General features: G+C 30.3%; 1 protein-coding gene across 1 annotated transcript; it reads right to left on the bottom strand.

Annotated features, from left to right (window-relative positions):
• Positions 1-2354: 2354 nt before the first annotated feature.
• Positions 2355-113968, bottom strand: LOC119612466 (rap guanine nucleotide exchange factor 4-like; the record flags this gene model as incomplete). The annotated part of the gene is made up of 8 exons (XM_037968273.1): positions 2355-2496; positions 5594-5680; positions 6517-6617; positions 10808-10859; positions 18651-18707; positions 25327-25473; positions 113396-113487; positions 113826-113968. Coding segments are annotated over 8 exons (821 nt in total), but the record flags the coding sequence as incomplete, so codon positions are not given.
• Positions 113969-120657: the final 6689 nt, after the last annotated feature.

The raw sequence follows: 120657 nt of genomic DNA, 5'->3' as shown, positions 1-120657 counted from the left end.
TGCCTTAAAATTTTCTGTTGCTAGCTTTTTAATGCACAAAATTATCCCATTGTGCATACATATGTCTAGTCTATAGTCTAGTCTATAGTCTAGTATAGTCTAGTCTATAGTCTAGTCTATAGTCTAGTCTATAGTCTAGTCTATAGTCTAGTCTATAGTCTAGTCTATAGTCTAGTCTATAGTCTAGTCTATAGTCTAGTCTATAGTCTAGTCTATAGTCTAGTCTATAGTCTAGTCTATAGTCTAGTCTATAGTCTAGTCTATAGTCTAGTCTATAGTCTAGTCTATAGTCTAGTCTATAGTCTAGTCTATAGTCTAGTCTATAGTCTAGTATATAGTAGTCTATAGTCTAGTCTATAGTCTAGTCTATAGTCTAGTCTATAGTCTAGTCTATAGTCTAGTCTATAGTCTAGTCTATAGTCTAGTCTATAGTCTAGTCTATAGTCTAGTCTATAGTCTAGTCTATAGTCTAGTCTATAGTCTAGTCTATAGTCTAGTCTATAGTCTAGTCTATAGTCTAGTCTATAGTCTAGTCTATAGTCTAGTCTATAGTCTAGTCTATAGTCTAGTCTATAGTCTAGTCTATAGTCTAGTCTATAGTCTAGTCTATAGTCTAGTCTATAGTCTAGTCTATAGTCTAGTCTATAGTCTAGTATAGTCTAGTCTATAGTCTAGTCTATAGTCTAGTCTAGTCTAGTCTATAGTCTAGTCTATAGTCTAGTCTATAGTCTAGTCTATAGTCTAGTCTATAGTCTAGTCTATAGTCTAGTCTATAGTCTAGTCTATAGTCTAGTCTATAGTCTAGTCTATAGTCTAGTCTATAGTCTAGTCTATAGTCTAGTCTATAGTATATCTAGTCTATAGTCTAGTCTATAGTCTAGTCTATAGTCTATAGTCTAGTCTATAGTCTAGTCTATAGTCTAGTCTATAGTCTAGTCTATAGTCTAGTCTATAGTCTAGTCTATAGTCTAGTCTATAGTCTAGTCTATAGTCTAGTCTATAGTCTAGTCTATAGTCTAGTCTATAGTCTAGTCTATAGTCTAGTCTATAGTCTAGTCTATAGTCTAGTCTATAGTCTAGTCTATAGTCTGTCTATAGTCTAGTCTATAGTCTAGTCTATAGTCTAGTCTATAGTCTAGTCTATAGTCTAGTCTATAGTCTAGTCTATAGTCTAGTCTAGTCTAGTCTAGTCTAGTCTATAGTATAGTCTATAGTCTAGTCTATAGTCTAGTCTATAGTCTAGTCTATAGTCTAGTCTATAGTCTAGTCTATAGTCTAGTCTATAGTCCAGTCTATAGTCCAGTCTATAGTCTAGTCTATAGTCTAGTCTATAGTCTAGTCTATAGTCTAGTCTATAGTCCAGTCTATAGTCTAGTCTATAGTCTAGTCTATAGTCTAGTCTATAGTCTAGTCTATAGTCCAGTCTATAGTCTAGTCTATAGTCTAGTCTATAGTCTAGTCTATAGTCTAGTCTATAGTCTAGTCTATAGTCTAGTCTATAGACTAGTCTATAGTCCAGTCTATAGTCTAGTCTATAGTCTAGTCTATAGTCTAGTCTATAGTCTAGTCTATAGTCTAGTCTATGGTCTAGTCTATAGTCTAGTCTATGGTCTAGTCTATAGTCTAGTCTATAGTCTAGTCTATAGTCTAGTCTATAGTCTAGTCTATAGTCTAGTCTATGGTCTAGTCTATAGTCTAGTCTATAGTCTAGTCTATAGTCTAGTCTATAGTCTAGTCTATAGTCTAGTCTATAGTCTAGTCTATAGTCTAGTCTAAGTCTAGTCTATAGTCTAGTCTATAGTCTAGTCTATAGTCTAGTCTATAGTCTAGTCTATAGTCTAGTCTATAGTCTAGTCTATAGTCTAGTCTATAGTCTAGTCTATAGTCTAGTCTATAGTCTAGTCTATAGTCTAGTCTATAGTCTAGTCTATAGTCTAGTCTATAGTCTAGTCTATAGTCTAGTCTATAGTCTAGTCTATAGTCTAGTCTATAGTCTAGTCTATAGTCTAGTCTATAGTCTAGTCTATAGTCTAGTTATAGTCTAGTCTATAGTCTAGTCTATAGTCTAGTCTATAGTCTAGTCTATAGTCTAGTCTATAGTCTAGTCTATAGTCTAGTCTATAGTCTAGTCTATAGTCTAGTCTATAGTCCAGTCTATAGTCCAGTCTATAGTTTAGTCTATAGTCTAGTCTATAGTCTAGTCTATAGTCTAGTCAATAGTCTAGTCTATAGTCCATGCCACCTCTGTATGTACTATATACCTTCAAACATACATAAGTATATGCCTAGCAGTAAAAGTATATATGTAGGTATAATATAATCTAAGAGAGAACAAAAATTATTCATTAATTTACCATGTGATAATATGCCTTCCTCCAGTAAAGCTTGCCACATGCCAGCCGCTTGGGCTCTTGTATGAACAATGGGCGATAAATTCACCAACCAATCTACCAATTCAGTACCAGGAGCACACTTACGTATAAGTTTGCCAGAAACCTAAATACGAAAAAAGTATAAAAAATATAAGCAATATAATGAGCAACATTTTGTGGCAAAAAAAAAGAGAGAGAGAGAAAAAAACATCATCATAAAAAATAACAACATTATTCAAATTGTTAAAATTAATCACAATTTTGTTTCTACTACCAAGTGTTGGCAGTTACTTTTTTCCTTCAAAGTGTTTTAGAAACACACTTACTTTTTTTTACTAACATTCGTTTTGCAAATAAAAGAATAATGTATTCAAAATACACAAACGTTTTATTAATTAAAAGCTTCTTAAATGTTAACAGCTGTCTTTAATTTAACCATATCAAACCATTTACATACATATACACATTCACTTTCACAAACTTTTATATGTATGTATACAAATGAATATAATTTATGTTGCCACCAACTCCCCTGCCAATACTACATACAGCAATTTAACGATTGTTATTAAGCAGTCCGACTGTGGTAAGGATTACAAAAAAAAAAAAAAAAAACAAGGTCGAGAGCTATACTCACTTGTGTTGAATATTAAGATCCCTCAATACAGAATGTTTTGATTCGTTAGTCACACATTATTGTGACGATCAAGACCATAAAAATAGCTTGAATCAAAATATCTTAGTTTGCGCTCTTGTAAAGCGAGGTCGTTCTATCATTCGGTGTTGTACTCAGTGTTCTTCGTCTATAGAACTTATGCGGTTAAGATCGCGAACAATCTGACACGCCTTAAATCGTACAGTGTCCAGTAAATTTGACTATAAGAAGCCTAAGTGAATATTTATCAAGACCTCAAGAGAGGTTCTTTTCAGTGAAACAATGATACGTAGATAAAAACTGAAAGAATAGAAAGATTCGTTCTATGTGTTCCCTTATGTGTTTGCGGATTATTCTCGATATTAACTTTGTGACGGTTAGCAGATCACCACTAGTTACTAGTTCATTTCTAGTTTAGTTCAGTTCTAGTTCTAGTTCAGTTCTAGTTTAGTTCTAGTTCAGTTCTAGTTTAGTATTTAGTTCTAGTTCAGTTCTAGTTTAGTTCTAGTTTAGTCCTAGTTCAGTTCTAGTTCAGTTCTAGTTCAGTTCTAGTTCAGTTCTAGTTCAGTTCTAGTTCAGTTCTAGTTCAGTTCTAGTTCAGTTCTAGTTCTAGTTCAGTTCCAGTTCAGTTCTAGTTCAGTTCTAGTTCAGTTCTAGTTCAGTTTTAGTTTAGTTCTAGTTAAGTTCTAGTTAAGTTCTAGTTCAGTTCTAGTTCTAGTTCAGTTCTAGTTCAGTTCTAGTTCAGTTCTAGTTCAGTTCTAGTTCAGTTCTAGTTCAGTTCTAGTTCAGTTCTAGTTCAGTTCTAGTTCAGTTCTAGTTCAGTTCTAGTTCAGTTCTAGTTCAGTTCTAGTTCAGTTCTAGTTCAGTTCTAGTTCAGTTCTAGTTCAGTTCTAGTTCAGTTCTAGTTCAGTTCTAGTTCAGTTCTAGTTAAGTTCTAGTTCAGTTTAGTAGTTCAGTTCTAGTTCAGTTCTAGTTCAGTTCTAGTTCAGTTCTAGTTCAGTTCTAGTTCAGTTCTAGTTCAGTTCTAGTTCAGTTCTAGTTCAGTTCTAGTTCAGTTCTAGTTCAGTTCTAGTTCAGTTCTAGTTCAGTTCTAGTTCAGTTCTAGTTCAGTTCTAGTTCAGTTCTAGTTCAGTTCTAGTTCAGTTCTAGTTCAGTTCTAGTTCAGTTCTAGTTCAGTTCTAGTTCAGTTCTAGTTCAGTTCTAGTTCAGTTCTAGTTCAGTTCTAGTTCAGTTCTAGTTCAGTTCTAGTTCAGTTCTAGTTCAGTTCTAGTTCAGTTCTAGTTCAGTTCTAGTTCAGTTCTAGTTCAGTTCTAGTTCAGTTCTAGTTCAGTTCTAGTTCAGTTCTAGTTCAGTTCTAGTTCAGTTCTAGTTCAGTTCTAGTTCTAGTTCAGTTCTAGTTCAGTTCTAGTTCAGTTCTAGTTCAGTTCTAGTTCAGTTCTAGTTCAGTTCTAGTCAGTTCTAGTTCAGTTCTAGTTCAGTTCTAGTTCAGTTCTAGTTCAGTTCTAGTTCAGTTCTAGTTCAGTTCTAGTTCAGTTCTAGTTCAGTTCTAGTTCAGTTCTAGTTCAGTTCTAGTTCAGTTCTAGTTCAGTTCTAGTTCAGTTCTAGTTCAATTCTAGTTCAGTTCTAGTTCAGTTCTAGTTCAGTTCTAGTTCAGTTTTAGTTCAGTTCTAGTTCAGTTCTAGTTCGGTTCTAGTTCAGTTCTAGTTCAGTTTTAGTTCAGTTCTAGTTAAGTTTTAGTTCAGTTTTAGTTCAGTTCTAGTTCAGTTCTAGTTCAGTTCTAGTTCAGTTCTAATTCAGTTCTAGTTCAGTTCTAGTTCAGTTCTAGTTCAGTTCTAGTTCAGTTCTAGTTCAGTTCTAGTTCAGTTCTAGTTCAGTTCTAGTTCAGTTCTAGTTCAGTTCTAGTTCAGTTCTAGTTCAGTTCTAGTTCAGTTCTAGTTCAGTTCTAGTTCAGTTCTAGTTCAGTTCTAGTTCAGTTCTAGTTCAGTTCTAGTTCAGTTCTAGTTCAGTTCTAGTTCAGTTCTAGTTCAGTTCTAGTTCAGTTCTAGTTCAGTTCTAGTTCAGTTCTAGTTCAGTTCTAGTTCAGTTCTAGTTCAGTTCTAGTTCAGTTCTAGTTCAGTTCTAGTTCAGTTCTAGTTCAGTTCTAGTTCAGTTCTAGTTCAGTTCTAGTTCAGTTCTAGTTCAATTTTAGTTCAGTATTTAGAGAATAGACGTTTTAGATAATTTTTTTTATTATTTTCCTTAGAAAGTAGTAGTCTGGCGGTTATAAAATGTGAATGGATGAATTGATTTTCTCCTGGGAATGGTACACGTAAAGAAATTGTTGTAGTCTTATATAAAGATAATGTTGCTAACTACCACCTCGAACTGCAGGGCAAGGTTTTGAAGCACACTTTTTGTCTTCATTAGTAGTGTTTAATTGTGATATTTTATCACCACACTTAAAACCAATTATATAATCATTAAATATATTATTGGAGTGTATTTTTTTTTCACCAACAACACTTATTGTCATTCTGTTTACACTTCTCTCTGAAATAGAATGTATAGTTAGGTATCTGTTACTTACTTTTCTATCCTTTAAACAACTTGAACTGTCAGCAACCAATAATGTTCGTAAAGCCCATCCCATACGATTCATAGCAGGACTAGGAGACTGCAGAAAGAAAGAAAATTTAAATGAATGTAAAGTAAACAATTAAATAACTTAAATGAAAATTATATTTTCATAATTATGTTGAATTATGAAAGCAACTTAAAAAGGAGTAGTAGAGTGTAAAAAAGCTAAAGATTGTTTAGCTAAAGGGTGAAAAAACGGGTCATAACATTGGTTAATTGTTGAAAAAAGTGTAGGGATTATTAAATAAGAAGTTATCTTCTAGTGGCACTCAGATTACTTATTTAAATGAAGGAGTAAATTAAGAAACTTCATTAGGAATAGTTAAGTGGTTTTACTTTTCACGAGTAATAACATTTTTGTAATATTAAAGACATTTTTTAGAAAGCACTGACTCTCCATATATTTTAATTAAGAGAAAAAAACAAATATTTATGGAACTAGTTATGAAAACAATAAACTTTAAACTAAACTAGTTCCTTAAGTAAAACAAAACTTTTCCAACTTATGCTTCTATCTATAATGGCTATGACGTACCCCTAAAAAGTGTTAAACAAAATATACTAAATAATATAAACTATTGTTTTAATTACATACAAGTGGCACCTTATTTTATGACTGTCTGTCTACCCCAAAACAACTCATTTAACTTGACCACAATAATAAATAGAAATACAAACGCCACAAACGTGTTGTCAGCAGCATTTTTTCCTAACCATTTCTAAGGCGAAAAAAAGCTAAATTTACAACAAAAAGTTGACAGACAAAAAACCATAATAAATGTCATTTCAACTTTACCAGACAACAATAAAAAAGGCCAAATGAAATGAAACATAAAGATAAATGTGAAAAAAATAAAATATTTATAATTTTACCTCTGTTATTGGTAGTGCCGGATTTGGATGATCAGGACTTAATGGTCGTTTTGTGGGTGATGAATTTGTTTGTTGTTGTTGTTGAACAGCAGGACCAAAACCTTGGTAGAAGAAAAAAGAGAAAATATTTATGTAAAAAATAAGTTCATAAAAAGGATTTAAATGTATATGAATGTATAAATATGAAGTACATGTAAAAATTCCAAAATTACATACTTAAATATACACTGAGACAAAAGCCAGACTATTCATAAACAAGACTTGTTAATATGTAGACTATTCTAAAGAGTAGACTATAGTCCATAAAGTAGTCTATAACTGAACTAGAACTGAACTAGAACTGAACTAGAACTGAACTAGAACTGAACTAGAACTGAACTAGAACTGAACTAGAACTGAACTAGAACTGAACTAGAACTGAACTAGAACTGAACTAGAACTGAACTAGAACTGAACTAGAACTGAACTAGAACCAAACTAGAACTGAACTAGAACCAAACTAGAACTGAACTAGAACTGAACTAGAACTGAACTAGAACTGAACTAGAACTGAACTAGAACTGAACTAGAACTGAACTAGAACTGAACTAGAACTGAACTAGAACTGAACTAGAACTGAACTAGAACTGAACTAGAACTGAACTAGAACTGAACTAGAACTGAACTGAACTAGAACTGTAACTGAACTAGAACTGAACTAGAACTGAACTAGAACTGAACTAGAACTGAACTAGAACTGAACTAGAACTGAACTAGACTGAACTAGAACTGAACTAGAACTGAACTAGAACTGAACTAGAACTGAACTAGAACTGAACTAGAACTGAACTAGAACTGAACTAGAACTGAACTAGAACTGAACTAGAACTGAACTAGAACTGAACTAGAACTGAACTAGAACTGAACTAGAACTGAACTAGAACTGAACTAGAACTGAACTAGAACTGAACTAGAACTGAACTAGAACTGAACTAGAACTGAACTAGAACTGACTAGAACTGAACTAGAACTGAACTAGAACTGAACTAGAACTGAACTAGAACTGAACTAGAACTGAACTAGAACTGAACTAGAATTGAACTAGAACTGAACTAGAACTGAACTAGAACTGAACTAGAACTGAACTAGAACTGAACTAGAACTGAACTAGAACTGAACTAGAACTGAACTAGAACTGAACTAGAACTAGAACTGAACTAGAACTGAAACTAGAACTGAACTAGAACTGAACTAGAACTGAACTGAAAGAACTGAACTAGAACTGAACTAGAACTGAACTAGAACTGAACTAGAACTGAACTAGAACTGAACTAGAACTGAACTAGAACTTGAAATAGAACTGAAACTAGAACTGAACTAGAACTGAACTAGAACTGAAACTAGAACTGAACTAGAACTGAACTAGAACTGAACTAGAACTGAACTAGAACTGAACTAGAACTGAATTAGAACTGAACTAGAACTGAATTAGAATTAAACCAGAACTGTACTAGTACATGGATTATTTTACGTTTGATAGTCAATACAATCCATGGTCGAGTCGATGGTCAAAGTCTTCTCATCGAAAGGACTGGTTAGTAGACTAGTCCAATTTTTCATTAAAATTTAATTGTTACATGAGATGAATTCTCATTAAAAAATACATTTTCGTAATTGAATCAAAAAAATTTAAAAAAAAAAATTTTGAACTATAATTTCTTTGTTTATTTCATTTGAAAACTGTGTATTCCGTAAAATATTTATTTTTCATCTGTTTACTTTTTGCCCCAAAGTTTCTGCTAATTCTATTAATTCTTACCAAAACTTTATTTTTTCAAACTTTACAAATATTTTTTTACATGATTATCAGTATTTACTTATTTGTTTGACGTTTGCTGGAGTTTATTTAGTTGCCGCAACCCCCAATTTCAATGTAAAATGTAAATGAACCTTTATCTCTTGAAACCCAAACAAATAAAACAAACAAACTCATAAAAACCGCAGTCGAATTTAAAAACAAAACCAAACTAATCTTGACCTTGAATTGAAAATGAATTAATTTTTAAAACAAACTAGTCATTAGGAACACATACCCCTCCACCCTGTTACAATACTAAACATTCTTTCTTGTTAAATACCTTAAATTAAAACAAATGCAAGATTTAAAGTTTTCAAACTTTTAGCAGCGCGAAAGTGACATTTAGTAGATTAATTAATTAAACTTTGCGGTTTATTAAGAAATACCTACAACTACAGCTAAGCAAATATATAATTTACTTATTTCAGAATTTAATTTAATTAAAATTTATAAAAACATTGCTAATAGCCATACATTTAAGCTATTTGTATTGGAAATAGTGCAGAGAATATTTACGCGTTGTTGTTATTAGTGAAGAGTATAAATAACAACAGAAATAAATAATTGAATAATAAATCCAATTTCAATTTATCATTATTAATAATTAAATTACGCATAAACTATATAATACGGCATCAACATAAATGAATGTAGAAATGGAAAATTTAATTTAATGTTTAATTGCAAAAAATGTAAAGTATTGGAGAGAAATTTGTATAATTATATTTATGTATCATTTTAAAGAAAATTTGATTATTAGTACAATTTTTCAGGCTTGTAAGTAATTCATTACATCGAACAATAACCAATTACAACCACTTGTAATTGAAGTATTTCTAATTACAGTTACTTGTAATGTGTAATTGAACAATAAGCAATTACTTGTAGTTCTAGTTCAGTTCTAGATCAGTTCTAATTCAGTTCTAGTTCAGTTCTAGTTCAGTTCTAGTTCAGTTCTAGTTCAGTTCTAGTTCAGTTCTAGTTCAGTTCTAGTTCAGTTCTAGTTCAGTTCTAGTTCAGTTCTAGTTCAGTTCTAGTTCAGTTCTAGTTCAGTTCTAGTTCAGTTCTAGTTCAGTTCTAGTTCAGTTCTAGTTCAGTTCTAGTTCAGTTCTAGTTCAGTTCTAGTTCAGTTCTAGTTCAGTTCTAGTTCAGTTCTAGTTCAGTTCTAGTTCAGTTCTAGTTCAGTTCTAGTTCAGTTCTAGTTCAGTTCTAGTTCAGTTCTAGTTCAGTTCTATTTCAGTTCTAGATCAGTTCTAGATCAGTTCTAATTCAGTTCTAGTTCAGTTTTAGTTCAGTTTTAGTTCAGTTCTAGTTCAGTTCTAGTTCGGTTCTAGTTCAGTTCTAGTTCAGTTCTAGTTCTAGTTCAGTAGTTCTAGTTCAGTCTAGTTCAGTTCTAGTTCCGTTCTAGTTCAGTTCTAGTTCAGTTCTAGTTCAGTTCTAGTTCAGTGCAGTTTAGTTCAGTTCTAGTCAGTCTAGTGTTCAGTTCTAGTTCAGTTCTAGTTCGTTTCTAGTTTTCTAGTTCTTAGTTCAGTTCTAGTTCAGTTCTAGTTTCAGTTCTAGTTCAGTTCTAGTTCAGTTCTAGTTCAGTTCTAGTTCGTTCTAGTTCAGTTCTAGTTCATTTCTAGTTCAGTTCTAGTTCAGTTCTAGTTCAGTTCTAGTTCAGTTCTAGTTCAGTGTCTAGTTCAGTTCTAGTTCAGTTTCTAGTTCAGTTCTAGTTCAGTTCTAGTTCAGTTCTAGTTCAGTTCTAGTTCAGTTTCTAGTTCAGTTCTAGTTCAGTTCTAGTTCAGTTCTAGTTCAGTTCTAGTTCAGTTCTAGTTCATTCTAGTTCAGTTCTAGTTCAGTTCTAGTTTCAGTTCAGCAGTTCAGTTCTAGTTCAGTTCTAGTTCAGTTCTAGTTCAGTTCTAGTTCAGTTCTAGTTCAGTTTCTAGTTATGTCTCGTTCAGTTCTAGTTCAGTTCTAGTTCAGTTCTTAGTTCAGTTCTAGTTCAGTTCTAGTTCAGTTCTAGTTCAGTTCTAGTTCAGTTCTAGTTCAGTTCTAGTTCAGTTCTAGTTCAGTTCTAGTTCAGTTTCTAGTTCAGTTTCTAGTTCAGTTCTAGTTCAGTTCTAGTTCAGTTCTAGTTCAGTTCTAGTTCAGTTCTAGTTCAGTTCTAGTTCAGTTCTGGTACAAGTTCTAGATTCAGAACAGTAAGAGTAACTGATGCCACGACTTCAATAAAATGCTTTAAAGGCCGACAAAACACTATTACAATTTCAAACATTCACATAGATGAAACATAATTGGGAAAGGCGGCATGTTCTAACAAGCATTTCTAATCTAAATTATATATATCATTCAAGAAAAAACTTTAATTGTTTAAAGTGCAAAAATGAACTAAAAATTAAACTAAATTTCAGTTTTAAGTTAAACATATAATTTTAGTGTATTTTTTTTTTTTTTTTTGTAAAAATTACTTACCATTTTTCAATTTACAACTGGTGATAATATCATTCATTAATTCCTTGTTTTTCTACAGAAAAAAAAAAGATAAACAAGAAATAAACAAATACATTAGTTAATTTTAAAAACAAAAACTAATTAAAATTGCTTCAAGACACGCCAACTAAAACAAAATAATTTGTTAAACAAAATAAACTTTTAAAACAACAACTTCTAAAGAAAATTGCAAAAAAAAAAAAGAAAAGTAAACTAAGAAGTACAAAAAAAAGCTTCATACATGATCTCCTGGTTCGAAACATGAGATGGGTCGTATCAGTCTTCTTCTATGTCTGCTATAAAAGTCTGTTTGTTGTTGTTGTTGCTGCTGCTGTGGGGGTTTCTGAATGTGGCCATTACCGCGACCACAACAAACATCTAAAGCAACCTTATTACCGTTATTACGAATATACGGCGGTAAATGGTTGTTATTTTTAGTTAAACCGGAAGTATTGGTTACAGTTTGAATTTCAAATGTTTGATTTTCATTAATATTTTTATTATTTTCATTATTAATATTTGTATTAATAATATTATTTGTATTTTTATTGTTATTATTAGTTTTTGTACTTGAATGGCCACCACCATTTGAGGCTGCCAACACTACACTGTCAATATACATGTTGTTTATGTTGTTGTTATTGTCGCTATTATTATAATTATTATTATTAGTTTTACTATGATAATGAGTGAGGGTGGAATAGGTTTTGGGAGGTATATGACTAATTTTGTCATTAACGTCAGATCATCTTGTGAATGACGTCGGGTTTGATATTTCAATAGAACACAAACATCATCGTAGGGCGAAGCTACTATGTGTTGGGACCAACGTTTCTGTGTGTTACTGGAATTTTTATTTCTTATACAGGAGGTACTTGTGGCCATGGCGTTATTTCGGTTTTTTTTTGTTTCTTATTTACTTTAGTATTAAAATGTTTTCACGCTTATGATTAATACGTTTATTGCACCATTTCTTATTTTTTAGGGTTTTGTTGTTATTTATTTTGTGTTTTTTTTGGCACTGCACGTTTGTATTTAATTTATTTATATTCACTTCTTTTATTTATATTTATTTTTTTATTAAATATTCGCACTCCCTCTCCATTTGCAAGACAAAAGACTGAAAAAAACCTCTTTGTATAACAGCTGTTTCCATGCTACTACCGCTTTTTTGTATTGCAAAGAATTGAACGAGTGTCGGACTGCCTGCTCTTCACGAAAAACAAAACATTGTATATGCGTTACAGTCGCTGAAATTTATTTAGGGGCGTAACAACGGAAAGTAATTTCTCTCTTATTGAGAAGAAGATATTTGACAACCTTTTTTTTCAATAACTACTGCTTACAGTTCCCATTACTTAGAAGCAGTTTAATAATGAGTTATATGTGATGCTTGAAAACTGCTCGATTCTATATGAACCGGAGGAGGCTGAGATGTAATAACTAACTAACTAACTAACTAACTAACTAACTAACTAACTAACTAACTAACTAACTAACTAACTACTAACTAACTAACTAACTAACTAACGAACTAACTAACTAACTAACTAACTAACTAACTACTAACTAACTACTAACTAACTAACTAACTAACTAACTAACTAACTAACTAACTAACTAACTAACTAACTAACTAACTAACTAACTACTAACTAACTAACTAACTAACAACTACTAACTAACTAACTACTAACTAACTAACTAACTAACTAACTACTAACTAACTAACTAACTAACTACTACTAACTAACTACTAACTAACTACTAACTAACTAACTAACTACTAACTAACTAACTAACTAACTAACTAACTAACTAACTACTAACTAACTAACTACTAACTAACTAACTAACCTAACTAACTAACTACTAACTAACTAACTAACTAACTAACTACTAACTAACTAACTAACTAACTAACTAACCTAACTAACTAACTAACTAACTAACTAACTAACTAACTAACTAACTAACTAACTAACTAACTAACTAACTAACTAACTAACTAACTACTAACTAACTAACTAACTACTAACTAACTACTAACTAACTAACTAACTAACTAACTAACTAACTAACTAACTAACTAACTAACTAACTAACTAACTAACTAACTAACTAACTAACTAACTAACTAACTAACTACTAACTAACTAACTACTAACTAACTAACTAACTAACTAACTAACTAACTAACTAACTAACTAACTAACTAACTAACTAACTACTAACTAACTAACTAACTAACTAACTAACTAACTAACTACTAACTAACTAACTAACTAACTAACTACTAACTAACTACTAACTAACTAACTAACTAACTAACTAACTAACTAACTAACTACTAACTAACTAACTAACTAACTAACTAACTAACTACTAACTAACTAACTAACTAACTAACTAACTAACTAACTAACTAACTACTAACTAACTAACTAACTAACTAACTAACTAACTAACTAACTAACTAACTAACTACTAACTAACTAACTACTAACTAACTAACTAACTACTAACTAACTAACTAACTAACTAACTAACTAACTACTAACTAACTAACTAACTAACTAACTAACTAACTACTAACTAACTAACTAACTAACTAACTAACTAACTAACTAACTAACTAACTACTAACTAACTAACTAACTAACTAACTAACTAACTAACTAACAACTAACTAACTAACTAATAACTAACTAACTACTAACTAACTAACTACTAACTAACTAACTAACTAACTAACTAACTAACTAACTAACTAACTAACTAACTAACTAACTAACTAACTAACTAACTAACTAACTACTTCTACTCAAAAAACCGAATTTTTTAGTGAAAATTAGATTTTTGTGGAAGTCCCACTTTTTCGTGAATATACAAATTTTTAGTGAAAATTAAAAATTTTGGTAAAAATCCAAATTTTTCGTGAAAATCCAAATTTTATATGAAAATCCACATTTTCAGTGGAAATTTGAATTTTTAGTGAAAATTCAAATTTTCGTTGGAAATTAAAATTTTAAGGGAAAATCCAAATTTTTTGGAAATTGGAATTTTTAGCATAAATTTCTTAGATTTGATTTTTGTGGAAATCCCACTTTTTCGTGAATATACAAATTTTTAGTGAAAATTAAAAATTTTGGTAAAAATCCAAATTTTTCGTGAAAATCCAAATTTTTAGTGGAAATCCATATTTTATATGAAAATCCACATTTTCAGTGGAAATTTGAATTTTTAGTGAAAATTCAAATTTTCGTTGGAAATTAAAATTTTAAGGGAAAATCCAAATTTTTTGGAAATTGGAATTTTTAGCATAAATTTCTTTGTTTTGTTAAAAACTAATTCGATTTCAAGGCTAAATATTAAGTACTGACATATAAAGCTATATATAAGATGTTACTAAACCTCTTCTAAGTAATGCAGACGGTGTATAGTAGACATTGAAAAGTAAGTTGTGCGGTAAATATAAGTCATTATCATATGTTTGCTAAGACAGTTTCCAAAAGCTCGCCCTTAATTAAATACCCCATAGTGCTAACTGTTTGTAAAATCGTGTTTATCAACAACAAATAAAACAAAAACACACAATAATATTTAAACATTATTAATGAATATGAGCAGAAAAAACAAAACTCAGCTCAATTGTGTGCTCACTGCTACGTTCTCCATAACTGTGAGTAGTTTAAATAACTTAAACAATATACAAATAAATTTAACAGTCTTAATTAGTTGAAAACTACAAAAATTCTTTCATACCGAAAAAACATCTACTTTTAAGATTCATTTTGTACACTCATTAGTTCCCCAAAATTACTCACGCTCTTACTCAATTGTATTTGTTTTTTCCTTTCTTTAATTTTAATGTTTAAATGCTCAAACATAAGTGTTTTATAAAACAGTAATAAATACTGATAATACGGACTGGACTGACTGACTCTGTTATGAGTTGTTTTGTATTTAGTGTAACGTATTAGTAGTACGATAAAGTACTTAAACTTTTGATTTGGATTTTTGTATGCAGACTTGTTTTCCGGAGAAACCATTTGTTGATGTTTAGAGGTTGCTTGCTTACTTTCATTTCAATAAAGCGTGCAATATCTGTATTCAATGTTGTGTTTTTTTTGGTTTTGGTTCGGAGTGAGCGGACCTTATCAGCAACAAATAGTTTTTTTGTATGTATGTATCGTTTGTAGTTTATTTTAGAAATTGTAATAATGCGACAAAATTGGAAACAAGTAAGAGCGTTATAGTCGGCAGTGGCGATTATATATAGCCGTCAAGAAAAATGTAACGTGAGCGTGAAATTTGATTCAAAACTTTTACACGTTCAAAGTTTTTGGGTTCCTTAGTTCCCATATACAATTTTTGGCGATGGACGGACGGATATTTTTATGCTCGACCTATTTGGCCCATTTGGACGATTATTACCAGATCGTCTTAAAAATTAAGTTCTTAAGTGAATCTGCGACCACTATTTTGATGTGTTACAAACGATATGATAAAACTAATATATCTATCACCTGTTTTAGTGGAAGCTATAAAAATAGAAACGCTATCAGTAGAAAAGTAAATTAGTGGGGTTTCTACTAAAGATCTGCAGTAAGTGCGGAGTTTTATTTTGTTTAAAAATTCAAATAACCTTAAAAAGAATGTCTGTCAAAAAGTAATAAATAATAAAAAAATATTCAGGTAGAATTTCTTTAATAAGCTGAGAGTAATATTTACTAAATAAATTTACTAAATAAATACTTAATTAAATATTGCAAAATTTTATCTCATTTTTATCTTATTCATAACATGTAAAAGGTAGTAGCGCTATAAAGGGAAACTTAATGCGGACTTTAAACGAAAAAAAATCGTGATAATCATTTGTTAATGCATAAACAGCAAGTACATCAGTGGCTAGTAATCAATTTAAAAATACAACTTACATATAATTAAATGTTGAATTTTTTTATTATTTGTTTATTAATAAGTATGTACTTATAATTTCATTTTATGTTAAAAGTATAAAAACCAGTCTTTGTTAACTGGTTTTTAATTAAAAATTGCAAACATAATAATGAAAACATACGATTGTCATTGTCAATGCAGAAGATAATCTTTTAACGAATATTGCATATTAACACGTCGACGTAAAATACGTCTCCAAATGTCCAGTGTGGAATTATATTAAATGAGATAAAGACTAGACTAGTCTATAGTCTAGTTTATAGTCTAGTGTATAGTCTAGTTTATAGTCTAGTCTAATGTGTAATGAAGTTTAGACTAGTCTATAGTCTAGTCTATAGTCTAGTCTATTGTCTAGTCTATAGTCTAGTCTATAGTCTAGTCTATAGCCTAGTCTATAGTCTAGTCTATAGTCTAGTCTATAGTCTAGTCTATTGTCTAGTCTATAGTCTAGTCTATAGTCTAGTCTATAGTCTAGTCTATAGTCTAGTCTATAGTCTAGTCTATAGTCTAGTCTATAGTCTAGTCTATAGTCTAGTCTATAGTCTAGTCTATAGTCTAGTCTATAGTCTAGTCTATAGTCTAGTCTATAGTCTAGTCTATAGTCTAGTCTATAGTCTAGTCTATAGTCTAGTCTATAGTCTAGTCTATAGTCTAGTCTATAGTCTAGTCTATAGTCTAGTCTATAGTCTAGTCTATAGTCTAGTCTATAGTCTAGTCTATAGTCTAGTCTATAGTCTAGTCTATAGTCTAGTCTATAGTCTAGTCTATAGTCTAGTCTATAGTCTAGTCTATAGTCTAGTCTATAGTCTAGTCTATAGTCTAGTCTATAGTCTAGTCTATAGTCTAGTCTATAGTCTAGTCTATAGTCTAGTCTATAGTCTAGTCCATAGTCTAGTCTATAGTCTAGTCTATAGTCTAGTCTATAGTCTAGTCTATAGTCTAGTCTATAGTCTAGTCTATAGTCTAGTCTATAGTCTAGTCTATAGTCTAGTCTATAGTCTAGTCTATAGTCTAGTCTATAGTCTAGTCTATAGTCTAGTCTATAGTCTAGTCTATAGTCTAGTCTATAGTCTAGTCTATAGTCTAGTCTATAGTCTAGTCTATAGTCTAGTCCATAGTCTAGTCTATAGTCTAGTCTATAGTCTAGTCTATAGTCTAGTCTATAGTCTAGTCTATAGTCTAGTCTATAGTCTAGTCTATAGTCTAGTCTATAGTTTAGTCTATAGTCTAGTCTATAGTCTAGTCTATAGTCTAGTCTATAGTCTAGTCTATAGTCTAGTCCATAGTCTAGTCTATAGTCTAGTCTATAGTCTAGTCTATAGTCTAGTCTATAGTCTAGTCTATAGTCTAGTCTATAGTCTAGTCTATAGTCTAGTCTATAGTCTAGTCTATAGTCTAGTCTATAGTCTAGTCTATAGTCTAGTCTATAGTCTAGTCTATAGTCTAGTCTATAGTCTAGTCTATAGTCTAGTCTATAGTCTAGTCTATAGTCTAGTCTATAGTCTAGTCCATAGTCTAGTCTATAGTCTAGTCTATAGTCTAGTCTATAGTCTAGTCTATAGTCTAGTCTATAGTCTAGTCTATAGTCTAGTCTATAGTTTAGTCTATAGTCTAGTCTATAGTTTAGTCTATAGTCTAGTCTATAGTCTAGTCTATAGTCTAGTCTATAGTCTAGTCTATAGTCTAGTCTATAGTCTAGTCTATAGTCTAGTCTATAGTCTAGTCTATAGTCTAGTCTATAGTAGTCTATAGTCTAGTCTATAGTCTAGTCTATAGTCTAGTCTATAGTCTAGTCTATAGTCTAGTCTATAGTCTAGTCTATAGTCTAGTCTATAGTCTAGTCTATAGTCTAGTCTATAGTCTAGTCTATAGTCTAGTCTATAGTCTAGTCTATAGTCTAGTCTATAGTCTAGTCTATAGTCTAGTCTATAGTCTAGTCTATAGTCTAGTCTATAGTCTAGTCTATAGTCTAGTCTATAGTCTAGTCTATAGTCTAGTCTATAGTCTAGTCTATAGTCTAGTCTATAGTCTAGTCTATAGTCTAGTCTATAGTCTAGTCTATAGTCTAGTCTATAGTCTAGTCTATAGTCTAGTCTATAGTCTAGTCTATAGTCTAGTCTATAGTCTAGTCTATAGTCTAGTCTATAGTCTAGTCTATAGTCTAGTCTATAGTCTAGTCTATAGTCTAGTCTATAGTCTAGTCTATAGTCTAGTCTATAGTCTAGTCTATAGTCTAGTCTATAGTCTAGTCTATAGTCTAGTCTATAGTCTAGTCTATAGTCTAGTCTATAGTCTAGTCTATAGTCTAGTCTATAGTCTAGTCTATAGTCTAGTCTATAGTCTAGTCTATAGTCTAGTCTATAGTCTAGTCTATAGTCTAGTCTATAGTCTAGTCTATAGTCTAGTCTATAGTCTAGTCTATAGTCTAGTCTATAGTCTAGTCTATAGTCTAGTCTATAGTCTAGTCTATAGTCTAGTCTATAGTCTAGTCTATAGTCTAGTCTATAGTCTAGTCTATAGTGTCGTCTATAGTGTCGTCTATAGTGTATTTTGTAGTTTAGTTTATAGTCTGGTCTCGAGTCTAGTCTTTAGTGTAGTCTATAATATGAATTCTACTAGACATTCCTATTATCAGTTCCATATAGAATAAAAGCTTGGGCCCCAGGGATTGAAAAACAAAATTCTGATTGAATCTGTTTTAGATGTAGTTTACAAAAATGCATATAAATTGTAAATCTCCAAAAAGCTTCAAACTCTGATTTATAATACCAACATAACATTAACCCTTGTCAAAAACTAACCAACGATAATATGAAATGACAACAGATCCATCCGCATACTCCTTTAAAAAATTTCAACTCACCATACAGCCTTGAGGACAATGTGTTTCAAAATTGCAATTATAATGATTTTTAGGGGCCTGAAAAGATAAATGTCACTTGATAAACAATTTCAATAAAACAGTTTTGTGTCACTTAGCCAACGGGTTAATAATGCAGGTTTGTAGTAAGTAGTTGACCGACCACATACGCATCAATGATTGAATAAATATAAACATGCTTGTTATGCTGAACACCTTCAGTTACAAGGAGGGCGGGACACAATTTGTTATTGAGTGGTAACGGGCAGTGGAAAGGGGGAAGCGTAAAAAATGTTAATATCGAGAAGAAGAAAAAAACATGACCACACATGATTGACAGTTTGTATGAAATTATCTGTGGCGCCATTAACACACATTTAGTAGTATTAAGGGCATAAAGGGGGGAAAAATAGTTATACAGAAATCATTACGTTAAGATTTAAAAAATGTGATAAATAATTGTGTAATTATATTAAGGAATTTAATTGCTGATGGTTTTTTCTTGAGGCAAACAGATTCCTTTAAGGATTTTTTCATATGCTATGGAGTAAGGGTTGGCTGAGTTTATTAAAGAAATACAAATTTCCGTAGTTAATATGCAATAAATAAGTGTTTTTAATAACTATAAGGGTTGGTTAACGGTAGGTTATAGGCAAGTTAACTTGTAAGGCACATATATCCTGTATCATCCTTTTCTACATTATTTTTCTGCAATTTTTATTGACTAATTTTCATAAGTATTTACTCTATTTTTACGAACATTTCTTTCTTCCATAAACTTTTACATTTCAGCAACAAGTTTGGAATATTAAATATTACATTCATATATCCTATCATAAATAATAGATGATTACAAAATATTTAATTATATATAATGTAAACCCGTAAAATTTATTACAATAAATATTACTACATATTACGTACGATAGAAGCAGTAAACTCAAAAAATTCCTGTATGTAAGTGGTTTATAGGCAAGACAAAAACAATTTAATAGTCAGGACTATAAATTAATAGAAAATATATAGTTTGGATTGATCTGGAGTCAAGATATTAGACATATCTATATTCTATAGTATACATAGAATGGTCTGTAGCCAACTGTATAGACAAGACTATAGACTATTCTACAGTCAAGACCACAGACTGATATATAATCAAAGTTACATACTGATCTATAGTCAAGACTATATAGTCGAGAATATAGACTGATCTATGGTCAAGACTATAGAGAGATATGAAGTAGGACTATAGATTAATCGATAGTCAAGACTGATGTATAGTCGAGACTATAAACTGATCTATAGTCAAGACTATAGACTGATCTATAGGCAAGACTATAGACTGATCTATAGGCAAGACTATAGACTGATCTATAGTCAAACTATAGACTGATCTATAGTCAAGACTATAGACTGATCTATAGTCAAGACTATAGACTGATCTATAGTCAAGACTATAGACTGATCTACAGTCAAGACTATAGACTGATCTACAGTCAAGACTATAGACTGATCTATAGTCAAGACTATAGACTGATCTATAGTCAAGACTACAGACTGATCTAGTCAAGACTATAGGCTGATCTATAGTCAAGACTATAGACTGATCTATAGTCAAAACTATAGACTGATCTATAGTCCAAAACTATAGACTGATATATAGTAAGGCTATGGACTGATCTATAGTCAAGACTATAGACTGATCTATAGTCAAAACTATAGACTGATCTATAGCCAAGACTTTAGACTGATCTATAGTCAAGACTATAGACTGAACTATAGTCAAGACTATAGACTGATCTATAGTCAAGACTATAGACTGATCTATAGGTAAGACTATAGACCGATCTATATTCAAGACTATAGACTGATCTATAGTCAAAACTATATACAGATCCATATTCAAAACTATAGACTGATCTATGGTCAAGACTATAGACTGATCTATAGGCAAGACTATAGACTGATCTATAGTCAAAACTATAGACTGATCTATAGTCAAGACTATAGACTGATCTATAGTCAAGACTATAGACTGATCTATAGTCAAGACTATAGACTGATCTATAGTCAAGACTATAGACTGATCTACAGTCAAGACTATAGACTGATCTACGAGTCAAGACTATAGACCGATCTATATTCAAGACTATAGACTGATCTATAGTCAAAACTATATACAGATCCATATTCAAAAACTATAGACTGATCTATAGGCAAAACTATTGACCGATCTATAGGCAAAACTATAGACTGATCTATAGTTAAGACTATAGACTGATCTAAACTCAAGACTATAGACTGATCTATAGTCAAGACTATAGATTGATCTATAGTCAAGATTACAGACTGATCTATAGTCAAGACTACAGACTGATCTATAGTCAAGACTATAGACTGATCTATAGTTAAGCCTATAGACGATAATCTGATCTGTAGATAATCTGATCTGTAGTCAAGACTGTTTTTTGGTCAAAACTCAGAGATAATTCGCCGATTTATGTATATGTCGTAACCAGATTTTCTCTCTGTTTAACAAGAATTTTCCTAAGTAAGGAATTATTTATTGATTTTTTGTCTCGAGTGTAGACAATAATGAATAATTAAATATTAGTAGTGTATAGCAATTTGGGCTTTAATAAATATAAACACATATTGTTTGTTGACCTAGAGATATATAAATTTTACTATTGGAAAGACCCCAGCAGTTTTAAGTGATTGATTCGAGTTTAATATAGTTATACTTGTTGTAATGCAGAGAAGAAGTTAGTTAGTTGTTACTTTCGTATCTCCAAGTAATCTACAGAGTAACACTTAAAGTGTATTTACTCCTACGAACAGAGTCTTTAAAAGGAATTATTTGTCTACAATCCGGGACAAGCACCCCTAACTGTGTGGTTTTACAAAGGATATTTACTTCCTTTGTATGTGTACGTATATGTGCAGGAATTCTCTCAGGTGTAAATAACCACTTCCTATGGAAAACAGCAGCGGCAACAACAGCAACAAAATAATATATTGACCAAATTGGAAAATAGTGATGGAAAAAGAACTAAAATAACTAAAAACCAACAAGTGGAAGTATAAAACTTTATAAATAAATTAAATATTAAATATTCTGTCAAATAAATAAGGAAACCATAGGGATGTAAGGGAAAATTCATGACATTAAGAAGAAATTGGTGAAAAGTATAAAAGTAAAAAAGGGTGAATGAAATTAAGCATAAACTTTCAACTTTGCTACACCTGCCATGACAATTTAACAAATAATGTTGCCTTAATAATATTTAAAATACTTCTAACAAAGTTTGGAGTTTAAAAAATCAAATTTTAAAAACAAGACTTTACATATGGCTACTTTCAAGAAGAAAAACTTTTTCTCACAACAACAATTGAGTTTAAAACTCCTACAAAAGAAAAATTGAACTTTAACCGGCTAAAAATTTTTATTTCGAAGAATTCATATAAAATTGTGTTTTTAAGCAAAAAGTAAAATGTTTTTTTCTTCTCTTTACAAATTTCTTAGAAATATGTATGAAATGCCAAACATGTTAATGCTTGAGTATTCACATTTCTTTTAAAATTATATTTTCTCTTTTCTTTCCTTACGTTTAGTTGTTAAGAAAAGTAAAATTATGCTTTTTTTGTTTTCTTATAAAAACTGAAATGAAAAGTTTGTTATTTCTTAACAAAGTTGTATTGTAATAGTAACTATTACATACAAAAGAATAACGAAAACACTACTTCGACATGCTAGCACAATGGGATTTTAATAAAATGATAAATTTATTTACTTTTTTGAAGTTCTAGGAAATACCGCAAACGTATGTGTAACAAAAATGGTTTACACTTAAATAATATTACGTATACGCCAGCATCATGCTGTTAAAGCAGCACACACATCCTTTAGAATTTTGCGTAAAATGACTTAACGTTATTTTTGCTTTTCAGGGGAATAAAAAGTGTTTATTCGTTTTAAAGCATTTAATTAAAGAAGTTTTTTTTTTAACATTTTATTTGGAAAAGCTGTTTAAAGCTTTCGATTTAAAATGCTTTGTAAAAGAATTTATTTATAAAAAATTTTTGAAAGCTATTGATATAAGAGCCTTTTAAACTTTTTATTTATAAAAGCTTTCTTAAAGCTTTACATTTGTATAAACTTTTCCAAGTGTTTGTTTTATAAAATCTTTGAAAATTTATTTTTAAAGCTTTGTCAACGATTGTTAAAGCTTTTGAATTATAAAAGCTTTTTATATAAAAGTTTTTAAAGCTTTTGATTTACAAAAGTTTTTTAATTCTTTTGTTTTATAAGAGCTTGCTAAAGCTTTTGATTAATAAAAGTTTTTTTTTACAGCTTTAAATTTGTATAAGCTTTTGATTTATAAAATCTTTGAAAATTTTTTTTAAAGCTTCTGATTTTGAAGATTTTGACTTATAAAAGTTTTTTAAGCATTTTTATTTATAAAAGCTGTCTAAAGCATTTGATTAATTAATTTTTTTTTGAAGATTTTGATTTATAATACTCTTGGGTTATAAGAGCTTTCTAAAGCTTTTGATTTATAAAAGTTTTTTAAAGCTTTAAATTTGATTTATAAATCATTGAAAAATTATTTTTAAAGCTTCTGATTTAATGCATTTGGCATATAAAAGCCTTTTTAAAGCAGAAGATTTTGATTTATAAAAGCTTTTTCAAGCTTTAAATTTTTAAGCTTTTCATTTATAAAATCTCTGAAAAAAATTTATGAGCGATTTTTAAGCTTTTGTCTTGTAAAAGATTTTTAATTAAAGTTTTTTTTTGAAGCTTTTATATTTATAAAAGCTTTTTAATTCTCTTGATTTATAAGAGATTTGATTTTTAAAGCTTTTGACTTATAAAAACTTTTTTAAAACATTTTGTTTATAAAAGCTGTCTAAAATTTCTGATTAATAAAAGTTTTTTGAAGCTTTTTAATTTATTAAGGCTTTCTAAAGCTTTTGATTTAAAAGCTTTTTTATGAAAGCTTCAGCAGCTTTTATTAAATTCAAAAATATATTTTTATTTAAAAAAGAACTTTAGATTGCAAGCTTACTTGAAATTTTGATTTATACATAAAAGTATCTTAAAGCTTAAAACTTAAAAAAGCTTTGTTTTACAAAACAATTTTATGAAATATTACACTTTTACAAAAGATTGCTTAAAGCTGAAAAAGTTTTTATTTTTAAAAGGCTTTTATAGATGCTGTTGTTTTATTAAAGCTTCAATATGAGCTTTTTTATTTAAAATGTTTATTATTTATAAATCATGATGATTTTATTTTAAAAACTTTTTGAAAATTTAAATTCTTTAAGTTATTATTTGAATTTTTACTTTTAAAGCTTTTGTTAGCAAAAAAAAAACTAGTTTTGCTTTTGATTGCAAGAAAACGTTTTTAGCTCTGGACTGCAAAAAGCTTTTTAGCTTAGAATTACGAAAGCTTTATGTTTGGGTTGCAAAATCTTTTTAGGCTTTTGGTTATAAAAGTTTTTTTTAAGCTTTGGTTATAAAAGCTTTTTTAAGCTTTTGGTTATAAAAGCTTTTTTGAAGCTTTTGGTTATAAAAGCTTTTTTAAGCTTTTGGTTATAAAAGCTTTTGATTATAAAAGCTTTTTTGAAGCTTTTGGTTATAAAAGCTTTTTTGAAGCTTTTGGTTATAAAAGCTTTTTAAGCTTTTGGTTATAAAAGCGTTTTTGAAGCTTTTGGTTATAAAAGCTTTGTTGAAGCTTTTGGTTATAAAGCTTTTTAAGCTTTTGACTACAAAATATTTCATAAGCTTTTGATTATGAAGGTTTTAGGCTTTTTTATAATAGGTTTTAAGCGTTTGGTTTCAAAAGCTTTTTAAAACTTTTGGTCACAAATGTCTTGTTGGCTGTTGGTTGTAAAAGCTTTTTTAATTTAAGATACTCAAGGACTTCCTAAAGTCTTTTGTGTGAGAAAACATCCTTTTTAGCAAAAAAGTGTTATTAATATTAGCACTATCTCGACATTTCATCAAAACAAGAAAATTGAATCTAACTACAAAACAAAATTGTAACTTTAAGATATAAACTAAAAAGATGTCAAATATAAACGAATGTAAAAAATGCGATAAGTAATAAAGAATCTGTGACATAGAGAATAAAAGCATAAAAAATATTTTGCCTAATTAACTTTTATCTTGACAATGTTGCGAAAATACTTCTCAACCCCAATATACTAAGAACTTTATCTGCTAAAAACAAAAGGTAACAGCAACAACAACAACGACAAACAAAACAAACTTAAATACCTACATTTTCATTAAAATTGTGATAAAACTGAATGAAGTGGAGAAATACAAGTTGACAATAATAAAAATAACGTAGACATTAAGAAAAGCTTGTGGGTGTCAAATGGGATCGAGAAAGAGAGTTAGATATGGCAGGAGTACATTAAACGGATATAAAAATTAACTGTTAGAAGTGTATAAATGTATGTGTAGGTGTACGTGCGTGTGTTAGTGAAAGCTTAAAATAATTTTCATTAACATGTTTTAGAATTCAACAACAACAACAAGAAGAAGAGCTTGAATAAAAGGTGTATGGTATGTAGGTATGTGTTGAGTAGTTTGATTATATCGTTCGTTATATTAAAACACAAGTCAGTAAAGTAACTGTTTGTCTACTGTTGATGATTTCTTTCTTACCTCCCAAATTAAGCGAAAATCCTGTTGTTCCACACGTAACAGCTCACAGGTTGTCTTTGTTACCACAGTACTATCACGTGGCAAATCGTGTAATATTGATTCCCCAAAAGTTGCTCCAACACCCAAATTACACAAAGTTACTGGTGACTGTAATGAAAAGAGATACAAAGATACAAAACAACATTATTAAGCACGTTTATTTTGTTTATATTTTTCTCACAGATAACAAACAAGTTAAAGCAACACAGCCAAAGGAGCTTTCTTTCTCTCTCGAAAAAAAAAGAAATGTTTCATCATTTTCAAAAAGGACTCTCCTCCTGCTGTTAGATATACAACTTTGTTGGAACGTGTTTATTTTTATGTTTCATACATATAACAACCACAAAGTATATGTTTTATTTTTATATTTATTTGTTTTTTGTTGTTATCTAGTCTAAAACAAAAACTGTTCTCCATTTGTATGGTACTTGCAAACATACAAAGCCAATGATCCTAATAGACGTTTATCGACGAACAGAAACAAAAAAATAAAACAAAACTCTGTAAAATTTTTGGCAGGAGTATAATTATCGTAAATACACTTTTTTCAGGTTAAATAAACAAGTGTACTCATACATATTAATGACCTTGTTCTTTTGTTTTTGTGTTAACACAAACTTTTCGGAATTTTGTTGCTAAATGTAAACGAAAAATCTTTAAGTGTGTTTTAGAAACTTTTAAGAGATTAGAGTAAGTTACAACATTTACACGGATAATTAAAGGTATAAAACATGTTGTAGATTTTAAGATAGATATTTTTTTATATTTTTTGGGGGTATACATTTTACTTTGAAGGTTAAATAATGTTGTTTAAAAGAAATTTAATGAAAAGCTTTAGAAGTACTCTTTACCTTTAAAAAAGCTTTTTTAAATTGTCCATTAAATAGGCCATGGCAGTAACAAAAAAATTACTGGAGAAACAAGTTTGAAAAAAAGCTTTTTAAATCATAAATTAATATAATTTAATTAATAAAATCCTTTAATTTTTAAAAGCTTTAAATTTTTTATAAAAGTTTTGAATTTTTAAAATCTTCTTAATACTTAAAGAAGCCTATTTAATAAAGCTTTTTCTTATTAAAAAACCTATCGTCATTACGACTTTTGTTTTAAAAACGCTTTTGATGAAGTTTTCGTTTTAAAAGCTTTTATTAAAAAAAAAAATTAAATTTTCTTTACACTTTGAAGATCTTTTTAAATATTTCTTAAGAGCTTTTTAATTATAAATATTTTTAAATTTTGTTTCTATGATTTTTTTTAATTTTTCTTAAGAGCTTTTTAATGCTTTTGTTTTAAAAGAGCTTTTATTGAGAATTTAGTTTTTTTAATATTTAAATCTCTCATTTTTAATATATTTCTTTAAATTTTTCTCAAGAAAGCTTTTTTAAGTTTTTATTTTGTTTTAAAAAAGCTTTTGTTTTGAAAAAACTTTTATTAAAAATTTACTTTTTCTTAAATATTTAAATCATTAATTTTCAAGATTTTTAAGTTATCTTAAGGAGTTTTTTTTTAATTTTATGAAGGTTTTGTTTCAAAAGAGCTTTTACTGAAAATTCAACTTTAAAAAATATATTTGTTATCAAATTTTTTTTAAATTTCTTTAGAACTTTTTTAAAGTTTTTGTTAAGTTTTAAAAAGATTTTGTTTTAGAGCTTTTAGTGAAAATTCTGCTTTTAAAAACTTAAAGCTTTAATTTTCAAGATTTTTTAAATTTTCTTAGAGCTTTAAAATCCATTTATTTGTAAAAGTCATCCAGAAGGATTTTATGCAAACAACTTTTTAAAGCATTTCTTTTTAAATGCTTTTTAAAGCTTTTCTCGAAAGCTTTTTTAAAAGCTTTTTAAAAGCTTTTTTTAAAAGATTTTTAAAAGTTTGTTATTGCTGCGAAGCCTTTTTAGGCTTTTTATTTATAACAATCTTTGAAAGCACTTAAATTTTAAAGCTCTTTTTTTGAACTTTTGATTTTTAACAGATTTTTAAAACTTTGAAATTTGTAACGCTTTTAAAAGCTTTAAATTTCTAAAATATTATTTAAATAAAATCATTATTTACGTCTTTTTGGCAAGCTCCTTGTATTTAAGAACCTTTTTAGGATTATTATTTTGAAAAGCTTTTTTGAAAAAGCTTTAATTTTGAAGCTTTTGTTTAAAACGCCCTTTTATTGATGCTTATGTTCTCAAAAGGCTTTTATTGAAGATTTTATATAAACTTTTATATTTAAAAAAGCCTATATTGAAACTTATATTTTGAAAAAGCTTTTATTGAAGCTTTGATTTTAAAAAAGCTTTTTTTGAAGCCAATATTTTAGAAATGTTTTTATTGAAGTCTTTGTTTTCGAAATGATTTTATTGAAGCTTCTGTGCTGAAAAAGCATTTATTGAAGCTTTTATTATAAAAAGCTTATATTAGAGCTTCTAGCTGCCTTTCTATGGCTTTTATTGATGATTTATTAAAAAAAAGCTTTTTTGAAGATATTATTAAAAAACTTATATTTTGAAAAAGCTTTTATTGAAGCTTTGATTTTAAAAAAGCTTTTTTGAAGCTAATATTTTAGAAAGGTTTTTATTGAAGTCTTTGTTTTCGAAATGATTTTATTGAAGCTTTTGTGCTGAAAAAAGCATTTATTAAAAAGCATATTTATGATTTATTTAAAAAAAGATTTTTTGAAGATATTACGACTTCTATTTTCAAATAGCTTTCATTAAAAATATTATTTTAGAAAAGCTTTTATTCAAATTCATTTTTAAAAATATTTTTTGTGGAGCTTTTATTTAAAAAATGATTTATTTTAACAGTTTTTAGAAGCTTTTGCAAAAAAATCTCTTATTGAGGTTTTTCTAAAAAAACTTTTATTGAAGCTTTTGCCAAAAAAGCTCTTATTGAAGCTTTTGTTAAAAATGCTCTAATTAACGTTTTTGATTGAAATTTTTATTGTAGTTTTTAAAGCATGTTTGTATATTATAAAAGCTTTAATAGAAGCTTTAGTGTTAGAAAAGTTTTAGTAGATTTTATTTATATTAAAAAAATATTTTATTTGCAAAATCCAATTGATATAAAAGTCTGCAGTAAAATCAAGAATATATGTATGTATTTTGTTCTATTCAATTCTACTATTTTTATCTATTTAATTTGCTCTTCAATTTTTCTACTTTATATCTATTTTATCTCTTCAAAAAAAGTATTAATTTGCTTAATGAATAAATAGTAAAATAAAAGAAAATATTTTTATTGCAAAGACCATAGTTATTTTTTGTAGGAACTGGTCAGGTGGGTGTTTTTAGCAAGTGCTTTGAATTATTAAATAAATATTGATTTTTAATTTCAACCTTAAGTATCCAAAATATTGCATTACAAAACGAGTATTTTGTGGGATGCATGTGGTTGCTAGATTAAAAATAAATAATAAATATTTTATTTTATAAATTAATGGACCAAAGATAGAAAATCAATAAAAATATGCAATTTATAGTAATTACATTACGCTTCGTTGGCTAAAATAATTGAAAATCTTAAATAAATATTGGCAAATTTATATTATCTGTAAAGCCTAAAAGTATGCCGTATAATTTAGCATACTTTTTAAATGAAAATAGCTTCATTCAATTAACAACTTGAGGAATATTCGCGATAAAATGTATGTGTAATATTGTCTTTGTTTTCTTTTCTTATGCAGCTTCTCTTTCATTTGACCTAAGCTTTTATCTTCTTTAATAATTTTCCCTTTTTAATAACTTCCTTTACAAAGATTTCCTGTTCTGCTATTGACCTGTACCTGTTATGCTATAATAGGTCTGGAATTTACTACCTTATAAAATACAATTTTAAACTAAATTAATGTTTGACATAATAACGAGTTTTTTTATAATAAAAATTTCTAATAAACATTATCATTACTAGTATTTACAAACATAACATTGCAAGTTATTACATTTAATGCAAAATTGTTAAAATAAATATATAAAAAAGAAGTGAAAAAATATGTTTAAAACCCATAAAAAAAGATCTTAAAAAAAGTATTTACGTTCAACATGAGGAAACCAGAAAGATGAAAAAAAAAGTAATAAACCACAACTACAAATTTTTGGACAGAAACTGACAAAAAAAGCGAAACAACAGATTGGTTGCCAGTACATTTGTTACGTTATGCATAGAGCATGAATAGTAAGGGGATTCACAAAGGAAGGCAAACAAATCGCTATAGTTTAGACGAGACTTACACTAAACTAGAGTCGAGACAATAGACATAGCCGAATAGAAATAGCCGAAACTAAAGACTTAATTATAATCAAGAATAGAGACTAAACTATAATGGAGACTATAGACTAAACTATAGTCCAGTTTGGTCCATACTCTTGACTTTAGTTAGTCTATAGTGTCGACTATAGTTTAGTCTATAGTCTCGACTATAGTTTAGTGTTTAGTCTCGACTAAAGTTGAGTCTGTAGTTTCAACTATAGTTTAGTCTATAGTCTCGACTATAGTTTAGTATATAGTCTCTACTATAGTTTAGTCCATAGTCTCGCCTATAGTTTGGTCCAAAGCTATAGTTTAGTTTTTAATCTCGACTATAGTTTAGTCGGTAGTCTACACTATAGTTTAGTCTATAATCTCCGCTATAGTTCAGTCTGTAGTCTCTACTAAAGTTTAGTCTATAGTTTGGTCTATAGTTCCGACTTCAGTTTGATCTATAGTCAGTACTATAATCTGGATTATTATCTTTCAATTCTTAACCCTCCTCTGAATACTCCTAATATGGTCATTCGGTTTTCTTTTAACAGTATGACTAATACTTCTTTTTGTATTGTCAGTTTGTTGCTTATTTTTCCTTATTGCTACAATGTTGGTCATTTATTTTGAGTTAGAGTTTATGTTTATTTTTTTATTTTTACAACTTCTTTTTGTTGTTGTTGTTGGTTCAACTCTATTCGGTCATAAACCAAAACTGACATAAAAATAAAAACAAATTTAAAAATGAATTTTTTGTTTTATTACACTTTTTTTTTGTTCTTTTGAAACTCAGTTGTACTCGAATTCCTCTGGTGACTATGGTATCCGAAAAATGAAATTTAATGATTTTTTTCAACACTTTTTTCCTTTTGTTATTATTGTTGCTTTAAATGTAAGTCTGTGTGTGTGTGTTTTTTAATTTCGAAAATTATGCTTTCCAGTTAATAGAGTTTCTTTTATTAACGGATGTTGCGGCATAGTATGTAGCCGCCAATAAGAGTTCACTTTTAGATTATTTGGAAATGATAATAATATTTTTAATATACGCAAAAAAAATTAATTAAAAATATAACATCGAAAAATTACGCACTTTTTCTTTTGTTAAATTACATCTGAGCATGTATCGTTCAATTGCTTATTTTCTTCGCATTTTAAAATTGGGGCAAACGTGAGTTTATTTCAGTTTTATTTGTTGTTTGTGTCATTTTTAGGTGAAATATTTGCAGACCTTTAGACAGTTTTAAGTTTTTGCGTGTTTATTAGAAAAAAACTGCGTTAACTTTAATTGATAACGAGGGTGAATTTTGGTGGAAGAGTCTTTACTCACTGAACTGGAACCGAACTAGAGGAGAACTAGAACTGAGCTAGAACTGAACTAGAACAGAACTAGAACAGAACTAGAACAGAACTAGAACAGAACTAGAACAGAACTAGAACAGAACTAGAACAGAACTAGAACAGAACTAGAACAGAACTAGAACAGAACTAGAACAGAACTAGAACAGAACTAGAACAGAACTAGAACAGAACTAGAACAGAACTAGAACAGAACTACAGAACTAGAACAAACTAGAACAGAACTAGAACAGAACTAGAACAGAACTATAACAGAACTAGAACAGAACTAGAACAGAACTAGAACAGAACTAGAACAGAACTAGAACAGAACTAGAACAGAACTAGAACAAACTAGAACACTAGAACAGAACTAGAACAGAACTAGAACGAACTAGAACAGAACTAGAACAGAACTAGAACAGAACTAGAACAGAACTAGAACAGAACTAGAACAGAACTAGAACAGAACTAGAACAGAACTAGAACAGAATTAGAACAGAACTAGAACAGAACTAGAACAGAACTAGAACAGAACTAGAACAGAACTAGAAAAGAACTAGAACAGAACTAGAACGAACTAGAACAGAACTAGAACAGAACTAGAACAGAACTAGAACAGAACTAGAACAGAACTAGAACAGAACTAGAACAGAACTAGAACAGAACTAGAACAGAACTAGAACAGAACTAGAACAGAACTAGAACAGAACTAGAACAGAACTAGAACAGAACTAGAACGAACTAGAACAGAACTAGAACAGAACTAGAACAGAATTAGAACAGAACTAGAACAGAACTAGAACAAAACTAGAACAGAACTAGAACAGAACTAGAACAGAACTAGAAAAACTAGAACAGAACTAACTAGAACAGAACTAGAACAACTAAACAAACTAGAAAAGAACTAGACAGAACTAGAACAGAACTAGAACAGAACTAGAACAGAACTAGAACAGAACTAGAACAGAACTAGAACAGAACTAGAACAGAACTAGAACAGAACTAGAACAGAACTAGAACAGAACTAGAACAGAACTAGAACAGAACTAGAACAGAACTAGAACAGAACTAGAACAGAACTAGAACAGAACTAGAACAGAACTAGAACAGAACTAGAACAGAACTAGAACAGAACTAGAACAGAACTAGAACAGAACTAGAACAGAACTAGAACAGAATTAGAACAGAATTAGAACAGAACTAGAACAGAACTAGAACAGAACTAGAACTGAACTAGAACAGACTAGAACAGAACTAGAACAGAACTAGAACAGAACTAGAACAGAACTAGAACAGAACTAGAACAGAACTAGAACAGAACTGGAACAGAACTAGAATAGAACTAGAACAGAACTAGAACAGAACTAGAACAGAACTAGAACAGAACTAGAACAGAACTAGAACAGAACTAGAACAGAACTAGAACAGAACTAGAACAGAACTAGAACAGAACTAGAACAGAACTAGAACAGAACTAGAACAGAACTAGAACAGAACTAGAACAGAACTAGAACAGAACTAGAACAGAACTAGAACAGAACTAGAACAAACTAACAGAACTAGAACCGAACTAGAACAGAACTAGAACAGAACTAGAACAGAACTAGAACAGAACTAGAACAGAACTAGAACAGAACTAGAACAGAACTAGAACAGAACTAGAACAGAACTAGAACAGAACTAGAATAGAACTAGAACAGAACTAGAACTGAACTAGAACTGAACTAGAACAGAACTAGAACAGAACTAGAACAGAACTAGAACTGAACAGAACAGAACTAGAACAGAACTACAACAGAACTAGATCTTGAACTGGAACTAGAACTAGCTAACTAACTAACTAACTAACTAACTAACTAACTAACTAACTAACTAACTAACTAACTAACTAACTAACTACTAACTAACTAACTAACTAACTAACTAACTAACTACTAACTAACTACCAACTAACCAACTAACTACTAACTAACTACTAACTAACTAACTAACTAACTACTAACTAACTAACTAACTAACTAACTACTAACTAACTAACTAACTCTAACTAACTAACTAACTACTAACTAACTAACTAACTAACTAACTAACTAACTAACTAACTAACTAACTAACTAACTAACTAACTAACTAACTAACTAACTAACTAACTAACTAACTACTAACTAACTAACTACTACTAACTAAACTAACTAACTAACTACTAACTAACTAACTAACTAACTAACTAACTAACTAACTAACTAACTAACTAACTAACTAACTAACTAACTACTAACTAACTAACTACTAACTAACTAACTACTAACTAACTAACTAACTAACTAACTAACTAACTAACTAACTAACTAACTACTAACTAACTAACTAACTAGCTAACTAACTAACTAACTAACTAACTAACTGACTAACTAAATAACTAACTAACTAACTAACTAAATAACTAACTAACCTACTAACTAACTACCTAAATAACTACCTAACACATATCATTATATATCAGATCCTAAAATTATGCAATGTTTCGTAAAAAATCCAATAAAATTAAATTATTTATTACACATTTAATTAACACACTTCAGCTGACAAGCTTCATACCTGTCTCAATGAGAGGTATACTGCTTTTGTCATTTCTTTTGCAACACCACAAAAAATTGGTCGGTCATAACATTAAATATATTAATCTACTTGTCAAATAAAAAACCCTAAATTGACTGTGCGGCCCTGAGAAGTGGTTCTAGGGAGATAACATTTTTGTGTAACCCTCTTCCTGAAAAAGGGTTATGAAAAAATATAGGATCCTGCTCCGCTTTAAAAAGAACCAAAAATTGATAGGAGCTAATATAGAGAACAGATATGTATATAAAATAATTATAATTAATAGTTTAGGTGCTGAGTATTTAAGATTCGGTAAGGCCGAATATAACACTCTTACCTGTTTTTAATTTGCAATATAAAAAACTGCACACACAGACATACATTTAATTAACCAATTTGTTCATACTGGTAATTTTAATTGGTCTGAATACAAACCATACAATTTTCCTAATTGTTGTATAACCAACTGCATGTGTGTGTGTTATTTTCTAACTAGCTTTCTTTATACTATTTAGTATTTTTTTTTAAATTTAATGTTAATAATAATTTTTATGCCAATAATTTTTTTTGTTTGCAAAAACACACGCCAAAATGTTATATAGTTTGTATTCCCCAGTATGAGTGTATGTATGTATATGACTATAATGAATATGTTTGTTGATTGTTGTTACCTTTGCATAACGTCGAGTCGATTGCTCCACATCATATAAACCGCGACGTGATAACATGTTTAAATTTCAATAACTGGTGAATGAACAACAAACGAACAACAGGCCAACATACGTGCAACAACCACCATATGACTCCAAACACTTACAACGAGCCAACAGTATACTGTCGACGTATGTAAACTTGCTGCAACAGCTGCACAGTGTTACGAGTTCGTGTACTCTAGTGTTTTGTTATGTGTAAATGAATGAATACAAAAACTGCAATTAAATTATTAAAAATACTGGCGTTTTACAAATACAACTATTGACATGGTATCACCATTATGTTTACCAAAACAAAAAAATTAAACTAAATTAAATTAAATAAAAATGGTCAACAAAAACAAAAAAACATTTATTATTATTGTATGCCGCTGCTTATAAATAAATAATAGTTGTTATTACCTTTTGTACACAACAAATAAATAATTGTACAAAAGTAAAACGGTCAATGAACAAAAATAAATAATTTTGTTAGTTTTTTTTTCTTGTTTATTTGGTTTTATTAGTTTTTTGCCAAAAGTAAATACATAAATAATTTAATGAATTTTGATTAAATATTTAAATAAATTTATTTTTTGTTGTCTTTTTTTTGCAACAACAAATTGTTTGCTGTTTTTTATGCAAAAAAAAAATTTGGTCAAATTTTTATGTGAATGTAACTGTAAAAATCACGTATTTTTTTGAAACAGAAATAACTGATAGAATTTAATTTTTGTAGCCTGAATTTTAAATAATTGTTTAGCTTTGTTTAGGATTAATTAAGTGTTTTCAATTAGATTTAAGTTTGATTGAGTTATACGATTAAACAATTACTAATTCGCAATTTTTCTAGAAAATACTAATAAAAATGAATTTTCAATAAGTACTCCTGAAAATGTTTTTTAATTTCGAAAAATACATGAAAAATACGAAGGAACTAGATCTAAACTATGAAGAACTATAACTGAACTGTAACTGAACTAAAACTAAACTAGAACTGAACTAGAACTAAACTAGAACTGAACTAGAACTGAACTAGAACTGAACTAGAACTGAACTAGAACTGAACTAGAACTGAACTAGAACTGAACTAGAACTGAACTAGAACTGAACTAGAACTGAACTAGAACTGAACTAGAACTGAACTAGAACTGAACTAGAACTGAACTAGAACTGAACTAGAACTGAACTAGAACTGAACTAGAACTGAACTAGAACTGAACTAGAACTGAACTAGAACTGAACTAGAACTGAACTAGAACTGAACTAGAACTGAACTAGAACTGAACTAGAACTGAACTAGAACTGAACTAGAACTGAACTAGAACTGAACTAGAACTGAACTAGAACTGAACTAGAACTGAACTAGAACTGAACTAGAACTGAACTAGAACTGAACTAGAACTGAACTAGAACTGAACTAGAACTGAACTAGAACTGAACTAGAACTGAACTAGAACTGAACTAGAACTGAACTAGAACTGAACTAGAACTGAACTAGAACTGAACTAGAACTGAACTAGAACTGAACTAGAACTGAACTAGAACTGAACTAGAACTGAACTAGAACTGAACTAGAACTGAACTAGAACTGAACTAGAACTGAACTAGAACTGAACTAGAACTGAACTAGAACTGAACTAGAACTGAACTAGAACTGAACTAGAACTGAACTAGAACTGAACTAGAACTGAACTAGAACTGAACTAGAACTGAACTAGAAGAACTGAACTGAACTAAACTATAGAACTGAACTAGAACTGAACTAGAACTGAACTAGAACTGAACTAGAACTGAACTAGAACTGAACTAGAACTGAACTAGAACTGAACTAGAACTGAACTAGAACTGAACTAGAACTGAACTAGAACTGAACTAGAACTGAACTAGAACTGAACTAGAACTGAACTAGAACTGAACTAGAACTGAACTAGAACTGAACTAGAACTGAACTAGAACTGAACTAGAACTGAACTAGAACTGAACTAGAACTGAACTAGAACTGAACTAGAACTAGAACTGAACTAGAACTGAACTAGAACTGAACTAGAACTGAACTAGAACTACTAGAACTGAACTAGAACTGAAACTAGAACTGACTAGAACTGAACTAGAACTGAACTAGAACTGAACTAGAACTGAACTAGAACTGAACAGAACTGAACTAGAACTGATTACTAGAACTGAACTAGAACTGAACTAGAACTGAAATAGACTGAACTAGAACTGAACTAAAACTGAACTAAAACTGAACTAGAACTGAACTAGAACTGAACTAGAACTGAACTAGAACTGAACTAGAACTGAACTAGAACTGAACTAGAACTGAAATAGAACTGAAATAGAACTGAACTAGAACTGACTAGAACTGAACTAGAACTGAACTGACTAGAACTGAACTAGAACTGAACTAGAACTGACCTAGAACTGAACTAGAACTGAACTAGAAACTGAACTAGATCTGAACTAGAACTGAACTAGAACTGAACTGAACTAGAACTGAACTAGAACTGAACTAGAACTGAACTAGAACTGAACTAGAACTGAACTAGAACTGAACTAGATCTGAATTAGAACTGAACTAGAACTGAACTAGAACTGAACTAGAACTGAACTAGAACTGAACTAGAACTGAACTAGAACTGAACTAGAACTGAACTAGAACTGAACTAGAACTGAACTAGATCTGAATTAGAACTGAACTAGAACTGAACTAGAACTGAACTAGAACTGAACTAGAACTGAACTAGAACTGAACTAGAACTGAACTAGAATTGAATTAGAACTGAGAAATGCAGATCTTTTTGTTGTAAATAGCGTTCGGAAACTCGAATTCGAAAATTTTGAAATGTATGTACAATTTTGATAAATTTTCATTGGGACTGTTTTTTTTGTAATTTTTCCTGAAAGTGGTTTGGTGTGATTCATTGTTATTGGCCAGTTACCTAGCCTATTCCATACCTATTGATTTGAGGTCAAAGGTTGCAAAAATTTCGATCATAAGAGGTATAAAGAAATATATATACTTTTAACTTGTTGCCAAAGATCTCCCTTAAATGATTGAAGGATTAAGCCACTATCGGCAAATCGGGCAGAAGCTTAACATTGCGATATTAACTCTGTTCGGTATATCAAAAGATATTTATGTTTTTTTGTAATGTATAATTTTATTTGAACTTTATTTGTCTAAGTTGTTTCTAGCAAGAATCTGAAATTTCTCAATTCACAAAATGAAATAATTGAAAACACTGGTTATAATTTGCACATTGTTTTTGTTTAAACTTTTTTTTTTTTAATTTGCTAACAGAAACTACAAAAAAATAGAATAAAAGGAAAGTGTTAAATTAAATGCTAATTAGTTGTATATATTTTTGTATTGTTCAAAGCGTTTTTAAACAAATTTATTTTAACAATATTTAGACAAGGTTTTTGTTGTTGTTTTTAACCATATGTAAACGAACTAATAACAATGAATATTAAATAAGAAAAAAAAAAACCAAAACAATGTTTAATAATAATTATTAGTTTTAAACAATTTTTTCATATTTTTTCTTTTTTGTGGTGTTTTTAATTGACCAATTTATTTTAATAGCAGGGGTTTAGACCACCTTTAGGAAAACTTTTTTTTTAAACTTTATTAATTAACAATAACGCACTTCTTTTTAATAATTTAACAAATTTTTTTTAAAGATTTTTTGTTGCTACTAAATGTTGGGTAAAATATTACTTTGGATGTCTTTAAGCGTTTTAAACTGATCTGTAGTTTTTATGGCCGCACTTGTTAAAGTTGGTTTTAGCACTAAAATTTTCTTTAAAGTCAGCGTTGCATGGCAGCTCCAAAAAAAAAAACACCAAAACAAAAAAATTATAACAAAAACACAAAACTAGAAAAAAAGAGTTTTAATTTTAAAGTCACACTACTAACTGCCAGTAGTGTATATTTCCCAGTGGTGTATTTTTTTTCAGTTTTAGCGAGATGACAATAAAGTTAGACATGCAATGCATTATTTAATACAATTTTTTAATAGTTTTTTTTTGTTACTTTTTATGTTATTTTTCTTGTTGTTACTATTTTTAGTTGGTTTTTTAAAGAAAAAAAAACTGCATTTTAAACTATGGTTTCAATGCACTGTTTTCAGTTTTTCTTTTGTCTTGTCGAAAAATTAAAACAAGTTTTTTTGAAATTTATATAACGAAATAAAATTTTGGACTGAGTTTGAAGAAAAAGGTGTCATAAATCAGGTTGTCCCCATAGTTAATGATTTCATTGGAAATAACATAAATTAGTTGTAGTTAATAAGTTAAGAAAGGAGTGATTTTAAACACGCGAAAGTTATATACCGTTAATTTTTAAAAAGCTTAGGTGTTTAATTGCTTACAGCGCCCTCTATGTTTAAATTTAATAAACACTTTCGAAAACTGAACTTATATTCCAGCACTAATGCAAAAATTAGGACAATTTAGTGTGATTTCCATTGAAGTTTTAAATAGAAATCTATTAAGTGGGCATGGTCATCGAAAGGCTATTGTTTAGCACATTTCTAACTTATTTTCAGTCCATTAGGCGAAAAAATCTGATGATATGTATTCAAAGTTTTCAAAAGCCTATGTCGTCATTGCTGATGTTCGATTATATCTGCAGAACCTCCAGGTGTTAGGTTTTCACTATAATTTAGACTTTTTTTCAAAAAATGTTCTTTATCATTCTGGCAAGACTTAAGAAAGCGATACGTTTTAGTATAAGTATTGGAAATATTGTCAACCGCTGAACATAAGCACTAGGCTATCCCGATTAGCATCCTTCAAATACTACACTGCCATCAATTCAACCTACTACAACCAAAACTTTAGAATAGTACGTAGTTGCTCCGGTTACTTCTTAAATGCTTAGGTGTTTGATTGACGTCTCAATTTTTAATCAATTTTTTTAATCAATTCATGATGAGCAAAGGGAAGATCACGTTTTTTAAGAAAGTTTCTTAAGATTTGACACATTGTTAGAACCATATCTAAGAGTAGCAGTCGGATTCAGCTTAATCCTCAGTATGCTCAGGGCTCAGGGTTAAAAATTTGTCGGTCTGTGTAATCTTCAATAGATCTTCTGAAAAGAATCGCATCGAATTGAAGAATCAAAAACTAGTTTACATCCCAAAAAAAGAAGTCTCTAAAGTCTTCAGTTATTTGCACTTGTTTTAAGATTATATGTTATAAAATAATCATTATGACAATGTTAATAATGATGATGCTGAAGATTTGTTTTTTTCCGAGTACAGGGAGGAGTGTGTATGTTGTCAAAAAGTCTTTGAAATTTTAGATTTGTCATACACACACAAAGTGTTGAATGACCAACAGAATACATTAAATATTTTAACTTTTAGTTTACACTGTTGCCTAAGGGAATTGGGAATTTTAGTGCAGTCTCCAAATCTCATGTGCAAAAGTTGAAATATAGGAGGAGCAGGATCCTAAAATGCTCATTCTAGGGTTAAAAGTATTTTCCTTGGGATTTTCTTTTTGTGGTGCTTAACATATTCCAAAAGCTGGTCTGAGGTAGTGTTGGTCTGAGGTAGTGTCCTATATATGTCTAAAAGCCTATGACATCGGAATACTAGTCTGTTCAAACGAAATAACGTATGATATAAACCTGCAGTTTTTTATCAGGTCAATACCAGTATTAAACGGGTTGTCATCTTCTTGAAATGGTAATTGAATCACTTATACAGGATTTGTCTGATCAGATGATCATCCATGGTGTATGTCTTGTAGGATTACAAAGCTGTCTTGAACTTTTCATAGTACTCTAACGAGATCGGTTGCGAGATTAGTGGCAATTATATAAAAGAGAGATTTTTAGACTTTATAGCTTTTCAATTTTAAAGATTTTACCTTACAAAAAATGTGGGCAGTTATATCGTGGTCACGCCTACTTTATTTCTTGGGTTTGATTTACGTGTTTTGGGAATTATCTTTTCATTACTGTTTAATTATCTTTTGATTACTGTTTATTAGTTTATGATATAAATTCAAGACTTATCATGAAATTAAGTATGTCGGGACTAATATAAGTAGGGGACTAATCATGCACATACGTATTTAAGACGACTTGTAGAGGCGACATCTATCAGTCGTTGTTCAGTAAAAGTCGAGAGAAGTCTTTCAGTTTTGTGTAACACAAATTATTAGAGACTAATCATGGACTTAAATATGTCGGTACTAATACATGTTAGGGACTAATCATGTACATACATACGTAAGACGACTTATAACGGAAACCTTTTTCTGTTGTAGTTCAGTAGAAGTCGATAAGTCTTTCTATTGGTTAGTTTTGCTATATCCATATTTAGAACGAAGTTTTTTAACTGATTCCGTTGGTCATTTCTGAGATGATCTTTCTAACTCCTTTTTATTCATTCTACCGATATCCACGTGAGATAAAAGATCTACGTGTTTTTAGATGCTTAAAGTAAATTTACACTCTGTATCTTAATCTTTTGATCGGAGGTCTTTATTTCTGACAAAATTTTGATTTCTCTAACTCATTTTAAAAGATTTAGGGTAACATTAGGCTTAGGTGGATATTAACCTTGAGAGCGTTTAGAGTCCGAACTGTATATAGATAGGATCATTCTTTAGAAACCACAAAGACGTCAGTCCTAAGAGAACACATACTGACTCTGTGAAAATTACACAGAGAGCAAAAGATATATATACGCTTGGTACCAAATTGACATCAAAGAGTTTATAATTTTTCAATAACACCCGTTGTCAAAGTATATACATACATACGACAACACTATGTAATGTTGACAACGCAATGTTGTCAACATATACACATCCGTTGTCTAAATGTTAAGCTCATAGGCAACGGCTTGTTTGTCGATAGTGAGCTTACCACGTTTGTTAACATTTAGACAACGGACGTGTATAAAATTTAATGAATTGTTGCAATGTTATCAACATTACATAGTGTTGTCTTACGTATGCATATACTTTGACAACGGATGGTATTGAAAAATTTTAAACAGTTTGTTGTCAATTTGGTACCTGGCGTGTGTATTTATTTTTCCCTCTGTGTACTTGAATTTAAGTGAGTAGTAGTCACAGTATACCGAATCCTAAACAAGAAATAAATGCAAATGAATCCTAAAATGTTCAGGAAAATAAATGGAAATGGTGTAATATTTTGTTAGTAAATTGAGTAGTTTAGGTAATTGTTATTTATTGTAGATGTCTACCAACTACAACTGCCACTATTTTGATAGTTGTTTCAAATGTTAGTAGTGTTTGTACGTTGTTGTTGTTGGTAGACGGTTGGCTGGTACTTCTGTTACTGCTGCTGCTGTTACTGGTGTTTTAGCTGATGGTCATTTATGGGTTTCAATGATTTTTCACTAACAGTTTGTATGCTTTGTTTTGTTTCTTGTAGTTTTTTGTTATGCATTTGCAGTTATTGAAGTTTTTGTGTTTCTTGTTGTTGTTTTTTTTTGCTCTTGAGGTTAACTGAAGTGTAACACTACCATGTTATTGTAAGGTTCCTTCCACAAATATACACTCACCAAACGAATGCACTACATATATGTGTAAATGGCCAACGTTTGTTGGCTTAAATGTGTGTCCATTGTGCTGATGTTTGGTTATTGAGTGAATGCACATGCATAAAATGATTCGCCATGACCACCACCCAACGATATAATACATACATTTTGGTGTTTCTGTGTGTCAGGCAGTTTTGCAAGGAGTCAATGTATTCCTACTCTAAACTAAAGCCGAATTTTTATACTATACTGATCAAACATTTGGCACTTATATTAAGTTAGGGAATAAGTTCAGTGTCCCAAGTAATCTAGGGTGTAGACAATTTAGACACTTGACATAATGCACCAGAAGTAATCTATGATAGAATCAGTAGTCTATTTATCATCAAAAATGAGTTTCGTTGTAGTCTCTAAAAGTGTAAATAGACTTCCTCCCAGGTTAAGTGTAAGCTTATACTTTAATCAAGATTAACCCTTAGCAATGGATTAAGTCACTAATCTGGGACAACTGTCACACAATTGCAGGGTTTGTTTGAATGTCTATAGGTATGCGATTTTAAAGCTTTATTCTTCTATATCAAATACTTAACGATGCGTAGCGTCAACTCTCGTAAAGTTAACGTGATAATGTCCGATGGTCAGTAACATGAAAATAGTTGTTGTAGTTGTTGTTGTTGTTGTATTGCCTCTTGTTATTTTACTATACATATAGTTTATTTTCAATTGCTGTTATTGTTTCTTTGTATTAACACTCACTTGTATGCACATAAACTTTATGCACTTTGATGGCAAGTGCACTACTTATACATACATATTTGAACTTGTTAAAGCCCCATAGTGCTTACTAGGCACTCTCTAGTAAGTACACTTGGAATACCAACAACAAACAAAAACACATGTTATTGTGCACAAAATACTTCACTTGATTGATCAAAGTTTAATTAAAACAATAGAGTGTAAGTGTGCACTTGTAAAATTACTTTTTCTACTATTTGCTTAAACAAATATTATTAAGTAAAAGTTAGGAAGAATGCTACTGTTCGTAACACTCAAAAAATAAGGTATTTCAGTAATATAACAATCACATCAGAATCACTTTTTATCTCTAGCAAACTATAGCCTTCAAAATGGGATCCTGTTTTTTTCCTGTGCTCATCCTTAACTTTTAACTTGAACCTTTAACCAAGTACCAATTTCATTATCAATAATTCCGCCAAGATCCCAGAAGAGTGAAGAATTTGAAGTGATAACTTTTACACATAAAAATCTTATAAAAATAAAGGGACCCCTATATTTCCAATTCGATTCTTTCATATACAATAAACTAAACCTTAATTTCATAATTTAACTGATTTCTTCTTGATTCTTCTACTAAAATATAAAATGTTTTATTTATTTTAAGCATTTTCATGAGAATTTCTTTCAAATAATATACGCCATCAATCTAAATTTACTAAAGTTCAAAATATTTCGTGCAGAAAAATACAATTAAGAAAAGAAAATGAGTCAGTTCTATAGGTATGTATTTACGTATGGGAGTAAGTTGTAGCTACCGGCAATATTCGTTATAAATTCATGATAAATTTATAAAATCTGCTCATTAAAAATGCTGTAAATTAATTAACGTAAGAAGTACAACAACAGCAAAAAAAACAATAGATACAAAAAATGTTATAATTTTAAAGGGAATTAAAAAAACCCACAAACACACATGTCATAATGTTAGAAACCCAATAGTTTTAGAAGGAGACAAGGACCTTTTTCTATAAAATATTTAAATACTTGATTGCACTGAATTGGAACTAAACTAGAACTGGGCCATAACTATAACTGAACTTAACTAGAACTGAACTACAACTGAACTAGAACTGTACTAGAACAGAACTAGAACTAAACTAGAATTGAACTAGAACTGAACTAGAACTGAACTAGAACTGAACTAGAACTGAACTAGAACTGAACTGAACTAGAACTGAACTAGAACTGAACTAGAACTGAACTAGAACTGAACTAGAACTGAACTGAACAAGAACTGAACTGAACTAGAACTGAACTAGAACTGAACTAGAACTGAACTAGAACTGAACTAGAACTGAACTAGAACTGAACTAGAACTGAACTAGAACTGAACTAGAACTGAACTAGAACTGAACTAGAACTGAACTAGAACTGAACTAGAACTGAACTAGAACTGAACTAGAACTGAACTAGAACTGAACTAGAACTGAACTAGAACTGAACTAGAACTGAACTAGAACTGAACTAGAACTGAACTGAACTAGAACTGAACTAGAACTGAACTAGAACTGAACTAGAACTGAACTAGAACTGAACTAGAACTGAACTAGAACTGAACTAGAACTGAACTAGAACTGAACTAGAACTGAACTAGAACTGAACTAGAACTGAACTAGAACTGAACTAGAACTGAACTAGAACTGAACTAGAACTGAACTAGAACTGAACTAGAACTGAACTAGAACTGAACTAGAACTGAACTAGAACTGAACTAGAACTGAACTAGAACTGAACTAGAACTGAACTAGAACTGAACTAGAACTGAACTAGAACTGAACTAGAACTGAACTAGAACTGAACTAGAACTGAACTAGAACTGAACTAGAACTAGAACTGAACTAGAACTGAACTAGAACTGAACTAGAACTGAACTAGAACTGAACTAGAACTGAACTAGAACTGAACTAGAACTGAACTAGAACTGAACTAGAACTGAACTAGAACTGAACTTGAACTGAACTAGAACTGAACTAGAACTGAACTAGAACTGAACTAGAACTGAACTAGAACTGAACTAGAACTGAACTAGAACTGAACTAGAACTGAACTAGAACTGAACTAGAACTGAACTAGAACTGAACTAGAACTGAACTAGAACTGAACTAGAACTGAACTAGAACTGAACTAGAACTGAACTAGAACTGAACTAGAACTGAACTAGAACTGAACTAGAACTGAACTAGAACTGAACTAGAACTGAACTAAAACTGAACTAGAACTGAACTAGAATTGAACTAGAACTGAACTAGAACAGTCATCCGAACTGTAAGGTTTTTGTAGAACTGCTGGGTTACATTTACACACAAATGAATTTACAAGATGAACCGTTATAAATTTTCCAACAAACTTATCGTGTCATCTACACATTAATACAACTATTTATACTAATAACTACAAACGTCTATCAGTATTATATTTTGCTGCTACACCTTTTCCTAAAAAAATGTATTTAAGGGAAAAAGGTGGAATTAGTTGCAGAAATCTCAATTGTTTCGGAATCGATCAATTCCTGTAGAATGTCTTTGTATATGGTTTCGACATAAAAACACAAATTGTCATACTAGTTTGTTTGTATGGTATAAGATTCAAAATTCTACACCTTTTACGTTACGCACTGCAGAAACGGTGTAACATTTTTATTCAAGTTGATTATCACTTTTGATAATCAGATGATTGTGTTGGTTATAAACGCAATTTTTCTTTCTGCAGAAATTTTCAAGATGTATAAACTGATAATTAATTTCCTCATTAGATAAAAAGAAAATATGAAGAAAAACTCAAAACTATTTATGATATCAAACCAAAGAAACCAACAGTTGAATAGATAATAATGTTATACACACAATTATTATCATCTATACCTTTTGTCTTTACAACTTTATATCTATGATGAGGCTACATGTTGTGGCATGTAGGTATTTTATATGTAAATACAATTAAAATCTTAAGTATGATGAAGATGTTCTAGATACAATTTTTCTTAACTTTTTTCATTCTTTCTTTTGATGTGTGTGTGCTAAATTAATGTTTACTTTTACGCTTAACGGTGCTTGGATTTTATTCATCATTCCGGTTGTAATTTTACTCAAGATAAACTTCACAAACTTGGAATTTTTAATCATCTAGGTACTCATCATCTTTATACATGAGTACCTTTATGTACTTTAATAAATACGTATAATATATATTTTACGATTTATTATTTTTATAATTTTTAGTTTCATCACGTCAAAAGAATTGATGTAATTACCTTTAGTTTTAATTATTTATTTATGTGTGCTTGTATCTACCAGTAAACATATGGTTAGTTTTAGCTTGAAAATCTTAGAAACTTGTAAATACATTTACCACTAAGTGTATGTATGTGTAGATACATTAATTACAAATATTTATTAGTTTTGCAGAGTTTTTTACAAGGTTTTCTTGAATATTTAAATTATATTTTTAATTATTTATGTAGATTTTATATTGTTGTATGTACTTACTATTATTGTATATATATGTATATGTAAATTTATATATTCCTATATATAGAATGAAGATCTTCATCATAAATCGTTACATACCTAAAAAGATAAAATATTTTCAAAATATTTATTAGTTAAATTTTATAAACAATTTTGCTTAAAATTACTTTATATAGTACAAGCACTAATATGTTGCTTAAAAAGTTACTATAAAAAGTTTTAGAAATTTTTTTAACTTAAAATTATTTAAAATTTATTTATTTTTAATAGATTTTGTAAACTAATTGTGTGGTTCGTGCTAATAAACTATTAAAAAGGATATAATATTATAATGAGAAATTAAATGTTATTAAAAAGAGATTAAAGGAATCTTTAGTCTAATGGGGATTAAACTTCAAAATAAATATACATTTACGGGGATGTTCTAGATCTGAACTAGAACTGAACTAGAACTGAACTAGAACTGAGCTAGAACTGAACTAGAACTGAACTAGAACTGAACTAGAACTGAACTAGAACTGAACTAGAACTGAACTAGAACTGAACTAGAACTGAACTAGAACTGAACTAGAACTGAACTAGAACTGAACTAGAACTGAACTAGAACTGAACTAGAACTGAACTAGAACTGAACTAGAACTGAACTAGAACTGACTAACTGAACTAGAACTGAACTAGAACTGAACTAGAACTGAACTAGAACTGAACTAGAACTGAACTGAACTAGAACTGAACTAGAACTGAACTAGAAACTGAACTAGAACTGAACTAGAACTGAACTAGAACTGAACTAGAACTGAACTAGAACTGAACTAGAACTAGAACTGAACTAGAACTGAACTAGAACTGAACTAGAACTGAACTAGAACTGACTAGAACTGAACTAGAACTGAACTAGAACTGAACTAGAACTGAACTAGAACTGAACTAGAACTGAACTAGAACTGAACTAGAACTGAACTAGAACTGAACTAGAACTGAACTAGAAACTGAACTAGAAACTGAACTAGAACTGAACTAGAACTGAACTAGAACTGAACTAGAACTGAACTAGAACTGAACTAGAACTGAACTAGAACTGAACTAGAACTGAACTAGAACTGAACTAGAACTGAACTAGAACTGAACTAGAACTGAACTAGAACTGAACTAGAACTGAACTAGAACTGAACTAGAACTGAACTAGAACTGAACTAGAACTGAACTAACTGAACTAGAACTGAACTAGAACTGAACTAGAACTGAACTAGAACTGAACTAGAACTGAACTAGAACTGAGCTAGAACTGAACTAGAACTGAACTAGAACTGAACTAGAACTGAGCTTGAACTGAACTAGAACTGAACTAGAACTGAACTAGAACTGAACTAGAACTGAACTAGAACTGAACTAGAACTGAACTAGAACTGAACTAGAACTGAACTAGAACTGAACTAGAACTGAACTAGAACTGAACTAGAACTGAACTAGAACTGAACTAGAACTGAACTAGAACTGAACTAGAACTGAACTAGAACTGAACTAGAACTGAACTAGAACTGAACTAGAACTGAACTAGAACTGAACTAGAACTGAACTAGAACTGAACTAGAACTGAACTAGAACTGAACTAGAACTGAACTAGAACTGAACTAGAACTGAACTAGAACTGAACTAGAACTGAACTAGAACTGAACTAGAACTGAACTAGAACTGAACTAGAACTGAACTAGAACTGAACTAGAACTGAACTAGAACTGAACTAGAACTGAACTAGAACTGAACTAGAACTGAACTAGAACTGAACTAGAACTGAACTAGAACTGAACTAGAACTGAACTAGAACTGAACTAGAACTGAACTAGAACTGAACTAGAACTGAACTAGAACTGAACTAGAACTGAACTAGAACTGAACTAGAACTGAACTAGAACTGAACTAGAACTGAACTAGAACTGAACTAGAACTGAACTAGAACTGAACTAGAACTGAACTAGAACTGAACTAGAACTGAACTAGAACTGAACTAGAACTGAACTAGAACTGAACTAGAACTGAACTAGAACTGAACTAGAACTGAACTAGAACTAGAACTGAACTAGAACTGAACTAGAACTGAACTAGAACTGAACTAGAACTGAACTAGAACTGAACTAGAACTGAACTAAACTGAACTAGACTGAACTAGAACTGAACTAGAACTGAACTAGAACTGAACTAGAACTGACTAGAACTGAACTAGAACTGAACTAGAACTGAACTAGAACTGAACTAGAACTGAACTAGAACTGAACTAGAACTGAACTAGAACTGAACTAGAACTGAACTAGAACTGAACTAGAACTGAACTAGAACTGAACTAGAACGAACTAGAACTGAACTAGAACTGAACTAGAACTGAACTAGAACTGAACTAGAACTGAACTAGAACTGAACTAGAACTGAACTAGAACAGCTGAACTAGAACAGAGCTGAACTAGAACAGAGCTGAACTAGAACAGAGCTGAACTAGAACAGAGCTGAACTAAAACAGAGCTGAACTAGAACAGAGCTGAACTAGAACAGAGCTGAACTAGAACAGAGCTGAACTAGAACTGAACTAGAACTGAACTAGAACTGAACTAGAACTAAACTAGAACTGGAAAAAACATACAAATTGTTAACTGTCACAAATAAAGAATAAAGTTATTTTAAAAATATTCAATTTCGTTAAAAGGACTCTTTCTTGTCTCTGCAAATAAATGAAAAAGCTTTAAAAAGGACAAAAGGCAAACAGCTAAGTGAACACACAAAAAAAATATCTTTTTGTTGAATTGGAAAAAAACAATATTTCAAAATTTGCGTTAATTAACACCAACATTTATTTTTTGGCCGTTATCTTTTTAAAAGAAAATATTGACTGATTTGATTGGCCTTGGCCAAATTTAATGGTCAATTTATTAATATTTATTCTTTTCCTTTATGTCAAAATAAGTTATTCCGCAGAATATAAAGTTCTTTGCTGTACAAATAATATAGAATGAAATGAAGTGCTGTTCAGTAGTATATTAAAGGCTGAAAGCAGTCGTAGTGCCAACCATCTTCAAAATATAATTTCACTGTCACATTCATTTATCAGCTTCAGTTGGTTAAGCTTTTATTGTAGGATTTATGGCAACACGAAAGTATGTCGTTATAAGGGATAAAAAGGATATATGGCAAACAAAAAAAAAAGGAATTTCTTATAATAAGGAGCTTTGAGTTGAATGCATTTAAAAAGGAGTGAGAGCATAATAAGAAAGAAAAAATATTCATAATTTGCCAACATTTTCCATTTTAATCAATGTCATAATATTGGAATTGATGTAAACTCCTTACTCTTCCTCTGGGGGCAATAAATTAAACATTTCTGTTTCTGTTTTTATTTTTATTTTTGTTTTCAATTTCTTTTTTTTTTTTATTTAACAAATATAATTCAATAATAAATTAATACGCATTTCCATTAAAATTTTTCTTGTTTTCGTTAAGTGCTTTTAATAAACTTTAATATAATGGATAAAAATGTCTGGTATTTTTATTAAATTTGGGCTTTTTTTTGAGAAATATGATAATAAGTAAATTTTTTTTGAAAATTATTAATAAAATGCACATTAAAGTTTTCTTAAAGACTGACGTTTTCTACATTTTTTGTATCGGTTTTTGGGGTTTAGATTTGTCTTATGCAAATATATTTTTTCCACCAAAAGCCATTCTTTCACTTCAATGGCAAAATTGTACAAAATAAACAAAAGCCTTAAAATTTTCCTCTTTTCCTTTGATATGTTGGCAGATTTTGGCATTTATAGCAGAAAAATGAAAGCAGTTTTTGCAACATAAAATTGAAAAATAACATGAGTATTTACTTAAAATGTTGCACAAACAATGCTACCAGCTAGACTTTCAGTTTTCCATAGAAAACCCAACAAACAAACAATTTTCACAAAAATGGAGAAAACCAACCATTAAACAAACAAAATTAACATTTTTAAATTTTCTTGATTTAAATAAAAGTATTTTTTAACCCAAAGCCAAATTAAAAGTTCCCTTAAAAAAACTGTCTCTTAAAAAAATTCAACCCAAAATACTTTTAAATTGAAAGAAATTTATGCACAAAATAAGAACCTTTAATTAATATTAATAGCTTGAATATTAAAGAAAACCCAAGCTGCCAAGTTTAAACTAAAAGAAAAAAACGTTAATTTTTCATTGACAACATTTTGTAAATGTCATGTGTACAAAAAAATATTTTATATTCCATTTTCTAAATAACTGCTAAAGGGAATACAAATTCCAGGATTCTTTCAAATCTATTCTTTTCACAGCATAGCGAACAAAAAATAAAATGTAAATTTATTCACCCTTTTAATAATTTTCAACTGAATTCAGCAACAGCATCAGGAAGCAGCCACAAACAGCATTTGCAAATAGACTCTTCAAATACCAAGTGTCAAGTCAATCATTGAAAATAAATACAATCAAAGCTACCACTACACTCATACTACACTACACTCATTCTAATATCCCAATAGTTTTTGGGGTAATAATTATTTACTGAACTAGTTCTATTTCTTTTCTAGTTCAGTTCTAGTTCAGTTCTAGTTCATTTCTAGTCAGTTCTAGTTCAGTTCTAGTTCAGTTCTAGTTCAGTTCTAGTTCAGTTCTAGTTCAGTTCTAGTTCAGTTCTAGTTCAGTTCTAGTTCAGTTCTAGTTCAGTTCTAGTTCAGTTCTAGTTCAGTTCTAGTTCAGTTCTAGTTCAGTTCTAGTTCAGTTCTAGTTCAGTTCTAGTTCTAGTTCAGTTCTAGTTCAGTTCTAGTTCAGTTCTAGTTCAGTTCTAGTTCAGTTCTAGTTCAGTTCTAGTTCAGTTCTAGTTCAGTTCTAGTTCAGTTCTAGTTCAGTTCTAGTTCAGTTCTAGTTCAGTTCTAGTTCAGTTCTAGTTCAGTTCTAGTTCAGTTCTAGTTCAGTTCTAGTTCAGTTCTAGTTCAGTTCTAGTTCAGTTCTAGTTCAGTTCTAGTTCAGTTCTAGTTCAGTTCTAGTTCAGTTCTAGTTCAGTTCTAGTTCAGTTCTAGTTCAGTTCTAGTTCAGTTCTAGTTTAGATCTAGTTCAGTTCTAGTTCAGTTCTAGTTCAGTTCTAGTTCAGTTCTAGTTCAGTTCTAGTTCAGTTCTAGTTCAGTTCTAGTTCAGTTCTAGTTCAGTTCTAGTTCAGTTCTAGTTCCGTTCTAGTTCAGTTCTAGTTAGGGATGCCAATCGGGACTGGTTTTTAGAAATCCCGGGATTCGGGATTTTTAAATAAATCCCGGAATCCCGATATCGGGATCCCGGGATTTTCGGGATTTCTAAATCCCGAAAAATATAAAAAAAAATTCAAAAAATCTTAATAATTTACCGACAAAAATAAAATGTTTTATTTCATATTGCAATATGAATACTCTTAGTAGGTGTTTACTTTCCAATAAGCATTTTGTGAAAAGAAAAACAAATTAATTCAAAGTACATACTTAGAATAAAAATCTTTCCATCCCAGGCACTGAATAGTAGAATAAAAACCTGAAATAATACCCATGATATCCAAATTTACAATGGTTTCCAAATAATATTTAAATAGTATGTGTAATGGGGATCCATACGAGGCTACATAGAGCACCTGTACTGCACCTATATCTCCTCCACCTTATACCCCGTGTTCACTAACCAAGGGAATTATCTTCTCGCCATATGACAGGTTGACTTCCATTATAGATATCCGATAGTATCAATGCCTATTTATTGCCCTTTTAATACCCTTAGTAGGAATGGTATATTGGGTTTCTCCGGAGTAGTGCTTTTGTTTTATACTGTCCTGAAATACGCTGATGAAATTTGAAATGATCGGGCTTTTGATCCGAGCCCCCATACAAAACACAGCTTTAAAAAAGAATTAGTGTCCACAATTCGCTTAAAAAGAGAACTGTCGCAATGAAATTCAGCATAAAACATTTTATGTAACCGTAAATTCGCCCTCCAAATTTTATGAGGATCGACTCATATGATGGCGTCCTTCCCCCAAGCATATTTCAGAAAAATAGTTTTTTAACAATAAAGTGCTAGAATATATCGGAGGCGAGGTATACTTTTATTATGAAAACTAAATTACATTTTACTCTCATAACTGGTGTATGGGGTTATATGGTCGGCCTCGCCCGCCTATAATTTCGTACTTGCTATTTTTATATATCCGATAGTATCATTGCCTATTTAGTATAGCAATGAAATTTGATATTCGTAAATCCCTGACGAGCCAAAACCTCTCTACCAAATTTTACGTGGGTCGGTTCATAATTGACCCTACCCCCATATAAGGTCCCGTTAAAAAAATGACTTTAACGCTCATTACTGGCTTAAAAATACGAGTATAGCGATGATACACATATGTTTCATGCGAGTCAATATCTCTCTACCAAGTTTTATGTGTTTCGGTCCATAATTGACCCTACCCCTACATAAGGTCCCATCCAGATAAATACTTTAACGCTCATTACTGGCTTACAAGTACGAGTGTAGAGATGAAATTTGAGATAAGTAAGTTTCTTACTCGCTAAAAGCTAAGAAATTTGTATAGGAACGTAAATCTTCCTACCGGAAAGTGTATGAACCAAAATTGGTCTAAAAAAATTATGAAAAATTTTATAAAAACGGTCAATGATTCACCCTACCTCTCATATAAGGTCCTATCAGTAAATTTGATGAGTAATATCACCCCGATGTTTATAGAAAAGCATATTCGGCATAGCCGAATATAGCACTCTTACTTTTTTTTGATATTTCAGCTTGTAAGTTAGTAGAGTCATCTTAAGTCCAAAAACTTTTTAAATTCTCTTATTTAGTACTTTATAATGTATAAAATAGCGGAAAAATACTTAAAAATTCGGGATTTTAAAATCCCGAAATTTCCCGGGATTTCATTTTTTAAAATCCCGGTTTTCGGTACTTTCAAATCCCGAAAATCCCGGGATTTTCGGGAATCGGGAATTCCCGTTTGGCATCCCTAGTTCTAGTTCAGTTCTAGTTCAGTTCTATTTCAGTTATAGTTCAGTTCTAGTTCAGTTCTAGTTCAGTACTAGTTCAGTTCTATTCCAATTTTATTGCAGCTAAAAACTGCAGACGAACTGGTTGTAATCCGTTCCTTATTTAATCTAGACCCCATATTCCTCTAAAATCATAGAGTAAAAAATAGGAGTAGAGTATAAAATAGTCGGAATCAACTGAATTTATATTTACTATAGTCATATGTAGTCCTTGCTTTTATTTAGATAATAACATTTCAGGTGATGGAATTTTTGGGTATATATTTTTTATTTTCGATAAGTGTAGCGTAGGTTGTATTATAAGTTTATGTTTAAAAGGAAAATAGATAGAATATAGGTCAAGTAAAATTGAAATATTGATCAAAGTGAATATTGAGAAAGGAAAATTTACACGGACGAAATTGTGTTTTCGGGAACCATACAGACAATTTGAAATAATAAATATCTATATCAGCTAACAACATGGCTAAAAATGTCTATAGGCAAAGAGCTCTTTATGAGTACTCTCTTAGAAATAAAACAATATAAAGTTAATACCTCACACTTATGAAACAATCCCCACAAGTCAAAAATCTTAACTTTCAATATCTGCATTTGCTATTGCGAGTCTAGAGATTTCTGTAAATGTTTGTTTGCATTGAAAAGCTTAGTGGAAGTGGGAGTAGCAGAGTTCACGAACACTCGTATTTTATATGATGATTTTGATTTGCATTTTAAAGAAAATTTGCATAAAATACTAGCATCAAGTTGATTACTTTTCCTCTTTTCACTCACACACACACACACTCAGCGTTCACTTAAAGCAACAGAGACTTGTCGAGTTGAGATATTTGGATTTACAACAATTCATAAATTGTATACATATACGAACTAACAAGTAGCTTTAGTTGGCAGTATGCTAGCTATCTGCCTAACCATTTGGAAATTGTTATAGCTAATGTTTTTGTTTTTTTCCTTTTTGACATATTTTAAGCAATTTCACATTCAAAATTGCAACAGCGCAACCTTAAGTTTTGTAATATGCTTCTTTTTATGAAAAAAATCACTTTTGACAATGTTTAATTTCCCACTGGGTTGTAAATCCATGTTAGTTTATTGATAATAAATTGTATGTATAAATATATTGGGTTGACAAGGATAAATAAAGTATCATCTTACAACTCATAGAAAAATGTCTAGATAATTTGAGACAAAGAAAAGCTAAAATTTATATACAGATATTATTTGTCGGGTGTTTTAAACTAGAGTTTATATACGATTAAAGATTTGAACCACATTTTAATTTACTAAGAATAGATTTACTAGAACAGACTGTAATCTGAACTATGGAATAGACTGTAGTCTGAACTATAGAATAGACTACAGTCTGGGCTATAGAATAGACTATAATCTGGACTATAGAATAGACTATAGTCTGGACTAAAGAATAGACTATAGTCTGGACTAAAGAATAGACTATAGTCTGGACTATAGAATAGACTATAGTCTGGACTATAGAATAGACTATAGTCTGGACTATAGAATAGACTATAGTCTGGACTATAGAATAGACTATAGTCTGGACTATAGAATAGACTATAGTCTGGACTATAGAATAGACTATAGTCTGGACTATAGAATAGACTATAGTCTGGACTATAGAATAGACTATAGTCTGGACTATAGAATAGACTATAGTCTGGACTATAGAATAGACTATAGTCTGGACTATAGAATAGACTATAGTCTGGACTATAGAATAGACTATAGTCTGGACTATAGAATAGACTATAGTCTGGACTATAGAATAGACTATAGTCTGGACTATAGAATAGACTATAGTCTGGACTATAGAATAGACTATAGTCTGGACTATAGAATAGACTATAGTCTGGACTATAGAATAGACTATAGTCTGGACTATAGAATAGACTATAGTCTGGACTATAGAATAGACTATAGTCTGGACTATAGAATAGACTATAGTATGGACTATAGAATAGATTATAGTATGGACTATAGAATAGACTATAGTATGGACTATAGAATAGACTATAGTCTGGACTATAGAATAGGCTATAGTCTGGACTATAGAATAGACTATAGTCTGGACTATAGAATAGACTATAGTCTGGACTATAGAATAGGCTATAGTCTGGACTATAGAATAGAATATAGTCTGGACTATAGAATAGAATATAGTCTGACTATATATAGACTATAGTCTGGACTATAGAATAGACTATAGAATAGACTATAGTCTGGACTATAGATTAGACTATAGTATGGACTTTAGATTAGACTATAGTCTGGACTTTAGATTAGACTATAGTCTGCACTAGAAAATATACTATAGTCTGAACTATAAATTAGACTATGGTCTCGTATATAGATTAGACTATAGTCTGGACCATAGATTAGACAATAGTCTGGACTATAGGATAGACTATTGTCTGGAATATAATCTGGGTTGTAGAATAGGCTATAGTCTGGACTACAGAATAACTATAGTCTGGACTAGAAAATATACTATTGTCTGGACTATACAATAGACTATATTCCAGACTATTGAAGAGACTATTGTCCGGACTATAGTCCAGTTTATAGAATAGTCTATAGTCTGGACTATAGTCTACTAAAAATTATATTTTTTTACTAAACATTTAATTTTTTACTAAAAATTCGATTTTTTTTACTAAAAATTCAATTTTTTTCTTAAAAATTCGATTTTTTACCAAAAATTTCGATTTTTTACTAAAAATTCGATTTTTTACTAAAAATTCGATTTTTACTAAAAATTCGATTTTTTACTAAAAATTCGATTTTTACTAAAAATTCAATTTTTACTAAAAATTCCATTTTTTTATAAAAAATTCAATTTTTCACTAAAAATTAGATTTTTTACTAAAAAATTTATATTTTCAACGAAAATTAATATTTTCAGTTTTAGTCAAATTTCTATGTTTTGCTAGAACTGATCATATGTAGAGGTCTCTCATAAATTTTCCACCCCAAAAACTAAATTTCTAATTTATTTTGCCTTAACCTCACTAACAAGTTTGTATATTTTTTATAAACTTAAAACTAATAATAACTTTTTTGTAAAATCATCAAAATAAATTATGTGAAAGTGACACGCCAAATATGTTCATGATAAAAAAAGTTTTTTTTTTTTCAAGAACTTCTAGTAAGAAAAAAACTTTTCAACAATCTTTTGCTCTAAAATTTCTTAACAAATATATAAAAGTAAAATTAAATTTCAAAATATCAGAGCTGTATCAACTAATGGCAATATAATAAACTGAATGAGAAAGTTTTTCTTAGTATCAAGAGTGTATGAGTTGTATTTATAAAAGTTTTACTAAAAATATTTCATAGTATATTTAACCTAATAAAATTACCTTACTAAAAATATTCTTATACTTTATAATGTCACTGCAGGGAAGGAAGAAAATCTAGTTATGAATACCTGTTTGTTGCAATTTTTATTTTTATTTTTTTTTACATGATAAAGTTACTTTAATCGAATTTATTTTTTATATTGATACCTTGTCGTATGTATGTATGTATTCATATGTTTATGAGGATGTGTGTTATTTTCCTAGAAATTGAGTTTCTGTTGACTTTTATAGAAATTTTATTACATGAGAAGAGCATTTGCTTAGTTAAGTTTATAATATTTACTAGTTGTCATCTTCACATACTAGTATGGCGTAGCTGCCAATTAGTCTAACTCCACAATATGGTCTCGCCAATAATTCCGCAATTATTTTGGCAAATGTTTAATTTATATTCAATTTGTGGCTAAATTGTTTTATACTTCTTATAACAACATTAACTAGTCATGGTTACAAATTTTCGGATTCCTAGAAATACACTAGAAAATATCAATTCCTATGTCTCATGATTACACAAATGGGATTTCTTTACATATACTTTACAATTCAAATGCTATTTCATTCATTTCTTTATTCATTTCCTGAAATTTTCTTCAATCGTCTGATAATTTAAATTTCATATTTCATTAAATAAGAATACACTGACACCTGAACATCAAGCCATACATGTGGGTTTTGAAATGTGTAATAGAAACCCTGCAGTTTCTGGGGTCTCTAATCTATTCATATTCAAAACTATAGACGACCTCTAGAAAAGATTACAGTCGCTCTAAAGTCAGTACTGTAGACGTTTTATAGTCAAGACTATAGACCAGTCTATAGTACACACTATAGACCAATCTATAGTCAAGACTATAGTCCAATCTATAGTCAAAACTATAGAACAATCTAAAGCCAAGACTATAAACCAATCTATAGTCAAGACTATAGACCAATCTATAGTCAAGACTATAGACCAATCTATAGTCAAGACTATAGACCAATTATAGTCAAGACTATAGACCAATCTATAGTCAAGACTATAGACCAATCTATAGTCAAGACTATAGACCAATCTATAGTCAAGACTATAGACCAATCTATAGTCAAGACTATAGACCAATCTATAGTCAAGACTATAGACCAATCTATAATCAAGACTATAGACCAATCTATAGTCAAGACTATAGACCAATCTATAGTCAAGACTATAGACCATTCTATAGTCAAGACTGTAAACCAATCTATAGTCAAGACTGTAAACCAATCTATAGTCAAGACTATAGACCAATCTATAGTCCAGACTATAGACCAATCTATAGTCCAGTCTATAGACTGATCTAAAGTCAAGACTATAGACCAATATATAGTCAAAACTATAGACCAATCTATAGTCAAGACTATAGACCAATCTATAGTCAAGACTATAGACCAATCTATAGTCAAGACTATAGACCAATCTGTAGTCAAGATTATAGACCAATCTATAGTCAAGACTACAGACCACTCTATAGTCAAGACTATAGACCAATCTATAGTCAAGACGATAGACCAATCAATAGTTCAGACTATAGACCAATCTATAGTCAAGACTATAGACCAATCTATAGTCAAGACTATAGACTCACCTATAGTCAAGACGATAGACCAATCTATAGTCCAGACTATAAACCAATCTATAGTCAAGACTATAGACCATTCTATAGTCAAGAATATAGACCGATCTATAGTCAAGACTATAGACCGATCTATAGTCAAGACTATAGACCAATCTATAGTCAAGACTATAGACCAATCTATAGTCAAGACTATAGACCAATCTATAGTCAAGACCAATCTATAGTCAAGACTATAGACCAATTTATAGTCAAGACTATAGACCAATCTATAGTCAAGACTATAGACCGATCTATAGTCAAGACTATAGACCAATCTATAGTCAAGACTATAGACCAATTTATAGTCAAGACTATAGGCCACTCTATAGTCAAGACTATAGACCAATCTATAGTCAAGACGATAGACCAATCTATAGTCCAGACTATAGACTAATCTATAGTCAAGACTATAGACCAATCTATAGTCAAGACTATAGACCAATCTAAAGTCGAGACTATAGACCAATCTATAGTCAAGACTATAGACCAATCTATAGTCAAGACGATAGACCAATCTATAGTCTAGACTATAGGCTAATCTATAGTCAAGACTATAGACCAATCTATAGTCTTTAGTCAAGACTATATATATATATATATATCAAGTTTAAAGTTGGAAAGTTGCTATATTTAAAAACTGCTGGGTATATATTTGTTTTCTGCCATATTTAAGTTTCTTCTTAACTTGTAGCATTTTAGTCCAATTTACTTATATTTTTATCTTATGGCTTTTTTTATTTATTCTACTTTTCCTCCGTCATTCTAATACATATCACCTCGTTGAGTCCTTGTTTGTATGCATAAATATTTAGTTGATTTTCTTTTTTCGTATTGCTATTGTTCCGGTATATTTACACATTTACTTACACCTATTATCCATTTGATTTGATTGCGTTATAAGTAAAAGTTTAGTATTTCAGGTAAATAGTAGAAATATGCTTTAAATATGCTGGTAAGTCTAAAATATATTGTTTAAACTAAAGCAAGTAAAAATAGGCTCCAATGAATTTAGGTTCATTTTGTGTCCATACAGTGTCATGGTGTAAAATATGAAATAGTCCATTTCCCACTTGTGGGTTCATATACTGTTTTTATTATTTATTATTTTCAAATTGTTATCATTTTCATAAAATTCATTCATTATTTTTATATGTTTTAAACCGCTTTTAGGTTTAAATGCAAATATGTACGTTTATGTATGAGTATTTTGTTTTTACAGAATTTGCATGTTCATACACATACATAAATGGGATTTAAATAAAATGTTGTATGTAAAAGTATTTTATTTATTGAGTGGAAATTGTAACTGTATGTGCAGTTGCTCCCATAGAGCATTTTCTTCCTATAGAAATATTCAAAATATAAACCAACAGATGACACATTTATGATTACACAGCATTTAAAGTTTTACCAAATATTTTGAATTTTACAATATGTTGTTTTTTTAATATTTATTGCTTTGCTATTTAATGCATAATAAAGTATGAATAAATATTGTTGATGAATTCGATAGAAAATTACTTAAATTATACAAATTTTACATATTTAATATTTTGTAAAACATAATAATTGCATAAATTAGAACATTGTAAGTAAGAAATTTAAACTCGAAACTGAGAGATCTACGGTCAAGACTAGAGACTATTTATAGTCAAGACCATAGACTCTCTGCAGTAAAGCCTATAGACTAACTATAGTCAAGACTATGGACTATCTATGGTCAGGACTATAGACTATCTATGGTCAAGACTATAGACTATCTATAGTCAAGACTATAGACAATCTATAGTCAAGACTATAGACAATCTATAGTCAAGACTATAGACAATCTATAGTCAAGACTATAGACAATCTATAGTCAAGACTATAGACAATCTATAGTCAAGACTATAGACAATCTATAGTCAAGACTATAGACAATCTATAGTCAAGACTATAGACAATCTATAGTCAAGACTATAGACAATCTATAGTCAAGACTATAGACAATATATAGTCAAGACTATAGACTATCTATAGTCAAGACTATAGACTATCTATAGTCAAGACTATAGACTATCTATAGTCAAGACTATAGACTATCTATAGTCAAGACTATACACTATTCATAATTAACACTATACCCTATCTATAGGCAAGAATATAGACTATTTATAGTAGAGACTATAGAATATCTATAGCCAAGACAATAGACTATCTATAATCAAGAATATAGACTATCTATAGTAGAGACTATAGAATATTAATAGCCAAGACAATAGACTATCTATAATCAGGACTATAGACTATCTATAGTCACGACTATAGACTATCTGTACTCAGGACTATAGACTATGTATAGTCAAGACTATAGACTACCTATAGTCAAGGCTACAGTGTATCTATAGTCAGGACTATAGACTATCTATAGTCAGGACTATAGACTATCTATAATCAGGACTATAGACTATGTATAGTCAAGACTATAGACTACCTATAGTCAAGACTATAGACTACCTATAGTCAAGACTATAGAGTATCTATTGTCAAGACTATAGACTATCTATAGTCAAAACTGCAGACTATCTATAGTCAAGTCTATAGACTATCTATTGTCAAGCCTATAGACTATCTATAGTCAAACCTATAGACTGTCTACAGTCAAGCCTATAGACTGTCTACAGTCAAGACTATAGACTGTCTACAGTCAAGACCATAGACTGTCTACAGTCAAGGCTATAGACTGTCTACAGTCAAGACTATAGACTGTCTACAGTCAAAACTATAGACTATCTATAGTCAAAACTATAGACTATCTATAGTCAAAACTATAGACTATCTATAGTCAAGACTATAGACTATCTATAGTCAAGACTATAGACTATCTTTAGTTAAGACTATGGACTAACTATAGACTATAAGACTATCGACTTCCTATTGTCAAGACTATACACTATCTATTGTCAATACTATTTATTTTCAAGTCTATAGACCATCTGTTGCCGAGTCTATAGACTATCTATAGTTAAGACTGTAGACTATCTATAGCCAAGGCTATGAACTATTACAGTCAAGAATATTAACTATGTTCTATAGTCGAAATTACGGACTATCTATAATCAAGACTATATACTATTTACAGTCAAGATTATAGACTATTTATATTCGGGACTATATATAGCCTATTACTGTTCAAAATAGCACCATTTTTGAGATTATTTTTCTTTAAAAAATTTTTTTTGACTCAAATTGTCAACCAGTCTAATGGATAGTTATTGAAATAAATAAAAATAAATTATATTTAAAAATTTGTCACACAAATTTATTATGCACTCACACACACAACCGTCAACACTCACACTCTAACAGCCAAAATGACAGAAAAATATAAAAAGTACAAAAAAAAAAAATCCTAAAATGACATGCAAATATTTCACACACAAGAAACACTAAATGGCAGTCATGATATTTTAAAAAAATAATAAAAAAAACAATAGTGTTATAAAATATGAAATGTATCTGAGTATGACATTTATTTTTTTTAGTATATAATTGGGGGAAATTAAAAACAAAAGATATAAGGTAGAAAAAAAAGCTTATGCTGACATTAAACCACTGAACCGTATGGGGCCTGTGGTTCTACCTCCTCGACATGGAGGTGAGTTAAATAAAGAAAATTAACATTAAATACGTTTTAAAAAAGGACTTTTTTCAAGTTTTTCAATTGCTTTCTTTTTCAAAACTAAACATTTTCTGATCAACGCAGTATATTGCAGAAATATTAGATCCAGGGCAATAATTTGTTGTTGTTATAAGCGAAATATCAAAATCAATCTACCTTTAGCTTTTTGTGGTTAATTTTAAGAAATTAAATTAAACCCGTTACTAAGTACATTTTTCCCACTTAACTAATATTGATTTTTTCTTTATAAATAAAAATATTTCTTTCTTTTATTTTTTCACTATTTTTAGTAGTGAAAGCAGTTTAAGGAAATTGAAACTGTTATATTTACAAGATTATTTTTACGCCTAGTCATTACAATTTCAAGTATTTGTCAAAACTTTGACTATGTTAAACATTCTCAAAAACCTACGTAAATTTGTCAGGTTTATTGCTTAGCGTAAGACCACAAAGTAACTTGTCCACTAATTGTTGCAAATGATCACTTATTTTTAGTTTTGAAAACTAGTTTTTATATAAAATTCAAATTTAGCGCACATTTTCTTAAATCGCATAGGTGATATCAAAATATAGCAACCCATTTTCGATGGCCCAATAGGTTCTCAATAATTTGTTAAAGATTTTCGATAACTCGGCCTTTGATAGGGATATTTAGCTAAAAACATCCATGAGTTTTTATTTCAAAAAGAGTTTATAAATTTTTAAAAAGTCGACTCAATTTCCTATCTATTGATATACATAATATGTCTATTTTGTCCTTTTTACCTCTGTGCGAGTTCATGTTGTTCGGTTGCTTTTAATCCATGTGAAAGTTCATTAAAATCGGACTAAGCTTTCAAAAGTTACAGGTTTATTTCCCTCTTTTTTCTTTTCTAGACACTGTGTGATCGATAATTGATCCTGAGTCCCCTTAAAACGTAGAAGATATGTATATCAAATATTAAGCCTTTATTCTAAACTTGATAGAATAAACTTTTAGATGGCATACAACATTTTATAAATAAAGTTCTTTTGGCGCTGTTAAAGCGTCTCAAAAAGGGCCAAAAATGACACGATATATCGTGAGGGAAAATATCTGAGGTCAGATTCGGATGCCGTGCGTCTCAATACTTTAGAAAAGTATACTTTGGTCTCTGGGTTAAAAATTTGTCGGCCTGTGTAATTTGTCGTATAACAAATGAATCTGTACCGCAATTCAGTAACTTTTTAACTAGAAAATTTTGTCGTTAAATAGTAAAAATTCGTAAGTTAACAATAATTGTCGTTATGTGGTATTCTGAATTGTATTTCACCGATTTTTTTCGTTAAACATAACGAAAAGTATCGGCAATGTAACGACAAACAAAAAGTTCACGTTAATAATTTTATATTTTAAAAATATTTCAATACAAAACTTTTGACATTCTCATATTTTTCCGATATTTGTCGTTAAAATATTCTAAGGTCGTTAAAAAGTTACAGAATTGAAAATTCGTTAATGCAACCGATATTTATCGTTACTTTACGATATCGGTAGTTAAAATTAAAAAATTACAGAATTGCGGTACTGATCATTTAACTTCTCTAGATTTCGGACCATAATAGATCTTCGGCAGAGGACTTTTTTTGAATTCTACAGAATTTGAAAGAATGCAAAATAAATCATGTTTGCACGATTTATTGAGAATAGTGAATGATTATATGGGGGATAGTAGGTTCAAATATGGATCCACCCTCATAAAATTATTTGGTAGAGACCTTTCGGTTCTTTTTTATATCGTTGTTCATGGATATTTTGCTATTTTTAAGTCACTTATCAACATTAAATTAATTTACTGAAGGCGTCTTTGTTTATAGGGTTATAGGGAACTTATACAAGGGCTTATAGTGAGTGACCTTATATAAGGGCTTATAGAAGCCTTATATATTCAAATGTGACCCGATTTATGCCATACTGGTGGTAAAAATTTGTATGATCCCTTAAGTTATTTAGCGGAGGATCACTTTCATATATGGTAGTCTCGAAAAATCAAAGAGTACACATTAATAGAGTATATTTGTGGAAAATTTCGGATCCTATTCTTTACTATTAATGTTGATTTTTCTTGGACCTATTAAGGCTGCAAAAATATATAATTGTTTGAAACGACTACCAATGGTCCCATGAGTTACAAACTGAATAACTAAATCGGTTATAATTCTCTCTACCAAATTCTGGTCACTGCAGGGCCAAATCCCCTTTATTAGGATCTTTTCCAAAATTCAATATAACACTTAATTCTTGATAATTATTCTTGGTATTGTGATTAGTGTTGTATTTCATGTGTTTGAGTATAATTGAGAAAACCATAAAATTTTCTAAAAAGAAAAGTTCAAAAAGCATTTGCATGTTTTTCAGCCATTTTAGTTATTTTAAGAAATAATTGATAAGTGGCTGCCATTACTAGTTTTCATACGTTTACTTTATTTTGCCATAACAGGAAAATAACCATATTTCCGTTTCATGGGGTTTTAGAAAACTATATTATGTGTAAATATTAAGGGTATTCAGAGGTTAAGCTTAAAGAAAAACTACAGCATTTTAAGTCATTAACCAGCAGTTCTACAAAGAGTCAAGGCATAGGATAAAGACAGTGATTTCCACTAAAGTCTAACCATCTGGTTGGCTCTACTCTAATTCGTCATTCGTCACGGATGTCACTCTTTATAAACGAGGGTAAAGATAATCGTCACTTTAGGGTCCCCTTTGCAAACGAAAGAGTCTCTTCGTAATCCATGGGGTGACGATTGGCTTCCACGTAGAACAAGCACATGTTAAATTAGCAGTCGGTGGCTAGGCGTAGTTCTAAGTGTTAGATTAAATAGGAAGTTCAGGACTGTCCGACCATACTGCTGGGTATTTTAACACTTTGATGTCATTAAAGGCAAGTACTTATCACGCTCGCTTACAAGTAAGGAGTTTGGTAAGTACTTACTATGATCGCCTGCAAATAAGGAGTTAAATAAGTAGTTTCATTTTTAAGAAAAACTTTTAGTTTTAACAAAAAATTTAATTTTTTTTCGTTTCTGTAAAAAATGCCATGTATATAGTTACTTATAAGTCATTACTAAACTCCTTCTTTGTAATGCAGGCGGTATGTAGTAGACATTGAAAAGTAAGAACAAGTCATTACCAAGTTCTCGATGGGTTCTTTAGCTACAAGGGTATCCAAATAAATAAACTATTTTAATCATTACTAGACTCCTTCTATGTAATGCAGACGGTATGTAGTAGTCATTGAAAAGTAAGTTCTTGAGTAAGTTCAAGTCATTGCCATGTTTTTCCTGGGTTCTTTAGCTATCTCTAATATCTTAATAAAACAACTATTTTAAACATTTTTTATCAAAATTTTAAATTGAACTTTAAACAGCCATTTACGGCAATGGGCTTCAGCATTCAACCACGATTTTGTGATATAATGCCGGTAGATCAAAACATTATAAATTATAAAAAACTTATACATAAATTTAAGTTTAATTTATATGATTTAAAAGTACAACCTACAGACAAATTTAAATTTTATAATAAAAATATTTTAATAAATAAGAAAAACATATATTTCAACACATTGCCAACTAAACCAGCAACTCCCACCATAAGATATAATGTTTTTTATTTGTATTTAAAACATAATAAATAAGAATTGAAAGAAAATAAAAATATCAACAAAATACCAGGTGTATTTGACATTTGTCACTCAAGTCTAACGAGAGTTAGTTATTTTTGCTTGTTAAGCAAAAGAGTAGGAAATTAAAGGTGGCAGTTTTGTATAAAGGTTTCGCGTAGCAGTCATTCTAAAGAACGTAACTGATTGATTGCTTCGCCTACTCTTTGGTATTTAAAGATTACATTCCTTTAAGATTTAAGAAAAAATCTTAAAAACTCTTAGAACTGTAAATTCCTGTTGAAAAAATTTACATGTAAATGTTTTCTTTAATCCTGAGAAGGTGTTTTTGTCTGTGTATGTGTGTGTGTATGTTTCCGATTGTTATGTTAAAATGAAAAATCATGTTTTGACAGGCAATCTTTTACTTTTGTTAAAGATTTACCCCAAAAATAAACACATACAACTTCAAAAGGAAAACTTTTATTCACTTCATTCATTCACTCACTCTCTCACTCACTCATTCTTATTTTGCTATTTGGTTTTCCCCGACTTGCCAGTAAATCTCTTGTTAACATTTAAAATCTTTTGATGTCAAGCTTATACCCGGTAGTTTTAAAAGAAATTTATGGTAAAAACACATTCTTAATTTAAGTAAAAATTTTCTCAATTTGAGCTAAAACATACTTAACAAATGAGCAACAATTGTTCTTCAACAAATCAAGTACATAATTTCTTAAAACAAGAACATAAATTCTTGAAATCAGCACGACAATAAATCAATAAGCCAATTGTGTCAAAATAGAGTAATTTCAAAGCTATTTGATAGATCACGATCACCATCTTATAGTAATTTCACCAGTCCACAAAGTAGATAGCAATAAAGCTCATCGCCTTGACATTATCTGATGAAAATTGTCAAACAATAGCCTTTAAGGTAGATAGCTGAGTAACTAGTGGTGAATTTACTTTAAGCGAAACCTAAGACTGCCGGGTACATATTGGCTTCTTTGTTTCTGCTTGTAAGAGTTTACTTAATAAATACATATGTATGTATAAGGTCGTGAGGTCGAGAGAATGAGGAAACAACTTAAATACCCTGATTAGAAAGCTATTTTATAAAGTCAGTCTTATTTTTTTTTGTAAATTTTTTGAGGTAACAGATTTTTATTAACCACAAATAAAAGAAATAGAAGAAATAAACAGAAAGTATTATGGTTTTAATTTTAAAATTAAGAAGAATTTTATTAAAGAATTTTGAGGTTAAATATAATTATGAGTTTGGGTTTGTTAAGCAAAGAATTTAAAATATTTATGTTGAAGAAAAAAATTAGAGAATTAATAATATTTTAAAACTCTTTTATAAAGTGAAAAAAAAGTATTAAGTAAATCGGTTTTAAATCTGTTCTAGGCAATTACAGTCAGGGATGGAAAGTTCGGTATTATTGTAATTTTAAACGTCATATCTAAAAATATCTTTCTTTTTTTGTATTATTTTCGACTATAGACTAGATTAAAGACTAGACTATAGACAAGACTATAGACTATTTGTCTAGACTATAGACTGGACTATAGACTAGACTATAGACTAGACTATAGACTAGACTATAGACTAAAGACTAGACTATACTATAGACTAGACTATACTATAGACTAGACTATAAATTAGACTATAGACTAGACTATACTAGACTATAGACTAGACTAGACTAGACTATAGACTAGACTATAGACTAGACTATAGACTAGACTATAGACTAGACTATAGACTAGACTATAGACTAGACTATAGACTAGACTATAGACTAGACTATAGACTAGACTATAGACTAGACTATAGACTAGACTATAGACTAGACTATAGACTAGACTATAGACTAGACTATAGACTAGACTATAGACTAGACTATAGACTAGACTATAGACTAGACTATAGACTAGACTATAGACTAGACTATAGACTAGACTATAGACTAGACTATAGACTAGACTATAGACTAGACTATAGACTAGACTATAGACGAGACTATAGACTAGACTATAGACGAGACTATAGACTAGACTATAGACTAGACTATAGACTAGACTATAGACTAGACTATAGACTAGACTATAGACTAGACTATAGACTAGACTATAGACTAGACTATAGACTAGACTATAGACTAGACTATAGACTAGACTATAGACTAGACTATAGACTAGACTATAGACTAGACTATAGACTAGACTATAGACTAGACTATAGACTAGACTATAGACTAGACTATAGACTAGACTATAGACTAGACTATAGACTAGACTATAGACTAGACTATAGACTAGACTATAGACTAGACTATAGACTAGACTATAGACTAGACTATAGACTAGACTATAGACTAGACTAAAGACTAGACTATAGACTAGACTATCTAGACTATAGACTAGACTATAGACTAGACTATAGACTAGACTATAGACTAGACTATAGACTAGACTATAGACTAGACTATAGACTAGACTATAGACTAGACTATAGACTAGACTAGACTAGACTATAGACTAGACTATAGACTAGACTATAGACTAGACTATAGACTAGACTATAGACTAGACTATAGACTAGACTATAGACTAGACTATAGACTAGACTATAGACTAGACTAGACTATAAACTAGACTATAGACTAGACTATAGACTAGACTATAGACTAGACTATAGACTAGCAACATTTTCCAAGTAAACGAACCTTTTCAGATCTAATGCAATAAATATCCTCCTTTCAATCTAACCTCACATAACCTAACTCCAAACTGAGTTTGCTTCACGAACTGTGTAACAGGCTTATACAGATCCATAAATTATTTCTAGTCGAGGGGTTTGTTTCTAATGTTATTTATTTCAGTTGCCAAAAAAATGTAATGAAAAGGAAAGATCTAATAAAAAATTACCTGCTGAGTAAGTGATATAAATGACTTGGATAATGTGTTATAATTTGAATATTAAACATGATATTTATATCAGATATACCAAGAAGATTTTTATCAAAATCTAACAGCAAGTAAATAAGCTTACCCAGCAAATAAAAGATTAGTTAAAATATGCATATTATAATTAATTTCGTAATTAAAACAAATGCTGGAATTAAGGAAATGCTGGAAATAAGACTAGACTATAGACTAGACTATAGACTAGACTATAGACTAGACTATAGACTAGACTATAGACTAGACTATAGACTAGACTATAGACTAGACTATAGACTAGACTATAGACTAGACTATAGACTAGACTATAGACTAGACTATAGACTAGACTATAGACTAGACTATAGACTAGACTATAGACTAGACTATAGACTAGACTATAGACTAGACTATAGACTAGACTATAGACTAGACTATAGACTAGACTATAGACTAGACTATAGACTAGACTAGACTATAGACTAGACTATAGACTAGACTATAGACTATACTATAGACTAGACTATAGACTAGACTATAGACTAGACTATAGACTAGACTATAGACTAGACTATAGACTAGACTATAGACTAGACTATAGACTAGACTATAGACTAGACTATAGACTAGACTATAGACTAGACTATAGACTAGACTATAGACTAGACTATAGACTAGACTAGACTATAGACTAGACTATAGACTAGACTATAGACTAGGCTATAGACTAGACTATAGACTAGACTATAGACTAGGCTATAGACTAGACTATAGACTAGACTATAGACTAGACTATAGACTAGACTATAGACTAGACTATAGACTAGACTATAGACTAGACAATAGATTAAACTATAGACTAGACTATAGACTAGACTATAGACTAGACTATAGACTAGACTATAGACTAGACTATAGACTAGACTATAGACTAGACTATAGACTAGACTATAGACTAGACTAGACTATAGACTAGACTATAGACTAGACTATAGACTAGACTATAGACTAGACTATAGACTAGACTATAGACTAGACTATAGACTAGACTATAGACTAGACTATAGACTAGACTATAGACTAGACTATAGACTAGACTATAGACTAGACTATAGACTAGACTAGACTATAGACTAGACTAGACTATAGACTAGACAATAGATTAAACTATAGACTAGACTATAGACTAGACTATGGACTAGACTATAGACTAGACTATAGACTAGACTATAGACTAGACTATAGACTTCCATTAAACTGAGTTGTGAACATTGGACGATAATTTTGTTCATAGATCACCAGATAAAGAGATTTCCAGCAAAATGTTTCAAGTAAACAAACTCCTAACAGGCCTGATAGCATACTTCTTTAGATCTTATGTAGTAAATACCCTTCTTTTCAATTTAACCTCACATAACCTAACTCCAAACAGAGTTTACTTTACGAACTGTGTAACAGGCTTATGCAGATCCATAAATTATTCCTAATCGATGGTTTTGTTTTAACGTTATTTATTTCAGTTGCCGCAAAAAATCTAATGAAAAGTAAAGAAATATGTAATAAAAAATGACCTGCTGAGTAAGTGATATAAATGATTTGGATAATGTGCTATAATTTGAATATTAAACGTGATATTTATATCAGATATACCAAGAAGATTTTTATCCAAATCTAACATCAAGTAAATAAAGCTTACCCAGCAAATAAAAATATTAGTTAAAATATGCATATAATAATTAATTTCGTAATTAAAACAAATGCTGGAATTAAGGAAAAAATTGTTTAACACAATAGGGCAAAAATAGGCACATTTTAAGGAAGTTAATAAATTGGGAAAGTTTAGGAATATCGTTTCAACAATTTAAGTCTAAAGTATTAAGTAAAAGGCAATATTCAGTGCAAAAATGCAACATTTTCTGTCTGTTTTAGTTCATTTATTCAACCGCTCACAGTGCATAAGTCACATTTGATAAAAGATTTTATTAAATTTCTATTTACTGGCATGCAACTGACATTAATAGCTACAAAAGGTGGTAAATATTGATGTTGTTGTTGTTGTTATAATTTATTTGTTTTGAATATTAAATAAGAAAAACAATAACAAACGATGTATTCATCGCAACAACCAAACCCAAGACATGTAATATTAAGTGATATTTATAGTCTCATCATAAAAATTGATGGGGATCACACACAGCTAGACAACGGCTGGTTGGTTGTTGGATGTATGGTGATGATGTTGCTGTTGATGACAATGTTGTCGAGTCGAAAAATCACAGGCAGACACTTTGATAGACAGACGGGGCAAAAACTGATTTGACATATTTTATGTCTATAAATTGTTAAGGGGTGACAAACAGACGGACGGACGGACAGACAGACATTATAAATTTTTCAGTCTATTTGTCTACATATGAGAGTGACTAAGCATTTTCTTTGCTTCTCATCGTACATATGTACAATTAATGACACTTTCTTCTTTTTCATCATCATTTGCTTGTCAGCGAAGTTTGTTTATACTGTGTTCAGATTTTAATACAAAAAACATAAAGGGGGAGGTGTTTTTTCCATATAAGTATTTAATTTTGTTTTTAAATACATACTTATTATAAGCTTATTGTGTTGCCTGAAGCAACTTGTAGTTTATAGGTGACAAGATATAATGTGTTAACATTTCCAGCAAATTTACAAGGGATCCCAAGTATCCTTTTAAGACAAAAATTTTCCAAATGTCTCTTTGGACGTTAATTTACATAGTTTTAGGTTTTTTAAAACGTTTGTTACTTTAGTGTCCCTAGGTAATCTAGTGAGTAGTCAATTGTCACTATACTGTCTCTAGGTAATCTGCAGAGAAGTTAGTATAGTCCTTTTTTCCAAAGCTGTATGTTAGGAAAATGTTATTCAAATTTAATGGCTTATTTAGAATCGAAATGAAGTTTAATTATAATCATCCTGAAGAAATTCTCCACAAGATAAGTAAAATCCATAATTCGTATGTGTCACCCCGTTCTACCGGGTCATTTGTTACATTTAACATTATCATTTATACATGTGTACATGACATGAAAAGTTCATTTATTCTACATATTTGTTTTATTTTCATATTTTTTTCTACTTTTAATTTAATTTTTAAGGTTGTTAACAATTTATTATCAAAAAAATATATCGTTTTTTCAGCCAATTTGTTTAGTACAATTATATTTTCTATGTGAAAAAGAAAAGGTTCAATCAACTTGTTAATAGACCTACCAGCAGGATGATTGTACTAATATTGTTTAAAGTAAATTTTATTTAACTGAGTTTCATTATTAGATAAATTGTTTTTATTTTACAAAAAAAAAAAAAAAAAAACAGCATGAACTTGAAAAATATATTCATATTTACATACAAAATAACTTTTTAGTTAATGATATCAGTTCATTTAACCGTATAAATAATTGCATATTAAAAGTAACCGGTTCATTTAATTCATGTAATTATCTATTATTTATCATTTTGAAAGATGAATTCTTGAAGTTTTAAATAAGATTGTACAAATTGCAATTGATTAGACCAATCAAGCTTAAAATTTATAACAAAAACTGTAGGACTAATTACGAAACTCTATTGTATAAAATATGTCTAATGTAATTCTCATTTAGTTTAGAATATCTTGATATAAGAGGTCAATGAATGTCAGTAAACTCCATTTGTAACTAATTTTCGGAGAAATTATTTAGGGGGATTTATAACAACCGTTATAAATTTCATATTCAATGAATCTCGCTAAGTAATTTCTCCCAAAAATGGGTAAAAAGGGAGTATGCTATAGAAAAAAATGGATAGTCCAATTTGAAAGAAATTGCACATGCGAAAAGAGAAAGAGTTGTCGAATTTAAGTTTTGAATTTGAACTATAAGAACCAATCAGGTGCGTAGTCAGGGATCCGACTAGACTATAGACTAGACTATAGACTAGACTATAGACTAGACTATAGACTAGACTATAGACTAGACTATAGACTAGACTATAGACTAGACTATAGACTAGACTATAGACTAGACTATAGACTAGACTATAGACTAGACTATAGACTAGACTATAGACTAGACTATAGACTAGACTATAGACTAGACTATAGACTAGACTATAGACTAGACTATAGACTAGACTATAGACTAGACTATAGACTAGACTATAGACTAGACTATAGACTAGACTATAGACTAGACTATAGACTAGACTATAGACTAGACTATAGACTAGACTATAGACTAGACTATAGACTAGACTATAGACTAGACTATAGACTAGACTATAGACTAGACTATAGACTAGACTATAGACTAGACTATAGACTAGACTATAGACTAGACTATAGACTAGACTATAGACTAGACTATAGACTAGACTATAGACTAGACTATAGACTAGACTATAGACTAGACTATAGACTAGACTATAGACTAGACTATAGACTAGACTATAGACTAGACTATAGACTAGACTATAGACTAGACTATAGACTAGACTATAGACTAGACTATAGACTAGACTATAGACTAGACTATAGACTAGACTATAGACTAGACTATAGACTAGACTATAGACTAGACTATAGACTAGACTATAGACTAGACTATAGACTAGACTATAGACTAGACTATAGACTAGACTATAGACTAGACTATAGACTAGACTATAGACTAGACTATAGACTAGACTATAGACTAGACTATAGACTAGACTATAGACTAGACTATAGACTAGACTATAGACTAGACTATAGACTAAACTATAGACTAGACTATAGACTAAACTATAGACTAGACTATAGACTAGACTATAGACTAAACTATAGACTAGACTATAGACAAGACTACAGACTAGACTATAGACAAGACTACAGACTAGACTATAGACTAGACTATAGACTAGACTATAGACTAGACTATAGACTAGACTATAGACTAGACTATAGACTAGACTATAGACTAGACTATAGGCTAGACTATAGACTATACTATAGACTAGACTATAGACTAGACTATAGACTAGACTATAGACTAGACTATAGACTAGACTATAGACTAGACTATAGACTAGACTATAGACTAGACTATAGACTAGACTATAGACTAGACTATAGACTAGACTATAGACTAGACTATAGACTAGACTACAGACTAGACTATAGACTAGACTATAGACTAGACTATAGACTAGACTATAGACTAGACTATAGACTAGACTATAGACTAGACTATAGACTAGACTATAGACTAGACTATAGATTAGACTATAGACTAGACTATAGACTAGACTATAGACTAGACTATAGACTAGACTATAGACTAGACTATAGACTAGACTATAGACTAGACTATAGACTAGACTATAGACTAGACTATAGACTAGACTATAGATTAGACTATAAATAACCTCTAACCAAAACAACAACTACATATCTTATAGCATATAAGATTTTCTACTCCAGATGTTTGATAACAACTGGTCCAAATATATCTCGATTTTCTCCATTTTTCTTTTATAAACTAGTTAAGTAGATAAATCCATAGCTTTAATCTAGGGCTAGTCGGAAATTGGTTTATAAAATAATCTATAGAGTACATCATAGAAAAGTTAATTGAATTTAGTCGACTAGTCAATAGATTAGTCCAAAAGCTTATAGATATACAAGTTTATATTCACTATACTGTACTTGCCAATAGACTTGAGAATAGACTAGTTCATATATTACTCCATACAATAGTTCATAGAATATTTAATCGACTAGTCAAAACTAGTACAAGTAAACCTATTCTATGGACTAAACTAGTCCATAGAATAGGTTTACTTGTCCATAGGTTAGTCAATATATTTATGCTATTGCAAATAATAGTCAATATCTTTGTCTAAAGAGTAGTTAATAAACTCGTCCGTGGACTACTCTAAGCAGGCGCACAAAATTTTAAACCAGAGATTAAGCTTTACTTTTCTAAAGGATTGAGCTGAATTCCTAATGTCTCCATCACATCTGGAATTCCAGATATTATAACCTGAAGTTTGAAAAACTTGTTTTGAGACGTTATAACAGCGCCAAGACAACTTTATTTATAAAATGTTATATGTCATCTGAAAGTCCATTCTGTTATCTTTAAAATAAAATCTTAACATCTGATAGATCACCTTTCTTCTTCGAGATATCTTTATCTTAAAAAAAAATATGAAAATAATCCTATAAAACCTATACTTTTCGATCTAGCGCAACAAATATTGCAGCAACAACAAACATTTTCAATAATATACTTTTTGATTTAAACAAAATTTTAGTTGGGAATATCAAACATTTTTGTTTTGAGGCCACCCTAATATACCTACAGAAGAAAGTTCCTTTGCAAATGTTTCCAAAATGTTTAAACCCCTCGGCTTAAATTACATAAATCTATTTCTTTAATTTAAATAACAGTTAACAAACTTAGAACACCAAATACAATGTACTAAATACTTTTATTACAATATCAACATGTGATGCTGTAATATAAATTTTCATAACTTTTTTTACACAATTTTCTGTTAATCGTAAATTTAAGTTTGGTAACAGCTGTTACCAGCGCCATAACATTGACAGTTAAAGTTAAATTATCTATATTATAGCAAAATTTTACAACCGGAAATCAATTTTTGAAATCTAACAAAATATTGATGTTTCATTAAACTTAATATCTAAATACTCACAAACAACAGGTGGCGTCATAATGTTTTTGTTTCTCTAGAAACTTTTCCTCGGAATTAATTTTCATTCAACAAATGAAAAACTTTTTCCCAATGTAAACATAAAAACATTTCGATTAAACATAAAGAATCAGAATAACAAAAACAATATTTACCATAAATTATAAGCAGAAATAAGAAACAAGAAAATTGAAATAAATCCAAAGCTCTAACGGACGCCCACTCACTCACTGATGTACAGAAAACAAACTTCTGCAGTAAAATTTTCTCTAAAATAAAATCAAAAACATTAAGTTTTCTTTCTTTCTAGAAATTTGATTTAATATTAAAACAAACAAATCGACAAACGAAGTTTGTTTTACAGTCATTTGCTACTACTTTCTTCTGGTATTACTAAGTATTAAGCACAATTTGGTTGTAACTGCTTAAAAGTATCTATAAGATTTGAAAGCAAACAAAAACTAAGTTCATTTGCTTGGTTGTCTTTCACATAAGTGCATGGATACATGGTTGGTATGAACAGTTCATTGGCATAAAACTATTACTACATGGGGGAAATGCAAATGTAATTTAAGATGACTACATTTTGTTGGAGTATGAAAGTTTGTATCTTCCAACCATGCCACATGCAGGAATTCTCATTCATTCACCGAACCACCACTTTACTTACTCCAACAACAAACACTTTCAATATGACTGCATCTTCTACTAGATACTTACTTACAGTCATATCACATCTTAGTTACTTAAGCGCAGACTGCTGTGTCTTGCGGAAGGAGGGCAAAAGCGTAGTTTAAAACCAAACAGTTACTTATTTTACATGCATATTTTGAGGTTAACAATCTTTTTTTCATAAAAAAATAGAAAATATTCAAATAGCTGCTTATTTAAATACCAGTATTAACATTTTTACTTGCATATTTGTGTCTACAATAATTTTATGTTAGTTTTAAGCACTAAACTTTAGATGGAGGTGTAATCTTTATAATAGTATGTATTTGTATCTATGGCTTAAAAAAATATTATTTAACTTTACATTGAAAAAATATTTGTTATATTTCTGCTTCAAGGGATTAAATAATAAGAGTATTTGTTTAGTTTATGGTAAATTTAGTTATTAAAAATAAATACATGTATTTGTTTTTTTTTTTTTTTTCATTAACAGTTAAATCCTTATAATACTTGTACTTAACACAGTTTTTCTGCTTAATTTAACATGATAAATATTTTTTATTGAATATATCAACAAAAAGTTATACTTTTCTAATATTTTTAATACATTTTTTACACACAGTAGAAATTGTTTATTAAACGAGTTCCCTGGGTTCCCATAATGAGTGGAACTAACTCGATTGAAAGAATTGAATTGTTATTAGATGGAGTAGAGGTCCTAGGCCAAACAGCGTGAGAATCTGTGATCACGTATGTTTCCCTCAAAACTGGGGGCCCACACAAAAATGTAAATGACAGTCCATATGGCAAATCAACCAACCAACTAACTAACTAACTAACTACCTAACTAACTAACTAACTAGTTAGTTAGTCTAGTCTATAGTCTAGTCTAGTCTATAGTCTAGTCTAGTCTATAGTCTAGTCTAGTCTATAGTCTAGTCTATAGTCTAGTCTATGGTCTAGTCTATAGTCTAGTCTATAGTCTAGTCTATGGTCTAGTCTATAGTCTAGTCTATAGTCTAGTCTATAGTCTAGTCTATAGTCTAGTCTATAGTCTACTCTATAGTCTAGTCTATAGTCTACTCTATAGTCTAGTCTATAGTCTACTCTATAGTCTAGTCTATAGTCCAGCCTATAGTCTAGTGTATAGTCTAGTCTATAGTCTAGTCTATAGTCTAGTCTATAGTCTAGTCTATAGTCTAGTCTATAGTCTAGTCTATAGTCTAGTCTATAGTCTGGTCTATAGTAATCTAGTCCATAGTCTCGAGTATAGATCATTCTATAACCTCTGTAACTGACCAGTGTTTAGAATCCGCAATCCATCAGTCTCGACTATAGATCAGTCTTTATCGTCAGTTTATAGTCTTGACGTCAGTTCATAGTCTTAACTGTAGATCAGTCTATAGTCTCAACTATAGATCAGGCTATACTCTAGAGTCCCGTCTTTACATCAGTCTATAGTACTGTTTATAGTCTTGAGTATAGATCCGTCTTAACTATAGATCAATCTATAGTCTCGACTATAAATCGATCATCCTAACTAACTAACTTATTTCCCACCAGAACTCGATTTTTAAATGAAAACATAAAAGCCCATTTTCTGGCCAAACGAAAGGCCCTAGGTCAAAAAGAACTAAAATCTGTAATCACTTCTTTTCGCCACCAAAATTCGATTTTTGAGTGAAAACATAAAAGTCCATTTTTCGCTAAACGTAAAGCCCTACGGAAAAAAGAATTAAAATATGTGATCGCTCTTATTTCCCATCAAAACTAGATTTTTGGATGAAAACATAAATGTATCTTTTCTTGCTAAACGGAAGGCCCTAGGTCAAAAAGATTAAAATCTGTGATCACTCATATTTCCCACCCAAATTCGATTGTTAAGTGAAAACATAAAAGTATATTTTCTGGCTAAACGAAATCTGACATCATTTTTTCTTATGATAATACATTTTGATTTTTTTTTCGAAAATCTGCTGTAGTTGCTGAGATATTACCCGTTGAAGTTGACGGACAGACAGATATCATTATGTCGAATCAGAAAATGATTTTGTGTCCATTGGAACATCCTTGGAGACGTGTAGATCTAATATTTTTGATCGTTATAAGTAATGTTTACAAAGTATAATATCCTCTTACCTATAGCAATGTAGGATATAAGTACCATGACTACACCGAAAATCATGAGTTTTCCTGATTTAGGGGAAGATATGACAGATGTTAAGTCTCTATTTTTAAGTTGACAGAATGGAGACTCAGATGGGTACTGTTATGGCCTTTCTGAAAAAGGTCCAAAAATTGCGTTTTTTTTTTTTGTCAGATTCGGATTCAATGCGGCTCAATCCTTTAGAAAAAGTCTAACTTGGTCTCAGGGTTTCGAGTTTTATCAAAATTTAACGGCCATATTTTAACTTAATATTAAGTTTTGAAAAAAAAACCTTTAAATTTGCAACTTTTCGATCTTTTTACTACTTTTCAATATTTTTCGACTCTTATTTCCAAAATTAGTCTATTTTTCTTCGTTAGGACAAAAAAGTCGACTTTGACTTTTTCCGATGAAGTCGATTCTTTGATTATTTTAATGTCGATTTATAGAACCTTAGGATCTTATATGGGAACTAGGGTTAAATATGGTTCGATGATCGTCATACTTTAACGGTTGTACGGACGTGCCTTAGTATTTTACAAGGACACAGATTATACATATGAAATGTATGGAGTCTACGAGCGATATTTCGAAGTGTCACAAAAGGAACGTCAAACTCAATATACCCTAACAGTTTTGATGGTGGATAAAAAAAAGTAAATAATAAATGTATTAACTTTATTGAAAAATCCCCTTCACTGTTAACTTATTAGCAATTGTGTTTCTAAACACAATATAGAAAAGGTCCAAAAGCGACCCCCTAAACTTTCATGACAACAATTGTAAAACATTGTAACAACATTTGTCATTTGCTTTGTGCTATAAACTGATGATTGATTAATGTGGTTTTTATTTTGATTTCATAAATTGTTTTAAATGCAAAAATTATTGCAAAAACAGATAATTTACATTTATACGAACGCACATACATACATATATACATATGTATATGAATACAATATTTATGATTGTAAATAAACTCAAGTATGTTTGAATCTATAAATGATTGACATGTCAATAATGTTTGGTTGCACTGGTATTTCAATTTCCGTTTAATATTATAATTCGGAAGTTAACATTTTTTTCTAGATTTTTTTTTTTTGAGAATTATTTTTGTGAATTTTTTTATTATGAGTTAATTGCTTTATAATAAACTTTAAAAAATACATGTTTATTTAATAATAGTTATTTAAAAAAATTGTATAATGAAATGTTTTAAACCAGTTTTAATTTTGATTGTTTTATTATTTATTGTTTTTGTTTTTCAATAAACCTGCTATAATAAACAAACAATTTTAATGTGAGTTTTTTTCTTTTATACATTTCAGCTGGAGTCTTGCTAGCAACAAATATTTAAAGGTAAATTTTTAATATATTTATTTATATTTATGAAAATATTTAATATTGTCAATTTTGTTAAGACAATAATTTAAAATTTATTTGATCCAATTTTAAATTCAAATTAATTAATTACATGTCAAACAAATTAGTTTGAGTGAAAAAAGGTTTCGGTAGTTGTCAAAAGTAAAAATTAATATTTATATAAAATCGATGGCGGCTTGTTTTCATTTAAGACTTTTGTTGCGATTAAATTTGACATTTTGATCAAAACATTAAGAAATATTTCAAGAATTTATAATAACTTAATTAAATTCCGTTTGGTGCTGATTTGGGCAAAATATTTGAAACTATGGTTCAGTTAAGCTATTGGAATTAATAAAGTTTTATTTTTGTTACAAATTTGCATTAATTAAAATCTAGAATTAAATTAGACGGCAATAGTATTCAAGGTCTTTTGATGTTATCAATTACTTAAGTCGAGTAAAAATGCTTCAGAGCTAATGTCTTTAGTCAAAACTATAGACTGATCCATAGCCAAGACATAGTCAAGCCTATGGACCACTTTATGGTAAGACTACAGAATACAGACAGATATATATTCAAGATATAGACTGATCAATAGTCAAGACTATAGACTGGTCCATAGTTAAGACTATAGACCCATCTATAGTCAAGACTATAGACTGATCAATAGTCTTGACTATGGACTCATCTATAGCGCAGTCTATAGTCCGATCTATAGTCAAGACTATAGACTGATCTATAGCCAAGACTATAGACTAAACTATATTCAAGACAATAGACAGAAATATAGTCAAGACTGTAGACTGATCTTTAGTCAAGACTATAAACTGATCTTTTATCAAGACTATAGACTAATCTATAGTCAAGACTATATAGAGATCTCTCATAAAGACTATAAACTTATCAATAGTCAACACTATAAACTTATCTATAGTTAGGGCTATAAATTGATCTATAGTCAGGACTATAGACAGATTTATTGTAAAGACTATAGACAGATCTATAGTAAAAACTATATTAGCTATAGTCAAAACTATAGACCGATCTATAGTCAATTCTACAGTCTTATCTGTAATCAAAACTATAGTCTTCTCTATGGTCAAGTCTATAGACTGATCTATAGTCAAATTACTACTTGTACTATTTACTTCATTATTTTGCTAAAATCTTTTATAATAATTTTCGGTAGTTTTCTTTTTTCTTAATAAAACACAACAGCTGTTGTCTATCAATACATGAGGTCAAATACCTCTTGTCTCTTTTAAACAAATATCTATGTGGGTTTAAGTTTTATTTTAAATATACAAAATTATTATTTAAAAACAGATAAACTCCATAAAAATGAAAAGATTTATTTTAGGTTTTTATTCCATCAAATATTTTCGACATATATGGCTGTCAAAAATAGAACTCATCCATGATACTAATTGTCAATGTCAAAATTTTAGATGTGAACAGTGGCAGGCGACTAGTTGATTATAAAATACATATTTTGTTATATTGACAGTTTAAAAAAATAATTGGTAATTTTGAATCGTTTATAACAAAGTTTAAATATAAACAATTAGTTTTTAAAAATTTCGCAGATTTACTTAACAAATATTTATTTTAAATTTTCCAGACTATAGATCAAACTACACTATAGACCAGACTATGGTCTGGACTGTTAACCAGGCTATAGATTATACTATTAACCAGAATATATTCTAGATTATAAACCAGACTATTGGCTATAATATAGTATACACTATAGATTCGACTATAGTGTAAGTTATAGACTAGACTATAGTGTAAACTATAGACTTGACTATAGTTTAGACTATAATTCAGATTATAGTTCATGCCATGGTCCAGACTATAGTATATACTATAGACCAGGCTATAGTATAGACTATACTCCATATCAAGGTCCAGACTATCGTATATACCAGGACCAGGATATAATTTAGACTACAGAATAGGCTATAATATAGACCATAGACTAGACTATAGACTAGACTATAGACTAGACTATAGACTAGACTATAGACTAGACTATAGACTAGACTATAGACTAGACTATAGACTAGACTATAGACTAGACTAGACTAGACTATAGACTAGACTATAGACTAGACTAGACTATAGACTAGACTATAGACTAGACTATAGACTAGACTATAGACTAGACTATAGACTAGACTATAGACTAGACTATACTAGACTATAGACTAGACTAGACTAGACTATAGACTAGACTATAGACTAGACTATAGACTAGACTATAGACTAGACTATAGACTAGACTATATACTAGACTATAGACTAGACTATATACTAGACTATATACTGGACTATAGACTAGACTATTGACTAGAGTATAGACCAGACTATAGACTAGACTATAGACTGGACTATAGTCTATAGACCAGACTACTAACTATAGTCTAGACTATAGTCCAGATTATAGTCTACGCCATAGACCAGATTATAGTATAGACTATAGACTACACTATAGTGTAAACTATAGACCAGACTATAAACTATACTATATACAAGACTATAGTCTAGACTATAGTTCAGACTTTTGACCTACCTTTGTCCAGACTATTGTTTATACCTATCTATAGACCAGACTATAGTATAGACTTCAAACAAGGCTTGTAATCTAAAACATAGGCCAGACTATAGTCTTGACAACAGATATTATTAATGACCTGGCCATATGCCAGGCAATCCACCAGTCTTTAGTCTAGATTATAGACCAGACCATTTGGGCACCGTAACATTACGTTTGGTTCATCCCATAGCCCAGATTATAAAGTAGATAATACACCAGACTAAAGTCTACTCTATAGACCAGACTATAGTTTAGACTATAGAACAGACTATATAGTCTCAAAGAGATTATTAGCGATGACATAAGTTCTCCCCAAAACGATTGATCGAACGGCCAAAGGGATCAAATGCTCTTTAGCAATGTGAGGAACTATTGCCTCGTTATTGGGGTAAAAAATATTGGAATAAACATTGCGAAAAAATAAATATTTTTCACTCAATAACTTCCATTTATATCAAGTTAGTTTTTTTTGTGGCAAAAAGTTTTCACTTATTGCTTTTAAAATTAATTTAAATAAAATTTCCAATTAAACTTTAATAAAAAACATACCTTTTTAAATACACCATTGAAAATCCACAAATGGAAAAAGTTGTTGAATATTTTTTTTTCCAATTTATTGCAATAGAATAACAGTTAAAGTAATCCACTCGAAGGTAAATAAATAACAGGTAAATACACAAAAACTCTCACTAATACACGAACAAAAATTTGTTTTAAATGAAATACAAATTGAAAGGATATTAAGTAAATTTGAAATAAAATGTATGGGAAAACTGTTTTTTTTCCTTTTTTTCAATTAAACGAATTTCACAAAATATTGTTAACAAATTTATTTACTTTTTAATGGCAGGCCAAAGACAATTTGACATTTTTTTTTTTTCACTGTTAAATAAATATTGATTTTATGGAAGATTTTTTTTAAAGCAATTTTATCAATTTTTTTTTAGTTAAATGTTGTTTGTTTTGAAAAGGTGATTAATTTTATATTTTATGTTTTAATAGTTGTGATAAATTTTATTTAAACTTTGTTTTAGCACTTTTTTTTAAATAGTAGGCTTTTAGAGCTTATTTTTCTTAAGGTGTTTCTATAAAAGAAAACTCTTTCTTATTTTTTTATTATGGATAGTTGCTCGTAAAAAAAGATTATTTGTTTATTCGTTGTCTTAAACTTTAGAAGACACGCGAGACGTAAATTAAACGCATAACGCCCGCGCATTAGTTGTTACTCTACCCACTCGTAAGCGTATTATTGCCATAATATCGCTTCTATATCACAAAAAAAAAAACACACATACACACACACAACAACCAAAAACTCACATTCAATATAAACAGATTGTTATGAGACACCGGTTTAGCTTTCATTTAGACGCCAAATTAAAAAACCACAAATAAAAGTAACAAAAAACAAACACACAAAACAGCAAAACAGAATTATTAAAAGAAAGCCCACACTTGCATTTGAAAGTAATAAAATTTACACAAAAATATTATTTAAACTTTTTTTTTTCTTCGTTAAAAACCACTTTTGTATCTACATACGCGAACAAATTATTATTTGCTAAAATCACACAAATGCGTTTATTTAGTATTTTCAAATGTAACGCATATTTCATATAAGGTAAATGTTTAAAAAAAAACATAAACAAAACTTTAGCGATAACGTCTTCTTTTTTCGTTGTCGTTTTTAAACTATACACGCGCGTTGCCCGTCGTGTGTTAAGCTACAACGTTCAATTGGTATTAAGAATCAAAAACAAAACAAAACTATATTCAACACAACCAGATTCAGTCGAAATGTAACAAACATACACACACACACTCAAACGCATAACTAAAACACTCATACCTGTATAGAAAAACTAACCTACACTCACAGCAACTCTCATACATTCAGGCTATAGATACTTTGATGCACACGTTCAGATACCACAAAGTTGAAAATGATGGAGAGGTTGGAAAAGAAAGATATAAACAAAAAAATCATATGTAGAAAATGTAAACAGAGAACTAAAATTAATTTGCCATAAACAAGATCACACACATGGTCTCTCAACTTTTTGATTCTCTTCTAAATAACCCAATTGATCGATGTTTTGAACATTATATAGGATAAGAAGTTTGACAAAAAACAAAAGTCTGAACTTTTAACAATTGTATAGTCTTGACTATAGACAAGTCTATAGTCTTAACTATAGATCAGTCCATAGTCTAGATTATAGATCAGTCTATAGTATAGACTGATCTATTGTCTACACTATAGACTCTATAGTCTAGACAATAGATCTGTCTATTGTCTTGACTATAGATCAGTCTATAGTATTGAATATAGATCAGTGTATAGTCTTGACTATAGATCAGTCTATAGTCTTGACTATAGATCAGTCTATAGTCTTGACTATAGATCAGTCTGTAGTCTTGACTATAGATCAGTCTGTAGTCTTGACTATAGATCAGTCTGTAGTCTTGACTATAGATCAGTCTGTAGTCTTGACTATATATCAGTCTATAGTATTGACTGTAGAACAGTCTATAGACTTTACTATAGATCTGTCTATAGTCTTGACTGTAGATCTGTCAATAGTCTTGATTGTAGATCTGTCTATAGTCTTGACTATAGATCTATCTAGAGTCTTGACTATAGATCAGTCTTTATTCTTGACTATAGATCAGTATATAGTCTTGCCTATATAGTCTTGACTATAGATCAGTCTATAGTCTCTACTATAGATCAGTCCATAGTCATGACTGTAGATCAGTCTATACTCTTGACTTTAGATCAGTCTATAGTCTTGACTATGGATCAGTCTGTAGTCTTGACTATGTATCAGTCTATAATCTTGACTATAGATCCGTCTACAGTCGTTACTATGGATCAGTCTATAAGTCTTAACTATAGATCAGTCTATAGTTTTAGTTATAAATCAGGGTATAATCTTGATCAGTAGATCAGCCTATAGGCTTGACTCTAGATCAGCCTATAGGCTTGACTATAGATCAGCCTATAGGCTTGACTATAGATCAGTCTATAGTCTTGTTTATAGATCAGTCTATAGTCTTGACTATAAATCAGTCTATAGTCTTTAACTATAGTCCAGTCTATTGTCTTGACTATAGATCAGTCTAAAGTATTGACTATAGTATTGACTATAGTCTTGGCTGTAGATAAGTCTATAGTCGTGACTATAGACCAGTCTATAGTCGTGACTGTAGATCAGTTTATAGTCTTGCCTGTAGATCAGTTTATAGTCTTGACTATAGATCTGTCTATTGTATTGACAATAGGTCAGTCTATAGTCTTGACTATAGATCAGTTTATGGTCTTGACTATAGATCAGTCTATAGTATCTACTATAGATCAGTCTTGAATATAGATCAGTCTGTAGTCATGACTATAAATCAGTCTATAGTCTTGACTTTTGATCAGTCTATAGTCTTATCTATAGATTAATCTATAGTCTTGACAATTGATAATCTTATCTATAGAACAATTTTGGTAACTATCTCTCTTCATACATTTCTCACTTTCGTCAGTATTAGTTCATTTTCAAACATTGGTCAATTGGGTTAGTTACAGACCTACTACACATGAATGTGTTGTTTATTTTTGTAATCTCTGTGCTAAGAAAAAAAAGTTCAATCATTCTTAAATCAGTTTGTGTATTGAGATAAAACGGAAATGCTTTTATTTCCCCCTTGTAACTTGCTTTAAGGTGTGAAAGAGGTTAAAGAAAAGATTTGTGACGACAGTCTAAAGAAATTGAAATGTAAAGCGGAATGAGTAAGTTTTGCAGGTAGTTAAATTAAACTAAATTTTAAGTAACAGTGAACTAATTTTTAAAAATAGTTTCTTAACATTTTTGTTTGTTGTTATTAACGAAACTTTTAATTAGTTCCGTACAAAATTAATTCCAAAAAGAAAATCTGTATTTGAACATTTGTAATCTATTAAAAAATATTTAAAAGAAAATTTCAAAGTAATTTCCTTCAAAAACATTCTAGAGGTTTACTTTTTGAAAACTGAAAACAAAGTTACCAGCAATTCTATTAAAGCGTTGTTTTTCACACTGGTTATGGTGGCTGATGTTTGTGGCACGTTACACATTTTGTTACAGAAACGTTAAATGAAATAGTAGGGAATTTTAGAACACATACACTTGAGTCTCTATTAACGACGTTTAGGTAATAATTTATCCGTATAGGGTTAATTTACACACTTAATCCGGTGACCAGTCGTGTTAGGTAAAATTACAAAAACTGCAGGGTTTTCTTTTTCACTTGTAAATATGTTTTCCTTACACTGTTATTCTAAAATTATGATTTACATAAATTTATTACTTATTTTTTGAAAATGAATGTTTGCCGCTTATTCGGCTTGTCCGTCTGTCCATCCGCATTTTTAAGTACCCGTACATATGTTTGTTTATGAGTTTTTATTTTGTTTTTATTGTTTTGTAAACAATTCATTAGTTTATTTGTTTATTTATTTGTATCTGTGTATGTATATTTATTTGTATTAATATTGTCATAATATTTTTATGTTTTAACTGTTGTTGTCTTGTCTCTTGTGTTGTTTGTTTGTTGTCTTATTGTCATAATTTATATCTACCTCCTCAGTGCCTGAAGTATTGATTCTAATAAAATGTTTAAATGAAAGAAAAGAATGCATGAATGAATGACTGACTGAGTAAGTGAGTGAATTCTCTAGAGTTATTTGCATATTTGTTTGTTTGTCTATAGACTGCTTAGGAACAGAGACAGTGTTTACAGCAGTAGCTGTTGGATTTTATTAGTAAATCGCTATTTTACTTGCTAAAACATGTTTCAGTTTTTTTTGTTTTATTGTCAGCCCGTTAGTCGGTCGGTTCAATTGTGAAGAAGTTAAAAAGGAAATTCCACTTTTAAGTGATAAGCGAGTAAATCACGCACACAATTGTAGCATGTAAATGTATAACAAAAACAAAAGTATAAGAAAAACTATAACAATAGATACAAAATGTAGGTGAAATAATAAAGTTTTATTCAACCGGCAGGAAGTGACTTAAGTATGTTAAATAAAATTTAAGAATAAATATTTCGAAAATTACAGAAACATAGATCAGTCTTAACTATAGGTTGCTTAGTCAATACTCTATAGATGTCACTCTATAGTATTGATTATATTGATCTAGTAATTAGTCGATAGTCTTGTCTAGTGATCTTTATTCTTCACTATAGATCATTTAATAGTCTCGACTAGTGATCAGTCTGTAGTTCTGTCTATAGATCAGTCCATAGTCTTGACTATTAAACAGTCTCAACTATTAGTCTATAGTCTCGACTAGCGATCAGTCTATAGTCTTGACTAGTGATTATTCTATAGTCTAGACTAGTGCTTATCATGATCAGTCTATTGTCTTGACTCTTGATCAGTCTATAGTCTTCACTATTGATCATTCTATTGCTTTGACTTTAGATCAGTCTATAGTCTTGACTATTGATCATTCTACTCTTTTTGTTATTTATATTGATCAGTTTATAGTCAGGACTAGTGATCAGTCTACAATTTTGACTATTGATCAATTTATAGTCTTCATTAATCAGTCTATAGTATTGACTGTAGTTCAGTCTATAGTCTTGACTTTTGATCATTTTATTCCTTAGACTTTAGATCAGTCTATATTCTCGACTATTGATCAGTCTTTGGTCTTGACAAGGGATCAGTTTATAGTCTCGACTAGTGATAATTCTATAAACTTGTGTATTGATCAGTCTTGACTATAGATCAGTCTATAGTCTTGACTTTTGATCATTCTATCGTCTTGATTAACTATTGATCAGCCTTGAGTATAGATGAGTTTATAGTCACGACTAGTGATCAGTCTGTAGTCTTGTGTATTGATCGGTCTTTAGTCTTGACTAATGATCAGCTTATAATCCCGACTAGTGATTAATCTATAGTCATGACTATAGTTTAGTCTATAGTCTTGACTTTTGATCATTCTATCGTCTTGACTAATTATTGATCAGCCTTGAGTATAGATGAGTTTATAGTCACGACTAGTGATCAGTCTGTAGTTTTATCTTTTGATCGGTCTTTAGTCTTGACTAATGATCAGCTTATAATCCCGACTAGTGATTAATCTATAGTCTTGATTAGTGTTCAGTCTATAGTTTCGACTGGTGATCTTCGTACAGACATGGGATCAGTCTGCCATCTTGACGATTGATTTATGTGAAGTTTCGACTTGAGATCAATTTGTAGTCTTGACTCTTCATCATTTTATTCCTTTGTCTTTAGATCTGTATATATTCTCGACTATTGATCAGTCTTAGAATTGACTATTTAGCAGTTTATAGTCTGGACTAGTGATGAGTCTATAATCTTGACTATTGATATGTGTGCACGTATTTTTTTTATTAATCTGTTTTTAATCTTGACTTTTGATTATTCTGGATTTGACATCAGTCTATAAAGTTGACTATTGATCAATCTATAATCTTTACATTAGATCGCTCTATAGTTATGACTTTGCTTCAGTCCATAGTTTTTTATTAAAGACATTTTTCCAAAAATGTATCTTTAAAAAAATGGATAATGAAATAAATAATTACAGTCATTACCCGGAAATTTCATGTTGATTTAATAAATATATTAAACCCTTTTTTTCAAATTCATGTTCAGTTAACAAACATTGTTATCTAAAAGGAATTTCTACATTTGAAAACAAAAAAAATCTACAATTCTATTTCTGTCTCTATGAGACTGACAGTGCAGTGTGATGATAACATTTTCATAAGTAACAACTTGGCGGAATGCGTGCAGCACGTTAGTTTATTTTTTTTTTCAAACATAGATTATATTTCCGTTTGGCTGAAAACCCAAAATGTAGAATAGAATAATGAAAAAAAAAAAACTAAAAATAAATCAAAACATGTTTTCACTGAATACCAACACTCAACAAAACAGTAATTCCTAAATTCATTCAATCTTCTCTTTATGTGTATCGAACAGGCAAGGCGACCAAATATTTCGTTCATTATGGTGATAAAATAAAAATTCACGTGACACACTCTTCCAAACAACAAAAACAATAACAACAACTACATACTTCAAAAATAATACCTTCAATACCAACAACATCATCATCATGAAAGTTATTTTTATAATTTTAATCCGAATTACCACCGAACAACAAAGAACAACATCATTATCATCTCATCACTGTCGTTATACAGTCACTGTGTTTATAATTATAATTATAATTGTAATTATCATTATCATTTGTAAAGATGTTGCTACAGTACACAACTTTAGGGGAGAGAGAGCGTTGGATGTGGAAATTCATACACTAGAATTTTTTGACCATCGTCCCTATAAATAATCATAGCTTCTATGTTATAAAGTCCAAATTACTTAGACTCATATATATTTTTTGTAAAAGAAGGGCCCACTTCCGAAAATCGGTTAAATTTAATTCAAATTAGTTTACTTTTTATAGCATTCATATTATGTGACTTTTTGATATCCATCTATAACTAAGAAGCTTTAGCGCCCATAACGGCCTACTTTGTACTGCAGTAGGTTATCAAGTAGTCGGGCTTGACCGGACTATAACTTCTTACTTATTTGTTAATTAATGTGTATTATTATTTCTAACGATTTTGTAGAAGTGTGAGTAAGTAAGAGGTGATAAAATGTATTTGTCATAAACTCACTATGAGGAGCGTTAGCTAAGTTAAGGGAAAAAGGGTTCAGCACATATTTTCTGGAGTAAACATTTTAGACTATAGACTAGACTATAGATTAGACTATAGACTAGACTATAGACTAGACTATAGACTAGACTATAGACTATACTATAGACTAGACTATAGACTAGACTATAGACTAGACTATAGACTAGACTATAGACTAGACTATAGACTAGACTATAGACTAGACTATAGACTAGACTATAGACTAGACTATAGACTAGACTATAGACTAGACTATAGACTAGACTATAGACTAGACTATACTAGACTATAGACTAGACTGACTAGACTATAGACTAGACTATAGACTAGACTATAGACTAGACTATAGACTAGACTATAGACTAGACTATAGACTAGACTATAGACTAGACTATAGACTAGACTATAGACTAGACTATAGACTAGACTATAGACTAGACTATAGACTAGACTATAGACTAGACTATAGACTAGACTATAGACTAGACTATAGACTAGACTATAGACTAGACTATAGACTAGACTATAGACTAGACTATAGACTAGACTATAGACTAGACTATAGACTAGACTATAGACTAGACTATAGACTAGACTATAGACTAGACTATAGACTAGACTATAGACTAGACTATAGACTAGACTATAGACTAGACTATAGACTAGACTATAGACTAGACTATAGACTAGACTATAGACTAGACTATAGACTAGACTATAGACTAGACTATAGACTAGACTATAGACTAGACTATAGACTAGACTATAGACTAGACTATAGACTAGACTATAGACTAGACTATAGACTAGACTATAGACTAGACTATAGACTAGACTATAGACTAGACTATAGACTAGACTATAGACTATAGACTAGACTATAGACTAGACTATAGACTAGACTATAGACTAGACTATAGACTAGACTATAGACTAGACTATAGACTAGACTATAGACTAGACTATAGACTAGACTATAGACTAGACTATAGACTAGACTATAGACTAGACTATAGACTAGACTATAGACTAGACTATAGACTAGACTATAGACTAGACTATAGACTAGACATATGACTAGACTATAGACTAGACTATAGACTAGACTATAGACTAGACTATAGACTAGACTATAGACTAGACTATAGACTAGACTATAGACTAGACTATAGACTAGACTATAGACTAGACTATAGACTAGACTATAGACTAGACTATAGACTAGACTATAGACTAGACTATAGACTAGACTATAGACTAGACTATAGACTAGACTATAGACTTAGACTATAGACTAGACTATAGACTAGACTATAGACTAGACTATAGACTAGACTATAGACTAGACTATAGACTATAGACTAGACTATAGACTAGACTATAGACTAGACTATAGACTAGACTATAGACTGACTATAGACTAGACTATAGACTAGACTATAGACTAGACTATAGACTAGACTATAGACTAGACTATAGGACTAGACGAGTATTTCCTATTTCCTTTAGTCTTACTTCCTGCATAATGCTTATTATTCCTAAATTTCTAGCTTTAACCCTCGTACTAATCTTCTCTAACTTAGCAGAGGAGGTTCGCATGAAGTCTTAATGTTGTCATTAATGTTTTCATTCTTCTTTATTTATATTTCTCAACACCACAAATAACATTTCTAATAAATTCAATACATTCTCAAGAAAACAAAAGAATGTCTTATTTGACTCCAGCAAACAGAAGTCGTCATTTTTCCTGTAAAGTACTACCGAACACGTTCTTCAACATTTTTTGCTGTTGTTGTTGTGATGATGCTCAAAGTGATTAATATATTTGTCAACTTCTTTTAATATTTTATTCTGTTGGAAATTGTTTCTTGCACGAGTGAAAGAATTGAAATGATAGGAATGAAGGAATTGGATATGAAAGTGTGATAAAATATTTAAAAGAAAATGTGTACAATTGTTAGGGATTAATTTGGAGAGATCTATTGAAGGGTTTCTGTAATTAAGTCTTTATAATTAGTTTTGGTATTTTTGGGGGGGAGTGGAAATGTTGAGCCGTATAGGGTGATAGAGAAGGTAAAGGTGTAAGTGCTTTTTATAGCATTGGGAAGGGAATAGTAAAGGAAATGAGAGAAATGGGTTTGTTGATCTTATTTAAAAGGAAATGTTCACACATGTTTGTTATTAACTCTATGATACGGTGATCTACGGAATGTGATGAATGGATATTGCCACGCCTTCTTTAAAAGTGGGTGAAGTATTTTCTTATTATTTTAATTTAAACCAACATATAAACCTTAATTTGGAAATCGAGATGTCTAACTTAGATTAGCAAAAATCTATGTTTTTTTCATTAGTAACCCACTTAATTAATTGCCTATTTTTTCCATCCTATACATTTGACTCATTTTTTGATCGCCTGTTTCAATTGCCATAGTTTTCTCTCACTCTAACCGAATTGTGAATAGAAAATGTATAAATAATAAAAGTGATTTGAAATAAAATCTTGGGTATTTTTAAAACCATTGTATTCCTTTTATTATAGCAATCAGCAGGCATATGTGAGATATTTATTTTTTCTCTTTATTACTTATCTATTGTCATTTTGGTAACGTACATACTTTTTTTGGGAAACATTTTCATTCATTCAATATAAAAATCCAAAACACGCACATAGACACTTATTCATACATTTGATCTTATTTTGATTTGTTTTCAATACTTTTTTTGGGGGGGGGAAATTGATTGTGGCAGCAACAACAGCAATCAAACACACAATGGAACAGTTTTCCAAGTACCAGAGCTCCAGTAGTAAAATTAGGAGGTTTGCGTGTTTCACGCCATACGTTATTGTTGTTATTTTTTCCTATTTCGAAAACACTCCACTATAAGTACCAAAACCAACAAATACAACTTATGTTGTATTGTTTAGACATTTGAATTTCGGTTCAATTTTATTTAAAATTTTTGTTTATTTTTGGCAGTTGCTTGAATGATTGTCATTTGAATGCAAAGAGTTCAAATTTCTTTTTAGTTTTTTTGTTGGTCTTTTGTTGTTATTGTTGGTTTAGGGATGAGTGCTGGTGGGTTGTGTTGGTGTCGTTTTTAATGATTGAATAATTAACAATGTGCAAAGAAAATTAATAGTCAATTGTACATTTTTATTGTTTTTTACAATACTACGACTCTGAACATTACACCAGTACTTAGAAAGCAATTAAAATTAAAGTGGATTTTTTCTTTCAATTATATAGAAAGGTAATTATGGTATTGTTGAAATATTCACAGAAAATAGGACAAAAAAGACATGAAATGGAATTTGCATGATATCAACAATTTCTATTGAATTTTAAAAAGATTTCTAATTGCAATGATCCTTTAATTTTGCAAGAATTTAACGTAATAGGAACTAGTTAGAGCAATAGATGGTAAGACCGAAGATTATGAGTTCAATTCCTATTAGAGGTAAAAAATAGCATAACGGCTTAACTGCAGTTGCATAAATAACGAACGAACGAACGAACGAACGAACTAACTAACTAACTAACTAACTAACTAACTAACTAACTACTAACTAACTAACTAACTAACTAACTAACTAACTAACTAACTAACTAACTAACTACTAACTAACTAACTAACTAACTAACTAACTAACTAACTAACTAACTAACTAACTAACTAACTAACTAACTAACTAACTAACTAACTAACTAACTAACTAACTAACTAACTAACTAACTAACTAACTAACTAACTAACTAACTAACTAACTAACTAACTAACTAACTAACTACTAACTAACTAACTAACTAACTAACTAACTAACTAACTAACTAACTAACTAACTAACTAACTAACTAACTAACTAACTAACTAACTAACTAACTAACTAACTAACTAACTAACTAACTAACTAACTAACTAACTAACTAACTAACTAACTAACTAACTACTAACTAACTAACTAACTAACTAACTAACTAACTAACTAACTAACTAACTAACTAACTACTAACTAACTAACTAACTAACTAACTAACTAACTAACTAACTAACTAACTAACTAACTAACTAACTAACTAACTAACTAACTAACTAACTAACTAACTAACTAACTAACTAACTAACTAACTAACTAACTAACTAACTACTAACTAACTAACTAACTAACTAACTAACTAACTAACTAACTAACTAACTAACTAACTAACTAACTAACTACTAACTAACTAACTAACTAACTAACTAACTAACTAACTAACTAACTAACTAACTAACTAACTAACTAACTAACTAACTACTAACTAACTAACTAACTAACTAACTAACTAACTACTAACTAACTAACTAACTAACTAACTAACTAACTACTAACTAACTAACTAACTAACTAACTAACTAACTAACTAACTAACTAACTACTAACTAACTAACTAACTAACTAACTAACTAACTAACTAACTAACTAACTAACTAACTAACTAACTAACTAACTAACTAACTAACTAACTAACTAACTAACTAACTACTAACTAACTACTAACTAACTAACTAACTAACTAACTAACTAACTAACTAACTAACTAACTAACTAACTAACTAACTAACTAACTACTAACTAACTAACTAACTAACTAACTAACTAACTAACTAACTAACTAACTAACTAACTAACTAACTAACTAACTAACTAACTAACTACTAACTACTAACTAACTAACTAACTAACTAACTAACTAACTAACTAACTAACTAACTAACTAACTAACTAACTAACTAACTAACTAACTAACTAACTAACTAACTAACTGTAGCCAATATGTGGTATACTTCCCCGTTTGGCATGTTTCCCTTTATCCAACAAGCATTTTTTATTATTAATATATTATTTATATGTAACTGTATAGTTTAAGTATACTCATCCTTGTTTATTCATGTCCATTGTCGTTAAACAACAGTTATGTTTTCTTATATTCTTTTCCACATTGTTTTTTTTATGTAAAAGTAATACTGTCTAAATACTTAATAAAGCATAGAGAAGTCAGTCTTGTTATAAAAGTTGAACAGACAAGTTGTTTTATTCGTTCGCGCATGCTACTTGCTACAATTTCAGAAGTGGGATATAAAGAACAAAAAGTGCAAAAAAAAAAATAAAAAAGTTTTTGTGAGAACATTGTTTAAGTTAAGCAACAAGTGTGGAAGGAAGAACGAAAATAATTTAAAGTGAGAAAAGAAAAAAAAAGAGATAAATTTTTCTTGGGAACATTGTTTCAAATGAACAACAAGTGAAGGAGAAAATCAGATCAGAAAAAAGAAATTTTTTTTTGTTCGTAAATAACAGACTGCAAGTGTAAAAGAGACAAACGGGAAAAATAAGAAAAATTTTGTTGTTGTTGAGAACACTTTTTAAAGTAAATCAGTGCGAAAACAAAGACGAAACAAGGAAAAGAAAAGTGTTGAAGCGAATATCGTGAAGAATTTATTTTTATGTGAACGGAACTATTGGAAAATGGATGAAATAAATCCAAACAAGTATACGGCTGCGCAGTTGCGTGGATGGCTTCAGCAGCTGAACTTGCCGACGGCTGGCACAAAAAGTGCACTAGTTTTGCGACTCAACGACATACCGCAGAACGAAAGAGGTGTGTGTCCAATCGAAGACAACAGTTTAGCGACGAATGTAACTGATGGTGTTAGTGAGTGTGAATATGAGGACAATGAAACACAAGACAATGTCATTGAGAAAAGTAAACAGAAGAAAATTAATATGAACAGTGTTTTTGAGAAGGAGAATTATTTGCTAAAGAAAGAACTCGAAATTATAAGGAAAGAGAACGAACTTCTGATTAAGGAGAATGAATTTTATAAAAAGAGGGAAGAGTTCGAAAAATATAGAAAAACAGTCTTGTGTGGGGGTGTGGAAATTAACACCGTTAACAGCGGTGGTGCGAATGAAAATGAGCAAAGTGCAAATGATAGAGATGGTGGTGCGAATGATGACAGTGGTTTAACAAATGAGTGCGGTGGCTGTGTAAATAATAGTGGTGGTGGAACAGTGAACGGAGTAAACAGTGGCGAAAATGATTGCAACAGTGGTGAAGTGAATAATAGCAGTACTGCATATGGTTGTAACGTTGGTGGTGAAGGCGTTAACATTGGCGAATATAGAGAAAACAACAATGAGCGTGAACAGAGCAGTATTGTAAAAGCTAAGGAAAATTCTGGTAGTGGTGGCAATACTTCTTTTACATTATTGAAGGAGTTGTTGCCAGAATATGATGGTTCTACCGCGCCAACTATTTTTGTTGCGCAAGTAAGAAATATAATGGAGCTGTATTCAGTAGACATAAGTACAGTTAAGGCATTACTAATGTCAAAGGTCAAAGGGAAAGCACAATGCTGGTTGCATGCCAAGTCTAATTACTTACACGAGGATCTGAATAAGCTGCTTGACGAGTTAACAGAATTGTTTGGAGATAAAGAAAATAAGCTTTCAATACGACGAAAGTTCGAATATAGAAAGTGGCAGTATAATGAAGACTTCATAACCTATTTTAATGACAAAGTTGTTTTGGCCGAGCGCTTGAGAATTCCTGAAGATGAGCTAATAGACTACGTCATCGAGGGGATCCCTGATAACAGTTTGAAAATCCACGCAAATTTGCAGTGTTTCCAGAGTAAATCGCAGCTTTTGATGGCTTTTTCTAAGATATCCTTAAAGGGACGTGAGCAAACTTACAACAAAGGAGAAAAGCGAGAATCTGGTGTTCGGTGCTACAACTGTAATTGCTTTGGACACTATGCGAGTGAGTGTCAGAAACCAAAGAGGGAAGTGGGTGCTTGCTATGGTTGTGGAAGCTTAAACCATCTCGTTGCTGCCTGCCCAGAACGGAAGACAGATAGACCCGAGGTAGAAAATAGATATTTAAGGTATTTTAAGTGTAGTTATGATGATAATTCTGTAAATTCTTTTTATATAGAATGCCTGATGGATACAGGGAGTCCCGCATGCTTTATAAAGAAATCTCTGATATCACAGAGGATTGGCTTGAAGCATATGAATAATGATAATTTTTCTTTTTATGGCCTAAATGGCACTGAATTTAAAACTTTTGGGAACATTTTACTTTACTTGGATTTTGAGAATAAATATGTTGGACTTGATGTATTTGTTGTTGATGATTCTGTGATGGTTTTTGATTGTATCCTTGGAAGGGATTTTCTTGACAAGGTAGGACTGATATTGGCTGACAAGAGGTCCGTGGTTGGGGAACGGGGAACGGATGATCATGTAGGGGGCAGCGATTTTGTGAGGGCAATTATGTCTATTGAATGTGGGAATATGTCTGAGGCTAGTGACCTGAGAATAGACGAACAGGTTGGGGACGATGGCAGGAGAAGATTAATAGAGTTATTTCTGGATACATATGTGGGCCCGGAAAGACCATCTGAACCCAAGACGAGAAGTGAGATTAAACTTAATTTGGACAAGCCGAGGCCGTTCAATTGCACGCCTAGAAGATTATCATATGACGAAAGGGAAAAGTTACAGGCAATTCTGGACGAATTCTTGGCGAAGGGATATATAAGGCCAAGTGAATCAGAATTTGCTTCGCCTATTGTGCTCGTGAAGAAGAAAAACGGGGAATTGCGTATGTGCGTGGATTATAGAACCCTGAATAAGATGACTCTAAGGGATAATTACCCAATTCCTCTTATTGACGAACTATTGGACCGATTGTCGGGAAAACAGTTCTTTACGAAGTTGGATTTGAAGAATGGTTTTTACCACGTTTATGTTGAGGATGAGTCTGTGAAATACACATCCTTTGTTACCCCACTTGGTCAATATGAGTTTTTAAGAATGCCGTTCGGGTTGAAGAATGCACCTTCTGTGTTCCAGCGGTTTGTGAACAAGGTTTTTGCGGATATGGTTAGGGATGGAAGGTTGATTGTTTATATGGATGACATTATGGTAGCTACTAGGGATGTTGAGGAACATTTCCGAATTCTTAAGGAAGTGTTCAAGCGTTTGGTGGATAACAAATTGGAATTGCGGTTGGATAAGTGTGAATTCTTGAGGACTAATGTTAAGTATTTGGGGTACGAAATCGATGGTAATGGTATTAAAGCTGACGACACGGGTCTGCGAGCTGTAAGGGATTTCCCTGTCCCTACTAATGTACATTCTGTTCGTAGCTTTCTTGGCCTCACTTCGTATTTTAGGAGGTTTGTGAAGGATTTTTCTACTATTGCTAAGCCATTGACGGATTTGACAAGAAAGGATAAGGTTTTCGAATTTGGAATCGATGAATTAAGGGCCTTTGAAGCTCTGAAGGAGAAATTATTGGGATGTCCCGTACTAGCACTGTATGATCCTAAGGATGAAACAGAATTACACTGTGATGCCAGTAGTGCGGGGTTTGGCGCTATCCTTTTACAGAAGAAGGACGATGGGAAGATGCATCCGGTATTTTATTATTCCAAAAGGACAAGTGAATCAGAGTCAAAGTACCACAGCTTCGAACTGGAAACCCTGGCTATTTTGTATGCTTTAAGACGTTTTAGAGTATACTTACATGGGAGGAAATTTAAGATTGTTACTGATTGCAACTCACTCACAATGACTCTTAACCGGAGGGAAATGAACCCAAGGATAGCGAGGTGGGCTTTGGAATTTCAGGATTATGATTATGTACTGGAACATAGAGCTGGTACTCGTATGCAGCATGTGGATGCGTTGAGTAGGAGTTTGCATGTGATGGTAATAGAGAGTAATAGTTTTGAGGAAAACTTAGTGATATGCCAGAACAGGGACCCAGGTTTGCTAAAACTAAAGGCGGAACTTCAGAACAAGCAGAGTAAAATGTATGAAATGAGAAATGGCATTCTATATAGGAAAACTAATAAGGATGATGTAGTATTATTTTGCGTACCAGAGGCGATGGAAAGTCACGTATTATATAGATACCATGATGAAATGGGGCACGTTGGGGTTGACAAGATGACGGATCTGATATCAGGTGGTTATTGGTTTCCCCATATAAGGAAAAAGGCTTCCGATCATGTTCAGAATTGTTTGAAGTGCATCTCTTACTCGGATAAGCATGGGAAAGAGGAGGGTTTTCTGAACAGTATTCCGAAATCTACGGCTCCATTTGATGTCATACACGTTGATCATTACGGCCCTGTTGACAATGGGAGACTTTTGAAACATATTTTGGTTGTTATCGATGCGACCACCAAATTCGTGAGGCTTTATCCCACGAAAACCACGAGGACAAAGGAGGTAGTGGAACATATGAAGGAATACTTCCGAGCATATAGTCGCCCGAAATGCGTTGTGAGTGATAGGGGAACCGCGTTCACTTCTTCGGAATTTCAGGACTTTTTGAACGAGTACGGCATACGACATATAAAGGTGGCGACTGGTTCTCCGCAGGCCAATGGACAGGTGGAGAGAGTTAACAGGAGTATAGGTCCAATGTTGGCGAAACTAGTTCGCCCGGAGAATGGAGTGTACTGGGATACGGTATTGGACAAGGTGGAGCATGCTTTGAACAACACCGTTCATAGGGCAGTTGGACAGCACCCAAGTGTGATGTTGTTTGGTTTAGGGCAGAGAGGTCCGGTGGTGGATACACTAAGGGAATGTATACTTGACGATCTTCAGCACAGGGCACAGGTCGACCACGGTTGTGTAAGGGAGGCGGCTTCTAGGAGACAGAAATCTTTACAGGACTACAACAAGCGATATGTTGATAAGCGTAGAAGACCGGGGACAGAATATTCAGTGGGTGACTACGTAATGATTAGGAATTTTGACTCACATGCGGGTGTGTCGAGGAAGTTGATTCCAAAATTTAGGGGACCGTACAGAATAGCCAAGGTTCTTAGGAATGATCGGTATTTGTTGGAGGATGTCGAGGGTTTCCAGCAGTCAAGAAATCCTTACAAGGGTGTATGGGCCATCGGGAATATCCGTCCATGGTTTAGGGGCCGAAATTGTATTGACCCGGCACGAGATCAGGTGATCTCGTCTGTCAGGATGGCCGAGTTGTAGCCAATATGTGGTATACTTCCCCGTTTGGCATGTTTCCCTTTATCCAACAAGCATTTTTTATTATTAATATATTATTTATATGTAACTGTATAGTTTAAGTATACTCATCCTTGTTTATTCATGTCCATTGTCGTTAAACAACAGTTATGTTTTCTTATATTCTTTTCCACATTGTTTTTTTTATGTAAAAGTAATACTGTCTAAATACTTAATAAAGCATAGAGAAGTCAGTCTTGTTATAAAAGTTGAACAGACAAGTTGTTTTATTCGTTCGCGCATGCTACTTGCTACATAACTAACTAACTAACTAACTAACTAACTAACTAACTAACTAACTAACTAACTAACTAACTAACTAACTAACTAACTAACTAACTAACTAACTAACTAACTAACTAACTAACTAACTAACTAACTAACTAACTAACTAACTAACTAACTACTAACTAACTAACTAACTAACTAACTAACTAACTAACTAACTAACTAACTAACTAACTAACTAACTAACTAACTAACTAACTAACTAACTAACTAACTAACTAACTAACTAACTAACTAACTAACTACTAACTAACTAACTAACTAACTAACTACTAACTAACTAACTAACTAACTAACTAACTAACTAACTAACTAACTAACTAACTAACTAACTAACTAACTAACTAACTAACTAACTAACTAACTAACTAACTAACTAATTTTTAAAAAATTACTTTTATTTTATAATTTTTTTAAACGTTTTTCAAAAAAATTTTCAAAAATGTACTTCTTTTTAGGGAATTTTTCAAGAATTTTCTTTTTTTAGTAAATTTTTCAAAAATTTACTTCTTTTTTATTAAATTTTAGTTTTTTTTTTTGCAAAAATTGTCTTCTTTTTTAGTAAATTTTTCAAAAATATTCTTCTTTTTTAGTAAATTTTTCAAAAATTTTAATCTTTTTTAGTAAATTTTCAAAAAATTTCTTTTTTTTAAGTAAATTTTTCAATTTTTTTAGTAAATTTTTTAAAAATTTCTTTTTTTTAGTAAAATTTTCTTCTTTTTTATAAAATTTTTCAAAACTATCCTTCTTTTTTAGTAATTTTTTTCAAAAATTTTATTATTTTTCAAAATAGTCTTCTTTTTTAGTAAATTTTTTTCAAAAATTGTCTACTACTTTTTTAGCAAATTTTTCAAAAATTTTCTTCTTTTTTAGTAAATTTTTCAAATTTGTTTTTCTTTTTTAGTACATTTTACAAAACTTTACTCCTTTTTTTGTATTTTTTTTATTTGACTATTTAATCCTTAAACTTAGAACAAAACTTTATGCAAAATTTCTTAAACAATTAAAATCCTTTGAGAAATTTATATTCCCGCACTAAGTTGTTGTATAACCTTCAAAAAATAACTACTAGAAAAAAAAAGAACTTTAAAATTTATTTAACAGCTCCACCAAACAAAGGTGTCAATTTATCTCAACTATTGCAAGTGTAAAACTGTTTGCTTTTAGTTAAATTTTACCCATCAGCACAGTGCGTGTTTCAGTTATTCAGTTGTGAAAAATTCTTTCTTTTTTCATAGTTTTTATTTCGCACTTGAAATATTACAAACAATAGATTCTATGAATTTGTATTCCCACAGCACGTTCGCTTTAGTTTCTACGCTCTTTTGAGTCACTAAAAAAATAATATTTATAAAAAAAAAAATCGACAAAACTAAAAAATAAGACAAAATAAAAGGAAAGAAAATGATGCTTTAAAAAAATAGTAAAAATACATGTAGAAGTATCAAAAATATAATATGGAAAAATTTATGAATTTATGCTAAAATATAAAGATGCCACAAAGAGGTGTTTGTGTTATCCCAAATATCCCAAAATTAATCCTTAATAAAACCAAAATATTTCAAAGAAAATTATTAAAATTTTTAAATAATTGTTTTTACTGCTTAATGTAATCAGCACTAATGCTTATCAGTAAGCATTGTAAAATAAAATGTGTAAAACCATAAATTCCCCAAAATCTGGTAACCCTGCTTGCCACTGCAAATTCTCAGTATGCAAGTTGTTAACAATAGTTGTTGTTATTGTTGCTGCTGTTGCATAAAAAAGGGATACACAACAGAATTTTGTTGAAAAACAGGAAAAACTTATATTAAAGTAGTTCCTTCTATGCATATGAACGAATTCACTTTACTCCCACTCAGTATTGAAGTTCGAAATGAAATATGCAATTTATTTAAGATGTAAAAGAATAAGTTCTTAAAAGTGTAGAAAAAATCTCAATAAAAAACTTAGGTTACAAGGTAAAGGATTAAAATCCTTCAGCATGTTTAAACATCATTAAGCTTACAAGTAAGCAGTTAAATTATCAGTTAATTGAAAGTAAACAAGTCTGCAGCTTTCTCGCCTTAGGGAAGGGTTTATCTAGGAAGTAATTTTTCGACGACTTCTTTTTAATAACAACAATTGGGGTCTTGTCTTTTGACTATAGTCCATAGACTACTTACTCTCTTGATTTGTCTTTGTACTAGATTTTAAGCTATTCCGATATTTTCACTACGACTGGACTGACCTACAATATGGACTATAGATGGATTTATATTCTGGACTATAGATTGATGTATAACCTGTACTATAGACTGATTTATAATCTGAACTACAGAGTGATTTATAGTCTGGACTATAGACTGATATATAGTCGGAACTAAAGACTGATTTATAGTCTGATGTATAGTGTGGACAATAGACTGATTTATAATCTGGACTATAGACTGATCTATACTCTGATCTATAGTCTGGACTATAGAATAGACTGATCTATAGTGTTGAATATAGACTGATCTATAGTGTTGACTATAGACTGATCTATAGTGTTGACTATAGAACGATCTATAGTGTTGACAATAGACTGATCTATAGTCTGGACTATAGACTGATCTATAGTCTGGACCATAGACTTATCTATAGTCTGGACCATAGACTTATCTATAGTCTGGACCATAGACTTATCTATACTCTGGACTATAGACTGATCTATACTCTGGACTATAGACTGATCTATAGTCTGGACTATAGACTAATCTATAGTCTGAACTATAGACTGATCTATAGTCTGGACTATAGACTGATATATAGTATGGACTATAGACTAATCTATAGTCTGGACTATAGACTGATCTATAGTCTGGACTATAGACTGATCTGTAGTCTGGACTTTAGACTGATCTATAGTCTGAACTAAATACTGATCTATAGTCTGGACTATAGACCGATCTATAGTCCGGACTTTAGACTGATCTATAGTCTGGACTATAGACTGATATATAGTCTGGACTATAGACAGATCTATAGTCTGGACTATAGACTGATCTATAGTCTGGACTATAGACTGATCTATTGGCTGGACTATAAACTGATCTATAGGCTGGACTATAGACTGATCTATAGCCTGGACTATAGACTGATCTAAAGGCTGGACTATCGACTGATTTATAGTCTGGACTATAGACTGATCTATAGTCTGGACTATAGACTGATCTATAGTCTGGACTATAGACCGATCTGTAGTCTGGACTTTAGACAGACCTATAGTCTGAACTATATACTGATCTATAGTCCAAACTATAGACAGATCTATAGCCTGGACAATAGACTGATCTATAGCCTGGACTATAGACTGGACTATAGACTGCTCTATAGTCTGCGCTATAAAGTGATCTATAATCTGCGCTATAGAGTGATCTATAGTCTGGACTATAGACTGATAGTTTAAGCGTGCAATCTAGACAACAGACTATCTACTCATCTATAAAGTCTAGAATATAGCGAATAATCTATTGACAAGTCTAGTCAATGGACTTGTCTATTGATTAATCTATTGACTAGTCTTTGGTTTATCCTGTTGATTAGTCTATGGTCTATACTATTGACTACTCTATAGACTAGCATCAAGTTAATTGCTTAGACTACTGATTTGACTGGTCTATTGACTAATATATTGTTTGGTCTTCGGATTATTCTATGAACTATTGACTATATCATAAAACTGGTATATGGACAAATTTATTCTGTAGACTATTGACTTTTGTATTGACTTGTTTACCTTAAAAAAGAATTGATTCTATTTCTGCTCTGATTTCATAAAATACAAGTAATTTACACAAGAACTTGCAAATTTATGCACAAGTACCAACATCCATTTGTTGAAGAATAATCAATATTTGCTGCATGTTAGTCAATAAGTAAGAAAATTTATTTGATTTTTTTTACTTTTTTTAAATTAAAGTTTTACTTAGTATTTTTTGTTAATTTTAAATTTTATATGCATGAAATTTTTGTTTTTTTTTTTTTTGGTATACAAATGCACTTCATAAGTCTTGCTAAAAATGCAATAGAATTGAAGAAAGAAAATACTATTAGCAAATATATTATACTAATGGAAAGGATAGTAAGTACATAAATAATTACAGTAAAAATTTTAAATTTCAATAAAATCAAATTTTCATTGTAGTAATAATTTTTGTGAAGACTTTAAATTGTTTTCACTCGAAAGTGATCACTGCATACATACTTCATAATATAGAAGTGGTTTAGTAATTGATTATTTGATAATGAAATATTTCTACATTTCTGACACTATGCTATAAAATTGTAAACATTAGGATAATGAAAAATTAATTTAAACTTTTATTTTAAATATAACACTTAATTTTTTTGTGAAGTGAAATAAATGTAACATAATCGATAGATTTCCCGCGGGTCTAATTAACAAAGTTGTAAGTATTGCAGCTAAATATTCCATTATATTTATCTAGTATTTCATTTATTGACAAATGTGTATATGTATGTATATATGTAATTGTAGCTGATCACATTCATATATTAGCATAGCTCTAGAAAACAGTTTTCAAAAACAAAACAAAATGTTATCATAATCAGTGTGATTAACTTACATCGCTAGAAAGCTTTTAACAAAACCTTTTCAATATAAGACAAATATGCAGTTAAGTTGTCATAATTTTGAATGCAATTAAATGGAGGAATTCTAATAAGTGATTGTTTTATCACTCATGGTGAAGGGTATAATATATTACTTTTATTTGTTAAATTTACATATCGATAACATATACACATACACATGTATTTAATTACATTTTCCCCTTTTTTCTACTCTACATAACAATAGTTGGATAGAAATTTAAGTTAATGCTGATGTTTGTAACACCTGTATCCCTTTCTGAAACGATGAACAGAATCTTTTTCTAAGATCACCTCATTTCATCCGACCGTCCATAAGAATCTTGCAATATAGACAAATCTGTAGGTTAACAACATTTAATTAATTGGTCTATAATCTGATTATAAAACTCTTATTTATAATCTAGGTTATAGACTGATCTGTTATCGGGACTGTATACTGATCTATAACCTAGATTAAAGACTGAACTGAAGTCTAGAATATATAGTCGCTTGTCTAAATTATAGACTTATCAATAGTCCAGAAAATAAACTCTGTAGACTACATTATGGACTGATCTATGGTCTATAATATGGACTGATCTGTAGTCTGAACTGTTCAATAATCTATGGTCCAGACTACATTAAAATATAGTATAGGCAACAGGCTGATATACAGTCTAGATTATTAAATAATCTTCAGTGTAGACTGTACATTTTTCTACAGTCTACAGTAAATAGTAATCTGTACTCTAGACTTATATATTGTCTAGACGATAAACTGATGTTTAGCCTAGACCATAAACTGATCTTCAGTCTAGGCTATGGACTGATCTAGACTATAGACCGTAGATCGTTCTAGAGTCTAGATTGACATTTAGTATTGACTATAGAATGACCTTTAATAAAGACTATAGACTGATATTTAGTCCCGACTAAAGAGTGATCAAGACTTGTTTTTAGTCTAAAGTACAAACTGATCCTTCTTCTATACTATAGACTGATCTTTAGACCGGTCTATAGCATAGGTTATAACTAAAGTCCAGACTATAGATCAGTCTGGACTTTAGTTATATCAGTATAGTTTATACTATAGACTGATCTATAGTTCAGATTATAGACTGATCAATAGTCCTGACTATAGACCTTTTTACAGTTGGTACTATTGACTGTTCTATAGTCGGGACTATAGACAGTTCTTTAGTCGGGTCTATAAAGAGTTTTATAGTCGGGACTATAGACCTAAAGTGTGGACTATTGACAGTTCTTTAGACAGATCGGTAGTCTGGGCTGCGGATAGTTCTAGAGTCGGTACTATAGACTGTTTTATAGTCGGAATTATAGACAGTTCTATAGTCGGCATTATAGACAGATCTATAGTCTGGACTATAGACTGATCAAAAGTGTGGACTATAGGCTGATCTATAGTTTGATCTATAGTTAGAACTATAACTGGACTATACCTTCATCTATAGCCTGGACTATAGACTGATCTATAGTCTGGACTATAGACTGATCTATAGTCTGGACTACAGATTGATCTATAGCCTGGACTATTGACTAATCTACAGTCTGGACTATAGATCTATAGTCTGACATATAGACTGATCTATAGTCTGGACTATAGACTGATCAATAGTCTGGACTATGGACTGATATATAGTGTGGACTATAGACTATTCTATAGTCTGTATTGTAGACTGATCTATAGTCTGGACTATAGACTGATCTATAGTCTGGACTATAGACTGATCTATAGTCTGGACTATAGACTGATCTATAGTCTGGACTATAGGCTGGACTATAGACTGATCTAAAGTTTGGACTATAGACTGATCTATATTCTGAACTATAGACTATATATCGGTCTATGAAATATAGACCAATATATAGTCTGGACTATTGACTGATCTATAGTCTGGACTTTAGACTGATATATAGTCTGGACTATAGACTGATCTATTGTCTGGACTATAGACTGATCTATTGTCTGGACTATAGACTGATCTATAGTCCGGACTATAGACTGATCTATATTCTGGACTATAGACTGATCTATAGTCTGGACTATAGACTGATCTATAATCTGGACTATAGACTGATATATAGTGTGGGCTATAGACTGATATATAGTGTGGACTATAGACTAATCTACAGTCTGGATTTTAGACTGATCTATATTGTGGACTAAGACTGATCTATAGTCTAGACTATAGACTGATCTATATTCTAGACTATAGACTGATCTATATTCTAGACTATTGACCGATCTGTAGTCTGTTAACTAGTGACATGAGACTTTATATAGGGCACTGTGTATTCGAGTATATCCTCTTATACTACATTATTTTGCAAATAATCTACCTGTATATTTTATGCACAATCATAAAAATACACATGTACTTATGTGCAAATAATATTCATCAATAAGTAATAAAAAGGGAAAAATAAATACAATATATATATATATATATATATATTTTTTTTGCAATACAAACAAGCAAAAGTCATACAAATATCGAAATTATGCCCCAGTGCATATTAAAGACACACATCGCCATTCATTCATTCATCCATTAATAATAAGAAGTCAATGATGGTTTTTTGGTTCATATTTTAAGTATTTTATTACCACTTTCATGCTGCTGCTATATTGGTATTTATTTTAAGAAAAAATTTAATTAAATTATTTGCAATTTAAGGGATTATAAATTAAAGAAAAAAACTTAAATTTGCTGAACAAATTTCTAAACAAACTTTTAGCTGCAATCAGTAAATAAAGTTTTGTTTACAAAATATATTTAGTTGGGTTTCACTACTATATACGATTTATTTGAAATCTAAAAGTTTTGCTGACTACCGACTTCATCATCATCATCATTGTTGCAATATATAGCTGATAAGTTCCTCATTTCTCTTTTTTTCTTTGTCTTTCTGCTTTGGGCTTCTTGTCTGAATTTCTTACTTTTGTTACTGATGTTAATTTTACATTCATTTTAGTTATTTATTTATGTAGGTGACATTTTGCCATTTGTTTCTTAAGCAGTTGTTTTGTAAAATTTTCAAAACTTTTATTATTTTTTTTTTTTTGTAATTTCATTTCTTTGCTTTAATACTTGTAACAATTGCAAACTCATTCAGACGTTCATTTATTCATTCATAATTCAGTTGTTGTTTTGTTGTTGTTGTTGTTGCTTCAAGAAAATAAAATATAAAAGTACAAATATGCAAAAACGAAAAAATATGCTCACGTAACAATTGTCGATTATAAAACTCATATTTTTTACTTGATTGTGTGTTGTGCGCCCTGCATTCTAATGTTAGTGAACAGACAAGTACTTTGATACCCTACACATTATTGGTGTCGTTATTTTTTGCTAAAATCCGATTTTCTTTTGACTATAAACTGATCTATAGTCTTGGCTATAAACTGATCTATAGACTGATCTACAGTCTAAGCTACAGACTCATATACAGTCTAGGTTATAGACTGATCTATAGTCTAGATTATAGGCTGATCTATAGTCAAGACTATAGACTGATATGGACTAATCTTTAATACTGACTATAGTTGTAGATCAAGATCTACAGTCTAGAATATAAATCAGTCTATAGTCCTGACTATAGACTGATCTATAGTCTAGATTACCCACTGATTTACAGATTAATTAATAATCTATATTATAGACTAATTTATAATCTAGACTATAGACTAGTCTACATACGGATCTATAGACAAGATTATTGTCTGAGTTACAAAACTGTACACTGATGTATAGTGTAAACTGTAGACTGATCTATAGTCTAGAGTACAAACTGATCAGACTATAAACAGAACTATGGGTTGATTTATCTTTTTGATTATAAACAGATCAAAAGACTGGACTCTTGACTGGTCTTTAGTATGCGCTATAGACTGATTTATAACCAAGACACTATGTAGATCTATAGTCAGGACTATGAACTAATCTATAATCTTGTCTAAAGACTGATCTATAGCCTCTACTAGAGATTGATCTATAGTTTTTGGCTATAAACTGATCTGTAGACTAAGGAATGAACTATAGTCAGAACTATGTATTGATCTATTGTTTTATTATAGACCGAATTTTAATTTGCACTATAGGTTGATTTGTAGTCAGGCTGATCTATAGTGAAGTTTAAATCTAGATCTATAGTCTAGACAAAAGAGTGATCTATAGTCAGGACTATAAAATGACCTATAGTCTAGTCTATAGACTACAGATTGATCTATAGTTTTGCCTATAGACTGATATATAAACTGGACTTATCTATAAGTCTAATGTAGGTTAGATTCGTGTCGGTTTTAACGAATATTATTCTAACTTGTAATATCTGTTCGGTGACTTGTAGTCTAAATATGTGGCATATTTTTTTGTGTCACTGTTCTTTCGTTGTTGTTGTTGTTGTTATTGCCTCTAAACTAGGAAGGGGTATATCAATTTTCTCCAAAGTATGTTTTCCATTGTTGGTGTTGTAGTTGTTGTTCTTGTTGTACATAGTCATATTATGACATTATGATTGTCATGTTGTTAAATTAAATTTGTTCTCATTGTATTTTTCTACTTCTTCTAGTTATTATTGTCTTGTAAAGGGGGGTGAGAGCGGGTGTAGGTTACACTCTACTGAGGATTTTAGCAAACAAATAGTCAAGAGAACTATACTCAGCTATAACGAAAGTCTATGAAGCCATCCAATACCTAAATTTGTTATTATATATAAAACTGATATTGGCAAAGAGCTCTCTCTCTCTCTCTCTCTCAAAACGAGTCAATGAGCTTACTGGTCACTGTTTAGCATTGAATGATACATTTCGTGATCTCTTATCATTACATCGAAGTATTACAAATGACATAACAAAACAAATATACTCCCCCACACTTTCGGCTAAAGTATGTAATAAAAAAATATGGAATTTGAATTAAGAACGATTAAAATTTATATGAAAACACATAGAATATGGAATAGTTTGGGTTATTAATTTAATATTCATGGCTCATATATTCCCATTTGTTTGCCAATTGTCTGTGAATATATAGTACACATGTTCTACATATGTATGCATATATGTACATAAATGTAAGTATAGTTCTAACAGTATATTTATTTATTCATAAATATGAAATGCATTTGATATTTTCAATTGAAAGCGCTTTTTTGACATGTACAATGTAGTACGAAATGCTTATTTTGTTTTTTTCTTTACGCTACTTCTAAAATTGTTTGTGAATTTGTAATTGACACCCATATTTGTCAACAAGGTCTGTCTGTTTGTCTCTCTGACTGTGGCATTTGTCATTAATTTTACTATAGTAAAAAATAGTAGTAGAAACGGGGAATAACTAAATTGTTTATAATTTGATTCTAAGTAGAGAAAAATACTACCTAATTGGAACAGTTTAAAGTGATTGGTATGATGCAGTGAAGTTTAAGATGAAAAGTTTCTCAAATGCATTTTTCCACTACTCCTCAGAGCAGGGTTTGAAAATCCTGAGGTATACTTTAAGCAAAAGTTATTGTCGATGATGGGAATAGTTAATAGACTAATTATTGATCGTGAAAGGTAGCCAGCTACAGACCAGACTGTAAATGGACGCAGGGATATTCGTTTGGATTATCTAACTAACTAACTAACTAACTAACTAACTAACTAACTAACTAACTAACTAACTAACTACTAACTAACTAACTAACTAACTAACTAACTAACTAACTAACTAACTAACTAACTAACTAACTAACTAACTAACTAACTAACTAACTACTAACTAACTAACTAACTAACTACTAACTAACTACTAACTACTACTAACTAACTAACTAACTAACTAACTACTAACTAACTAACTAACTAACTAACTAACTAACTAACTAACTACTAACTAACTAACTAACTACTAACTAACTAACTAACTAACTAACTAACTAACTAACTAACTAACTAACTAACTAACTAACTAACTAACTAACTACTAACTAACTAACTAACTAACTAACTAACTACTAACTAACTAACTAACTAACTAACTTAACTAACTAACTAACTAACTAACTAACTAACTAACTAACTAACTAACTAACTAACTAACTAACTAACTAACTAACTAACTAACTAACTAACTAACTAACTAACTAACTAACTAACTAACTAACTAACTAACTAACTAACTAACTAACTAACTAACTACTAACTAACTAACTAACTAACTACTAACTAACTAACTAACTAACTAACTAACTAACTACTAACTAACTAACTACTAACTAACTAACTAACTAACTAACTAACTAACTAACTAACTACTAACTAACTAACTAACTAACTAACTAACTAACTAACTAACTAACTAACTAACTAACTAACTAACTAACTAACTAACTAACTAACTAACTACTAACTAACTAACTAACTAACTAACTAACTAACTAACTAACTAACTAACTAACTAACTAACTAACTAACTAACTAACTAACTAACTAACTAACTAACTAACTAACTAACTAACTAACTAACTAACTAACTAACTAACTAACTAACTAACTAACTCAAAACTTTATTTTTTAGCAATTTTTCACAATATTTCCCTTTTTTAAATTTTTTTGAATTTTCTTTATCTTAGAAATTTAAAAAAAAAAATTTTCTCAACATTTTCACGATTTTTTTTTAATTTTTCCTTTTGTTGAAAACTTTTCAACATTATACTTTTTTTAATTAAATATTCAAAACTTTTTTAATTTGCACCTTTTAGGAAGTTTTTTAAAAAAATCCCCTTTTTTCATACCATTTTCTGTACACTAGGTTAACCCATAGATTTGTCAATACAGACTTGTCGGTTGTGCAGTTTCCCTCCAAAATACTTTCTATTTATCAATTCCTATAGGGATCAGAATAATTTGTATATTACATTTTTTTCAAATTACTTTTTTTCACATTATCTGCATATAACGAAAGTATGCATTACTTATATAAATAATCCCAGTTCTCATAAGTCAAGGACATATTCATATATAATTTTTTTTTATTATCATACATATTCGTTGTATATATTTTATTAATATTGAAAGTAATTCTTTCAACCATTTAGATAATAATAGTTTATTATATTTTTTTCTATTTATTTTTATCACCAAAATAAAGCGGCTACTACTTATTGCCTGTTACCCGTAAGTATTTTTACATTCACAATAAATATATATGTTTGTAGTACTAAGTGTTTGTTTAGTCATGACTGACTACTGCTAAAATAGTTGATTCTCAACATCTTTGCAATTCATATTCATTTGAGTTTTGAGCACATACACGCGTCAATTTTTATAGCTGCTCTAAATCATGTGTCATAAATATGTGCTTTTCTATGGAAAGTCAGATGAAAATGTTTAGATGGATTTTCTTTAAAAATTATTCCATATTTATAGGTTGCTTTTATGATTTTTATAGCATAGTAGATGCAATTTCGTATTTTTTTTTTTTAATTTGAAATTTATTCAAATTGTATTAAAAAAGTACTTTTATAATTAAAGAATTGTTTCCGTATTCGCTCAGAGAATATTCGCAAATATCTCTCTTGCTATGCATCTTACGAGTTTATATGTTATAATTTTTGTGGAAAATTAAATTTCCTACATCTTGGCTGAAGATTATTAATTAATTTCGATCCATAGTGCATTTAATTTCATAGCCTTGATATTTCGAAATTTTCATATTATGAACACTTTTTAAGATTTTATATAACTTTCGTTGCAGCCATTAGGTATAAACAAATACTAATATTTAGTTTTGATTTTCACCCCAGTAACACTTTCTATCCCATAGTGCATTGTCTATTGTTTCAAAAGTTGCGATAAACGTAAGTTTTTGATTCATGCTAAAAGTAATTTGTAAATGTTATCATCATTATTACGATTTTTTCTACTTTTAAATGTGTTTCAACTGAAGTTTTTGGCGCCACACTAGCTAACTAATAAAATTTAAAAAAAATAAGTAAGAATGTATAGTAAAGCCTGGCCGACCATATGATACCATACTTTAGGGAGTTAGTTCAAAAATGTGCAGTATTTTTTTTAGACAAACAGACTGACAGATAGATAGATAGATAGATAGACAGACAGACAGATAAATAGATAGATAGATAGATAGATAGATAGATAGATAGATAGATAGATAGATAGATAGATAGATAGATAGATAGATAGATAGATAGATAGATAGATAGATAGATAGATAGATAGATAGATAGATAGATAGATAGATAGATAGATAGATAGATAGATAGATAGATAGATAGATAGATAGATAGATAGATAGATAGATAGATAGATAGATAGATAGATAGATAGATAGATAGATAGATGGATGGAGCTTTTTGGGTATTACAAACATCAGCTCAAACGCATAACACCCTCCCCATTATATTAGTGTAGGGTATAAAACCTTAATAGCACTGATTCCAACACATTTAAGTTGTTTTATGAAAAAAACTTAGAATAAATACGTTCGAAATTTCTCACCAAAAACTAAATCCAACACTTTAAACAACAACAACTTTTTCCTAAGACTCTTATAACACATGAAATCCTAGATAAATTTTGTATCTTGTTACATTCAGCATAATTTTTATATAAAATTCTATTTCATACTAAAAGACAAGTAACCCCCGCCCCCCCCACATTACCTTTTAGCTAGAGAAAACTTATTAAAAATTTATGATTTTCAAAAGATTTTTCCAGCTATCAAACTACAACAAGAGCCATTTAAGAAGAAGTAGCTACTACTACTGCAACTACTTGAACTGTGGACTTTTAGTTTTTTAGTTTTTTTTTTATTCATTTACTAACCTTTCCGTCAGCATCGGTGGCATGATAGCGAACCTCTAAAGAGCCACCTAAAACAGCATACCAAAAACGACCTTGTTCACCGGCACGAAAAACTAAAGAAAGTAAAGAAAAATTTTATGAAAATTTGTTAGCATACATTTAGGCATTAAGCCAAAATGAATGAAAGTGAACAGAAAAAAAAAAACAAGACTACAGAAACAAAGTGGGAAAAAAGAAGCATTAGAGCAGAATAACAAATTGTTAGCAATCATGCTTGTTATAGTAGTTGTTGTTGTCTTTTTTTTGTTCCTTTTCAAATCCACCACTAACAATTACTTATACCCCACTTTAGTTGTTGTTGTATAAGTGTGAGTGGGTGGTTTGGTGTGTTATTTACTCTTTTATTTATACGCTCATTCATATTTATAGCTTTAAAGCGAGTAGCACTTACGTGTAACGCCTTTTTCAAGATCTTCATAAAAACCGCACATGGCCAATTGCTGCAATGCTGAGCCAGGAAGGCGACACAGCGGCTCCACGCGACGCAGACGACAGGATATCAATTCAACATCTCGCAGATTACGGTCACAAGGTCTGCAAAAGATGAGAGAGAAACAAATGACATGAATAACATTAAAATCAACTACCAGCTAAAAAAAATAATAAGATGAGTTTTTCAACAACAAATTTATTTTAATAGTATTTGGTATTTTTTTCCATTTAAACACTATGGGCAGGTTTTTTTTTATTTGTTAAGAAATAAAGTAAAGTAAAAAACATGATAAAACATGTTAAAATCTAACAAATTTTGTTTACTAAAAATCTAATTTCCAGAACCAACCAACCAACCCACTGTGCATAATAATTGCTAGTGGTTAGGAAGGTAATAACTTCAAAAGCATACAAAACTATAAAACCTTCCTACAATGGGGACACATTAAACTCAAACTAATACTTACTATATATAGAAAGAGAGACGACAAACGAAAAAAAAAAAAACGACAAATTTCTTAGAAAAAATGCAAAAAGTGGGGTAATGACTCTCATAATACAAATTGCTAATTTTTTTTATAAAGTCAACACAATACATTTACCAAAAAATTATATATATATATTTTTTTTTAAACATTCACAAAAAAACACAACTTAAGTAAATATTTGAAAGTTCAATTTTTGACTTCAAGAACACTGAATGATAGAAAATTTCCCAAATTGTGCAAAAATATATTTTTTTTTCATTTTTACATTTTCCTTTTAACTTTAACAGCAAAAAGCCATTTTGTAAAATATATTTTATATTTTGTACAAAAAAACTACATCTTCAAACTCTTATAACAAGTTATTTTTACTATTACTCAGGGTAATTTCATTGAATATGCTGAAGAATTATTTATGATTCTTTAGTTTTGCTATTGTTTTATTATCATATTTTTCCTTTTACTCCCCAAAAAGAACTAAAAATAATCAAAAATATCTTTTCAAGTCAATTTTTTTGGTATAATAACTAAAATAAACTATCATGTTTGTTGGCAAAGAATCATATAGACAAGCTGGAGTTTTTGAAGTTATATTCCAAGTCTTAGGAGTGGTTCTATGACTAGAACTTGTGCCCTCTAAATAAGAAGACAACATGTAGGGAATTATTAAAACTGATCAGTGAGATCATAGACTGATCACCAGATGAGACTATATAATTATCTGTAATCGAGACTATAAACTGATATATATCCGAGACCATAGATTGATCTATAGTTGAGCCTATAGACTGATCTTTAGTCGAAACTATAGACTAATCTGTAGTAGAGAATAGAGACTGATCTTTACTAGAGACTATAGACTCACCTATACATGAAGCTTTAAACGAAACTATAGACTGCTAAGTAGATGAAACTATAGAATTATCTGAAATCGAGACTATAAACTGATATATGTACATATATGCGAGACTATAGATTGATCTATAGTCGATCAAATAGACTGATCTTTAGCCGAGACTATGGACTGATCTGTTGTAGAGAATATAAAATGCTTTCTACTTGAGGCTTTAGACTGATCTATAGCCGAACTTTAGACTGATCTTAAGCCGAAACTCTTGACTGATCTATAGTAGAGACTATAGACTGATTTCTAGTCACGACTATAGACTGATTTCTAGTCACGACTATATTTTAATATTTTGTAGAGACTATAAACTGAAGACTGATTTGTAGTCGAGAATATAGAATGATCTGTAGTTGAGACTATAGACTGATCCATAGTCGAGAATATGGATTGATGATTAGTAGAGACTATAAATTGATCAGATGTAGGGCCTACAGAATGCCTTCTAGACTGATCTATAGTATATCTATAGTATAGTATTCGGGACTATAGACAGATTTGTAGTTGATACTATATACTAATATTTAGTTGAGACTATAAACTGATCTGTACTAGAGACTACAGACTGATTTGTAGTCGAGAATATAGAATGATCTGTAGTTAAGCCTATTGACTGATCCATAGTCGAGACTATGGACTGATCTTTAGTCGAGACTATAGACTGTCAGTAATCGCGACTACAGACTAATTTGTAGTCTAGAATATAGATTAATCTGTAGTTGAGAATATAGACTGAGTATATATAGTAGAGACTATAGATTGATCTGTTGTTGAGACGACAGAATGCTTTCTAGACTGATCTTTAGTCGAGACTACAGACTGATTTCTAGTCAAGACTATAGACAGATTTGTAGTTGAGACTATATACTAATATTTAGTCGAGACTATAGACTGATCTTTAGTCGAGATCTTTCGTCGAGATAAACTAATCTGTTATAGAGACTATAGACTGATTTGTAGTCGAAAATATAGAATGATTGATGATAGACTGATCCATAGACGAGACTATAGACTGATCTTTAGTCGAAACTATAGACTGATCAGTAATGGCGACTACGGACTGATTTGTAGTCGAAAATATAGAATAATCTGTAGTTGAGAATATAGACTGATCCATAGTCGAGATTATAGACTGATCTTTAGTCGAAACTATAGACTAATCTGTAATTGCGACTATAGACTAATCTGTACTTGAGAATATAGACTGATATTCAGTCTAGACTATAGAATCATCTGCTGTCGATCCATATTGATCTGTAATATAGATTACAGTCAGATCAATCTAGTCGAAACTATTAACTGATCTATATTCTAGACTAAAGACTGATTCATAGTTAATACTATTTACAGATATAAAGTATAGACTATAGAGCGATTTATAGTCGGGGTTGTAAACTGATTTCTAGACTATAGACTATTAACTGATCTATTTTAATATAGACTGACTATACTCTAGACCGATCTATAGTAGCGTCTATAGATTGATCTATAGCCTGGACTATAGACTGGTCTTTTGCCTTTGATTATTGCCTAGACTATATACTGATCGACGGTACTTCTGTCTATAGTTTTGAAAATACATCAGTGTCCAGCATCCACTATAAATCTGTCTATAATTTCGACTGCAGATCTGTGCCGCCTAATTTCAAAATAACAAACTTTTTCTATAATTTTACATGAAAAAACAAAAGTGCATACTTTTAGGATTATAGGCATGTAATTAGTAATTGCATGTTTTTAGCTGTAAACAGAATTTCCCTAGAATAATTTTAGTTTCTTATTAAATACTTTTTCCCTTTAATGGAGTTTTAAATTAAAATTATAGAATTTTTCTTTAAAACCATTCCAAAATCCACAAACTCACATCCATACAAATATTTTCCTAATCCTTAAAAAAATTAAAAAAGAGAAAAATCTCATAATTAACCTTTTTTTTGCCCCTGAAACACTTGACTTTTTGTTGAAAGAACCTTATTGTATGACCATTTAACAGTATCCTTTAAGCCATATGTGTACGTCTAACTGTATATATATTATATTTTTGTAACAATGTTAACATTAAAATGTACAACATGTATTTTAACACATGCCAAAGGATTTTTCCAAGGCACCACTTGTATAATAAAGGGCAGACTTTTAGGCAAACAATAAATTACCTAGAAAAGTTAATGTGGAATAGGAAATGTAAAAGGAATAAGTAGGTAATGTCTCTATACAAGGACTACTCTTGTAAAACACACTTAATTCTCCTAGACTTATACACGTTCGTTTTCAACAAATAAGCTTGTCTTTTACAATTAATCAATTGTAAAGAAAGGACGAGGAACAAATGTGTGTGGGACATTGTTGGTCTATGGGTTCTAATGTAAACAATCTACTAAGATTTCTAAATTTACAAGGCTTTCTTCTTTTTTGTCTAAGAAGGAGGATGAAAAACTAACATTGACTTTGCCGGAAAATGTGGTATGCTTTTAGGCATATTTATTTGCTTTTATTACAAACACTGTGGTTTTTGGTATTGTATTTAAAAAGTATATTATATTTTGAAATCAAATAAGTAGCTAATATTTTTAGTTTCATTTTAAGAAAATTTGTAATGAAGATTATTTTTATAGCTTCGGGCTACAAATTCTATGGAAATATGGCAAATCTTACAAAATATTTTTAAAAAATAATTGTTATTAACTATCTTTCCATTATGTTATAATTCAAATTATTTCATAAATGTTGTGTAGTTATATAATTAATATTTCATTTCAAAATTACGATTATTATTGTTAAAATAAGGACGTTAAACTAATTACATACTTTGTACATCTTTATAGAGGGGAGAAGCATTAGTGTTGCTGCTTGAGGCGCAGAAGAGCATCGATTGGTCGGTCTCATTCATTGTCGTTCTCAGTATAGTCTCGATTATAGATTAGTACGGTTCGACAACATATGAGTCTATAGTACAGACTGACTATATACAAATTTATAGATGAGATTACTGACTGGCCTATATTCGAGACAGTCGCGATATAAACCGATCTAAATTATAGACTAATCCATCGTGACTATAGCGAATCCATAGTAAAGACCATAGTATATCTATAATCGGACAATAGAACAATTTATAGTCGAGTTTATAAATTGATCTCATGTTGATACTACAGACTAAATTTATCAATTGCTTAGACAGAGACTAATCTATTAGTCAAGACTATAAACTAATCTATAGTCAGGAATATAGACTACTCTAAAGTCAAGATTGTCGACTAATCTACAGTCAAGAATATAGACTAATCTACAGTCAAGACAAAAAACTTATCTGTAGTAAAGACTATAGTCAAATCTATAATCAAGACTATAGACTTATCTATAGTCAAGACTATAGACTTATCTATAGTCAAGACCATAGACTTATCTATAGTCAGACTATAGACTTATCTATAGTCAAGACTATAGACTTATCTATAGTCAAGACCATAGACTTATCTATAGTCAAGACTATAACTTATCTATAGTCAAGACTATAGACTAATCTATAGTCAAGACTATAGACTAATCTATAGACTAATCTATAGTCAAGACTACAGAATAATCTATAGTCAAAAATACGGACTATCTGTATTCAAGACTATAGACTAATCTATAGTCAAGTCTATGTGGACTAATCTATAGTCAAGCTATAGACTAATCTATAGTCAAGACTATGGACTAATCTATAGTCAAGACTTTGGACTAATCTATAGTCAACACTATGGACTATCTATAGTCAAGACTTTGGGACTAATCTATAATCAAGTCTATGGACTAATCTATAGTCAAGACTTTGAACTAATCTATAGTCCAGACTATAGACTAATACTATAGTCCAGACTATAGACTAATCTATAGTCCAGACTATAGACTAATCTATAGTCCAGACTATAGACTAATCTATAGTCCAGACTATAGACTAATCTATAGTCCAGACTATAGACTAATCTATAGTCCAGACTATAGACTAATCTATAGTCCAGACTATAGACTAATCTATAGTCAAGACTATAGACTAATCTATAGTCAAGACTATAGACTAATCTATAGTCAACACTATAGACTAATCTATAGTCAAGACTATAGACTAATCTATAGTCAAGACTATAGACTAATCTATAGTCAAGACTATAGACTAATCTATAGTCAAGACTATAGACTAATCTATAGTCAAGACTATAGACTAATCTATAGTCAAGACTATAGACTAATCTATAGTCAAGACTATAGACTAATCTATAGTCAAGACTATAGACTAATCTATAGTCAAGACTATAGACTAATCTATAGTCAAGACTATAGACTAATCTATAGTCAAGACTATAGACTAATCTATAGTCAAGACTATAGACTAATCTATAGTCAAGACTATAGACTAAACTATAGTCAAGACTACAGACTAATCTATAGTCAAGACTATAGACTAATCTATAGTCAAGACTATAGACTAATCTATAGTCAAGACTAGAGACTAATCTGTAGTCAAGACTAGAGACTAATCTATAGTCAAGACTATAGACTAATCTATAGTCAAGACATAGTCTAATCTATAGTCAAGACTATAGAATAATCTATAGTCAAGACTATAGACTTATCTATAGTCAAGACTATAGACTTATCTATAGTCAATACTATAGACTTATCTATAGTCAATACTATAGACTTATCTATAGTCAAGACTATAGACTTATCTATAGTCAAGACTATAGACTTATCTATAGTCAAGACTATAGACTTATCTATAGTCAAGACTATAGACTTATCTATAGTCAAGACTATAGACTTATCTATAGTCAAGACTATAGACTTATCTATAGTCAAGACTATAGACTTATCTATAGTCAAGACTATAGACTTATCTATAGTCAAGACTATAGACTTATCTATAGTCAAGACTATAGACTTATCTATAGTCAAGACTATAGACTAATCTATAGTCAAGACTATAGACTTATCTATAGTCAAGACTATAGACTTATCTATAGTCAAGACTATAGACTTATCTATAGTCAAGACTATAGACTTATCTATAGTCAAGACTATAGACTTATCTATAGTCAAGACTATAGACTTACCTATAGTCAAGACTATAGACTTATCTATAGTCAAGACTATAGACTTATCTATAGTCAAGACTATAGACTTATCTATAGTCAAGACTATAGACTTATCTATAGTCAAGACTATAGACTTATCTATAGTCAAGACTATAGACTTACCTATAGTCAAGACTATAGACTTATCTATAGTCAAGACTATAGACTTATCTATAGTCAAGACTATAGACTTATCTATAGTCAAGACTATAGACTTATCTATAGTCAAGACTATAGACTAATTTATAGTCAAGACTATAGACTAATTTATAGTCAAGATTATAG

This window comes from Lucilia sericata, unplaced genomic scaffold (assembly GCF_015586225.1).
Source record: "Lucilia sericata isolate MDLA Ls3-8-SP2 unplaced genomic scaffold, ASM1558622v1 Contig001696F_arrow, whole genome shotgun sequence".
NCBI classification, from domain to species: domain Eukaryota; kingdom Metazoa; phylum Arthropoda; class Insecta; order Diptera; family Calliphoridae; genus Lucilia; species Lucilia sericata.
Note: the sequence above shows the minus strand (reverse complement) of the source record. Positions and strands in the feature narration are given on the sequence as shown.